Source organism: Mesoplodon densirostris, chromosome 2 (assembly GCF_025265405.1).
Source record: "Mesoplodon densirostris isolate mMesDen1 chromosome 2, mMesDen1 primary haplotype, whole genome shotgun sequence".
In the NCBI taxonomy this organism is placed as follows: Eukaryota; Metazoa; Chordata; class Mammalia; order Artiodactyla; family Ziphiidae; genus Mesoplodon; species Mesoplodon densirostris.
Genome location: NC_082662.1, coordinates 116,342,584 through 116,481,575, shown reverse-complemented (window position 1 = coordinate 116,481,575; position 138,992 = coordinate 116,342,584). Strand labels below are relative to the sequence as shown.

At 50.9% G+C, this 138,992-nt stretch overlaps 5 protein-coding genes and 1 long non-coding RNA gene across 11 annotated transcripts; 3 read left to right on the top strand and 3 right to left on the bottom strand.

Moving 5' to 3' along the window:
* Positions 1–6,451: 6,451 nt before the first annotated feature.
* On the top strand, positions 6,452–13,566 carry LOC132484319 (G patch domain-containing protein 4). The gene is made up of 8 exons (XM_060090754.1): positions 6,452–6,550; positions 9,006–9,146; positions 9,616–9,689; positions 9,801–9,893; positions 9,994–10,080; positions 11,679–11,770; positions 12,027–12,077; positions 12,301–13,566. The coding sequence occupies exons 2-8, from the start codon at positions 9,068–9,070 to the stop codon at positions 13,019–13,021; spliced, it is 1,197 nt and encodes a 398-aa protein (XP_059946737.1). The 5' UTR covers positions 6,452–6,550; positions 9,006–9,067; the 3' UTR covers positions 13,022–13,566.
* Positions 13,364–16,614, bottom strand: NAXE (NAD(P)HX epimerase). 2 transcript variants are annotated; one of them, XM_060090755.1, is made up of 6 exons: positions 16,400–16,614; positions 16,154–16,262; positions 15,899–16,009; positions 15,704–15,817; positions 14,444–14,591; positions 13,364–14,122 (listed from the first exon to the last, which is right to left on the bottom strand). In XM_060090755.1, exons 1-6 carry the CDS (start codon positions 16,579–16,581, stop codon positions 13,920–13,922), a joined length of 867 nt encoding a protein of 288 aa, XP_059946738.1. In that variant the 5' UTR covers positions 16,582–16,614; the 3' UTR covers positions 13,364–13,919. The 2 variants fall into 2 exon arrangements, with proteins under 2 accessions (XP_059946738.1, XP_059946739.1); XM_060090756.1 differs by lacking the exons at positions 13,364–14,122; positions 14,444–14,591 and adding an exon at positions 14,637–14,951.
* Positions 16,615–20,965: 4,351 nt separating this feature from the next.
* Positions 20,966–26,389, bottom strand: TTC24 (tetratricopeptide repeat domain 24). Its single transcript, XM_060090752.1, has 10 exons — positions 25,684–26,389; positions 25,290–25,493; positions 24,349–24,477; positions 24,084–24,196; positions 23,630–23,728; positions 22,488–22,585; positions 22,231–22,331; positions 21,473–21,569; positions 21,149–21,304; positions 20,966–21,047 (listed from the first exon to the last, which is right to left on the bottom strand). Exons 1-10 carry the CDS (start codon positions 26,387–26,389, stop codon positions 20,966–20,968), a joined length of 1,785 nt encoding a protein of 594 aa, XP_059946735.1.
* A 3,361-nt stretch (positions 26,390–29,750) lies between these two features.
* On the top strand, positions 29,751–69,758 carry IQGAP3 (IQ motif containing GTPase activating protein 3). 3 transcript variants are annotated; one of them, XM_060090750.1, is made up of 38 exons: positions 29,751–29,841; positions 32,414–32,501; positions 37,094–37,250; positions 37,894–37,971; positions 39,299–39,375; positions 40,117–40,184; positions 40,274–40,387; positions 40,628–40,806; positions 41,252–41,330; positions 41,907–42,070; positions 42,592–42,679; positions 44,289–44,452; positions 45,972–46,129; positions 47,852–47,973; positions 48,076–48,239; positions 49,607–49,697; positions 50,576–50,743; positions 50,836–50,975; positions 51,080–51,250; positions 54,328–54,411; positions 54,571–54,642; positions 54,744–54,813; positions 57,520–57,728; positions 58,433–58,585; positions 58,881–59,044; positions 59,369–59,593; positions 60,460–60,600; positions 62,006–62,090; positions 62,515–62,747; positions 63,116–63,248; positions 63,344–63,446; positions 64,058–64,184; positions 65,259–65,346; positions 66,092–66,304; positions 66,812–66,978; positions 67,289–67,390; positions 67,831–67,939; positions 68,620–69,758. In XM_060090750.1, the coding sequence occupies exons 1-38, from the start codon at positions 29,805–29,807 to the stop codon at positions 68,731–68,733; spliced, it is 4,899 nt and encodes a 1,632-aa protein (XP_059946733.1). In that variant the 5' UTR covers positions 29,751–29,804; the 3' UTR covers positions 68,734–69,758. The 3 variants fall into 3 exon arrangements, with proteins under 3 accessions (XP_059946733.1, XP_059946732.1, XP_059946734.1); XM_060090749.1 differs by having other exon boundaries at positions 41,243–41,330; XM_060090751.1 differs by lacking the exon at positions 60,460–60,600 and having other exon boundaries at positions 41,243–41,330.
* A 12,351-nt stretch (positions 69,759–82,109) lies between these two features.
* On the bottom strand, positions 82,110–86,584 carry LOC132483005 (uncharacterized). Its single transcript, XR_009531045.1, has 3 exons — positions 86,467–86,584; positions 85,912–86,024; positions 82,110–82,433 (listed from the first exon to the last, which is right to left on the bottom strand). It is a non-coding gene; the product is annotated as an uncharacterized LOC132483005 (long non-coding RNA).
* Positions 86,585–92,517: 5,933 nt separating this feature from the next.
* MEF2D (myocyte enhancer factor 2D) lies at positions 92,518–127,255 on the top strand. 3 transcript variants are annotated; one of them, XM_060090747.1, is made up of 12 exons: positions 92,518–92,871; positions 109,713–109,814; positions 109,959–110,150; positions 110,764–110,967; positions 112,426–112,563; positions 113,612–113,822; positions 114,033–114,089; positions 115,752–115,942; positions 117,729–117,858; positions 122,028–122,250; positions 122,724–123,030; positions 123,358–127,255. In XM_060090747.1, the coding sequence occupies exons 3-12, from the start codon at positions 110,097–110,099 to the stop codon at positions 123,367–123,369; spliced, it is 1,527 nt and encodes a 508-aa protein (XP_059946730.1). In that variant the 5' UTR covers positions 92,518–92,871; positions 109,713–109,814; positions 109,959–110,096; the 3' UTR covers positions 123,370–127,255. The 3 variants fall into 3 exon arrangements, with proteins under 3 accessions (XP_059946730.1, XP_059946729.1, XP_059946731.1); XM_060090746.1 differs by lacking the exon at positions 109,713–109,814; XM_060090748.1 differs by lacking the exons at positions 92,518–92,871; positions 109,713–109,814 and adding an exon at positions 93,043–93,064.
* Positions 127,256–138,992: the final 11,737 nt, after the last annotated feature.

Here is a 138,992-nt window from a genome sequence, read left to right as displayed (position 1 = left end):
ATTTTTATTTATTTATTTATTTATTTAGGCTGCTCCAGGTCTTATTTGTGGCACGCGGGATCTTTGTTGTAGGCATACCGACTTCTCAGTTTCGGCGTACATGTGGGATCTAGTTCCCTGACCAGGGGTCGAACTTGGGCCCTCTGCATTGGGAGCACGGAGTCTTAGCCATTGGACCACCAGGGAAGTCCCCAAAACCCACTATTTTTAAATAGCAAAGCACTCTGCACAAGGGATTGTAATATTTTTGTTTTTATGAACTTAAATGGTTAATGAAGTAGGAAAATTACAAACTGCCTAGGCCTGAGGATTAAGAAATAACATCAGTCTAAGAAAAAACCCTAAGACACATATGCACACCTTTTTTTTTTCCCAACAGAAAGAAAAATAACATTATATTAGGTAAACATTGCCAATATTTGTGATATAAGCTTTCAAAAATCCCAACATTTGGTACTTCCCTGGTGGTCCAGTGGTTAAGATTCCGTGCTTCCACTGCAGGGAACATGGGATGGATCCCTGGTCAGGGAACTAAGATCCCGCATGCCACATGGTGTGGCAAAAAAAAAAAAAAAAAAATCCCCACAGTTGTAGTTGCAACCACAAGCTCTTTTCTCTTCCTTCATTCTCAGATTTCAGTAATAGAATAAATACATGAATAAACAACTGAGAAGAGGTGGAGGAAAATGTTACACAAGTTTATGCACCAGAGGGATTTGTTAGCGTAGTATGATTTTTATGACACTGTGTGCGGACTTAGAGTATAGAAAGATAACCCAATACCTAATTTTTAGGATTTCATTCTGCTCCAGAAATTTAGAAAGGAATTCAAGAGTTGGTCATCTCGGACTTCCCTGGTGGTGCAGTGGCTAAGAATCCGCCTACCAATGCAGGGGACACGGGTTCATTCCCTGGTACGGGAGGACTCCACGTGCCGCGGAGCAACTAAGCCCGTGTGCCACAACTACGGAGACTGAGCTCTAGAGCCCGCAAGCCACAACTACCGAGCCCGTATGCCACAACTACTGAAGCCAGCGCGCCTAGAGCCTGTGCTCCGCAACAAGAGAAGCCACCGCAATGAGAAGACTGCGCACCACAACGAACAGTAGCCCCCACTTGCCGCAACCAGAGAAAGCCCGTGCACAGCAACAAAGACGCAACGCAGCCAAAAATAAATAATAAATAAATGTATTAAAAAAAAGTTAGGGCTTCCCTGGTGGCGCAGTGTTGAGAGTCCGCCTGCCGATGCAGGGGACACGGGTTCGTGCCCCGGTCCGGGAAGATCCCACATGCCGCGGAGCGGCTGGGCCCGCGAGCAATGGCCGCTGAGCCTGCGCGTCCGGAGCCTGTGCTCTGCAACGGGAGAGGCCACAACAGTGAGAGGCCCGCGTACCGCAAAAAAAAAAAAAAAAGTTAAAAAAAAGAGTTGGTCATCTTAGGGCCACATTCACCTCCTCGTGAAGGTCTCCTGTTGCCAATCATATTTCTCCTCATTTCTGCACCAAGTTCCTCAGCACTGAGGAACTCTGATTTGTATTTATTTGCTGTTTTAAAGTTATTTTTCCTGATAAAATATGTTAATTGTAGAAAAAACTAAAATTCGGAGAAAATATATAAAGAAGGGTATGCACTTACTCATAATTCCTTCATCTCAGAATGACTGCCTGTAACATGTTAGTGTTCTTCTCTTGTTCTTTTACTGTGCTTGTGGTTTTTTGGTGTTTTGGGTTTTTTTGAGATATAATTCACATATCATAAAATTCACCCCTTTAAAATGTACAATTCAGTGGGTATTAGTATGTTCACAAGTTTAACCAACACCACTGATTCCAGAACATGTCATCAACCCGAAAAGAAACCCTCCACCCACCCATTTGTAGACACTCTCCATTTTCCTCTTCCCAACTGACCTATGTCAATGGATTTGCCTACTCTGGACATTGCACGTAAATGGAATCATACAGTATGTGGCCTTTTGTGTCTGGTTTCTTTCACTTAACATATTTTCAAAGTTTATCCATGTTGTAGAATGTATCAATACCACATTTCCTCTGATGACCTAATCATATTCCATTGTGGATCTATCATGTTTTGTTTATCCATTCATTAGCTGATGGACACTTGGATTGTTTCCACTTTTTAGCTATTACTATAGATAGTGCTTCTATGAAATTTTGTGTACAAGTTTTTGTATAGACATATATTTTCAATTCTCTTGGGTATATACCTAGGAGTGGGATTGTTGGGTCATACATTCTATACTTAACTTTTTGAGGAATTTTTCAAACTGTTTTCCAAGGCAGCCGCACTATTTTACCTTCCCACCAGCAATGTATGAGGGTTCTCATTTCTCCGCATCCTCACCAACACTTGTTATTACTCATTTTTTAAATAATAGTTATCCTAGAAGGTGTGAAATGATACTGTATTGTGGTTTTCACTTGCAATTCCCTGATGACTAATGATGTTGGGCATGTTTTCATGTGCTTATTAGCCATTTGTATATCTTCTTTGGAGAAATGTCAATCCAAATCTTTTACCCATTTTAAAATTGTGTTGTCTTTTTATTATTGAGTTGTAAGTGTTCTTTTTTTAATTTTTATTTATTTATTTATTTATTTTTGGCTGCATGGGGTCTTTGTTGCTGTACAAGGGCTTTCTCTAGTTGCGGTGAACGGGGGCTACTCTTCGTTGCAGTGCGTGGGCTTCTCATTGTGGTGGCTTTTGCTGTGGAGCACGGGCTCTAGGTACACAGGCTTCAGTAGCTGTGGCACGGCGGGTTCAGTAGTTGTGGCTCACAGGCTCTAGAGCGCAGGCTCAGCAGTTGTGGCGCATGGGCTTAGTTGCTCCGCGGCATGTGGGATCTTCCCGTACCAGGGATTGAACCCGTGTCCCCTGCATTGACAGGCGGATTCTTAACCACTGCACCACCAGGGAAGTCCCCGTAAGAGTTCTTTATGTATTTTTTGGATATTAGAACCTTATCATAAATATGATTGCAAATATTTTCTTCCATTCTGTAATTGTCTTTTTACTTCTTTTTTTGTTTTGTTTTTGTTTTTTTTGCGGTACGCAGGCCTCTCACTGTTGTGGCCTCTCCCGTTGCGGAGCACAGACTCCGGACGCGCAGGCTCAGCGGCCATGGCCCACGGGCCCAGCCGCTCCGCGGCATGTGGGATCTTCCCGGACCGGGGCACAAACCCGTGTCCCCTGCATCGGCAGGCGAACTCTCAACCACTGCGCCACCAGGGAAGCCCTGTCTTTTTACTTCTTGATGGTGTCCTTTGGAGCACAAACGTTTTAATTTTGATGAAGCCCAATTTATGTTTTTTCCTTTGGTTGCTTGTACATTTGGACTCATAGCTAATAAACTATTGTTTAATCCAAGGTTTTGAAAGTTTACATCTATGTTTTCTTTTAAGAGCTTTAGAGGTTTTGCTCTTACACTTAGGTTTTTGATTCATCTTGAGTTAATTTTTGCATATGATGTGAGGTAGGGGTCCAACTTCATTTTTTTTTTTTTTTTGCATGTAGCTATCCAGTTGTCTTAGCATAATTTGTTGAAAAGACTATTCTCTCCTCATTGAATTGTCTTGGCATTCTTGTTGAAAATTAATTGCCCATAAATGTATGGGTTTATTTCTGGACTCTCATTTCTATTCTATTGATTTTATATCTAGCCTATGCCAGAACCACAGTCTTGATTACTACAGCTTTGTGGTAAGTTTGGAAATTGAGAAGTGTTAGTCGTTCAACTTTGTTCTTTTTCGAGAAAAAGGACTCCTTGCATTACCATTTGAATTTCCAAATCAGCTTGTCAACTTATGCAAAAAAAGCCAGCTAGGATTTTGATAGAGATTGTGTTGAATCTGTAGACCAATTTGGAGAATATTGTGATCTTCTTAAGTCTTCCAACCCATGAACAAATGTATCTTTCCTCTTACATAGCTCTTCTTTAGTTTTTTTCAATGACATTTTGTGATTTTCAGTGTGCAACTCTTGCTCTTCTTCTGTTATATTGTGTTAAATTCCTACGTGCTTTATTCCTTTTGGCGCCATTGCCTATGAATTTTTAACATAGATGAGCTCTTACTATGCAGGAACCAGTTTGTACCTGCTTTTTTCATTTCAATCATATCATAGACATTTCCCCCAAGTTATTAAGACTCCTTTTAAAGCTACATATTAGTGCATTTTACGGTTACACTATAATTTATTTAGCAATTCTCCTGTTGTGGGATATTTAAATTCTTTACAATTTTTCCATTTTATAAATATTCCCGTAATAAATATTTCTATTGATCTTGCTATGTCTGCATTTTAGATTATTTCCTTATAAGTAGTCATGGCCCCTTCCACCACGAGAGAACACAGCAAGAAAGTGCCGGATATGAATCAGGAAGAGGGACCTCACCAGAAGGTGATCGTCCCAGTCCCTTGATCTTGGACTTCCCAGCATGCAGAACTGAGAGCAGCCAAGATGGCGGCATAGAAAGACCCTAAGCTCACTTTATAATAGCCATGTATTCTTGTTCTCTTACAATGGCTTTTATTACTCACAACTCTTGTGAGGAGTGTGAGACCCCATGAAACATGGAACTCCTGGAGGCCCATTTCTTCTTTTGCAGTCCCACATAGCCCCCAGGGACAGGCTTACAGGCTGGGAGAGGCTCCTTCAGGAAGCCCTCAGGGGCCCTGGCTTCTCCTCTTACCCCTGTGGCACTGTGTCCTGACCTTGCCACAGCTCTCATCACTCACTCATATAAATGCCTGGTAACTTGTTACACTCCCACAAGATGGTGAGGTCCAACAGGACAATTACTAGCCCTTGGCCTACAGAAGACCCTTAATAAATGTTTATCAAATGAGTGAGTCAGGCAGAACAGGAGTTCAAGGTCCTAGGCCAGAGGAAGAATCTTGAGTCAAGGAATTATGGCCATTAGGTTTTTGGAGTGGCTGGCAAAGTATGCCACACAGAAATTGTGGGCTGGAAAGGGCCCTTGAGGTTGCCCTATTCAGGAGTTTTCAAACCTCTTTTATGCCCACAGTATAATATATGAGATAGATAGGTAGATAGATAGATAGGGGAGATGGAGTGGGAAAATGGTGGAAACTGAAGACCTATCTGTGGAATTTTCTCTCTCTCTCTCTCTCTCTCTCTCTCTCTCTCTCTCTCTCTCTCTTTTTTTCCACTCTGCTCTGGCTTGCTGCATCTTAGTTCCTCGACCAGGGATCGAACCCGACCCCTGGCAGTGAAAGCGCGGAGTCCTAACCGCTGGACCGCCAGGGAATTCCTCCTTTATTTTTCCTTCCCAGGTAGCATATTTTAAAAGTAAAATTAATTTTATGTAAAAAAAGAAATCCTATGGGGATGAGGGAGTATGACATACTGAGCAATTATGACAAAACTTTACTATGAAACGGCACTTTTTCTTTTTGAAGTTCCTTAGGGGTAGGGGTGGGGGTGGGTCAGGCTCTAAGTTACCGTAAATACTGATACAGGGACGCAAACAAGGGTTTTTGTTTGTTTGTTTGTTTGTTTTTCAGGTTTTAGTTCTTGGGTGGCTCAGTGAAGCCTAGGAACAGTTTGTGGGGATGAGAGCACGTGCAGCCTCTCTTGTTGATTTGTTTGCAATATGTTCTTTCCCTCCCCTGCTCAATGGACCCTAATACTTAAAAGGCAAGTCCAAACTCCTCAACCTGGCATGGATTCCGGGATCCTCCCTCTCTCTCCAGTCCCACTCGAGGTCCCGATTTTCCCTGGGCTAGACTAGGTGCACCCCGAAGTCAGGGCTCTCTCTTATGCATCTTTGTATCACCAGTACCAAAAGGGGCAGGTCTTGGCACAGAGTGGTGAGTCAAAAAGTGTTTGATGGGCTTCCCTGGTGGCGCAGTGGTTGAGAGTCCGCCTGCCGATGCAGGGGACGCGGGTTCGTGCCCCGGTCCGGGAAGATCCCACATGCCGCGGAGCGGCTGGGCCCGTGAGCCATGGCTGCTGAGCCTGCGCATCCGGAGCCTGTGCTTCGCAACGGGAGAGGCCACAACAGTGAAAGGCCCGCGTACCGCCAAAAAAAAAAAAAGTGTTTGATGGACCTACTGAAGTCTCTCATCTCTAGGATTTTATAAATAACTGTCCCTGCAGGCTGAGTATTCATCCCCGCAAATCACCTCAGAGGCTCCACCTCCTTCTCTGCCTCCACGAATCTCTCAGGCCACTCTCGATGGTTTCCCCTAAAGTTTTCCTTCCTCATATTTGTGCCTGGAACTAGTCAGTGTCGGACCCAAACCTGTTCTCAGCATCCCAATAGAGCCGGATAGGACTTAAGTCCCACGGATGTTCAGACCGGCAGGGAGGAAGTAAACAGAACACTTTCCGGATCTTCTGTAACGTGCACAACACAGTTCCTCCGGGGACTACCGAGAGTTCGGTTCCGGCGTGCGTCTCTATGGTTTCGACAGCCTAGAACGACCGAAACGGCACTTCCGGGAAGATGGCGGCGCACAGATCACATCTGGCACATGTTTCTGCGGAGGGGACCTTGCACTAATGGTAAGAGCCTACAGTCCCCCGAACGGTGGCTGTCAGAGCCCGGGCTCAGGAGCAAATGTGAGAGCAGGAGAGTAGTTTTACTCAAGTGAAACTGCGGGAGGAGGGCTGGAGTTTAGACCTCAAGAGGAAGGAGGCCTAGGGAAAGGGTTGCCGGTTCTTTGGAATCGCTGTAAGAAAGGTGGCCCTGGGCCCCTTATCCAGAAAACTCAGGTTGACTGGAAAGAAAACAGTTCCTGAAAGTGTGCTAGAAGCCTTCACAAAGACTGCGGCGCACAGCCTGGGATCTAGTTGCTTCTGTCCAGTTATCCATTCTAGGTCGGTTAAAGCAATTACCATCTATGTCACTCAGTTCAACGAATGACGCTAAACGCATTCTCGATTCTTGGAGTTGCATTAAGTACGCCGGGGTTGGGTAATAAAACCAGGGCGCATAGTTTCGAATTACTGCGACAAGGGACAGGCAGTGGTAGTTTTTTACAGCGTAAAGTACAAACGTCAATGAGACTGAGCAATGTAGTGAGTAAGAACACCAGTTCTGGAATGCCTGAGATCCTGGATCCGCTACTTGCCAGCTGTTTGATTTGGACAAGTAACTAAACTTCTCAGCGCCATTTGTCAATTACCAAAAAAAAAAAAATCTAATAGGATTGTTGGGAGGATTAAATGAGATAATGTGTGTGCAGCAATTAGCAGCAGGCTGGCATTGAGTAAATGCATGTGTTGGTTCTTGTTGTTATTGAAATCTGGGGGCTAGTAGATTAGAAATAACTTCTGAGAAGAAGCAGAGGTTTGAGGTGGCCTCAGAGGCCTCAGTGTTTGAATTTTACTTCTCTTGCATTATCAAGAAGCAAGATAGGGCCATTTCTTCACTCAGTGCTTTTCTGTTGGGACTCTCAAGGTGTCAATTAGGTTTTCAAGTAATCATCCTTCACAGTAGAAATGTGAACAGAAATGTGATTCATCCTAAATTTGCTACTCTTCATACCTAACCAGACAGGTCATCGTTGTTAAGCCTAATATGTAATGTTTAGGAGGGGTGACTTGATGTGTCTGACTTTTTTTTTTTTATTAGCATACTCACTAGACATTCTTAAACACAACTGAAAGTTTTAGCCTTTGGAGTTGTCCCTTGGGGAGGCCAGAGGGTTACTCCAGGAGTGCCATTAATCAGCTTTTAAAATGGTCTGCAATGCCTGTAATAAATTATCTTAGTACAAGTTAACTTTAGTGACTCAAGTCAGCAGTGATAGTCTTAGTTTTGAATGTCTTATGTAATAAGCCATCTTAACTGTTTCAGAGGCAAATTTGGTATATAAGTTGGACAGTGCCATTGTGGAGTCCAAAATGAGGAACACCTGAACGACTCTAAACAAATGCAACTACAGTTGACAAACAACACAGATTTGAACTGCATGGGTCCACTTACATGTGGATTTTTTCAGTAAATATTACAGTACTACATAATCAGTGGTTAGTTGAATCCTGGGATGCGGAAGGCTAAGTATGGGACTTGAGCATCCATGGGTTTTGCTATCCACAGCAGGTCCTGGAACAAATCCCCCGCTGATACTGACGGATGACTGTAGTTGGGAACGTGATAGAAAGTGGGCCACTCTGGAGTCAGGCAAGCTGAGCTCATATTCCAGCTCCATCTCTTACCAGCTGTGTAACCCCAGGCAAAAAACCCTTTGTGAAATAAGGATACGGTGTATCTCACAGGACTGTCAGGATTAAATGAGACAGTATAGCAATATGTGTGACCCCTCTGTTACGCTTTAAATGGTCAGTAAGAGCGCCCTTCCTAAGCTGGAGAGTTTCAAAAGGGGTGCTCCAACAGAACTGAAAGACAGTGGGGAAGAGGCATGTAGCCTTCACATTGAGAGGAAAGTGTAAATGCTGGGGCACAGGTATAGGATATGGGCTCTGTTAAGTACTGTTGTCTTATAACTCAGGTTAACAAGCACCTCCTTGCTTTGTTTTTACGTGGTAATAAATCGTGGGAGATGTTATCAGGTAGTGGTAAAGAGTGGGGACTCTGCAGACAAGCTGCCTGGGTTTGAGTTCTACATGTATCAGCTGTGTGACCTTGAGCAAGTCACCTAACCTCTTTAGGCTTTAGTTTCCTCATTTGTAAAACAGAGATGTAATACTTTCCTGAATGTAAAGTTCAGGAAATCTTCCCGGGCTGGGAAGAGTACGCGAAATGATCCATGTAAAATCTTAGCACAGCCTGGCGTGTAGGGAGTTCTCCATACATTTGGGTGTTATTATTAATACCAGGTCTCCTTGGCTTTCAGCATGTTGACATTGACCTCTCAGTGGTCAGACAGGGAGCTCCCCAAGGACCAGGCCTCTTTCCTCTGTCTCTGCTCCAGCTTCAAGAAAGAATTCTTACAAGAGCAGTCAGGATGGATTTGATGGATGATTTGGGCACTTTCTTTTTTTCCTCTTGAAGGGAAGATAGTGACCTCTTCTCTTCTCTGGTGAGGGCCTGAGGACAGTGACTCTTTTCTCAACATGAGTGTCACCCCAGAGGTCAAGAGTCGTGGGATGAAGTTTGCTGAGGAGCAGCTGCTAAAGCATGGATGGACTCGAGGTGATTCCCATGGGGCCCCTTTCACATCCCCCCAACTCCCTCACTACCCTCTGACCAGGGAAGAGGCATCATCCTGGATTAACCCCTATGTAGTCCATTCAACTGGAGGAGGAAAGTTAGTTTAAAGGGAAATTTGCAGAAGAAAATTGCTGACATTTCCAGAAAAGGGAAGAAGGGAAGAAATATGATGGTGGATAGTGAGAAAGAAGTGTTTCGGAGGACTGGGAGGGGGAGGAAGAGACACGACTTCTGTCCTGAGAGAATTATGAAGGAAAGATAATTTGGTCTCAAAGATGGGAGGACTGCATGGAGAGGTGCTAGAAAGAGTGCAACTGGGAGGGCTTCCAAGATGGACGGAGCATGCCCGAAGTTAGGTATGTGGAATGGCAAGGAGTGGCATGTGCTGGGGGTGTCTTGTGAGGGCTTGGGGCAGGAGTGGAATAAGCCAAATCATTCACTGTGTTTGCAGGCAAAGGCCTGGGCCGGAAGGAGAATGGCATCACCCAGGCCCTCAGGGTAACGCTGAAGCAGGACACTCATGGGGTAAGACTGGGCAGGCTGAGGGAGGTCAGTGTGGATGGGAGAGGGGGGCCTTGAGGTTAGGGGGAGGGAGGGGAATTACAGGTCCTGAGTTCATACTTCTTCCTCTGACAGGTGGGACACGACCCTGCTAAAGAGTTCACAAACTACTGGTGGAATGATCTCTTCAACAAGACTGCAGCCAGCTTGGTAGTGAAAACTGGGCAGGTATAAGCTCTAATAGTAGGCACATGAACCATGAGGGCCTGGGACATGTGGGCGTGAGGGAGACATGGCATGTCACCCACTCACGGATACTCCCCCACAGGATGGCGTACAGATAAGGTGCCTGTCTAAGGAGACCACCCGTCATGATCATGCCAAGCCCAACTTGCTGTATCAGAAGTTTGTGAAGGTATTAGAGGCTGGGGGTGCGAGGGCCCATCCTTTTTTTCCTTCCCTGGTCTCCCCTGGGGCCTGAACAATTGCCTTGTACACCCTACCTATTCTCAGGACTGTCCTAACAGTGGGATCCTGTGACCAACCTTGCTGTTGCTTACCTAGACTGCCCAGACCCTCAGCAAGAATTGAAATCTTCAGGTTGAATGGATCCCTGCCATCTGCTGAGGGGGCAGCAACAGGGAGTGGGGGGTGGGGCACAGTCAGGGGCTGTCAGAGCAGGGCAGGGAGGGGATGTCTAATTCAGAGGACTTACAAGTCAGAGGAGACCTGCGGGATCATCTGACCCATTGTCTTTATTTTGCAGATGTGGCCCAAAGCGGGGAAAGTGGCTCACTGAAGAGCCCACAGTTGGCTAGTAATGGCAGACAGGACTAGAACCCAGGTGTTCAGACTCCCCTTTTCTAGCCCGCCAACAGAAGGGAGCTAACATTTAACAATCCTCTATTATGTCCTTAAGGGCTCTATGTATTATCTAGCAAATCCTTCCCATTCATCTCTGTGGCCATCTTCTGCCCCAGTTCAGACCATCATCCTCTCTCGCCTCATTTCTTTCACAGCCTCCTAACTAGGCTCCTCGCTCTAGTCTCAGTCCCCACCGCGATTAGTTCATCCTCCACAAAGCATCCAGTGTTCTCTGGAAAACACAGATTTCATTCTGTCACTGGCTTCTCCTTGACCTAGGATGACACAGTCCAGATGTGTCAGACTGGCTCACATGGCCCTTCACGCCTTGTCCCTGCCTTCTTTCTTAGCCTGTTTCTCGCCACCTCTCAGGACCTCTACACTTTAGCCAGATGGACTCTGAATCTTTTCAATGTACCATGTTTTTTTACTTTCAAGTTTTTGCACATGCTATTCCCTCTGCCTGGGACATTCTGCTTCCTTTGCCCCTTTACCTGCTGACCTTTTTCTTGTCTTCCAGGGCTCAGCTCCTTGTAGAAACTATTCCCCAAACCCTGAAGCCTGAGTCAGGTACCCTTCCTCTAGCACAGACAACACTTTAATCATCATCATTTTCTATGTTCTGCCATATTCCTTTACCCCTCAACCATGTAGATTCCATCTGGGCTGGAACCATCTCGTCCTTATTCCACTCTATCCCCAACCTCTTAGCCCAAAGTAGGTTCTTAACCTGGTTAAAGTACTGTGCATCGGTATGGGGGGGGGGCATGAAAAGTAGCATCTTTATTGTCCGTTACTGGCACCGTGGGATGACCGCCAGGGGGCACTGGTCCCACTGTGAAGACCTGATGACCCGGAGCACTTCTTCCTCCCTTCCTGTTCTGCCCACTAGCTGGCTGTGAGCCAGGGAGGCCAGGACTGGCCCCACCCCACCCGCCCCCAACCGCAGCCCATCTCCTGCCCAAGTTGATGTATGCAGTTTGGCACATCTCTTGTGTGGGGCTGCAAGGAGCGATGTTGGGGGCTGACAAATTCGTGCCCGTGGCTGTTCAGGGTGGCAGTGGCACCACTGCTCTTCCCTTTCCGGGAGGGAAGAGCAGGTGGTGGTGCTGAGCGGGCCTTGTCCACCCCCGTGACTCCTCCTTCTAGACGGCCACACTGACTCCCAGTGGGGAGAAGCCAGACAAGGACTTGGAAAGCTGCAGTGATGACGACAGCCAGGGGTCCAAGCCTCCAAAGATGTGAGACTTCTTTTTAGTCCCAGGGGCATGTGGGAGATGCCTTCCAACCTCAAAAGAAAGGACCAAATGTAACGCTTGACTGTGGGCTTCTTCAGGGTGGAAATGTGTTGTACTCATCTTTGTATCCCCTACACCTAGAAAAGTGCCAGGTCCTGAATAGGAACTCAGTGCTGAAGGAATGTTTCAGAGGGGAGGAGAGGTCAAGCCTTTCCACCAGATCTGTTTGTAATTCCTGATTCCTACCCTTCCCCAACAGTCTGACTGATGAGATGATGCTCCAAGCCTGTGAGGGGCGAACAGCACACAAGTAAGTAGCAGTTAGCTTCTTGGGCTCCCTTCTTTTCTCCCCATCACAAGCCCACCCCTGTGCCACTCTTTTCACCCCAGAGAAAGTGATTCCTATTCTCTGCCTATTTCTGAAGCTGCCTGAAGATAGGCAGCTCCTCCCTTACGAACTTTCCCTGCAGTCTCAGAGGTTAGGCCTATTTTCCCCAATACCGTCCCTCTGACTTGGGCCCCATCTATTTCAGGGCTGCCCGTCTTGGGATCACGATGAAGGCTAAGCTTGCTCGGTTAGAGGCCCAGGAGCAGGCCTTCCTGGCTTGTCTCAAAGGCCAGGACCCTGGGGTCCCTCAACTGCAGTCTGAGAGCAAGCCCCCACAAAAAAAGAAAAAGAAAAGGAAGCAGAAAGAGGAGGAAGAGACCACGGCAACTGAAAGGAATGCAGAAGAGTACCCAGAACACACTGACCAGAGTGTCAGGAAAAGCAAGAAGAAGAAAAGGCGGCATCAAGAAGAAAGTGTCACAGATGAGAGAGAGGGAACAGCTGTAAGGCATAAGGAAGAAGAGACCACAGCAACAAGTGGTCTTGGGGAATTGAAAAACAGAGAACAAACTGATCAGTCCCTCAGGAAAAGGAAGAAGAAGAGGAGGCATCATGAGGAAGAAGACTTGAACATGGAGGAGGCTGTTGTAGATGGTGGGACCAGAGAAGCAGAAAGCAGATCATGCAGTGATCAGAAAAGTCGGAGAAGCAAGAAGAAAAGACAGCGGCGTCAGGAGGAGGAGGACGTCTTGCATGTAAGGGATGAAGGGGAGGAGGAAGATGGCAGGACTAGGACAGCAGAGAGCAAGGCATACACGGGCTCAAGTGGCAGAGGTAAGAAGCAGCAGAAGCAACCAGAGGAGGAAAGACCTGGAGTCCACACTGACCAGAGAGCAAAAAAGAAGAAACAGAAGAAGAGAAACTGAAGCCCAGGTCAAGATGCAGCCCAATCGATTCCTCTTCAGGAGTTGAAGCCTCAGGGACCTGAGTTGGTGCAGGTCTTGTGTACCCTCTCAGTGAGGAGTCCCTCCCAAGGAGGAAACAGCTCTGGAACAGTAGTCCGCTGAGAGGAGAGCAGTAGTGCCGTGTCTGACTTGAGGGAGCAGGCACATTCCCCCTTACGGCATCTAACCCAGAGATGGTGAACTCAAGCACCTGCAGGGCCCGGGCAGCTAAGGGACAAGGATGCTGGGGGCTGCGGGAACGGGAATGCAGACAGCCTCTGAAGGGGCATCTTGGCTAAAAGAAGCTAAAAATGTAGACCTATGGGAAATGTACTGATTTTTTAATTTCGTGAAGGCTAAGAAAGACATGCAAATTCAGCCCATAGGTGGCCAGTTTCTAACTATACCAAATTGAATAAACATCAGCTTGGTCTCCTAGCCTATATTTAAGTCCTGACCATCATCTCCATTCTCAGCCTGAGAAGGTCCTGAATACAAGTTAGCTTCCTTGGAGGCCTCTGAAGAAATTCCTTCTGTTAACTTCCTGTAGTCTTGCTATGCTGTTAAGTGGAAGGAGAAAGTTTAGAGAACCTCACCCAGCTCCCTGTCTGCATCCCTGGTAAGAATTGTGTGTGTGTAAAGGACAGCACACCTCACCTGGGAGCCTTTTTTAGCATCTGAAAGTGAATTGTCATTGCCCCCAAATGTCATAGCAACCCCTCTTGCCTACTGTTCCCCCAGAGAGAGGGCACCACATCTCCAGTGTTGCTCTCTGGCTCCGGCCATCTCTTAACCTTTATTGCCAGAAGAGCTCCCAGGACTCCACAGTTCTGGGAGAGAGGAACTAAATCTACTGGGAAGAACGCCCGCCCGCCTTCCCTCACTGCAGACGATAGACACACTCGGTGTCAGGGTAGGGTGGCAGGTTCAGCTGGTACTTCTTTTCCAGAGCAGGAGGCACGAAACGACCCCCCAGGTAGTGGTAGCGACCAGTAAACTGGCTTGCAGACTTTTTGGGTGCTGTCAGGGAGATGAGCAAGTCTGGCTGGATCCCTCCAGAGTTTCCCTTCTCCACATCCCATCCTGAAAAGAAGGTGGTATTCAGAAACAGCGGAAGAGACCAGATGTCCAGTCCCCGTCCACACCTTGCTCTAGTCTAGTCCTAAAAGAGTGGGAAGCCCCCTGGGTCCCCACCTGAGGAAATCGTGTTCATGTACTCCTGGGCTGTGGTCTCTGACGGTCACTGTAAAGGGCATTCCTGAACTCTTTGCTCCCCAGCCCTACTTTGGCTGTGGTATGCGCCTCTACACTTGGTCTGAACCTTGAGTCAGGAACCAGGACTCCTAGTACCTACCTCAAGGCAGGGCAGGGCCCCAATCCCCCCAACCTCCTTGGTCCCAGCACCTGAGGGAATGTCAATGCTGGCAATAGGCACAGTGAGTCCATTCAGGACACTCAGGATGCTGCGGAATGGCTCCCGAACATCACCCTTGAAGCTGAAGCCAAAGATGGCATCCACCACCAGCTCATATAGTTCATCAATCAGCAGGGGCTGTGGTAGAGCAGAAGAAGGAAAGGATGTCAGAGCCGGCAGCTGCACAAAGAACCCTTAACAGGAGAGGGCTGTCCTTTGTACCCACAGACCATTCACATAGGCACAAATATAATTTTATCTCATTCAGATGGCATTCTGAGGCCTAGAGTTAAGTGCAAGTGGGTCACTGATTGAGGCCAAGCTGAGTCCAGTCACATTTTCTGTTCTGAGTGCCTGCCAACCATTGGGGAGGCTACAGTGTAGGACAGCCTGAGACTTGGAGTCAGGAGGGACAGGTTCTGGTCTTGGCTCTGCCGTGATCTGGTTCTGTGACTTTGGACAAATCACTTCCCTTCTCTTGCATCTCAGTCTCTTCATCTGTAAAATGTATTAAGGAATTTTAAAAAGAAGTTCTCAAGTTTCCCACTCCTAAATCCAAGATCTGAAGCCTCTGAAGAAAGGGTTTAGGATGAGGCAGTCACTTCAGCTCCCAAGAGATGCAGATGATGTGTTTACTGCAAGCTAGGCGAAGAGGAACTGGCTGCAGAGTTACAGGAGTGGGGCTTCCCTGGTGGCGCAGTGGTTAAGAATCCGCCTGCCAATGTAGGGGACACGGGTTCAAGCCCTGGTCCGGGAAGATCCCACATGCCGTGGAGCAACTAAGCCCGTGCCCCACAACTACTGAGCCTGCGCTCTAGAGTCCACGAGCCACAACTACTGAAGCCCACGCGCCTAGAACCCGTGCTCTGCAACGAGAAGCCCGCTCACCGCAACGCAGAGTAGCCCCCGCTCGCCGCAACTAGAGAAAGCCCGCGCACGGCAACGAAGACCCAATGCAGCAATAAATAAATAAATAAATATTTTAAAAAGTGACCAGGGGAAATTAAGGGGAAATGAAGCTGAAGAGAAGGTAGTGTTGGGAACTCATGGAGCACGCCTTATGGAGAAGGCTCTTACACCACTTCCATCCAGATAGCATGCTTTAGGCATCTTCTGTGTCAGGCACTATCCCTGCCCTCTAAGAGTTAATCCTCTAGAGAGGAAGATAAGCAAATGAGCTCAGTCTGGAAAGGTGAGGGAAGAGCAGAACACAGCAGTACTGAGGAGGGCAGTGAACTGGAACCACCTACCTCTAGGGGCATTTCATCAAGGAAAGGGATGTCCATTTTCTGGCACTGGGTCACCAGTGCAGTGAAGAGTGGCTTGTTAGGCCTTTTAGGATAATAGATGGTTGGCTGGTAGCCCTATGAGGAAAGGAAAGGGGTGATTCAAGCCCAGGTCCTGGAAACCTCACTCTCCCCGACAGCCCTTCCCCACATACTCACAAAGAGTTTGAGGTGTCGAGCACAGACCAGGCCATCTCCTCCATTATTCCCGGGGCCACAGATGACCAGGACAGTAGGGGGGCTCCTGGACAAGGACGTGGGGGGATATGCCTGAAGGCAGAGTCAAAGGGGATTCAGAAGGGCTTTGGACAGTGACAGCCCAGTCTCGGTCTGGCTGTCCCTCCCACTTCATTGTGCCTGGGCCAGGTGGCTTGCACAGTGACTGCCCCTTAGGTGGAGAGTTGTGCCACTGACCTTGGCAATGGCTGTGGCACAGCTCAGCCCGGCCAGCTCCATAAGTTGGTCCACGCTGAACTGGTACTCGTTAAACAGCTCCTGGTCCACGGCCTGGGCCTCCTCCTGGCTGAGGAAACCCACAGCCTGAGTCCCCGCCCCTCAGGTGTTCCGTCGCGCAGGCGGCGCGGCCCAGGTCCCGCCCCTGGGGGGGGGGCTTCCACCCAAGTCCCGCGTGCCCGCCCAGAGAGCACGTGCCCGTCCAACCTCAGGTACTTCACTGCTGAGCTCGCCATGACCTCTGACTCCCCGCGGCCACCCGAGATCAGCCGCTGCGGCCCCCACCAGGTGGCTCCCGCGCGACAGGCGCCGGCCTGGGCTCTGAGGAGCGATAGGCGCGAGCCCGCAACCAGCAGCCCGAGCCCCAGGAGCGCCCGCAGCCCGGACATTCAGCTCTCAGAGCGCGCGCCCCCGGCCCGCCCCGCCCCACCCAACCCGGCGCATGCGCGGCCCCTCGTCCCGCCCCCGAGAGGCCGGGGCCGCGCGCACCTCTGACGGAATTGGTCCTGGGGCTGGCGGGACCGGTAGTGGGACTCCACAGCTCCTCCGCGCGTTGGTGTGCGCGCCAGCGCCCCGGTTGCCCTCCCGCCCCGGCCCCACCTCGTCTGGGCGCCTTGTCTAGATGCCAGCCCTTCGCGGGAGCATTTTCATATTGCCTCACAGATGACCCGAAGTGCTTTGCTTCCAACCGCCCTTTGATAATAATTCTTGTTTTCCGTAGCTCTTTCAGGAAGCTGTATAGCATAGCAGTTAGCCCGGGTTCCTCCCCTACCACTTAGTGGCTGAGTGAACTTGGCTCTCCAGGTTTCAGTCTCCTGTCTATAAAGTGGGGATACGAGTACATACTTCATCGGGTGGTAATCCATGCAAAGCTGTCGACAGCGCCTGGTACATAGGGCTCAATAAATTAATGTTCTTATTCACACTGCTAAGCATTTCATATAACTTAGGACCCCTCTCCCCACCAAATTAGCTTCCCCTATCTCTGTTTACCAGGAGAGCACGCTGTACTTCCCTAATCATACATAATACTTATCCCTCTTTATCGGGTAATAGCTGTGGAAATAGAAAATTATAAACCTTAAATAGGTTGAGTATGCCAAGATTAAAAATGTAGTTGAAACCCTAGACTCCAGGTCACAATAATATTTCAAGAAAAACCTGGAGAGGAAGACTAAACTTGTAACCCAAGAGCTTTTAAGAATGCAAACACACTCCTGCCGGCTTAAGAGAGAAGTATGGGGAATAACAGACCAGTTACATTAAGGCACTAAGATAAAGATAATTATCCAGGTGGAATGAAGGTCTTGGGTTTCTGTGTTTGGTTTTTTTTTTTTTTTCCGTTTTCCATTATGGTTTATTACAGGATTGAAGGTCTTGTTTTTATGCTAGTATATTCTTTTTCTGTATCGTGAATTCCATTCCCGGCTAGTTCACTGAGAAAACAAGAACCCCTCCTGCTTTTAACTACTCCTCTGATAGTCTCCTTTTTAATTATAAGAGGTTTAACATCTCCTATGGGTTGTACCCTTGGCCTTCATCTATGTTTGTTTTACATGTTTGTTGTGGAAAATTGAATGTATCAGACTGTGATTGCGGTGGAAAATTGTTTTTGTTAGACTTTGTTTGTGGTTTACTCATAGAGTTTACTCATCTAGATTGAAATGTAGGGTTTACATTACAATTGGATAATCTTATCCAAGACCTCATTAACTTTGTTTTATAACTTCACCAGTATATAAGTAGTTTCACTTTTATATATTAGTCAGGACTCCCTACAGGCCTACTTGAGAAAATTAATTTGGTAATTCTGAAGATTCATTTCTAAAACACAATGCATGCTTCTTTGACATAGATAACATTTTGAGTTTATGTACCCAGTGCTGACATGAATCATCTCATTTCATCCTCACAACTCTGTTATTATCCCCATTTTACAGATGAGAAAACTGAGGCTCAAAGATGTTGAATGACATGTCCAATGATACAGTGATAGCTGTCAGTGGAGCTAGGATCCAAGCAGCTTGACCTAGAGTATGTAGTCTTTTTTTTTTTTTCGGTACGCGGGCCTCTCACTGTTGTGGCCTCTCCTGTTGCGAAGCACAGGCTCCGGACGCACAGGCTCAGCGGCCATGGCTCACGGGCCCAGCCGCTCTGCGGCATGTGGGATCTTCCCGGACTGGGGCACGAACCCGCGTCCCCTGCATCGGCAGGCGGACTCTCAACCACTGCACCACCAGGGAAGTCCTGTAGTCTTTTTTTTTTTTTTTTTTTTTTTTTAAGGGCTGCTGTGTATGCAGTGCTCTTCAGTGTTTTTATTTTTATTTATTTTTTTAATTAATGAACTTACTTATTTTTGGCTGCGTTGGGTCTTCGTTGCTGTGCGTGGGCTTTCTCTAGTTGCAGCGAGCGGGGACTACTCTTCGTTGCGGTGCACGGGCTTCTCATTGCATTGGCGTCTCTCGTTGCAGAGCATGTGCTCTAGGGGCACGGGCTTCAGTAGTTGTGGTGCATGGACTCAGTAGTTGTGGCTCGTGGGCTCTAGAGCACAGGCTCAGTAGTTGTGGCGCACAGGCTTAGTTGTTCCGCGGCAGGCATGTGGGATCTTCCCGGGCCAGGGCTCGAACCCGTGTCCCCTGCATTGGCAGGAGGATTCTTAACCACTGCGCCACCAGGGAAGCCCCTAGAGTATGTAGTCTTAAGCATTATTCTATGCTGAAATGCCTCTCCAAATGCAGAACTATGTAACTAAAGGGTTGTCAATTGCTGACTTCATTCTGATGAGACATAACTATAAAATTATGACACACACACTCACAATTTATGAAACAGCCAAATGAGGGCTATCCTCAGGAAGGCAGTGCCCAAGTGCCCTAGTCCACCTTGCTGCCTTTCAGATTCTGGAGTTTTCTTTGGGAAATGCCTTCAAAACCAGTTCAAGAAGGGCAGGTGGATTGAGCACCTGCTGAGTTCCAGATGCTTTACATATATTATCTAACTTAATCCTGTCCATCCTATGATGTATTTTTATCCTCATGTTAGAGATGAGAAATTGAGTAGCAGAGAGAAGTCAAGTAATTTTCCTAAGATAATATAGCTATGAAATGGTAGAGCCAATGATGGTTGACATTGGGTTGGCCTGACCCAGTAGCAATACTCTCGTGTGGCAGATGCTGCTACTTGTCCCTCAAAATCCATTCTTCTCTATTTAAAGGCAAAGTTATATTGGTTTTTGTTACAGTCAGTGAATCTGCATCCCAATCAAGACATCCTGAATGCCTGACAAGATAATAAGCTCCATTTAGATAAGGAAGATTAACAGCTATGTCCCCTGCACCTAGTTCTGTGCCTGGAACATAGTAGGTCCTCTACAAACATTTTAATGCATCCTCAAAATTTCATTGTGAAGTAATTCACAGTACAGTACACGCTCTTATCTGACATGACTGGGAGTAGATGATCTTATTTCAAATTAAAACAAAAAATACAGGGAATTCACCAGTGGTCCAGTGGTTAGGACTCCACGCTTTCCCTGCCGAGGGCCAGGGTTCAATCCCTGGTGGGGGAACTAAGATCCCACAAGCCGCATGGCACGGCCAAAAAAAACCCATTCATTTGCCATCTGTCAAAGTGTGACCAGGGTCTTGTCTTTGAGGATAGGGCCAAAGATTGTAGGTCTCCATCTTCTTTGTAAACTTCACCACTTACACATCACCTGCAATTTGAAGTTTGTGTCCTTAAGGTGGAAAAAAATTAATCGTATATTTGAAGCAAGCTGAGTGCAAAATTAATCTAGATTTTTGTGATTTCCCCCCAATTTGTAATAGTCTCCCTGCTTACATCTAATTCAACAGCAGTTTTTAAGGTGACTCACCTGAATCACGTCTTCTAAGGATTCAATTTAGTTTTCATAGAAACTGCTTGTTTTCACACTCTTAGTTTATCAATTTAATTAAATTACATATTACAATAACACAACTGGAATAAACACATTTGGTATCAAACACAACCAACTCGGTAAGCAATGGCTTAACTGGGGGAGTAGAACTGACTGCACAGCATTCTAGAAGGTACTCACTGCCTAGGTTTGAATCGCAGCTTCACTTACTAGTTGTGTGACCTGGGTGGCAAACCAGTTAACTTTTGTGCCTTGTTTTCCTCATCTGTGAAAGGGGATTCTTCTGCTGTGAGGATTAAAGAAGACACTTGTGAAGCACTTAGAACAGTGTGTGGCATGTGCTAAGTGATCAGTGTTACATAATACTGTTGTTGCAGCTGCTGGCAGCAGTTTTGCTACAGGCCTGAGGGGACTGCATCCAGGATCTGCTATGTTTCTTGGAGGAAGAGGAATGCATCCATTGGTTGGTTAACACGTATCTTCTGTAGCATTAGGTCACCATTTCCCATGTGAGAAAATGGAGTCAGTGACTCCAAAGCCTCTTAACCAAGATGTCATAGTTTTAAGAACTGGCAAGGGCCTTAGCAATTGTGAGGTTTGAATCCAGAAGGAACGGGGAGAAATTCACCACCCGTTTTCCATTTTTCTTTTGCTTATTGAGTCCAAAAATCCCAACGAGGAGCACACAGACTGCCTCAGTGCTGAGACGGCAAAGCCCTTGTCCAGCCTGCTCCGGAGCCACTCTCTGACATTGTATTCTATGTCCATACAGTGCTCACTGGGAATGACTGGGAAGGGGCTCAGCCCCAGAAGCCCCTGAAGTGCGTATGTTGAGGAGGTACTGCAGGGGCCATGCTGTGGCCAGCAGGGGAGGGTCACATGACCATGCAGAAGCCAGACTCAGTGGATCTCCTCTGAGGGTTCCTACTGGGGATTTCCCTGGGCTGTTTGGATGACCTGAAGGAAGCAGAGAAGGGCTTGCCAATGGGAGTGACTAGGGAGCGAACAGAAGGCAGCTTGCCCTGGCTCCCGTTTCTGTTACCCTCTCTGACCCTTACCTCTGCTCGTAGGCTCCAGGGAAGGAGGGAGTAGACTTAAGCCGCCTGTCCCCCAGTTCAGCAGGGCTCTCCCTTTCACTGAGGCCTACACTTAGGCTGTGCAGGAGGCAGGGGACACTCTGGGCCTCCAGAGCCGGGTGAGGGTTGTTCAGATTGCTAAAGCGCAAAGACAAAGAGGCTCAAAGCACCACATCCCTAAGCACCAGACCACATCTTCCCCCAACTTTAACAGTGATCATGTTCCATTAAAGTCATCCAAAGCCACACCCTCTCCTACTTCTTTTATCCATTCTCCAGGCCTCTTTCCTTCCCCCAGGGACCCACCTCTTGCTGTGGGGGCCGTTGGTGACCAGAAGGCCAGGGTTCTCCATTCTGAGGGGGCCTTGGCCTCCAAATGAGAGATGGGTCCCGGGTCTTGGACCTGAATGGAGAGGACCAAACACATTCATCACAGGCCTCTCTGCACCAAGAACCATCATGGTGGAAACGAGACATCTTTGGGAGAAGAACAAGGAGGGTGGGTATCAGAGGATGTATTGGTCACTGTACACAGAGGAGACACCTGTACAGGGCAGGTGCTTGGCAAACCTGGGCCGACTAAAGTTGGGGATGATTCACCAGTGTCACTGATGCCTGGAAGAAAACACGCTGAAAAGAAGATATCAGTGAATTCAAGTCACCAAGTAGCAAGGAACTCTGTCTTCAGAGTGCCAAGCCTTTGGGGGAAGAGACTAGTAAACAGTAAGCTAAGGTAAGAAAAGCATCCAGTGCCTGGCATGTAGTAGGTGTGAAAGCCTTGGTGCCCTAAGATACAAAGTTCTAGATGTTAGGAAAGCCTCGGAAGCAGGGAGGAAGGGGCAACTCAGGAAAGGGTTTAGGGAAAATGGGCCAGGGCCTTGAGAGACAAGCAGAAAGTGGGGAGGGCTGGTCCTGGGGTTGGGAATATAATGTGTGTGGGGTGCGGCCTCAGTATCAGACCTGAGGCAGGGAAATGACAAAGTGGGGCGTGGGGATAAAGGAAATGAGAGTCTCCCATTTGGGGGAAGGCGATGCACAGCTGCAAACAGCCTAGTTAGACTCACGCTCCAGTCTTGGTGCCCAAGGCGTCGTGAGAACATTCGCCGACTCTTCCTCTTTCCCCTCGTGGCCCTCCTCTAACTCATCTTCCCACCTATCGGAAGATCTGTAGGGGCAGGGAACAGGGGGAAGAGTGGCACTCCGGCCAGATCCCCTCCTCCCCAGATCCCACCGGCCACTGCCAGGCTATGACACCTCCCAACACCCTCCAGAGGCCATACCCACACCTGAAGCTCTGTTCCTACCTGCCCTACTCACTCACCTGTGCCGCACTCCTGCTGTGCCTTTTCCCACCCTGGCTGGGGTCCCCACCACGGGGCAGGCCCCACCTGGAGCCTGGGGCCCCCCTGGAGCTGAGGTCTGGGAATGAAGGGGAGTAAAGGGAATCAGTTTGAGAAAAATGGCCATCCCAGCTGTGGTTGTGGTATGCATGTATGTTCTCTCCACACACAATGGCCCCAGAGGGACAGAGAAGTGCTAGAGACAGCTGGGCTGTGCCTTGTGTCTGAGGATGAAATTACAGGGCAAGGCCCTTTGTTGTGTTACGGTCCCTTCTAGTAACTCTCAAGTTAGAACTCGGGCTCATGGACTATGAGAACTGGCCAGAGCTTAATGACCACCTACCTCATCCTGCCTGGGGCCTCCGGGACAAAGTCACACAAAGTCGGTGGCCAACTTCAGATGGAACCCAGGTCTTCTGACCCCCAATCCAGTCCTCTGCTTATACCAGGCTAATTTAATTTTACTTGCAAATTATAAATATGGTGTCCTAGTCTTTCAAATAAGAGAGAACATAAAACCTAGTAAATAAATATAACAAATAGTAAAGTATAATTTCAATTCCTGGCGTAGGAGGTTGCCTGAGAAATCTCAGAGTGTGAGGGAGGAGGCAGCTGGAGAGGCACTGACCTGTTGAGAGAGGCTGGGAGGTAGCGAGAGGAGGAGGAGGAGTCAGAGAAGGAGGGGCACGGCTAGAGACCCACAGAGAAATGCCCCCCAGCGAAGGAGGGAGGGGAGAGAGGAACGTCCTTGGAGCACTGCTCCCATCCTGTGGCCCTTTGGGGAACTGCAACCAAGGACAAACCTTTCCACCTGCTCACAGATTTGGCTCAGTATCTTTGAAGGCACCCCTTGGCTTTCACCCACTGAGCCAGTTACCACTCAGCCAAGGCCCTGGCACAGCCCTAGTGTTGGAGACGTGCCACAATCCCCCGCCCACCTCCCCACCCCCAGGTGGCCTCTGGAAAGTGATACATGTCCCATGTGCAGGCCCCAGGGCAGATGAACACAGATGAGCAGTCAAGTGCAGCAGCAGCCCTGAGGACATCAGCTCTGCTCACCACCACCCCTTTCTCTGGGTAACCTCTCCCCACCCCCCGCTCCTTGTCTCAGGTGTCAACTCACCAGGGTGTGGGTCGGGAGCAGCCCACCCCGGGCCAAGTGGATCCTTATGGCGTCTGTCAGCTTGGCCACCAGCCGCTCTCGCACAGAATCTGGCTCCTTCTGGGGAGAGAGTGGCTAATGGGGTAATGGAGGAAGCCTGGGCTTTGTGGTCCTCTGGGGATCGGGGAAGAAAGAAACAGGAAAGGGGGAGGGAAGGGGACTTTGTCTCCCCTCTTTTCTAGCCCATCCCCATGCCTTTGCCAGGGTCCTGCCACCGCCTGCCCAGAATTGTGGACAGAGATGGACTCTTCCTCTCAATAGTGTCCCAAGACCTAGCACACAATGTGCTCAGTGCACGTTGGACGAGTGAATGAATGGTGGGGAGAAGGCAGGAATGTCAGCCAGAGAAAGGATAGCAGGAGAGCAGCTGGAGGGATATTGGGGAAGAGTTAGATTCCGGGATGGAGGGTCTCACCTGACACCGGGCCAGCGCTTCCTTATAGTACTTCAAAGCCTGGTCATGCTGCCCCAGTCTGGCTGCAGCAGCCCCCAGACCCTCACAGGCCTGCCATTGCCCCTTCACGTCCCCTGGGGAAGACAGCCTGAGAGGTCCTCCCACAGCTCCCTACCCCTCCAGAGGTACTCCCCACCCTCAGTCCCCCTATCTGCCTCCCCACCAGCCCCAAGGATCCTCAGCCTTTGTCCCACCCCAAGCCACCTGCAAACCCCCTCACCCTCACCAGTGTCCCGGGCAGCCTGTAGAGCATGTAGATAGTTGTCTCTGGCAGCCTTGTGGTCTCCCAGCTGGCTCAATGCAAATGCCAAGCTTCCAAAGCTCCGGCCCTGCTCCCACCGCTGCCCCACAGAGCCTGGTGACAGAACCCGCCCCATATTAAGAGAGGACTTTGGCTGCTGGGGTATCAGGACCCTCCCCCCAAAGACAAAGGGAGGGTTGCCAGGAGTCTTTGTGCTCAACCCTGGCACACCTCCAGATGCACCACAGAGGCCTGAACGCTTGAAACCCAGCCTCTCCTCAGTCCTGAGCTTTCATCTGAATGCCTCCCCCATGCTAGTTTGAGCCACGTATAAATCCAGGGAGTCAGGCAAGGCACGTATTAATAGCTCCAATTTTTTTTTTTTTTTTTTTTTGCGGTACGCGGGCCTCTCACTGTTGTGGCCTCTCCCGTTGCGGAGCACAGGCTCCGGACGCGCAGGCTCAGCGGCCATGGCTCACGGGCCCAGCCGCTCCGTGGCATGTGGGATCTTCCCAGACCGGGGCACGAACTCTCAACCACTGCGCCACCAGGGAAGCCCTAATAGCTCCATTTTTATACATGTAGAGCCTGAAGCTCAGAAAGCAAACATGACTCGCTAAATGTCACACAATCATTTAGAGGAAGCGCTGGCTCCACTTCAGGCCTCGTCTACCAGCCACAGGGCTCTTCCCTCTGCCCATTGATGCCTTCCCACCCCCAGGCCTCAGCCTCTGGGCCCATGACCCTCTGTCCTGTCTGGCTATCCCATCTTCTGCACCCCCTGCACACCCTCACTCCCCTGTTCTGGACTTCCCAGTCCCATAATTAGTTCTAAACGTCCATCTACTCTTCAGCCTCCGGGCCCCAGCTGGAACCCCTTCTTAGTCCCTTGGCCCCAATCCCATTCCCCAGCCCCTGGTACCCACCGTGCGTGTCGGCAGCCTTCTGGTGAAACTCCCGGGCTTCCTGATAGTTGCCGAGGGCATTGTGGGCCATCCCAAGGTTTCTTAGCACCGTGGCCTCCTCTCCTGGCCCCTGGCACAGGGGCAGGGCTTGCCGGAAGGCCTCTGCTGCTAGTGGGAACAGCTGGAGCTGGGAATAGCCCAGGCCTAGATCGTTATAGAGTCGCCCTAGAGGGCATGGCCAAGGTCAGTGGTAGCCAGGTCAGATGCAGCTGAAGCTGTACTGCTGCAGCCTCTGTCCCACTCTCCCAGGGTTCCCCCAGACCTCAGAAATGCCTCTGCTTCCACCCCACTTCTCAGAGTATCACCAAGTCTTAATCTCCCCAGCTCCCGCACCTTCTCTGCCCAAAGGCCTCACCCAGCAGTCCTCGCTCAGTGGTCCTCTCAGCAAGCCTCCGGCTCTCCTCCAGCACCTGCACCACATCACCCACCCCGTGCTGCCCGCTCTTCAGCATACAGCCTGCTGCAGCCCCCAGTGCCAGGGCTGCAGGCCCGGGCTGCCCTGCTTGTGCGTAGGCCCGGCTCGCTTCCTGCAGGCAGTGGGCTGCTAGCTCAGGCTGTCCCAGAGCCTGGTAGCAGGCTCCCATTTTTGCCTGGGCTTGCCCCTGGTCACCTAGTGGCTGGTAGTGGCCCAGGGCCTTGTGATACCAGGCCAAAGCCTGAGGCAGGTCGCCCAGGGCATGGTAAGCCAAAGCCACGTTGAAACACTGGTCGCCATGACACCCGCCCTGGGCTGTCTCTTGAGGTTGAGCTCGTAGGAGCAGCTCAAGCCCTCTGGCTGGGTCCCCAGTCTCCACATAGGCAGCCCCCAGGTTGAAGGCACAGGCCCGGAGAACAGGGGTGTCCCTGGTTTGTGGTGACTTGGAAGCCAGGAGGAAGGCCCTCTGGAAGCTGGTCAAGGCCTCGTGATTCTGACCAGCCAATAGGGCCCTGTGGCCAGCCCTGGTGAGGGCTTGGATGCTGGCCTCTTGCCGTGGCCACTTGCTTTTCTTCTTTTTCTTCTTGGAGCTTGAAGGCGAGGGCGAGGGCTCTTGCGGGGTATCCTCAGTGTTGAGGGAAGACATAGTGCTGACGATAGGGAGCAGAGGGTTCAGTGTGTCATCCATGGCTTCCTCCAAAGCACTATCCCTCTAGGCAATTCAGCTCTACCTCTGCCCTGGGGTGACCCTCAGGGTGTCAAGGATTTCTCTCTGCCATCTCACTTTGCTTCATCTAACCCATTGAACACCATATTAACTCTCACTCTAATGTCCAGTCTAGTTTTTCATCCTCCAAGACTCACTTCAAGCTTCCATCAGAAGGCTCCTCCCCTCAACCAACTGGGTCCCTCTTCTGTACTCCCATAGCACCTTATGTCCTTTATGGCATTTATCACACTGGGTTTAGGGTTATTGACTTTCTTGTCTATCTCCCCTACTAGATTCGGAGCAACTTGAAGGGTCTGGCACATAGATTCTCAATATATGCTTATTGAATGAGATGAAAAAGCTTTATAGATCATTAGATTATTATTATTATATCTATAGATTTTACCACAATAAAAAAGGTTTATTGAATGAATAAATGAATGGATGAACGAACAGAGCACGTACAGGGCCTCTTCTCCACCATCTCCTTCACCCTGTGCCTCCAAAGACATCCACTCATATCTAGGTTCTCCTGCTGTCTAATCTCAAGGTATAGTTCAAGTCAGCTCACCAAACAGTGAGCTCCTGCTGTGTGCCGGGAGCCACACAAAGCACTGGTGGCACAAAGCTGCATAGGCCATGGAATTGGCAAGGAGCCAGCTTCCAGGGGCAGGGCTCCTGTCTCTCCATTTACTGCTTACTCCCTATCTCAAGGGGAACCTCTTTCTCCCCTACCTCCTTGGCTTCTGTCTGCTTGCTAGTCTCCGTCCCCCAACATCCTGCTCTGTCTCCAGGGCAACTCTTAAACCCAAATACATTTCTCTCATCAGCATGTGTTTCTCCTTAGTATCTCTCCCCCAGAAAGGCAAAGCCTTTTCATGAACTCTCCTCCCAAGAGACAGGAAAAGGAGTGGAAAAGATCCAGTAGCTGAGCTCTCAGCCCCTCCCATTTGCTTCTTCTTCTCTCCCTTTTTTTTTTTTTCCTTTAGGACAAGCAGGCAGAAGTGATACATTTTCTTTTTAAAGAAACTCCCCCTACTCCTAAGAACAGCCAGGAATCCTGTCTCTCTGAGACCCGCATTCCTGAGGCATTCCCGGCTGCCCCCACCAGGCCTTGGGGCCCCAGACACAAAACGCCTTACCTCCTTCGATCTTCTCTGTAGCTGGCTTTCTGGAATGGTCCCTCAGGCTAGGGTTACCTCCCTTATCTCTTAGCTCAGAGCCCCTGGGGTTCCCAGACAACCAGGTACCGCCCTCCACTCCTAGGGAATTCTTTGATTGACAGCTCAAATGCCCTATCTTAGTGCTGAACCCTGCTGGTGCTTGGACACAGATACCTGGATTCCATTGCCCTTCCTGCCCCACCTCTCCCCACCCTTGCAGACACACGCATCAATCCTTCACTTCAGGCAAGAATCAAAGCATCAAGGGCTTGTTACTAGTCACAGCTTCAAAGATCATCTATCCCATTCCCTCATTTCACAGAGGAAGGGACCTCAGAAGAGCAGATGTAACTTGCCTGAGGTCACAGAGCACTCATGTAGCTGGGATTAGAGCCCAGGTTTTCTGATTCTGGGCTAACTAGCCTAAGGTCCCTTCCACTAACCGTGATTGTGAGCTTTAATGAGGCTTGGGTTGTCCCAGAAGTGAACCCTTTCACACATACACACACGAACACACACACACTCTTATACACTGTGCTTCTGTGTGGTAGTTTCACATTTGGAAACAGGGTGAAAGGTTGATGGTCAGGAAGGACCTGGAGATCAGAAGAGCCTCTCTGCCCCCGGACTCCTTTTTCCAGCTCCACTGATCTGCAACCTCCAGGTTGTGCTTAATGAGAGGACAGCAGGCCCCAGGACGACAGGCACCTACTGCCCTAACTCACCAAGGGTGGCCTGTGTCAGAAAGCAAATGTCCTCATTTATCTGGGAGAAAGGCCTCTTTTAAGTAGAGGCCATGGCCAGAAACAAAATTATAAGGAAGTACTTGGGCTCACCTGCATTTGCCAGGCAGCCTCTGCTGAGTGCCTGCTGCATGCAGGCCTGGTGCTATGTGCCACAGATGGTGCCCATGCCCAAGGCCGGCTCTCCTAGCAGCCTGCAGCTTCTGCCCATGGGCTGGGCCTTCAGAATGCTACCACAGCATAGCCAGAGCCAAATATGCAGCTCAGTCTGTTGTTCACTGAGTAGCCTCTCTTAAGGGGAGAGGAGGATTTGGGGAAGGAGCAGGGACTGAAACCGTTCTCACCAAGGTTCCAATGACCTCTCAATGGTCTAGTGATCATTTCTGAATCATTTTTCTTGTTTGATTCCCTGCTGTATCTGATATATCCTTGCAACTCTCTCCTCACTTGGTTCCATGACCCACTGTGTCCTGGCTGTCCTTCTCCTGTGCTGACAACTCCTTCTCCATCTCCTTTGCTTGCCCTCTGTCCACCTCTTAAATGCTAGTGTTCCCCAACACTCTGCCCTTTGCTCGTTTCTTACTTTACATGCTCTTCCTCAAAAACTTCATCCAGTCCTTTGAATATTTTTTTAATTGAGTATCATTGATTTACAATATTGTGTTAGTTTCAGGTGTACAGCATAGTGATGCAGTGCTTTTGCAGATTATATCCTATTACAGGTTATTACAAGATATTGGGTATAATTCCCTGTGCTATACAGTAAATCCTCATTGCTTCTCTATTTTATGTAGTTTGTTCATCTCATACCCCTAATTTGTCCCTCTCTGCCTCCCTCTCCCCTTTGGTAACCACAAGTTTGTTTTCTATGTCTGTGAGTCTGTTTCTGTTTTGTATATACATTCAGTTGTATTATTTTTTAGATTCCATGTATAAGTGATACCATATAGTAGTTGCCTTTCTCTGTCTGGTTTCACTAAGCATAATATTCTCTAGGTCCATCCACATTGCTACAAATGGCAATATTTTATTCCTTTTTATGGCTAATATTCCATTATATATATATATATAGTAGGCCCTCAAGTTAAAGGAACCAAAGAACACTATAGATAGGAAGTGGAGGGGGGGGTTAATGGGAATACCAGGGGGAAATGATAGAGGCAGGGGTAGGCGCAGGGGCTACTTCAAATAAGACGGTTTAGCAGCGAAGGAGCCCTGGAGAAACAGCGACCCAAAATACCACAGGAACGGGAGCTCCTCTCTGGGAGCGCCCCTCCCCGTCTTGGACGGTAGCCTTCGCCCCATCTGGCGGCGCACCTCCCAAGCCTGGAACTACAAATCCCAGAGGCCCCTGCGGCACAGACCGGAAGTATCCTGTCCGCCTGTGGCGACGATGAGGGGCGGTGGCCGGGCGGCGGGAGATTCAAACCTGGAAGAAGGAGGAACATGGAGGGGAGAGGAACGGGCCCGTCCCGGGCGACCTGTGAGTGCCAGAAGGGGCCGAGAAGGGTCCGGCAGTGATGCCACTGGTCGGGGACTCGGCGGTCCTGGGAGAGGTTGGGGCTGGGATTGGGCGCAGGGCCAACCAAGCAAGGGGCGGCCGGACTGTGCTCAGTGGGGAGGGAGCACTCAGTCCGGACTCCTGCGGGCGGGAGTAAACCTGTGAGCTGCGAAACGCTTCGACTTCTGTGTCGCGCTTCAAAGCTTACAAAGAGTTTTCTCCCTTATTCCCAAATTCTGGGGCTCCGGGGCTGGGAGAATGTAGGTGGTCTGGATGGCCCCTTAAAAATTCGGTAGTTACTCATGGCTACCATACTTGCCAAGCGCTACCAGGGGACGGGACGCCTAAAAAGGCCTGGGGGGCTTCCTTGACTTTTTGATGCTTCTTTGAGACAATGCCTCTCAAACTTTACGGTGTCGGAATTACCCGGGGAGCTAATTTAAAATGCAGATTCCTGAATCCTATCCCAGATCTTTAGCAACTATAGGTCTCGACTTGGGCCCGTAATCTGCATTTATAACAAGCACCGCTGTGCTTCTTCCGTCACCCCACGTAATTGTGATGCGGATAGTCCAAGTATCACACTTTCAAAAACACTGCTTTAGAAAGAGAGACTGGAGTCCTAAAAATGGGACCGCAGAAAGGTTTCCATCTGACCTTATGAAAGAAAAGCAAAATCTACTCCTTTCCCTTCCTCTCCATTAGGATTCAAAAAGCGAAGTCCACCTCCACCTATCTGTTGAAGGAAAGCTAGTTCCAGATCTGAAAAGGACAGGAAAACTGATTTTTTTTTTTTAAGACTCTGTGTATATGTACAAAGTCCCGCCCATGTCTCACAGTCCTCAATTCATAACTCTGAAGTGATGTCACTCACTTACTGGTTTATTTTCCATGCTTAGCAACCAACACTTGTTTCTTATACACCCCCCTCAGAGGAACTGATGGATTCCCTGCGATTGGCCAGTGCTTTCCAATTTGAACATGGAGGGGTGTGTGTGTGTGTGTGTGTGTGTGTGTGTGTGTGTGTGTGTGTGTGTTTTAACTTGCTTAACTGACAATTCAAAGAAGCCCTGCCGCTCCCCCAATCATATTGCAGGATATACAACATAATGAAAAGAGATAAAGAGTGGGAACAACATTAAGAGCTGAGTCAAAGACATTTGCTAAGCTCTGTCTCTGTTTTCAAGCTCTCTGACTTTATTTTCTTGGTGTATGTGTGTAGCTTTCTCTCATTTTGTTGGCTTTTGTATTGTCTTCCCTAAGGAGACTAGAGAGATAGGGGAGAAGAGGGGGGAAAAGGATAAAAGGAGGCTGTGGCTAAGGCAGAATATGAATGCTGTCTCATTTAAGGGATTTCCTGTTCTTGAGTTTGGGAGTCAGAGATTGTCTGCATTTTATTTAGCTTGGAGACTATTTTACTCCTCAGGTGACCTATACCAAAAGAGAGAGTAAATACACCTTTGTGATCTTTTAAAATTCTCTGTCCTTCCACTTAAACCCAAGTGAGTGGCTTTTTTTCATGTGGTTCCCTCTGTTGAACTGCCTTTTCTCCCTTTCTGCCTGTTCATTCTTTAAGATTCTACTCACAGGTAGAATCCTTTGCTTCCTCTGCTGCTTCCATAGATGATTTTTATTTATTTATTGGAGTATAATTGCTTTACAATGTTGTGTTAGTTTCTGCTGTACAATGAAATGAATCAGCTATATGTATACCTATATCCCCGCCCTCTTGGACCTCCCCCCTTCCCCCCCACCACATCCCACCCATCTAGGTCATCACAGAGCACCAAGCTGAGCTTCCTGTGCTTTATACCTTGTCCCCACTAGCTATCTATTTTACACATGGTAGTGTATATATGTCCATCGTACTCTCCCAGTTCGTCCCACCTTCCCCTTCCCGCCCTGTGTCCACACGTCCGTTCTCTATGTCTACGTCCATAGACTATTCATGAGCTATGATCACACTTCTCACATCAGGTTGAAGATTTTTACTTACATGTTTTTCTCTTCTAATAATAATCTTTGTACTTCTTGAGAGTAGGGGTCCGCTAGTCCAGTGCCTGACATATAGGAGGTATTGAATGAATGAATGATGAGTTCTAGTCGGTCCTGTTAACCTAGCCTCTGGGAGAGTACCTGAGGAGGATGACACAAGTACAGTTCTTGGAGAACTCAGAATCTAATTAGGGATAAAATGAAGAGCTAAGTTCCCAGCCAAGGAAGGATCTGGACATTCCTACTAGGAGGTACTGAGGGAAGCGCCGTGAAGTAGGCTTTGGAAGGGGGAGGTCAGGAAGATGGCTAGAGGGGAAAGGGAAGGAATGCCTCCAATACAGGAAGGATCCCCTCTTAAAGGGTGGGGAGGCCTTCCTTTAACAGGGTGCTGACTAGGATAGCTTTACTGGATGGGAGAGAAGATTGGAGCCAGTGTCCTGGGAATAGGGGGACAGACATGTGGGAGATGCCTCCGGTTTCCGAGCAGAGTTGCCTTAGAAAGTCTGTTAAGAAGCTTGCTACAGCCCTCTGTCTAATGCTCCCCTCCTTGGTTCCTCAGATGAACGCCTCACAGCCGAGGAAATGGATGAGCAGAGGCGGCAGAACGTCGCCTATGAGTACCTGTGCCGGCTGGAGGAAGCCAAGCGGTGAGCAGAGCGACCGCCTCTTTCTGGTCTCCCTTTCCCACCCTGCCCACCCTAGGCACCTGCCCCCAAAGCAACTACAAAAAGACAAGAGTCCATTCTATGGGAAAGGGAAAGTTGAAATAGCATCTTTTTTTTTTCTTTCAGGCTATTTTTTAGAGCAGTTTTGGGTTCGCAGCAAAATTAAGAGACAGATACAGGGATTTTCCATATGCTTCCTCCCCACAAACATAGATAACCTCCCCCATTATCAACAGCCCCCACAAGAGTGGTATGTTTGTTACAACTGGTGAACCTACTTGGACACATAATCCTCCAAAGTCCATAGTTTGCCTTAGAGTTCACTCTTCATGTTGTATACTGTAGTCTATGAGTTTGGACAAATGTATAATGACATATAGCCATCCATCATTATAGTATCACAGAGTAGTTTCACTACCCTAAGAAGTCTCTGTTTCATTTATTCATTCCCTCTGCCCCACCCCCGCCCCCAACTCCTGGCAACCACTCATCTTTTTACTGTCTCCATAGTTTTGCCTTTTCCAGAATTTCACATACCTGGAATAATACAATATGTAGGCTTTTCAGATGGACTTCTTTTACTTAGTAATATGCATTTAAATTTCCTCCATGTCTTTTCATTGCTTCCTAGCTCATTTTTTACTAGTGCTAAATAATATTCCATTGTCTAGATGTACCACAGTTTATTAATCCATTCACCTATTGAGGATCATCTTGGTCGCTTCCAAGTTTGGGCAGTTATGAATAGAGCTGCTATAAACATCCTTGTGCAGGTTTTTATGTAGATGTAAGTTTTCGACTCCTTTGGCTAAATACCAAAGAGCACAACTGCTGGATCATATGGTAAGAGTATGTTTAGTTTTGTAAGAAACCACCAAATGGCTTTCCAAAGTGGCTGTACAATTTTGTATTCCCACCAGCAACGAATGAGAATTCCTGTTGCTCCACATCCTCAGCAGCATTTGGTGTTATCAGTGTTCCAGATTTTGACAATTCTAATAGGTGTATGTTGGTATCTTACCATTGTTTTAATTCACATTTCCCTGATGACATATGATGTGAAGCATCTTTTCAGGTGCTTATTTGCCATCTGTATATCTTCTTTGTATATCTCTCTTTGGTGAGGTGTCTGTTAAGGTCTTTGTCCCATTTTTTAATCAGACTGTTTGTTTTCTTACTGTTGAGTTTTAAGAGTTCTTTGTACATCTTGGGTAACAATCTTTTACCAGATGTGTCTTTTTTTAAATAATTATTTTATTTTATTTATTTGTTTTTGGCCATGCCATGTGGCTTGCGGGATCTTAGTTCTCTGACCAGGGATTGAACCTGGTCCCTGACAGTGAAAGTGCCAAGTCCTAACCACTGGACTGCCAGGGAATTCCCTCAGATGTATCTTTTGCAAATATTTTCTTTTGTGGATATTTTCTCCCAGTCTGTGGCTTGTCTTATTATTTTCTTGACATTGCCTTTTGTAGAGCAGAAGTTTTAATTTTAGTGAAATCTAGCTTATTAATTATTTCTTTCAAGGATTGTGCCTTTGGTGTTGTATCTAAAAAGTTATTGCCATACCCAAGGTCATCTAGGTTTCCCCGTTGCCTTCTAGGAGTTTTACAGTTTTGCGTTTTACTTGGAAGTTGATGCTCCATTTTGAGTTGATTTTTATGAAGGGTGTAAGGTCTAGGTTTAGGTTCATTTTTTGCATGTGGATGTCTAGTTATTCCAGCACCATTTGTTGAGGAGACTATCTTTGCTCCATTGTATTGCCTTTGCTCCTTTGTCAAAGATCAATTGACTATATTTATGTGGGTCTCTGTTCTGTTCCACTGATCTATTTGCCTATTCTTTCACCAATACCACACTGTCTTGATTACTGTGGCTAAGTCAGGTAGTGTTAGTGTACCAGCTTTGCTCTTCTCCTTCAATATCATGTTGGCTATTCTGGGTATTTTGTCTCTCCATGAAAATTTTAAGAGTCTCATGCGCCACCGACTGAGTTAGCCAGGTGTGCCTCCATGTAAACTTTATTTTTATTTATTTATTTATTTATTTTTAAATTTATTTTTGGCTGAGTTGGGTCTTCGTTGCTCTGCGCAGGCTCTCCCTAGTTGCCACGAGCAGGAGCCACTCTTTACCGTGGTGTGCGGGCTTCTCATTGCGGTGGCCTCCCCCGTTGCAGAGCACGGGCTCCAGGTGCGAGGGCTTCAGTAGTTGTGGGTCGAGGACTCCAGAGCACAGACTCAGCAGCTGTGACACACAGGCCTAGCAGCTCCGCGGCATGTGGGATCCTCCCGGACCAGGGCCCAAACCCGTGTCTTCTGCATTGGCAGGCGGATTCCCAACCACTGCGCCACCAGGGAAGCCCCCATGTAAACTTTAGAATCAGTGTGTGGAGATCCACAAAACAACTTGCTGGGGTTTTGATTAGGACTGCATTGAATCTGTAGCTCAGACTGGGAAGAACTAACATCTTGACAATATTGAGTCTTCCTATCCATGAATATGGACTATCTCTCCATTTATTTAGTTCTTCTTTGATTTCATTCATCAGAGTTTTGTAGCTTTCCTCATATAGATCTTGTACACATTTTGTTAGATTTATACCTAAGTATTTCATTTTGGGGGGTGCTAATCTAAATGGTATTGTGTTTTTAATTCAAATTCCACTTGTTTGTTGCTGGTGAATTTGAAAGCAGTTAACTTTTATTTTATTTTATTTTATTTATTTATTTATTAAACATCTTTATTGGAGTATAATTGCTTTACAATGGTGTGTTAGTTTCTGCTATATAATATTTTATTTTACTATTTTTATACTTATTATATTTTATTTATTTGGTGGCGCCAGGTCTTAGTTGCAGCAGGTGGGCTCCTTAGTTGCAGCTCGCAGGCTTCCTAGCTGCAGCTTGCCAGCTTCTTAGTTGTAGCACATGTGTTCCTTAGTTGTGGCCGGCAGCCTCCTTAGTTGTGGCTGGCGGGCTTCGTAGTTGTGGCTCGCAGGCTCCTTAGTTGTGGCATGCATGTGGGATCTAGTTTCCTGACCAGGGATCAAACCCAGGTCCCCTGCACTGGGAGCACGGAGTCTTAACCACTGCGCCACCAGGGAAGTCCCACAATTGACTTTTATATATTAACCTTGTCTTTTGCAACCTTGCTATAATCACTTATTAACGCCACAAGTTTTCTGGTATCATGCTTTCAGATTTTCTACAAAGACGATCATGCCATCTGTGAACAAAGACAACATCATGTCCTTTTATCCCCTTACATACTTTAATACATATCTCTATATATGGACACTTGGTTACACAACCACAATACCATTATAATACCCACCTAAGTTATCCATTAATCCTTGGAAGATCAACACCCAGGCCATCTTCAAATTTTCCTGATTGTCTGAAAAAAATCATCTATTTTTACAGTTGGCTTATTCAGTTAAGGATCTGAAAGAGTTCACACGTTACATTTGGTTGTTATGTACTACTAAGTCTTCTTTCATCTAGAACTGACATAAACAGTTCTTTATGTCATTGACTTGTTGAAGAAACCGGGTCATTTGTCCTGTAGAACATCCTACATTCTGGCTTTGTCTATTCACTTCCTGTGTCCCTCAACTTGTTCCTCTGTACCCCATATTTCCTGTGAATGGATGTTGGCTCTAAAGACAGGATAAATGCTTAATTCTTTCCTTTTAATCAATAGCATATTTTTAATGTTCTCCAAAGAAAGTAGGTAGGATGGGGTAGATAGAAAACCAGGGTGTCTGTGTCAGGGAAGGCATGAAGGGAGGTGTGACTGGCTCTCTCTTTGAAAACAGATTTTTCCTATAGGCCCCAATATGTGGAGAAGCCCTTATTCTCTCCCTCATACAATCATCAGCCATAATAATACTTTACATTTATATTCAAAGTGTTTTCACATTCATTAACTCATTTAATCCTGGCAGCTGCCCACTGAAGCCGGAGGTACAGGTGGTATCTTCATTTTGCAGATTATACAGCTGAGGCCCAGAGAAGTGAAGTGGGGGAGATGGTGTGGAAAACAGGTCTTCTGATTCGAAAGGCTGTGACCTTTCTGTCCCTTTGTGCTGCTCCCCTCGCTTCAAACCTGGGGCTTCCCTACTCCCCTCATCATCATCAAAGCTGGGTTATGGGCTGTGTAGACATGACTTTTGTATACCTGGGTTCTCAGAACATGCAGAATAAGAGAAGTGAGCAGGTACAATTTGGTTCAACAGTCAAATGCATAACCAGACTGAGTGAGAGGTTATATCATGTAACAGGTAAGAGCCTGTTTAAGCCTCACTGAAGATGGGCAGCTGTATCTGTCAGGGAAGATGTATAGAGTGGGTGGGGGCTGAAGATAGGCCAATCCAGGTGTTTGGAGCAGCTTGGGAGAAGGTGAGAACAGCCAGGCAATGGGCAGAGAGGGGAGTTGGGAGTAGGGCAGGAACAGGAGGCAGGAGAGAGTGAGAGCCTGGTTAGGGGGAGAGAGGGAGGGAGGGAAGGTCTTGTGGTTGGAATGAAGTGCTGTGGCTTGCCAGAGGGGGTGAGAAGCTGCTCTCATGCCCTCAGCTGGATGGAGGCCTGCCTGAAGGAGGAGCTTCCTTCCCCGGTGGAGCTGGAGGAGAGCCTCCGGAACGGAGTGCTGCTGGCCAAGCTGGGCCACTGTTTTGCACCTTCTGTGGTTCCCTTGAAGAAGATCTATGACGTGGAGCAGCTACGGTACCAGGTGGGGTGCAGAGGTCTCTACTTTCTACCTTCTTCCTCTCAAACTATCTGTTCTCAAAGTTGTGAGAGTGGGGTGACCATATAATTTATTGTCCAAACCTGGGTACTTTTGAGGATAAAATGGGTGCTAGTAATCATGGCACTGGAACAACGGGTTTCAATTGGTGCCTTGCAGCTAGGCGGTGTGTACTATGCTTAGCAGCAAGGGGCATTTGCTAGGTGGGCTTTGAGATGCCTCTGATATGAGAACTTCCAAGCAGACTTTTCTACCCACAGTCTACACTCAGAGGCTTGTGAGCTTTGCCACCTTGAAGTTACTTCCAGGACATGCTGCCCCTTCCCTGTGCTCTAGTCAACCCAACCCGCCTCTCCTTCCCATCCTAGCTCCGGACTCCCCTTTTCCAGGAAGCCTTACTAGCTTGCTAATCCCATCCCTGTGCCATCCTTCCCAAATAACCCACTGGGTCATCCATCCCTGGTGGTTTCTCTCTGTTTTTGTGTCTCTGTGCTGGGGGGATGGGAAATCCATAGGACAGGGTCCTCTGCCCCCACCCCTTGAATCTTCAAGCTGTGGTCTGGGCTCTACCCAGAAGGAACCCTGAGAACTGTGGAAATAGATTCTCTTCTCTTTCCTTCCCTTTTAGGCAACTGGCTTGCATTTCCGTCACACAGACAACATCAACTTTTGGCTGTCTGCAGTAGCCCACATCGGTCTGCCTTCGGTAACATTGGGTCTCAAGATTGGGGTTCATCTTTGCTCTTCACCAGTACTCGCACCTCCACCACACACATGCTTTATCTCCCTGGCACTCTTTAGTGCTCATCTCCATGTGTCTTCTAAATGAACTTAATCTAAGAGTTTAAGTTCCCTGAGGCTGTATGTCTTTGAACCATGTTACTTCGTCTCTGTCTTCACTTCCTTGTGGGTAAGGGAAGTGAAGGGAGGTGAAGGCAACCTGGCCCAGGATGCATTGTTGCCATTGTTCCCATTAGTCAGTGAGGCCCCTATATAACGCAGGAGGTGGGCCTCATGTTGGCCAGCCATCTTTCCACCAGAATTTCATAGCGTGAAGCAAGGACACACCACATCCCAAGGCGGTAGACTTGGAAGCCTAGGCCAGGACCCCAACTGGACACATGCTGCATGTCCTCTCACTCTTTAATTCTCAGTTTGTTTCTCATCTGTAAAATGGGGATAATAATCCCTCTCCGTCTTCCTTATAAGGTTGTCAGGAAGATCACATGATCTGTGTGAATTCCTTTTGTGAATTATAAAGAACTAGACAGATTAGGGCATAAGATTCTGTAGTGTTTTTCTTCACTGTAGAAGGCAATTATAAGACAAGGAAATAACAGTTAAGACAGATGCTTTGGTGAGAGGCAGATCAATAGAGGCCATGTGTTCTCAGTGAGGCTAGAACACTTTTAAGTCTCTAGATTTGGTCCTTTCTTATCTATCTAAGGTAACCAAGAGGTATTGAGGTTAAACCTCATTACAGTCGCCAGGTGGCATGAGAAATCACGCCTGGGGTTACTCAGTTCTTAGAGGGGCCCCCACTGATCAGAGACCTTTGGCTTGAAGACAGGGATGGCACGCCCTGACCCTTTGCAGTCCTTGGCAGTGTGTGTTTCATTAGGCCCCTTGTGGAGTCATGGCCAGCTCCTAGCATGCCACCTTTCTGGCAAGAGTCCTAGGTGAGGGGCACAGGCTGGCTGTGTCTGTAGGATGAAAAGGGGGCCTGTTTCTCCTGGAGCATGTGGCCTGCGTCCTATAGCCTTGATAGCCTTGTCTGGTGTTTGGTTAATCTGGGGATGTGTGTCCGTGGCTGGGTCTTGGCTTAGTATGTGTCCCCAATGCCTTTCTTTTACACTGAGTGCGTGGGTGCAGTGCTGACTGTAAAGAGTTAGGGAGATTGACCCAGAAGCCCCAGGCAGCAAAGGAGTACACACCCCAGGTCAGAGAGAAAGACCCATTCCTCAGCCCCTCTCTCCATATCTGGTGCTGCTTCAAAGTCTTCAATGGCAGTAATTGGCTGGTTTCCCCTCTAGACCTTCTTCCCAGAGACCACGGACATTTATGACAAGAAGAACATGCCCCGGGTGGTCTACTGTATCCATGCACTCAGGTGAGAGACCAAGACTTGTCATCCAGGTTCCTCTAGGTGGTTGCAACCAACTGTCAACAGCAACAAACATTGCAGCAGGGAGGATGGAAGATAGACCACAGGGAACACTTCTCAGAGTGACATTTTTGATCTACATAGTTTTGTTTAGATTTATGTGCATGCTGGAGGGCACATTTATGTGTGATCTGTGTGGATGAAGGGAAAGAGCAGGCAGGGAAGAGTGTTCAGCTTGTGGCTGGGGTGCAAGGAAGTCAGATTAGGATGCATCTGGAGTGTCACATGTCAGTGTGAATGGCGAAGGCTATTTAGTCCTACTTGCAGCCAGCCATCAGCAACCAGTTGGCTAAATCATAGAAAGTAATTGACCAGTTCCTATGTCCATCATGTCATCTCTTCCTGACTTCATTTCCCACATCCTTTGAGGACTCTGTGCCTTAGCTTAGTGGGTCTCTGCTTGCTATGCCCTTTCCATCCTCCATCTCCATCCAGTGACCTGCCACAGAAACGTGTCCTTCTCTGTGAAGCCTTCGCAACCCCCCCCCAGAGCTCCTACAGCATCTTATTTTTCTGCTATAGCATTGCCTTGTGCTGACTTACAATAACATCTCTCCCTGTGAATGGGGGTGACTTGTGGGCAGATGCTGTATGGTCTTCATCTCCAAGTCTCCGCAGTATCTCCTGCAAACCTATTAGTCAGCATGTGAAAATGAATAGGCCCCAATGCCTTCCATTCTTTCCTAGTCTCTTCCTCTTCCGGCTGGGATTGGCCCCTCAGATACATGATCTATATGGGAAAGTGAAATTCACAGGTAAGCCCAGCTCCTTCCCCAACCACCACAGTCTGGGCAGGTCTTGGGGGTTCCGGGCCTGATGAAGGGCATCTGCGCTATTATTGCAGCTGAGGAACTCAGCAACATGGCCTCTGAACTAGCTAAATATGGCCTCCAGCTGCCTGCCTTCAGCAAGATCGGGGGCATCCTGGCCAATGAACTCTCGGTGGATGAAGCTACAGGTAGAGACCAGGCTCCCCTGCTGGGGTAGCTCAGTGAGTATGGGAGGACTCTGAACCTTATAGCCCCTGCATAAATCCTGAATACTTCTCATCATAGGCAGGGCCAACAGCCTACCTGGCTTGCCTGGCCCCTATGGATGGAGAAAGGGGATGATGTCAGAGTGGTCTGCAGCTGGTTACGCTGTAGCTGGACTGGAGTTTGCTCTGGCATCCTGACCTTGTCTTCATGTCCCCTCCTAGTCCATGCAGCTGTTCTTGCCATCAATGAGGCAGTGGAGCGAGGAGTGGTCAAGGACACCCTGGCTGCCTTGCAGAATCCCAGTGCTCTGCTGGGGAATCTTCGAGAGCCTCTGGCAGCCATCTACCAGGAGCTGCTGGCCCAGGCCAAGATGGAGAAGGCTGCCAATGCCAGGAACCACGTAAGGAGCCTTGGATGGCAGGAGCCGAAAAGCTGGGTGGCCTGGAAAATCGCAAGTGAAACCAGGACTCCTATTTGTCCTGTCTCCAGAATCCAAAGTTGCCTAGAGAAACTAACTTGTCAGTTATTTTTGAGGAACAGGAGAAGAACTCAGGAGAATAATGGGAATTCAAAAGAGAAGATAGAGGGAAATGTTCTGGGGCAGGGCTGAGGGACTGGAATGTAGAACTGGATGAGATTAGACTGGAGATTCCAAAGGGTAGTTTAACTTAACTGTGTCAGTGCCAGGGGGTAAGATCCCACGATTTCCCCAGATTCCTTCCAACCAGACTGACCTTTGGCCTTGGGAAGACCCCCAGAAGAAGAAATAGTTATAGACAGGGAGGGAGGGGTAAGAAAGATTGAATTGGTTTTCCCAGGTTCCCCTCTCAATGTAGTTTTTGCAGAATGATGGAGAAAGCCAGGACATCTATGACTGCTACCTAACTCAGGCTGAAATCCAGGGCAACATCAACCATGTCAATGGTAAGAGAGAAACGCCAAGAGGGGTTTGAAGGGTAAGCCCCCGCCTAGGGAGTTATGGGGTTGGCTTCTCTCAGGCCAGAAGACCCATGACCTCACTTGGGCCAACACTTATTTCAAGGGAATATCAAAGTCAAGGCTGTGTGTGCTCTGTTTTACGTCTGTTAATGTCTGGAGAAGTGGTCGCTGTCAAGGGGGCTTCTGTTTGAATGGACATCCATAGAGTGGACAGAGGCAAAGGGGCAGGCTTTTCAGCTCTTGGTCCTGGGGGCAGTTGGTCTGGGGTCCTTCAAGAAGAGAGTTTGGAGAATGGATGGGGGTAGGAGATCAGGGCAGGGGAGGCTGCTTGAAAGCCCAGGATGGAGTGTGTCTCTGCCTTTTTAGGTCAGGATATCCTCAGGGTATGGGGTAGTGAGATGGGAAGGCTGTGAAGATCAAGCTGAAGAATTTGGGCTGGACCCTAGGAGCCCAGGGGGCAGGGGTGAGGGTAACCCTGGGCAGGCAGGAAGAGGGCTGAACTGGGGATGTTATGGGGTGGGCTTTCTCACACTATCCGTTATGGAGTCTTGGTCTTTTCAGTCCATGGGGCTCTAGAAGTTGTTGATGACGCCCTGGAAAGACAGAGCCCTGAGGCCTTGCTTGAGGCGCTTCAAGACCCTGTCCTGGCCCTGCAAGGAGTGAGGAGAGACTTTGCAGACTGGTACCTGGAACAGCTGAGCTCAGACAGAGAGCAGAAAGCGCAGGTCAGGCTCTGTCTATGACCTGCTACCTCCGCTATCTGACTATAGGATGGGGGAGGGCCTCACCACTGTCAATTCTTTGTATTCAGTAAGTGCTGACTACAGGTTTAAATGGTTAAATTACCCCAAAGCCTAATGGACCAGGCTGATCAGCTTCTGCCTTCTGAGAATCTCTCATACTGACCGGGGGGGCACCCAGGGGCAGTCCGGTAGGCAGTGATATGCTTCCGCATTGCTGAATTGAGGCCTCAAGTTAGCAATCTTATTTTCAATGCTGTTGACTTTCTCCCTGACACTATATTTGTGTTGCCCGTGTTGTTATTTCAGTTGCTTGCTGGGTAAGAAAGAGCCAGCGGTTAGAGATGAGTGCTGAGGGATGGGTGGGCCAGGCTAGTCTGCCAAAAGGGGAGAGGTGGGGTTGAGGGTGGGTGACTGGGTGGACCTGGAGCTCATGCTGGCAGCTCCTGAAGTATGTTCATGGTCCCAGGAGGACTCTCTTCTACTGCATCTCTTCCCTCTTCCAGGAGCTGGGCCTGGTGGAGCTTCTGGAAAAGGAGGAGGTCCAAGCTGGTGTCGCTGCAGCCAACATAAAGGGTGATCAGGAACAAGCCAGTAAGTCATCTCCAGACTGAGACCTGGTCTGGGTGTATCACTGGCTCTTGGGAGAGCATGTAACTCCTTTGCCAGCTTCTGTGTAGAGCAAGGTAGACTGCTGCCCGATTTTCCAACTCCCCACCTAGTCTGCCCTATTCCTGGCCGCCTGGGGGGATGCTACAGGTAAGTTCATTAAGGCCTTGGAGATAATGACAGTCAGTACTTCACCAGGCTGGACTTCTAGGGCAGGCAGTTTCCTTCTAGGCACCTCCCCTGTATTTTGACCGTTTCAACTTGGTTGAGTTCCTTTGGCTTCTGAAATACAGCGATGGCCCAGACGAGAGAGAAACTCATGATCCAGCTCAGTTTCCCTTAAAAACATGATATACAAATATAATTCTTTATTAAAAGGATGTGGGTTAGCGATTGTCTCCCTCCAAGGGGATCAATCTGGATAGCAGGCGTGAAGAGACATAGAGTGCCGAGGCGCAACGCAGCAGCCTGTGGACACCACACCTGGCACGCGTGCTCGCCTCCGACTGGACTTGCTCAGTCCCCCTTCACCTTTGTCTGGCAGGGCTCTCCGTGGCTATCTCATGGAGCCCCCAGGCCGCTCCTGGCTAACTGCCTGCTCATCGCTCAGTTCCTTGCTGTTGCCAGAGTAATCGCTCAAGCACAGATCTGATCTTAGCTTCTTTGTTGAACATCTTCAGACCTTCATGGGTTCTTCCATATTTCTCCTAGACTTTAGTCCCATCTCCTCAGCATGGTAGGTGAGACCTTCCAAATGTCTCCCCCAACCCTTCTCTTCACATCCCACCAGCCCAGTTGAATCAGATGACCTGTTCTTCCTTGACTGCCCGCAGCTTTGCCCACTGCCAGGCCTCTGGTCCTCTGGATTACAGTTCTCCCACGTTTTCACCAGTGGAAAGCAGATGAAAATATCCTGCAGAACTGCTTCAAATGCCTCCTCCTCTGTGAAATCTTCCTACTCTCTCCCCCTAGACTCCCTCCTCCCCCGCGCTGCCAGTGGATTTGCGGGGAGGGGAAGTACCTCTCACATAGCAGTGACAGCAATGCAGTGTAGGTAATTTTGTATCCTTATTTTTCCCCAGTGGATTTTGTGCTCCTTGACGTCAATGCCCATATCTGCTTGGCATTTTATAAGCCCCAGCATTTGAAAACTAAAACTACATAGGTACACCGGGGCCCCTTTTTAGCTTACTCTCGCCCTTTGCAGCCCAAATGGCTCGACCTTGGAGCTAGTTCCCTATTCCTCTGTGCTGTCATCAAGATTTGGTCCCTGGAGCCCCTTGACTAACCTCATCTTAGTTGTGCTACACAGCCTCCTGTCAATCTTATGCTCACCACCCTAGGAATTCACCTCTGCTATGACAGCCACCTGCTGAGCTACTCAACTTCTAGGCCTGACAAATTGCTTCTTCCGGAGCCTCTTCTTAAAGCGACCCAACCCCTTTCCCTCCTGAACATCTAGAAACACATTTGGAACCTAGCAGAGGTTCAAAGCCATTTCCCCTCAGAGATAACCAGCAGAACCTAGTTAGCCAGGAGAGTGGAAATGGCACTGGATGCCCAGCCTGTGCACCCTCTCCCTCCTCCCCTGCAGTGCTCCAGGCTGTGCAGAGGATCAACAAAGCCATCCGGAGGGGAGTGGCAGCTGACACCGTGAAGGAGCTGATGTGCCCGGAAGCCCAGCTGCCTCCAGTGTACCCCTTTGCATCCGCTGTATACCAGCAGGAGCTGGCAGTGCTCCAGCGGCAGCAGCAGGGGGTGAGCCCTAGAAATGAGGATCCAGCTCTTGGGTGCCCAAGGAGCTGGAGGGATCAGAGCAGTCAGTCCAGAGCACCCATGAGGGCACCCTTAGATTCTGGCAAGAGATTAGGGGTGGGAGGTGGGCTACCATCCTTGCCATCCTGAGTGTATTATAATAGCAAATACCTTTGAGCAAACACTGCTTTAAACACTCATTTAATCCTAAAAGAACCCTATGAGATAAGTATTATTATTTCCATTTTAGAGATGAGGAAACAGATACAGAAGTTAAGTAACTTGCCCAAAACAGCTGTGGCTGGCAGTGCTGGGAGTGCATGCAAAGCTGAATATACTTGAAGCCTATGTTTTTAACCGCTCTGCTGTCCCACCTCCCCCTGTCCATACAGCTTCTCTGACGGTGAGGTGATAGGGCCCTCCGGTAGGGACTTCCCAGCCTGTTGGAGGAGTTAGAATACACCTGAGGGTCCAGGCAGAGACACAGGGAGGAGTAGATGATGTAAATGGGAGATGACTTCACACTAGGGAGATGGCAGGGGCAGAGCTCAGGCTAATTCTGGGATGGCTTCTTGGAAGAGAGGAGACTCAATAAAGAATCCTAACCGTAGCAGGCATTTCTAGAGCATCGACTCCATGCACGACACTCAGGAAGCACATGGTCTCAGTGTATGAGACTATAGTACAAGGAAGCATAAAATAAGTCCTAAGAAGTAAAGCATAGCGACCAATGTGGACTTTAGAGCTATAATCCTTGAGTTAAATTTCAGCTCTACTGCTTCCTAGCTACGTGACCTTGGGCAAACTATTTACCTCCTCTGCCCCTCAACTCATATATAAAATGGGAACAATAATATATTTATTTCATAGGATTGTTGTAAGGATTAAATGAGTTAACATATGTGCTTAGAAGTGAGCCTGGCGTGAAATTTTTAGCCGCCATCATCATCATCATCATCATCATTATTATTATTATTTGCAGCATTCTATTGGTAGAGGACAGGAAGGGTGCTCCAGACAGGGAACAGCACAAGCAGATGTTTGAGATGAAGGAGAAGACTGGGCAGGGAAGGGGCCCTTGGGTATGTAGTACAGCACTGAGGAGCCCTCTTTATCTTGGTCTCAGTGTGCCCAGGGCCTAGTGCAGTTCTTGGTGTGTGGTAGGGACCAGAAAGGAGCAGGTAGAACTCACTGGTTGAACGTGGGCTCTGGTACCCGGCAGTTAGTTTTAACTTATATTACTTGACTATGGGTTCGCCTGTGAAATAGGGATATTAACAATACTTACCTCTTTGGCTTGTTAGGAAAATTAACTGATAATGTGCACGAAGTACTTATACATTGAGCACATAGTAAGCACTCTCAAGTATAAAGTATGATTAATTATTAGTGAATGGATTAGGCCATAGGTGTTTTGAGACAGAGACTCTGGGATGTGAGAGAGTCTTGGGGGCAGGATGGCAGGCAGACCCCCGAGGCCCTTCACCAGCCCGCTAGGGAATCAGCCCTCCCTCTGTTGTAGGAGCTTGGCCAGGAGGAGCTCTTCGTGGCCGTGGAGATGCTCTCAGCCGTGGTCCTGATCAACCGAGCTCTGGAGGCCAGGGATGCCAGCAGCTTCTGGAGCAGTCTGGTGAACCCCGCCACAGGGCTGGCCAAGGTGGAAGGAGAGAATGCTCAACGGTGAGAAAGGTTAAGGTTTAGCCGCATGTTGAGAGAGGGGTTGGGTGGGTGATGGAGGGAATGTAGTCAAGAGTCCAAGTTCTTGTGCTCAGAGACTAGCCTTCTGCTTGATGCCCTGTTCTCCGGCACAGGCCAACCCTCTGGGTCTATTTGCAGTTCCCTGGCCTGTGTTTCTCCTGGGAGTGGGTGGGTTCACAGTCATTCCCCTTTCCTCCATTTATTTAATCTTTTATCACAAAAGTTTGAGTACCCACTCATGTGCCAGATACTTTTTTTTTCTTCAATTATTTAGTTAGTTAGTTAGTTAGTTGCACCGGGTCTTAATTGTGGCTTGCAGGCTCCTTAGTTGCGGCACATATGCTCCTTAGTTGCGGCCAGCAGGCTCCTTAGTTGTGGCATGCAAACTCTTAGTTGCAGCATGCATATGGGATCTAGTTCCCTGACCAGGGATTGAACCCAGTCCCCCTGCATTGGGAGCTCGGAGTCTTAACCACTGCTCCACCAGGTAAGTCCTGTCAGGTACTATTCTAGGTGCTGGGAAACAACAGTGAACAAAACACAGTTCCCTGCTCTCTAACTTATGTGCTAGTAGAGGGAGACAGACAAAAAACAAACATGTCAAATTATTAGAAGAGCTATGGTGATTGAAAAAACGGCAAAGCAGATAAAGGGTGGGGACATGGTAAGGGCAGTTTGTCTCTGCTACACAGTATGGTTATGGAAGCCTTCTTTGGTAGGGGGGTCATTTGGAGAGAGACCTAAAGGGCATAAGTGATGGCCATGAGCTATCTGGGGCACAGACCCTGAAAAAGAAGCATCCTTGGTGTGTTCAAAGAACACCAGGAAGCCACGAGGTGGAGTGGAGGGAGGGAGGGAAAATAATGGGAGAAGAAGTTTCAGAGGCTGGACCATGTAGGCCTCTGGCTTTTACTCTGAGTGAGGAAGGAAGCCACGGGGGTGGTTTGAGCGAGGAGGGAGGTGATCTGACCTACTTTTAACAGGATCACTCTGGCTGCTGTGCCGAGAATCGACTACCGGGTTAGAAGGGAAGAAGCAGGGAAACCTGTTAAATGTCTATTGGAGTAACCTGGGCGAGAGTTGATGGAGGCTTGGCCTAGGGCAGTAGCAGTGGAGGTGGTGAAAAGGAGCCAGATTTGGGGTATATTCTGATAGCTGAACTGACAGGATTTGGTTATGTGGTGGATATGGGGTGTGAGAGAGACTGGAGACAGCTTTGACTCCCAAGATTTTTGGCCTGAGAAGTTGGAGTAAACAATTACCAAGATGGGAAAGACTGTGAGAAACGCAGGTTGAATGGGGGGGATCGGGAGTTTAGATGTTTGCTGCTGGGCTTGCGGTGAATTTGGGTGTTCATGTGGAGATGCCGAGCAGGCAGCTGGCATTTATGAATGGGCTATTGGTGTACTTTTTGGAGTCATTAGAATGTGGTGTTTCAAGCCATGAGATTAGGTGAGATCACTTAGGATGTGTGCACGGAGAGAGAAGAGGCCTGAAGACTGAGTCTTGGGTTGCTCCGACATTTAGAGGTGAGGGAGGAACCAGCAGAGGAGACTTAGGAAGGACAACCTGTAATGCAAGACAAGAGCCAGGATAATGTGACGTCCTGTAGGTCAAGTGAGGAAAGTAGTCCAGAAGTTACCCTTGACCTCTGGCTGATGGTGCACATACTACCCCCCTCATTCTCGCTCACCTGGCTACCAGGTACTTTGATACTCTGGTGAAGCTGCAACAGGTGCATGGAATGGATGGGGCGTTCCTGAGCTGGAATGATCTTCAGGCCACTGTGAGTCAGGTCAACGCCCAGGTCCAGGAAGAGACCGATCGTGAGTGGAGTCCAGTACTGGGGGAAGATGGCCCAATGCGGACAGCCCCATCCCTTAGCCATAAGTCTCGGCCCTCTGCCCACCTATATCTCTCTTTCCCAGAGGTCCTTGCGATCAGCCTCATCAATGAGGCTCTGGAACAGAACAACCCTGAAAAGACCCTCTCCTCCCTTCTGCTTCCTGCGGCTGGCCTGGACGATGTCAGCCTTCCTGTCGCCCCGCGGTACCATCTCCTCCTTGTGGCGGCCAAAAGGCAGAAGGCCCAGGTGAGGCTTGGGCTGGCTGGGTTGGTCACCAGAGCAGGAAGAATATCCCCTATGGGTAGAGCTATGCCCAGTATGCACCCTGGGAAAGCCAGTCTGATGGACACTGTCCCTTCTGGGGATGCGAGGCAGTGGGGGTTCTGATCTGGCCACAGGGAAGAAGGGCAGAGTTCTGGTTGCCAGCACAGAGCGAATGGTGGGGGCCTTGTGCTTGGGAAGAGCACAGGTCTGGGAGCCAGAAAACCCAGACTGGATTCCCTGCTCTGACACTCAGTGACCATGTGACTTATAGCAATTCCCTAACATCCCTGAGCTCTCCTTATACATCTGTAAAATACTACATGCCCTGGTCCTACCTACCTACTGGAATGAGGGTAAAAAGCAAGTGAGTTGAAGAACGTGGCAGGGTTTTAAACCTGTAACATCCAGAGCAGGCGGCAGCGTAGAGAGTGGCTGAGGACAAGGACTCCTGCATCCTTGTCCAGGTTGCATCCAACTCCAGGTTGCATCCTGGCACCTGACCCTGCACGTGTTACTTACCCTCTCTGGGCCTCAGTTCCCTCACCTACAAGCTTGTGATAATAGTGAACTTGTCTCAGAGTTATAGGGTTTGAGTGAGGTAATATGACAGGAGTACTAGCTAAGGTTGATGGAGTTCTAACTCTGTTCCCGGGCATTGTCTTATGTGCTTTGCAAGTTTCAGTTCATAAGAAAGTGCTTTAGAACACTGCCTGGAACACAGGGCTCAATGAAATGTTAGTTTAGAACGTTCACTCTATTAGTGAGGAGAGCTGGGAGGGAGTAGAGTCTGGGGTTGGGGCTGTGGCTACAGCAAGGGAGGGAACAAGCCTGACAGCGTGGCAGGCACAGGCTCACTTGACCCGTGGTCACATGCAATCTTCCCACTGCCTTGTGCGGCAGAGGAGCGTGGAGAGGAATTGGAAGGAGAGGGTGGAGGTCAGGGTCAGATGGGCCCAAGAAGCTGTGAGTTGAGGCGTAGGGGAATGGGGAGGAGGGGCAGGTAAGTGGGGCCTCCGGCATGGGCTCTCCCTGGACATGGCTGAGGCACAAGGGCAGGGAAGTGAGCTGTTGAGAGGATGGCGGATGCTGAGGGTTTAAGAGGGTTCTGGGGGTGCTGTGGCCAAGCCGAGCTGATGCTTGGCTTGAAAGCAGGGTAGGAAAGAACCTTGTGAACCTGGCAGCAGTCCAAGGGAGCCACAAGGCCACACCCACGCAGGGTAGGCAGAGGGGAGTGGAGACTGCTACCCTGTGGCTCCCAATGTGGGCCTGCAGTTTGACTCCCCTGGGCAGCTGGGCTTGGGGAGACCAGCTTGGGCTCTCATCTTGTCCCATCTCTCTCAATTTACCAGGTGACAGGGGATCCTGGAGCTGTGCTATGGCTGGAAGAGATCCGCCAGGAAGTGGTTAGAGCCAACCAAGACACAAACACATCTCAGAGGAGTAAATGGGCGGGAGTGGGGGCAGGAGTGGAGGGGAGAGGGGTTGGGGGAGGCGAGGAGATGTGGGCTCGGCGGGAGCCTCCCCAGTCACCTCCTTCTCCGTTTCAACCTCTTTGGGGAGGCAGGCCAGAATGAGAACAGGGCTGCTGCTTCGACTGTAGGATGGATTTCCTAGCAGTCAGCTGGGCAGGAAATCCTCAGGAGTCGAGAGCCCATAGTCCACCCACTGCCTCCTTCTGTGCCTTCCTGTGTACACTTTCCTCCTGCAATGTGAGCATGTGAAACCACATGGGGGTCAAAAACCCATCCCGTTTTCTACTGGTAGCTTGAGTCTGGGTTCCAACAATCGGCTCTGGTTAGAGAATGTTTAGTCTTGAAGTTGGCGAAGAGGGCGTGGCTTTGAGGAAAACTAGGCAAGGTCAGTACAAATAGACACTGATGTTATTTCTGGTGTGGGGTGCTGATGGTGTTAGTTTTCAGTGTCTGGAATCCATCTGTCTGTCTGTGAGTGACTGGAAGGCAGGGGCTTCATCAACTCCCCCCACTTCCTGGACTTTATTCTCCTCCTAAAAGACTGTCTTGAGGCTCTCTGACCATATCCTGCCCTGGAGCTTCTGTACAAGCTGACTTTCCTTTTACCAAGCCCCAGCCCAGCCCTACACGGCCTTCCTCCAGGAAGCCTTCCTTGATTGCTACCTTTTCCTCCAAGCACAGCTGCATGCTGCTTCTTTTCATCTGTGTCCATCCTGGGATGTCCTTGTCCCTTCCATCAGGCAGAGTGGTTTTGTGTCCTTCTCTGGATCCCTTCCCAACAGACAGAACAGGGCCTCTGGGAGGGGCTCCGAAAGATTGACCACTTCCTCCCACTGCCCCTATTAGTGGCTCTTGGTGTGGCCGCCATCAATCAGGCCATCAAGGAGGGCAAGGCAGCCCAGACAGAACGGGTGTTAAGGAACCCCTCCGTGGGCCTCCGAGGGGTGGTTCCTGACTGTGCTTACGGCTACCAGCAAGTCCTGGAAGATGCCATGGCAAAGAAGCGGCGCCCAGGTAGTGGCCTTACCATGCCCCTCCCTTCTTTGCATGCCTCAGCCACCTCTAGCCTCCTCTGAGCCTTCTCTGCTTACTTGGTTTCTGCTTAGGGGATACAGCGCTCTGGGTTCAACATGACATGAAGGATGGTACCGCGTACTACTTCCATCTGCAGACCTTCCAGGGGACCTGGGAGCGACCCCCCGGCTGCCGCCTCAACACCTCCCACCTGACTCGGGAGGAGATCCAGGTTGGCAGGCCCCTGCAAAGGAGGGGGCTCATGGATGGGAAGTTTCCTGCGGGAGAGGCTCCCACCCACCAGGACACCAAAGGCTCTCTCTCCTACTTCCGCAGTTGGCTGTCACCAAGATCACCGCTGCCCACGACCGCCAACAGCTCTGGAAGGCCAATGTGGGTTTCATTATCCAGCTCCAGGCCCTCCTCCGCGGCTTCCTGGTTCGGCAGAAGTTTGCTGAACGTTCCCACTTTCTGAGGACCTGGCTCCCAGCAATCATCAAAATCCAGGTAGCAGACTCTGGCCATCTGAGGCTTCAGGGCCTGGACATACCTGAGCTGCAGGGTTTTCTCCCTACTTACTTTTTGCTGAGTGGAGTTGGGATGATCTTTTGGCCTCTGAACAGTAGTGGTTAAGAGCGTGGATTCTGGAGCCCAGACTACTTGGGTTTGAATCCCTGTTCCACCAGGTTAGCTGCATGACCTCAACAAGTTACTTACTCTCTCCCAGTTTCCTTATCTGAAAACTAGGAATCTGGAAACCCATCTTATAGGGTTCTGAGGTAATATCTAAAGTACATCTAAACAGTACCTGGCAGATAGGCAAGAACATGGTATAAATGCTAGTTACTGTCATCATCATCACTATCCAGAGGGTATGAGAGCTGCTTTTTAGCTTCTCCAGGGGGAGAGTAAAAGATTTAGTGAGACATCAGGGTATAGACACCAGGAAGACTTCCTGCCTAGAAAAGGAGTAGTGAAGAGGTGGTGGTGGTTAAACAGAAAAGGAGTGGAATCCCTTATGGAAAGAACTCTACCTTTTCTCTCCAGCCAGCCTTTCCATTTTTATTCTCCCAACCTGTGGATGGTCCAGTGTGGCCTCTGAGACCAATCCCCAAGTAACTGGGGCACGAGGCCAACTGGGAAGATAGGCCTCAGGCCCAGGCACTTTACAAGCCAGGAACAGTGGGAGCTGAGCAAACAGAGACCTCCTCAGGCAGATGTGACCTGGAGGGCCTCGTGGCAGTGTTGGCAGTGTAAAGGAGACTTTATTCAATGAACACCTCCAAATGCCCAGTGTCTGCGAAGGATACCACTTGGCACTGGGCAAGGGTGAGAGATGGCTGTGAGAGACACAGGTGAGTGACCACATCTCTCCCATCGCAGGAACTGGAATACAGTGGATGTGAGATATTGTGATAGTAGGGACGCAGAGATAACACCAGAGAACCCCAAGGGAGACAGAAGCACAGACTGAGACTGGCCAATGGCCCTTGATTATGATCTGGGACATGTGGTGGTCATTGAGAACTCAGGCTTTGGAGTCAGAGGCTGCAGTTTACCTCTTGGTCCTGCTACTTCTGGGCACCTTACTTAAGCCTCTCCAGCACTCAGTTTCCCTCATCCATAATGGTGGTACTCGCCCCATGTTGACTGTGAGGGTAAAGTAGGAAAATTACATGTAGCACTTAGGGCAGTACGTACTCTATTGGTGGGGGCCATCACGAGACGTTAAATTTCGGGGCATTGGTCCCAGAATTCAAAACAGAACCTTAATAATCAGCATTTAGGGGTCTAAATCATAGGGATTCCTCCCTCCTGAGCACAGCCTGGCATCTCACAGCAACTCTACAGAGCAGAAGAGCCACACCAGCGGTGGGAGAGGGCACGACGTCCGAAGGCGAGTTTGCTACTGAGCCTGGGTGTGTGCCGGCTCTGGCCTGGGTCCTGGGAGACAGAGAAAGGGAGAGGGGGCCCAGGGCCCCAGGCTACCTGCTCTCCAGCTAGGGGGGGGGTGGTGAGACTCAGAAACGAAGCAGCTTGGGTGTGCTGAGACTTTAATCTCTCCCAAGAGGTCTGACCCTGGCCAGGACCCCAGTCAGGGTCCTGACTTCTGACCAATCCAGATTTGGAGGCCTTCTCTTTAAGGAGAAGCCACGTGGGGGTGGGTAGGTGGTAAGAGCAGAGAGGAGACCCCTCTGCCTTTCCCCACAGCAACTGACAATATGTCAGGCAGCACCTGGAGTAGGAGGGGAAGGAGTGCTGAGGAAAGGCACAGACTTGGGGCTTCCTGGCCTCTAGGCTCCAAGATGGACAGCTGGTATCATGGGGCCAAGCTGTCTCTTTTATATCCTTTCCCAACAGAAGGACAGTGTAAGTCTTAGAGGAAAGCCTGGCCAAGAGAGCTGGCTTTAGAAGGGGCTGGGAGGGACAGTTATCTGAAGGGGGATTCTCTTAACGCACCAAGCCATGGCAATGTCAGCGGCAGAGTGTTCTCCGGGGCCTGAGCTCTCAGGAGATGTTTAGTGTGTTGCCTAAAAGACAGGATTTCAGTGGGTAGAGACAGGGCTGGGGTGAGGGTGGGCATAGACAAAGGTTCAGGGCAGAAGATCGTAAGGCATGTTTAGAAGAAAGTGAAATGTCTGAGGTGGTTAAAATCCTTAAGGAAGTAGGGATCAGTAGACAGATAGGAGTGTGGGGTCAGATGGTTGAGAACTTCTGGATACTTTGGGGCTGGAAGAAACATGGTCTAAGTGGTACTTTAGGAAAATTAATCTCACACAAGCTTGGGGTGAAAGGGAAGAGGCCCCTAGGAAGGAGACCAAAACAGAAGGGAGCCGTGAGATTTGTGTCTTAGGGACAGAAGGGGATGTGATTTATGGAGGAGATGGTCATTTAGACCCTTTGCAGTAGACTAGCAGTGGGGAGGGGCATCAGCCTGACAGCTGAATTACTGGGGGCCTTAGAGGGAAGATTTGCTTAGAGCTGGGGTTCAGAGCTGAATGGTAGAGTTGTAAAGAGAAGGGTGAGTTATGAGAGCATGAATGACCTGCTGCCCATATGGCCATTGGCAGAGATGGTGGGCACACAGCTCTGTGCCTGCATACACTTTCCACCCGTGCCACCATGTGCCTCTCCAGACCATGGAGTGTGTGACAGAGTGTGGGTAGTCTTTATGTGGGTGGATGAGTATGTTGGGGGGGTTATGGTACATGCTGTGGTGAAGCTGGTGAATAGATGTATGCTTTATTAATATATTTTACGCTTGTATCTTAACAGTTGTTTCTGTGAGGAGGTGTTGCTTAGCATGAGTGTGTATGTTTGATTGCATGGTGCAAGCGTGAGTGTGGGGGGGGGCAGGGAGTGTGGCAGAGGGTATGATTGGCTACATGCAGATGTTTGGTCTTCCCCCTGAAGTTGGAAGTTCTTTGAGAACAGGGCCAGTTTCCCCTTCCTTCCCCCTCTACTTTCCTGCCTCCCCCCACCCCCGCCCCTTCCCTGGAGATCCCAGGACGAGGCTTTTCCCACAGGCTTCTCAGGCCAACAGGGACCAGCTGGGGTTACCGCTTTTTCCCTTCTGATCTCAGGCTCATTGGCGGGGTTACAGACAGCGGAAGATTTACCTGGAACGGTTGCAGTATTTAAAAGCAAACACGAATGCTGTAATCAAGGTAGCTATCATGATTTGGGTGGGTTCCTGTCTCTCTTGAAGGACTCTCTGAGAACAGTTTTTAGTCCCCTCACCTCCTATGACCTCTAGAGATGGGTGGATTGGCCTGGAGAGCGGGCCCTGACCCTGGAGCTCTGAGGCAGTGTGTCTCTGCCCCCAGATCCAGGCTTGGGCCCGGACGTGGGCAGCTCGGAGGCGATACCGGAGGCGTCTGGGCTACTTCCAGAAGAATGTGAGTGTCATCCCACTCCTCCTGTCCCCATAACCAACCTTTATCCATGAGACCAGAGCACAGGCAGCCAGCAACCCTTTTCCCATCTGTGTTCCTGGCAGGTTAACTCCATCGTGAAGATCCAGGCATTTTTCCGAGCCAGGAAAGCCCGGGATGACTACAGGATGTTAGGTAAACTGCCTGGTTTCCCTCCTCTGTCTGTGCAAGTGTCTGTCTTTGCGAGTTTCCTGGCCTTCAACAGTTAACAAGGTAGAAAGTCACACGACCCCACAGCTCACAAACTGGGACCTTAGAAAAGTTGTCTAGCCTTCTTAAGCCTTTTTCTGTCACCAACAGCTGATGTTCCCAACCTTGAGCGTGCCTTAGGGCCCAGGGTGGGTGGAGGAATGGGGAGATGTGCTCCTGCCTTTACAGATACCCCAATTTGATGGGAGGGAGAGGAAGGGAGGTCTAGATATCCCTCCTGGGGCCACACAGCGGGTAAGGGGAAGGTACAAGTTGTCTGTACAGGAATGTGGAACAGAGGTGGTAACAAAAGCCCCCTGCCCCACCCCAGTAAGAGATAGCCTCATCACAGGAAAAGCCCCTCTAACAAGGTTCTGTCTGTACCTCTGTACCAGTCTTAGATCTTCCTGTTGCTACCACACAAGCAGAAAGAAAGAAAGGAAGGAAGGAAGGAAGGAAGGAAGAAAAGGATCTTTCTCCTCTCCCTAGAGTTCCAGCCTTCCCCAACTTTGCCCTCTTCCCTGACCCATGATTCCTCCACTTCCCGCCCTCTGTGGCCCAACACACAGGAAGCCAGGCGAGGGACCTGGGGTCCTCTCTGCAGTGCTAGGAAACTTGAGGAGGGGCACTTGAGGGAGCTCCATCTTCCTGCCCCATGGTTCCCAGTAGTTGAGCAAAGCCTTAAAGAGGTCCTTCTAGGCTGCTCTTGGCTCCTGTTCTTAAAGCCCAGAAACCCAGCCTTGGAGGTCCCCCTCCTTTTGGTGAAGTGGACTAGTGGTCTATCTCCAGGTTTACCTCCAGCCCGTGGGTTTCCGAAGAGGTAGGCCCCTTTCCTTCCTGGGCCTGAGGCCACACCTGTGGGCTTCAAGGTTGAGTACACTGTTCAGGAATCATCTCCTTCACCTCCTTAGTCCATCTTCCCACCCTTTCCTGCCGGTAGGGGTACCATCTGCCCCTATCTAGCCATAGGCACTCGGTCCATCTGCTTCCGGGCAGCTAGCTGCTTTTCCCTCCTTACCTCTCCCCAGCCTGGCCCTTTCTGTTTTTTCTCTTGCTGTTGCATTAATACCACTGCCCTGACCATCCTTGATCTCTTTAGTTTATAGTTTTTCTGGAAGAACTTGTTTTTCCCAGGTCTGTCTCCCAATTTCATTAGCCCCAGCTCCACTCAGGGCACTGCCACTTACTAGCCATGTGGCCCTAGGCAAGTTACTAAACTTCTTTATTGCCTCCATTTTATCATTTATAAAATGGAGATAATGATCAGGTATGGTTGTAGTGAGGATTAAATGAGTTAAGGTGCTATATCTGGTTGAATCCAAGATGCCATCAGCTGTCTTCCATTGGTTTATCCATTCTTCACTCCTCAAAGATCTGTCTTCCACACAGTAGCCAGATTAGTCCATTAAACCTCGTGATCTTGTCACTCTCCTTCTTAAAACCTGTCAGCAACACCCCATTGCCCTGGGGATAAAGTCCAGTCTCCTAAGCACAGCTTCCAAAACTCTCTGATCCAACCTCTCCCTGCACCTCTGACCTCACTGACCCCCAGCCCTGTCCCTCAGCACCTGCGCCCTCCGCACTGTGTTACAGACATGATGGACTTCTAGCACTTCCTAAAACAGCCAAGTGCACTCCCTCTCAACTCTTTTTCACAGACATCAGGTTGGGTCTCACCTCCTCCTGGAAGCTTTTCTTCACTCCGCAGGTAGCCTTTGGTGGCCCGCTTTCACTTTCCCAAAGGTCCATATGCTTGCCCCTCTCAGAGCACTAACCACACTGTAGTGAATTGTGGTTTATTTGTCTTCTTCCCTTACTGGACTGCCTTTAAGGACCAGGCCTGGTTTTGTTTATCCTCCAAATCTGACTCCTTCATTTCTTACTAGCTGTGTAACCTAGGGCAAGTTACTTACCCTTTCTGTGCCAGAGTGATTTCCTCAGTAAGTTACAGTGTGCTGACCTCACAGGGTTGTTTTAAGTACGTTAAAGCACTTAGAACAGTTTCTGTTCCATAGTGAACATTATATGTCTTAGTTGATATTTTGTTGTTATTCCCTGTAGCTTAGCTCATAGGCTTCTCTTTGCTCAAATATCATTCCAAAAGAGATTGAAGGAGAATCCATCTAACTCTGACCTCCCTGTATTATAAAACGCATTGAACATTCCTTCTATCTGTGCTCCCCTGACGCAGACACTCCTGACAGGAGGGTTGTGTGAGGGTCAGGCAGGGCTGAGTGGGGGCTGATAGGTGGAAGTGAACTTGGAATGAAGGATGAGTAAGTTGGCCCAGCAGCAGTGGGGAGTGGATCAGAATAGGGGAGCCTAAACGGATCATCAGAGGATGCTAGGGCTCTGACTTTGGTGTGGCAGGTCACCGAGATAGGCCCAGGTTGGGGGTGAATCCAGGCAGGGGAAGGACAGCTCTTGTGTCATCCCTAGTTATAAGATAAGGAGCTCGGGGACAGGACTGGTTGGGAGGCTGCCCGCTGCCCTCCAACTGCAGGCAGAACTAATTAGAAAATGACTGGGGTTGGGGACCTTCTAGCCTCAAGCAGAATGGACACTGAGGGAGGGATTACTGGGGAAGGGGGCTGGAGAGGAAGCCTCTAGTGAAGCCATGTCTAATCCTGGCGCCTCTTCCCTTCCTGCCAGTCCACGCGCCTCATCCCCCTCTCAGCGTGGTACGCAGATTTGCCCACCTCTTGAATCAAAGCCACCAGGACTTCTTGGCTGAGGCAGAGCTGCTGAAGCTCCAGGAAGAGGTGGTCAGGAAGATCCGGTCCAATCAGCAGCTGGAGCAGGACCTCAATCTCATGGACATCAAGATTGGCCTGCTGGTGAAGAATCGGATCACCCTGCAGGTGAGGGGCCCACTGGCCCACCCTTCTCCCAAATCTAGCTGCCTCTGGAGAGGTGATGCTGGCCATTCTCTGGTTGCTAATCAAATATTTTTTAAATGTCTGGATTTTATCACATGGCTCAGGTCCTTGTACAGTGGTCCTCTGCCCTTCTAGTAATTTGTTGGGGCACATGATATATCAGAAAGAACACTGGACATAAAATTGGAATGGCTGGCTCTGCTGATTCCTAGAGATGGGACTGCGGGCTGGTCATTTAACTTCTAGGTCTGTTTCCTCATTAGTAAAGTGGGAATAATGAGAGTGCCTAGCTCACCAGGCCAAATGTAAAAACAGATAGGAAAGCTCCTTAAACTGTAAGTTACCATACAAATATGCAGTGAAGGGGTGGAAGTGATTTAGTGATATCTCCACCTCAAATCTGTACAACAGTCTAGTAAGAAATAGTAGCAGAAACGAATAGACATGGTGCCTCAGTCTGGTAACCCACTTCTCTTTGGGGACTCACCCTGTGACAGCAGAGGTGCCAGATGGAGTCTCGGGGCAGTAGGAGGCCCTTTCTCACCCTAGAACTGTTTATCTCCCTTGGCTCATTCCTTGAATACCTTGAACAGCCCTGGCTCTTCAAGGCACTGATTCTAGACCATATGTTCTGTGCTCTGTGCTGGCCTGGGTCGGTTGTATCACCCACTCCCCCGCCCCTGCAGGAAGTGGTCTCCCACTGCAAGAAGCTGACCAAGAAGAATAAGGAACAGCTGTCAGATATGATGGTTCTGGACAAGCAGAAGGGATTAAAGTCGCTGAGCAAAGAGAAACGGCAGAAACTAGAAGCTTACCAACACCTCTTCTACCTGCTCCAGGTGAGCAGAGGACTTTGGAAGGAGATATCTCCACTATCTCCTGAGGGTCTGGGACCTTGAGGCCTTCGTATCTGTGCCTTTACCAGCAAGTAAGGTATTCTTTCCCACAGTCCTAATGCCTTGTACCCAGGGAAAGAGACTACCTCTGTTCATTTGTCTGGAATGTTCCCAGTACCCCCCAGAAAGTGTGACAGTGTTCTCTATTCCAAGTTCCAATCAGCAAAGCCTTTCTTTATCTGATCACTAGTCCTCAAGGTGCATTATCAGCTATTCTTATCTCCCCCATTGCGTACAGACTCAACCCATCTACCTGGCCAAGCTGATCTTTCAGATGCCACAGAACAAAACCACCAAGTTCATGGAATCAGTGATTTTCAGTCTATACAACTATGCCTCCAACCGCCGAGAGGCCTACCTCCTGCTCCAGCTGTTCAAGACAGCCCTCCAGGAGGAAATCAAGTAGGTTTTCCAGATGCAAAGGGATGGGAAGAGATACCACTACTGGCTCCTTCACAAGGTGACAATGTATTGAGGTTTGAAGGTAGAAATGGAATCAGAAGACCTCTTTTCTCTGCCTCCTATGGAGACAAGCCACCTCCTGGGACAGCATGCAGGGAGGACATGCGCTGACATGTTAGCACAAAGGCTGAGACAGAGATAACAAGACATTCCTTAACAGGAGGGATACCAGAGCAGGCTTTAAAGAGCCAAAAGTCTCAAAAGGAAAAGCAGGTATTTTACACAGAGCCAGGAGACCAGCTTCAATTACCTCTTGACCCATAGGTCAAAGGTGGAGCAGCCCCAGGACATGGTGACAGGCAACCCAACGGTGGTGAGGCTGGTGGTGAGATTCTATCGTAACGGGCGGGGGCAAAGTGCCCTGCAGGAGATCCTGGGCAAGGTGATCCAGGATGTGCTGGAGGACAAGATGCTCAGCATCCACACAGACCCCGTCCACCTCTACAAGAGCTGGATCAACCAGACCGAGGCCCAGACAGGGCAGCGCAGGTGAGCACACGGGCAGAGGGAGAGCTCTCTTTGATCAGCTCAGTCTTGGGCCTCACTGGGGAGGCTTGAGCGTGCTTTGAAGGTGGCATATAAATGAGCATGCTGATTTATGCAAATATGACACCAGCCCTATAGGATGAAATATGGTAGCCTTTAGACCCCCTCTGGTAATTAACATGGAACTGCTGTAAATGACACCAGACCTGGTGTGCTTAACATAGAATGAGCACAGATGAATATGCAAATGTGTTTAATTGCCATGTCAGTGCTTGCAAATGATATGTCAGATTTACTGGGAGTTGGGATATGGACTCCTTATTGATAGGAGTATAGTTGAATATTCAAATTTATAGATGAATAGGCAAATGAGATAGTGGGAGAAATAAGTTGGCCTTATAGATTGGAGGCATTAACTCAGGTGCATAGGTACTAAGGAAATGGAGCCGCTGAGGAGAGTAGGCAGTGATGGTGGCTTCTCTGGGTGGCACGCAGGCATATAGGTTGGGGGTACTGCAAGGCCTGGCCCAGCCTTCCCCACCACCACAACTACCAAAGATATGCAGGGTGGCCCTCGTCTCCTTTGGTTCCCTTTAGGATCTTTCCACAGACTCCAGGTCCTCCATTTCCTCCTACACTCTTCCACCTCCCCCTGGGTGCTCCATCTCTTTCTTCTTCCACCCACATCACTCTAGTCCTCTCCGAGTCCTTTCTCTTATTCTGGCCTAATCCCCTTAAGCATATGCTGGGCTGCCCTCAGTGTGTATTTATGAGATCTTGTTGTTAGATGAATTTAGGGGGTAGAGCCTTAGGGAGGGGAGGCCATGGGAGGGGCTTCTGGCTGATAACTTGTCTCTCTCTGCCCATAGCCACCTCCCCTATGACATCACCCCAGAGCAGGCCTTGAGCCACCCCGAGGTCCAGAGACGACTGGACATCTCCCTCCGCAACCTCCTTGCCATGACCGATAAGTTCCTTGCAGCCATCATCTCATCTGTGGACCAAATTCCGTATGTGCAACAGCTGCACACCAGCCTAGGCACAGGATCTCACGAGGGCCAGGCCACAATGGGGAGAGCAGAGCTGAAGGATGCAAGCAGGAAGGGAAACTGGTCTCGAGGTGCTCAAGGGCTTCAGGAGATGGGTGGAGAATGCCCAAAGCCCCGGCTAGAGACTTGCGCTGGAATACAGCACGCAGGTCTGTGTGGGCAGTCAGGACATCACTGGGCCGGAGAAGGGAACCTCAAGTGATTATGGGGACATATTATTGTCTGAGTGTAAATGGTGGACAATATAAAACTCTTCAGTCCACAAAGTCAAAAATAAGAAAACTTCAAACCAGTAAACACTTGGTAAAAGTCCTTTCCTTTCTTAAAATTTAGCCAATAATTATTTTTTGAAAACAGATGATTGAAAATGGTGAGAAGGTGGGCCTCATCTAGATCATCACTCAGCCAACCAGCCTTTCTGGTGCTCAATAGTGCACGGGGCAAGGTGGGGATGCTGCAGAGGGGAGCCCACAGAGTTCAGTACCCTGCTCTCCAAACCTGGAGGACTGGATTAAGGATTTAAAATTAGGATTCAGAAAAGGTTGTCCTAGGACTAATAAAGGAAAGGACACAGTGAGCTGTAAACTTCTGTCCCTGACACCCTAGGAGGTGGAAATAGCTTTTAAAGGTATTTAATTAAATTTGTAGGTGGCACACCCATAATAGGAATAATAATTAAGTCTAGCATGTTTGAATAGCACTACCATTACTTTCACAGATGTAATTTCACTTGATCCTCATAAAAACCCTATGAGATAGAGAGGGCAAGAATGAACATTCCCATTTTCCAGATGAGGGAACAAACTTATAAGCGGAGCAGAACAGCCTAAGCTGACATCTCTGGTTAGTGGTGGAATCAGGACTGGATGCTTCTACTCCAGTTCATTGTGCTCCTCGGCCCCTGCTTCTAGCCCAGACCAGGCCCTTCAAAGATGCTCTGTGATAACAGCCTCAGAGCCTCCCAGGCTGTCCTGGGATGGGATTCTGGCTGTGGGTGTCAGACACCTAAGGTACAGGCTAAAGGTGCCTCTGTGGGGAATGCGGGATGAATATTGGGATCTGGGGTGTTTCCCAGGGGAGACTAAAGGGGGCCAAAGAAGAGGCTCTCAGGCCAGGTTGGAGACTGTGTGAGAGCTTAGTGGCTGACTGGGCCCTGGTCCTCGGTGCTGACATAAGGGCAGGAGTGAGGGACAAGGCCCAGAGATGTTTGGAGGAAGGCAGCAGGGAGCTGGCTGTGGATAGGGGAGGGCCAGTGCTTGAGCTCAGCTCTGGGGTGGCTGAGCCCGGGGAAGGAGAGGCAGACACTCAGGCCCTCACTCTGGGGTGGGTGGGCAGGGCCATAGCACACCTATTGCTTTGCCCCCAGGTATGGGATGCGATACATGGCCAAGGTCCTGAAGACAACTCTGGCAGAGAAGTTCCCCGACGCCACAGAGAATGAGGTCTATAAGGCAAGTGTTGTCGCCCATCCCCCACCTCTTGCCCTCTCCTTTGCCCCAATGGTGCCTGTGAACCCCCAGACTGACACAAAAGGACAGAAAACCCTATGCTGTAAAAATCTAAGAAGGAAAATATGCTCCACCATGTCAGTCGAGCCTGGCTCACCAGCAGGGCTCAGGTAGCAGATGGAAAGGCACCCAGGACATGAGTTAACAGTGGCCAACCCTGGACTTGTCAGATCTGGGTTCCAGTCCCAGCTATTGCTCAAGTTTGCTGCGTGACCTTGAGCAAGTTCCTGGCCTGCTCTGGGTCTGTTTACTCTTCTGAACAATAACGGGGTTGACGCAGGTGGTCCTTCCAGCCAGGTGAGCTGGGAGACCGGGGCTGGGGCTGTGGAGGCAGGCCCCAGGTGCTTCTACGATCCTGTGCCCTCAGGTCGTAGGGAACCTCCTGTACTACCGCTTCCTGAACCCGGCTGTAGTGGCTCCCGACGCCTTCGACATTGTGGCCATGGCAGCAGGCGGCGCCCTGGCTACCCCCCAGCGCCACGCCCTGGGGGCTGTGGCTCAACTCCTGCAGCATGCTGCAGCTGGCAAGGCCTTCTCCAGGGAGAGTCAGCACCTGCGGGTCCTGAATGACTATCTGGAGGAGACACACCTCAAGTTCAGGTCTTGGGTCCTGGCATCCTATTCCTCCCTGTCCCCTCCTCCTTTTCCCATCTTCTTTCACGTACCACTTCCCCTCTCAACTCCATGAGGAGGGAAGGCATAGAGGTGAAGAGTATAGTTAGTGGGTTGGAGGATAGATTGTTGGAAGGACTCCCCAGTGGAGAGAAAAGAGGACTGCTGAAGGAAGTTGGCTTGAGGGGACCACCGGGAGAGGAGGTAGAGCAGCACAGAAGGGCCGGAGCCGAGACTGGAGAGTCACAGTTGGCTTGAGCAGTCACTGGAGAGGGCCAGCGGAAGGCTGATGGGAACAGAAATGTGGCGGGTGCCGGCCCGCCCCACCCTCTCACACAATCTTCCTCTGGAAGTAGGAGGTTCATCTGCCGAGCCTGCCACGTGCCAGAGCCAGAAGAGCGCTTTGCGATGGATGAGTACTCAGACATGGTGGCTGTGGCCAAACCTGTGGTGTACATCACCGTGGGGGAGCTGGTCGACACGCACAGGGTGAGGGGCGGCAACCTGGGGGCACTGGGTAGGTGGGCTGGCCCTGGAAGGCCTGATTCAAACTCTGCATCTCTTTTTCTCCCTCCGTCCTAAAGCTGTTGCTAGAACACCAGGACTCGATCGCCCCTGATCACCGCGACCCCCTGCACGAGCTCCTGGAGGACCTTGGGGAGCTGCCCACCGTCCCTGACCTCATCGGTGCGTGCCATCCTTGACAGCTGGGGTGGGCGGCGGGGGCCTGCAGGCAGGGGTGGGCAGTCAGGTGAGCAGGGCATGGGAACGTGCCCCCTCAAGTTTTTGTTCAGTCGGGGACGTGTGCCAGGAAGCTGGTTACACGCTCTCCCTCTCTCCCTCTAGTCCTGGGATGGACAGACTTATATGGAGAAAGTGGACAAACAGTAGGGGACCCCGTACCATCATGTAAATGGCCAGTTAAATCATGCGAGAGAGCCGTGGAGGGATAGGGCCTGTCTTGGGTCTTAAAATGTGTCTCTGATGAGGGGGGATTTCAGGAGCTGTGGAATGGAAGGAAGCTGGCTTACAGGGGTGGAAGGGCAGGGTGGAGGTGGTGACAGATGGGAGACAGCCAGGAGCTCCAGGCTTGGGGAAGCACAGCCCCAGTAATGCAAGGGTGAGCTCTGTGGGTAACAGCCCTTCCGCTGGTGCTCAGGGCTGAGGGTACAGGGTGGTGCCGCAGGGCAGTGTGGGAAAGCTTCCTGGAAGAGGGGCTCATGGAGCAGTGTATTTATTTACCGCGGCCCCATCTGTGCCTAAGTGTGCTAGTCTCTCTCCTTCCTCACCTGCCTCAGGGGAGAACGTAGCTGCGGATGGGAACGTGGATCTGAGCAAGCTAGAAGTGTCCCTGACACTGACCAACAAGTTTGAAGGGCTAGAGACAGATGCTGACGACACCAGTGCCCGGAGCCTGCTTCTGAGGTGGGAGAGCAGCCTCGGCCCCCTGAGCCTCCCCAGGCCAGTAAGATGGCTACTCTGGAGTGGCCATCCCACCTTCTTCCTGGGCTCTCTTATCCTTCAGAAAGTTCTCCCTGAAGCCGAATTGGCCTTCCCCTTGCTGCAGTCTCAGCTGTTTTCCTTCCGGCAGCCTCAGCTTTTTGCTCTGTCCTGTGGCTGAAGGCAAAGGAATAGTTAGGACATTGGCAACACGGTTGTTTGCATATTGTTGTGCTGTTTACCAAATGCTTTCTTATACATCATTTTACCTAAGGGACAAACGGTGGGGTAGATGATGGTTTCCCTGCCTTCCAGTGGAGGAAAGAAACTTGGGTTAAGTGACTTACGTAAAGTCCCACAGCCAGTCGGTGGAGGAGCTCGTGTTCTAATTCCCTGTCCTTACGAGTGATGGTCAGGAGATGGGCATGGAGCTTTTCAACCGCAGTTCTGCAGAAGTGAGGGAGGACCCCCAGCAGGGCTGGGCTGGTCATCCAGGCAGAAGAGGAGCCAGGTTGCCACTTTGATCCCCCTGCCAGCAAGGCAGCCCCTCTGCTCACCCATTCACCTGGTAAACCAGTGAGCTGGGTGTTCAGCTCTGTCCTGCCATCAAAGCCCTTACAGTGGGGCGAGGCTAGAGGTGAGCACACATCAGAGAGCCGCCAAGAGGGAGGTGGGTGTCAGGTGCGTGAGAGCTCAGAGGGACACCTAGGTAGGGAAAGGTCTCACAGGAGGAAGTGTGTCCTTCAGCCAAAGGACTCAAAGGAAGACCATTTGTGGGAGGCATTGTAGGCAGAGGACACAGAGGTGTAAGAGAGCACAGTGTGTTCGGAACCATGGTAGTTCTGTATCACAGACCCATCAACCCACCTCCTGGGTCTTCCTCCTGGTTATGTTCTCCTCACAACATCTCCCTCCATCGCACCCTCTCTTCTTACCACCCAAGCATCCCTGGCAGCCATGATGCGGGGCAAGGTCCACTTACTCTCAGCTCCCTAGTCAGCCCCATGTCCAGACCCTCCCCCTGTCCCTCACCTCTCCCCCCTCGCTCCCGTCCTGCAGCACCAAGCAGATGCTGGCTGACATCATGCAGTTCCACTCTGGGGATTCCCTCAAGGAGATCCTGTCCCTCTCGGCCTCCAGAGAGCAGGTGAGCGGCAGGCTGGCCCACAGGTACTGTCTCGTTCGCCCCCCACCAGCATGACTGATGCCTTTCCCGGGCAGACACCTGTGCTCACCAGTAATGCGAGCTCTGGGGGGCCGAGGCCTCTGCCCTTGACCCCCAGAGACCCTCAGGCTGCAGAGTGCCAAGACTCCATCTCCCTCCCTTCTCCCCATTGAAATAAGAGTGAGCCCTGCAGGGACCTCAGCCCCTGATGTCAGTGCTAGGAGTTGCTGGGGGTGCAGAGAGGCAGTCTGGGCAGGCTCCCTTGAAGAGCGCCGAAGGGCTGGTGCTCAGCGTAGGGAGTGGGCTGCTTGAGGGCCTGGAGGCAGGAGAAGGTGCTGAGTGGTGGGTGGCCAGGGGCAAGTTGGGCCAGCTGGAGTACAGACTCAGCCAGGGGCTTCCCAGAGAACAGGTGGGGACAACCAGTAGAGGCCTGTCCCAAAACGCAGGACAGAAGGAGGGAGAGAACCCCAAATACCCTGGAGCCATCACAAAGCTCCGTTGGGAAGTCGCAGCCAGTGTCTACCGGAATCCTTTATGCTGTACTCCTAGTGGGTCCCCCTTGGCCACTCTTCCTCTCAGGTGACCCACGAGGCCCTTCAGCATCTGCGAGGTTGTACACTTTGATGTTCTTCACAAGCCACCTCACCCCGCCCCTCCCCCTCTGGACCATGGCTTGGGGGCAGAATGGTAGGGCCTGCTAGTCCCCTCAGCATCTCTGCCCCCCCAGGAAGCAGCCCACAAGCGGCTGATGTGCCGACGCCAGGCCTGTGAAGCCCAGACCCCAGTGTCGCTGCGACGACACCGCTCGCTGACAGCTCACTCCCTCCTGCCGCTGGCAGAGAAGCAACAGCGTGTCCTGCGGAACCTGCGCCAACTCGAGGGCCTGGCTTTGGTCAGCGCCAGCGACGGCTACCAGGGGCTGGTAGACGAACTGGCCAAGGTAACGGCCTGGGCCTGAAGGGAGCAGGAGGGCGAGAAAGAGAGAGAGAGAGAGGGAGTGAGTGTGTGTGTGTGTGTGTGTGTGTGTGTGTGTGCACGCATGTCCATAGTGCTGGCACCTCAAGGGCAGGCCTCTCCCTGGTGAGTGCCTACCCAAAACTGTCACCAGCCAGGGGAAGGCCAAGCGATCTCCAAGGGTCCTTTTTGAAGGAAAGGTCTCAAAATTCGTCAGGGAAGGGAGTATTCTTGAAACTCTCTTTCGTTAAAAAACAAGGAGCCATGGAACGGTTACTCCTCAATGGGGGAGAGGCCCTGGAAACATCCTTCAGGGGTTTGGGATAGGGTCCTTGAGGTTGCCCTCCTCCTAGGGAAAACAACCTTGAAATCTTCCTCTTCCTGCTTTTCCTGAAGATCCTTACAGTGAGTTGTTCTTGGGCCTGAGTCAGACCCTGAGGCTCTCCTGCCAGGAAGGGTCAACTCACCCCTCCCCTGGTGCCCCCAACCCCAGGACATCCGCAACCAGCGCAGGCACCGGCAGCGACGGAAGGCAGAGCTGGTGAAGCTCCAGGCCACGTTCCAGGCCCTGAGCACTAAGACCACCTTCTATGAGGAGCAGGGCGACTACTACAGCCAGTACATCCGGGCCTGCCTGGACCACCTGGCCCCCAGCTCCAAGTAGGTGCTCCCTTCCTACACTTTGAAGCTTACCTGTAACCTCTCCTCCTGCCCATGTCGACCTTTGCCCCACTCTTTACCAGCTTTGATAGGGACATCTCACCCCAGAACAGCATGGTCCCTTCCTGACTCTGGTCTTTGAGTTTCACTCGCAAAGTCTTAGGTTCAAGTGCAGCCCCCTCCTTTGTCTTCCACCAGTGAGAAGTCTTCCTCGGGGTCTAATTTCCTTCCTACCAGCCACAGAGAGAACTAGTGTCTTTGGTGTTGAAGGGTTTGTTAGATAAATTCTCTGGGGCCTTTTCTTCATCAGGAGTTCTGGGAAAGGGAAGAAGCAGCCATCTCTCCATTACACTGCTGCCCAGCTCCTGGAGAAAGGTGTCTTGGTGGAAATTGAAGATCTTCCCACCTCTCAGTACGTGTCTTTGGAGGGCAGAATGTCAGACCTTTCCCATATCCTAACCTGGGCGTGGGGCTCTGGGCTGGGCACCAGGTGGGAGGGAAGGAGATGCATGGTCCCTGCCTTGAAGGAGCTGCTAGAACAATGGGGAAGACACGACATTTCCAGACAGAGTTAAGGGCAGTGGGTGTGGTCTGGCACAGTTCTAGACACCCCAAGGCAGAAGATGCTGGGAAAGTGTCCTGGTGGAGAGAACAGTTGATTAGGGCTGGGCAGAGAAAAGAGCTGAGGTGTAAGCAGAGGTAAAAGTGGGAGGCGAAAGAGAGTGATAGAGGGGAAGCCTGGCTCTGGGTGACTCACGGCACTGCCTGGGATGAGCAGCAGTGGGTGGAAGAATGCGGCTGTGGCCCTGGGAAGAGGCAGCGGGTCCCTGTTTTGAATCCTGTTCTTGATAGCTTCAGAAATGTGATCTTTGACATCACCCCTGGAGATGAGGCAGGAAAGTTCGAAGTAAATGCCAAGTTCCTGGGTGTGGACATGGAGCGATTTCAGCTTCACTATCAGGTGAGGGGACACTCCCATGAGCCCTCAAGACACCCGATGGGCTTTCGGTGCTAGCCTAAAGGTGGCAGCCTCGCCTGGCTTCCCTGGGCCGCGGATGACATCAGCTCTGTTCCCCACCCAATCCATATCGTCTATTCCTGAAGAGAAGGGTGATGGTCTGTGTAGCCCAAGCCTCTCTGTCCCCGTGCCCTGACCCAGACCCCACTGCCAAGCATCAGGAGAGTGGAGTGGGCTGGTGATGTCAGAGCAGGATTAATATTTGAAGCCCTATCACATGTCAGGGACTTTACACATTACCTCATTTAATCCTCTCCGAAGCTCTCAAGCATTATCCCTATTTTATAGGCTCTGAGACTAAAAGGTTAAGAAGCCGGCCTAAGTCATAAGCCAGTGTTCAGGGAAGCAGTGATTTTAAATCCAAATCTTTTTGCTCTGCTGTTTTGTCTTTTAAATGATTTCAAGCCCTGGCTCTGCTTGAATTGACATTTGGTCAAGTCACTGTACTTGTCTCTTGGCCTTGGTTTCCTCATCTGTGAAGGGGGTTTCAATGCCCACTTCAGTGGCCAGTGCCACTGGATGACTGTGTAAGGCTCCAATATGTTAGTGTTTTATAGACTAGCTGTATGGGCCACCGTGAGAAACCGTCAAACTTGCCTCCCTGCCCCTTCCCTCCCCCCTAGGACCTCCTGCAGCTCCAGTACGAGGGTGTGGCTGTCATGAAACTCTTCAACAAGGCCAAGGTCAACGTCAACCTTCTCATCTTCCTCCTCAACAAGAAATTCTTGCGGAAGTGACAGAGGCAGTGGATGCTACCCAAGCCTTTCTTACCTCGCTGGATACTTTTCTTAACACTAATGCACTATTCCACTTCCCTGCAGACACCCAGAGGTCAGGACTGGGCAGGGCTCGAGGAGTCTCACCCTTTCCCCAGCTGGGAGGAGTTTGTCTACCTGGCCACAGGCAGGGACTCTAATTGGATCAAGCGAACCCTGTCTCTGAGTTTGGCTGTGTGGCTTTGAAGTCCCAGAACCCCACGGTTTTCCAGCCAGATCATAGGGCATGAACCTGGGGCCCGCCCTTTGACCTGAGTTAGCTCTTCCTCTTGCGTCTGCTGCTGCCCTCCCGATACCACGAGCACTGCCCCAGCGGCCCGATGTCCCGCTGCCTCCCTTCCCTTCGCAGACCCCAAAGCCAGGGCTGGGCTCCCTGTCCCCACTTCCACTTCATCAGCAGTGTGTGTTCCTGCCCTGCTGAAGCCCAGGCCACTCTGCTGCTGTGACGCCTCGCACCCTCCAGCCCGTCACCCTCACACCGGGTGGACAGCGCTCGTGAAGGCCCACGTGGCACTGTGACAACGGTTGTCCAAGGCGGCCTAGGCAAGATGACCCTCCGTTAACCTCAAATCTCATTCCCTTGTTTACAGTCTCTGTTTTACATGCGGGTCACTAGGGTATTTATTCTCTCCTACCCCTATACTCTGTGCAGCCTTAATCATGGCTTTCTTTCTTTTTGAGCTCAGAGAAAGAGTTCCCATTTCCCTGCTCAAACTAATATTCGTGCCAATCTTTTATACCTTGTATATAAAGTCACCTTGGATCACTCGTGTTTAAGATCGCATTACTTCAGCTTCGTACGGTACAAAGAGCAGTCTTCCCCTTTTCTCACCCTCAGGATGCTTGCACCTGAGAGATGACTCTTCCAGGCCGTTTCCATAGATCTGCCGTCTTGTCTCTGCCACTGTCTCTCTCTTGTCCCCACATCTACCCAGCTTCCTGTTCCTGTGGCCCTTCTGATTTCATTTTAATAAAAGCAGCTGTTACCCCCACATCTGTTGTTAAGCCCTTATTCCACTGCCTGCAGAGCAGGCCTCCAAGTTCTGGGACAGACGTTCCCTGGTGAGCTGGGGAGCCCCTCCTGCAGCCTCCCCCAGCCTCCTGCCTGCCTCGGCTGTGGGCCCACTCTGCCTGCCTGAGCTCATCAGTGCTTAATGAGATGTGGCATTTATTCCTCTCTTCCCTCCCCCAGGGGACAGAGAGTAGGAAGGAATGCTTAGGTTTCGATGCTGCTTTTATCGGCCGCTCTGAAGGCTAAAGCCAAGAGGAGGAGAAACCAGTCCAGCTTCTACTTCATCCGTTTTGCACACATTTGCTGCAAATTCTTTTCCTGAGCCTTGGGTGATGACACGAAAGGTGCTTGAGCCACAGCCCCTTAGTGTCGTGGGTTCTACACTATGATCAAAATCCCGCGTCCATGAGGAAAGCCGCCCTCCTTTCCCCCCAGGGTTCAGGAAGCATGGAGGGGAGTCTGGCGGAGGGGACGGTCTATACAGACACCCGTCCTGACATCTGAACCCCCAAGCCGCTCCTACTGGGCGGGCGGACACAAGTTTGCCCGGTGCAGCCCATCTCCCTGCACTCCGTTCCATTCTGTCACTCAGGATCTGTCTTGCTGTCACATTCAATCTCAGTCACATCCTCTCCCCCCCTTAACATGTCACAGTAAAAACTTCAAGTACCGCCTCACTCTGGGTGACAGTGACACGTACCAGTGGATCCAAGTTTCTGCACATGATCAGTCATCATTAAAGGTCTCGCACTCACCAAATGGCTCCAACACTATCCCACTGTGATGCAGCCCCCACAGTCACATGATCTCAGCTGCAGGCACCACATGTAGAAAAGTCACAACAGCTACCGTTATTGCTGGGATATTTACGTACACTTACTCCTCACAGCGACTCTACAAAGGTAAGCAGTCACCGTTTGTGTTTAACAGATGACGAAACTGATTCAGAGGATTAGATAACTACCCAATGCTACACAGCTGGCAAGGGGCAAAAAGTCTTTATACTCAGGCCCATCTGCTCAGATTATATTCCCTTGCCTTTTTCTCTTCTCTAAAGCATTTCCACTTCCTTTACCCCACACTCTCATGCCACTTGCTTCTTCCAGGCTCACCGACTCGACTCTAGTGATGGTCCCTGATGAGCTTCAGTTCATTAAGTCTTTTCCTAACTGTTGATGCCCAATCTGAGATACACACACTTAGCTCCAATGGTTGGGGCTATACACCAGTGCAACCTCCTCAGAGGGCAATTTGGCAACATCAGAAATACAAGTGCGGGGTGCCAGGACAATGCAATGGGGGAAAGAGTAGTCTTTTCAACAAATGGTGCTGGGACAACTGGATATCCACATACAAAAGAATGAAGTTGGACCCCTACCTCACACCATAAAAATTAAAACATCATAAACCTAGACATAAGAGCTAAGACTATAAAACTCTTAGAAGAAGCACAGATATAAATTTTCACGACTTTGGATTAAGCAATGGTTTCTTTAGACACTGAAAGCACAAGCCACAAAAGAAAAAGTATTGATAGATAAATTGAACTTCATCAAAATTCAAAACCTGTGCTTCAGAGGACACTTTCAAGGAAATAAAAAGACAACCCACAAAATGGGAGAAGATATTTTCAAACCATATATCTGACAAGGGATTTATATCTACAATGTATAAAGAACTCTTACGGGGCTTCCCTGGGGGCACAGTGGTTAAGAATCCTCCTGCCAGTGCAGGGGACGCGGGTTCGAGCCCTGGTCCGGGAAGATCCCACATGCCGCGGAGCAACTAAGCCCGTGCGCCACAACTACTGAAGCCCGCATGCCTAGAGCCCATGTTCCGCAACGAGAGAAGCCACCACAATGAGAAGCCCGCGCACCGCAAGGAAGAGTAGCCCCTGCTCGCCGTAACTAGAGAAGGCAACTAGAGAAAGCCCGTGCTGGGCAACAAAAAACCAACACAGAAAGGGAGGGAGGGAGGGAGGGAGGAAGAAATTTAAAAAAAAAAAACGAAACTCTTACAACTCAAAAATAAAAAGCCCAACTAAATGGGCAAAGAATTTGAAAAGCCATTTCTCCAAAGAAGATATACAGATGGCTAATAAGCACATGAAATGATGCTCAACATCATTAGTCATTAGCAAAATACAAGTCAAAATCATGAGATACCACTTCACCCCCACTAGGATGGCTAAAGTAAAATAGGTAATAACAAGTGGTGAGGATGTGGAGAAATTACAAGTCATATATTGCTAGGGAGCTTGTAAAATAGTGGAGCCACTTTGGAAAACAACTTGGCAGTTCCTCAAAATTTTAAACATAGAGTTACCATATAAGCCAGCAATTTCACTCCTAGGTATATACCCAAGAAAATTGAAAGCATATGTGCACACAAAAATCTGTACATAAATGTTCATAGCATCATGATCCATAGTAGCCAAAAAGTGGAAATAATCCAAATGTTCATCAACTGATGAATAAACAAAAGGTGATATATCCATACAATGGAATATTATTCAGCCATCAAAATGAAGTACTGATATATGCTACGACATGGAAGAACCTTGAAAACATTATGCTAAGTGAAAGCCAAATACAAAAGGTCATATATTGTATGATTTCATTTATATGAAATGTCCGGAACAGAAAGTAGATTAGTGGTTGCCAGGGCCTGGGGAAAGGGGAGAATGGAAAGTGGCTGCTCATGGATATGGGGTTTCTTTGGGGGATGTTGAAAATATTAATTAAATAGTGGTGATGGCTGCACAACTCTGTGAATATAGTAAAAAACCACCTGATTGTACACCTTAAAAGGGTGAATTTTATGGTATGTGAATTATATTTATTTTTTTAATGTAAACATACATACCCAGTAAGGAATTTTTCCTGTGGAGACACCTGGATAAGGGAGCAAAGAGCTCTGGAGTGTTTGTTGCAGTATTATTTGTAATGGTGATGATCTTAGAAGGGCAGCCACACAATGGTACATTATTCAGCCAATAGAAATGATGAGCTAGGTCTGAGTGCAATGATGTTAAAAGCTGTCAATGGTACATGTTGTTTGGAAAGATACACAAGAAATGTGGCAGTGGTCACCTTTGGGGAGGAGGAAGTATCCTTCTGTGCTGTTCTTACAGTGAGCTTATACTAGTCTTATGAAAAGAAAAGCCAACGCACGCTACGGCTCTAGAACTGAGGTGTGAACATCGCAGAGGAGTGGCGTGTCCCTTGTTCTACAGCGGTGATGCTGGGATTAGGCACCACAAGCTGTTCCTGGTCCGCTACTGGGACACATGCCAAAATTGAGAGCAAGCATTTAGAAACTCACAGCCAGCAGTTTTACCCCTGAATCTAATAAAAGATTGAGTTTATATTTTATGTCTTTTCATCTCATTTTTCTAATAACTAGTTTTTATTGTATCTCACGAAAATATCAGTCCATAGCAGATGGGAAATTTTAAGATGTCACCCTTCATTACAGACAGTTTGAGAAGAACTGTTCTACAGGGAATACTTTTAGTCATGTGACATAAGAATGCATCAGCAGGGACTTCCCTGGTGGTGCAGTGGTTAAGAATCGGCCTGCCAATGCAGGGTTCGAGCCCTGGTCCGGGAAGAGCCCACATGCTGTGGAGCAACTAAGCCCGTGCGCCATAACTACTGAGCCTGCGTTCTAGAGCCCATGAGACACAACTACTGAGCCCGCACACCAGAACTACTGATGAAGCCCGCATGCCTAGAGCCTGTGCTCCACAACAAGAGAAGCCACCGCAATGAGAAGACCACACACTGCAACAGAGTAGCTCTAGCTCGCCGCAACTAGAGAAAGCCCACACACAGTAAGAGAGACCCAACGCAGCCAAAAATAAATAAATAAATTTATTAAAAAAAAAAAAAAAGAATGCATTAGCACCGGGATTTCTGGGGTTTTTTTTTAATTATTTATTTATTTGGTTGCTCCAGGTCTTAGTTGTGGCAGGCAGGCTCCTCAGTTGCGGCTTGTGGGCTCCTTAGTTGTGGCATGTGAACTTTTTTTTTTTTTTTTTTTTGTTACGCAGGCCTCTCACTGTCGTGGCCTCTCCCCTTGCGGAGCACAGGCTCCGGACGCACAGGCTCAGCGGCCATGGCTCACGGGCCCAGCCGCTCCGCGGCATGCGGGATCCTCCCAGACCGGGGCACGAACCCGTGTCCCCTGCATCGGCAGGCGGACTCTCAACCACTGCGCCACCAGGGAAGCCCTGTGGCATGTGAACTCTTAGTTGCAGCATGCATGTGGGATCTAATACCCTGAGCAGGGATCAAACCCAGTCCCCCTGGGCCTCCCTGGTGGTGCAGTGGTTAAGAGTCCGCCTGCCGATGCAGGGGATACGGGTTCGTGCCCCGGTCTGGGAGGATCCCATATGCCGCGGAGCAGCTGGGCCCGTGAGCCATGGCCGCTGGGCCTGCGCATCCGGAGCACGCTCCGCAACGGGAGAGGCCACAACAGTGAGAGGCCCGCATACCGCAAAAAGAAAAAAAAAAAAAAAAAAAAAAAACCCAGTCCCCCTGCATTGGGAGCCCAGAGTCTTAACCACTGAGTCACCAGGGAAGTCGCACATTGGTACTGTTGAATTAAACCAGAGGGACTGAATGGAGTAGCTGAGATCACACTATATATGCAATTTTAGAGTCTGCTTTATTCATTTATCTGTGAAAAACATTCTCTATGTCTTAAAAATTTCTTCAAGGCTTCCCTGGTGGTGCAGTGGTTAAGAATCCGCCTGCCAATGCAGGGGACACGGGTTCGAGCCCTGGGCCGGGAAGATCCCACATGCCGTGGAGCAACTAAGCCCGTGCACCACAACTACTGAGCCTGTGCTCTAGAGCCCACGAGCCACAACTACTGAGCCTGCATGCCACAACTACTTAAGCCCGTGCGCCTAGAGCCTGTGCTCCGCAACAAGAGAGGCCACCGCAATGAGAGGTCTGCACACTGCAACGAAGAGTAGCCCCCGCTCAATGCAACTAGAGAAAGCCCGCATGCAGCAACGAAGACCCAACACAGCCAAAAATAAAATTAATTAATTAATTAATTTTTAAAAATTTTCTTCAAAAACGTTCTTAATGTCTATAACGTAGCCCATATAGTTCATATATTTAACATTCCCATAATACTGGACAGTTTTCCATTTTTATTAATTTATATAATTCTGCAATGGATATCCTTGGGTATAAGATCTTTATTTACATTTCTAATTATCTCCTTAGAATGCTAGGACAGAAATTACTAGATCAAAGAGCATGAAATTTTAAAAAATTAGGTTTTTCCAGATTATAATACATATTCATTGTAGAAAATTTAGAAAATATTTTAAAAGCAAAAAAAGGTTAAAATAATTCATGATACCATCAACAAATGATAGCTACTTGTAAAATTTTGATGTATTTTCTTTTAATCATATTTGTAATTAGAATCACACTATGATTCTTATTTTGTAACCTGCTTTTTCCATTTAATACTGTAAACAATTCACCATATTAAATGGGATATACCATAATTTACTTAGTCCATCCACTATAAAATAACCATCTAGAGGGTTAAGTTTTGATATATAGAAGAATGTTATGTTGCAAATCCCTTGTAGGGGGCTCTGTTGGCATTGTTCTCTCTGTGTCTTTTTTTTTTTTTTTTTTTTTTGGCCGCGCCATGTGGCACGCGGGATCTTAGTTCCCTGACCAGGGATCAAACCTGTGTCCCCTGCAGGGGAAACCAGAGTCTTAACCACTGGACTGCCAGGGAAGTCCTGAGTCTTTTCCTTTAGGGTACTGATCCTCTCTTCCTCCAAATGACTGGTGGGATTAATGGTTAGCAGAATCTGCCTCCCCCTGACCAGGACACTGGGCTCAAGGCTATAGAATAGACACAGACTCCCTTCCCTTTTGCAATCGGAATTTGAATTCTGAGGGCAGCACCCAGGAAGGAAAGCCAGTTGAAGCTGAGTCACCAGCTGGCAGCACCCTGGAGAGACAGCCACCAGTGTCTGGCACTGAGATCCCTAGAGGGATCAGCGTGTCATCTTTCCCAGGTCAAGTCATCTCACTCCTTACAACCCTGAGTGCTATCAGCATCTCCCAACAGATCCCTGCTTGCTGAAATTCCTCAGCGCCATGTTTTATTATTTACAAAGATTCCTTCCTGATTCATCTTTCTACCTAAATCTTTGTGCCTGGGTTTATTTCCTTGGACTATACTCCTAGAAGGGAAGTTGCTGTGTCAAAGGGTAGGCACCTTTTAAAGGCACTTTTTGCATGTGACCTAATGTCCTCCAGAAAATCTGTATCAATTAACAAAGAAAGAGGGCACAGAAGGTGAGAGAAAACTGGTACATCCTATGGGGCCAGTACTCCTTGATCCAGAATGAAGCCCAACCTGACTCTTGCAAATCAACACAAATCTGCCCTCGTGAGGCTTGTGAAACCTCTCAGTTGCCTTCCTACCACTCCCAGTGTAGCATAAGAAGGCCCCTTCCTCTGCAAGGAACACACATTTTAAAAATACAGATTGCCAAATGCTATCTGGTACCCTGGACTGAATCTTGGGACAGAAAAAAGGACACCAATGGGAAAACTGGTGAAAATGAATAAAGTCTAGAGTTTAGTTAATAATAATACGTTAATATTGGTTTCTTAGTTTTGACAAATGTACCACAACAATGTAAGATGTTAACCTTAGGGATATACAGGAACTCTCTGTACTGTTTTTGAAACTTTTCTGTAAATTTAAAACTATTCCAAAATTAAAATTTTATTTAAAACTCTATTACACCAATTTATAGTCCCACTAAGAGGGCATAGAAGTGTTAGTCTTACCACGACCTTGCCGACAGCAAGTATTTTTAAAAATTCAGTCCTTCAGCAAATATTTATTAAGTGCCGTCTCTGTGCCAGGCACTATCCTAGGTACTTGGGATCCGTCATTAAACAAAGCAGACATAGATTGATGCCCTCATGGTGTTGACATTGCAAAGAAAGACAGATATTTTGTATGTCAGAAGTAACAAGCGCTTTGAACAACAAGGATTTACTGTATAACACAAGGAACTATATTCAATAGCTTTTAATAAACTATAATGGAGAAGAATTGAAAAAAGAATATACATATATAACCGAGTCACTTTGCTGTACACCTGAAACTAACACAATATTGTAAATCAACTATACTTCAATTGAAAAAAAAAAGAAGTAGGAACTTCCGTGGTGGTGCAGTGGTTAAGAATCCGCCTGCCAATGCAGGGGACACAGATTCGAGCCCTGGTCTGGGAAGATCTCACATGTCACAGAGCAACTAAGCCTGTGCGCCACAACTACTGAGCCCGTGTGCCACAACTGCTGAACCCCGCACACCTAGAGCCCGTGCTCTGCAACAAGAGAAGCCACCGCAATGAGAAGCCCACACACTGCAACTAAAAGTAGGCCCTGCCTGCCACAACTAGAGAAAGCCTGTGCACAGCAATGAAGACCCAACGCAGCCAAAAATAAAGAAATTTAAAGGAAAAAATAGAAGTAATAAGCACTTTGGATAAAGCAGAATAAGGGACAGCACGGGTGAAGGAGAGGAATAAAGGGTGGGTTACGATTTTCAGTAGGGTGATCAGGAGAGGCTTCATTGAGGAGGAGACATCTCGGCAATGACTTGAAGGAGGTGAAGAGGTAAGTCATGTGGATAACTGAAGAAAAGGTTTGAGAGATAAGGTGGAAGGACAGATCATGTATGGCCTTGTTGGGGTCACACAAGATGTGGCAGAGACCACCACAGGCTCACCCAAAACCCCAATTACTCTGCTACATTCCCCAGCCCCTTGCAGCTAGACAGGTCTATATGAACAGTTTGGACCAATGAAATGTGAGAGGAAGTGTAGTGTGTCACTTCCAGGCTCACAGGCGACAATAATCCCACATGTGATTTTCTGGTCTTTCTTTCCCTCATCGGTATCTGTGGTCCAGAGAGTGCAGCTACAAGATGGTAGAGGCTCCATCAGCCTGGGTCACTACTGAGTGGCTACATGGAGCACACACAACCTTCCCCTACTATCGTATGTGTGACAAGTGTCATGAGCTGAGTCACCAGCTGGTGGCACCCTGGAGAGACAGCCAGGCACTGTCTGGCACTGAGACTTACTATCTTCAGCTACTGAGATTTGGGGGGTGGTCATCACCGCAGCACAACTTAGCCCATCTGGCCTGATACAGAAGGACTTGGCTTTGACTCTGTGTTAACCGAATCTATTGTTCGTTTGAAAACTACAAGCGTCATTGTTTAGTTTTCATTTTTTGATAATTACTGAAATAGCAGATTATGTTTTCTAAGATGGCCATAACAAACTCTCCCAGCCCCCATGCTCTCCTTATCATGGCATAGGCACTCCTCCCATTGAGAGTTGGCATCTATGTTCCCTTCCCTTGAATCTGGGCAGGGCTAGAACTACACTGAAAGTGAGGCTCTGGGACCTCTAAAGCTAGTCACAAATGATATGGCTTCCGTCCAGTCTTGTTGGAACATTTGTTCTTTTTTTTTCTTTTTTTTTTTTGCAGTAGGCGGGCCTCTCACTGTTGTGGCCTCTCCCGTTGCAGAGCACAGGCTCCGGACGCACAGGCTCAGTGGCCATGGCTCACGGGACCAGCCACTCCGCGGCATGTGGGATCTTCCCGGACCGGGGCATGAACCCATGTCCCCTGCATCGGCAGGCGGACTCTCAACCACTGAGCCACCAGGGAAGCCCCGGAACATTTGTTCTTGGTAGCCTACTGCCATGCTGTGAGGAAGCCAAGGTGACAGAGGAGTCAAGTGTAGGTTCCAGTTGACGTTCCCAGCTGAGGTCCTAGCTGACAACTAAACATGTGAGGAAGGCTTTGGGAAGACTCCAGCCATTGTCTGTCTGCTACCCCATGAGTGACCCTAAGACAGAACTGCTTGGTTGAGCCCAAGCAAGCCCAGAATCATAATGATAATGATGATGGTGATGAAGGTGATGATTGTGATGATGACGATGGTGGTGATGATGATGATGTTTTAAGCCACTACGTTTTTTGTTTTTTTATAAATTTATTTATTTTATTTATTTATTTTTGGCTGCGTTGGGTCTTTGTTGTGTAGGCTTTCTCTAGTTGCAGCGAGCGGGGGCTACTCTTCATTGCAGTGCGCTGGCTTCTCATTGCAGTGGCTTCTCTTGTTGCGGAGCACGGGCTCTAGGCACGTGGGCTTCAGTAGTTGTGGCATGCAGGCTCACTAGTTGTGGCTCGCAGGCTCTAGAGCACAGGCTCAGTAGTTGTGGCGCACGGGCTTAGTTGCTCTGTGGCATGTGGGATCTTCCCGGACCAGGGCTCATACCCATGTCCCCTGCATTGGCAGGCGGATTCTTAACCACTGCGCCATCAGGAAGTCCCCTAAGCCACTAAGTTGTAGGGTGGTTTATTACATAGCAATAGATAACTGGAAGAGTAAGGCTGAATATTTTCACTATTCTTACCTAATATATTGAAGTCTTTTTACACCAACATGCCATTCCTTACCAAGCCTGGCTTTTCTCTTTCCAGATAAATATGTGAAAAAGGGTGAGACAATGGATGGAACTACCAGAGATGTCCCTCAAAATGGACTCAGAACAAAAATGTTCTGGGAATAGCTGTTCAGTTAACACATGTAGGTATTCAATAAATATTTGTTAAATGAATGAATGATCCTATCCATGGGGGGTGGGGAAATGGGAGATGTTGGTCAAAGGGTACGGACCGCTAGTTATAAGAGGAATAAATTCTGGGATCTAATGTACAGCATGGTGACTACAGTTAACAATACTGTATTCTATACTTGAAAGTTGCTAAGAGAGTAGATCTTAAATGTTCTCACCACACACACACACACACACACACACACACACACACACGATAATTATGTGAGGTTTATGGAGGTGTTAACTAACCCTGTTGTGGTAATCATTTTGCAATACATACATGTATCAAATCATCACATTGTACACCTTAAATTTATACGTTATATGTCAATTATATCTTAATAAAGACAGAAAAATAATAATGCTGTCCAAACTAACACAACATTGTAAAACAACTATACCCCAATAAAAATAAATATATAAAATAAAATAATAATGCTGTCCACATTTCTGCATCTTGTTTAAATATATTATAATCAACCTAATTAAATGCTTTCATGAAATTCAGATGCATTATACAACATTCCCCAGAAATACCAATCTATTAAATAATTTTATTATAAAAGGCTTACAGCAAAGTTTTACTTTTTTCTTCTCTTCAGTTTCCTTTTCATTAAACAAATAAAATAATGTATATTGTATCTCAATGTAAAAGACTCAAGTAATAGATATGAAGGTAAGCTAAAACATATCTGCAAGCTATTTTCCCCAGAGGAAAGGTTTATTGATAGTTTGGTATGGATCCCTCCAGACCTTCTTTATATATATTATTTGCATTTATGTATATGAACTTTTTGTGGCAGAATGTATTTTCCAAAAATGGCCATGACAACATTTCCCATCCCACATGCTCTTCCAAAACCTTACGACACCCCCTCAGGTGGAGGCTCTGTCCTCTACCCCACAGCCTGGGCAGACCTCTGGGCCTGTCTCACTAAGGTGTGACGAAAGTGGTGCTAGGTGACACCGAAGGCTTGTCATAGAAGCAATATTGATTCCCCTTGGCTGTCTGTGTTAGGACACATACTTCCAGAGCCGTAAGCCACATTGTAAGAAGTCTGGCTACCCTGAAGCCCCCATGCTGGAGAGACCACAAAGATAGACTACAGAGGGAATAGGTCATAGCTTTTCCGGACCCCTGCTTGAGTGTTCCCACCCCATGTGCCAGACATGTGAGGAAGCTTTCACCTTAACCCCTATCAGAGTGTGACCCTGAATGAAAAAGCCACTAACCATTAGATAATTGATTAATATACATATACCTATGTATATTATGCTTACTTGCATAAATGACCTACTATTATATAGATTGCTCTGAAACTTGCTTTTTTTAAATTAATTTATTTATTTATTTTATTTTTTTGCTGTACGCGGGCCTCTCACTGCTGTGGCCTCTCCCGTTGCGGAGCACAGGCTCCGGACACACAGGCTCCGCGGCCATGGCTCGCGGGCCCAGCCGCTCTGCGGCATGTGGGATCTTCCGGGATCGGGGCACGAACCCGTGTCCCCTGCATCGGCAGGCGGACTCTCAACCACTGCGCCACCAGGGAAGCCCCTGAAACTTGCTTTTTTCACTGAGCAATTTCTGAGACTGATGTGTGTCAGTGGGCTCAGATCCACTCCATGTTTTGTAAGGCTGTGCAGCATTCCATAGCATAGATATTCCATAACAGGGCATAGACGATTTTCAAACATCTTTTAGCTGTGGCCTGCCTCTTCAAAGGAAAAGTATTCTTGGAAGCCCACTGTTTAAAACAAGTGAAAAAAGTCTGTCCCAGACAGAGCCTCTCCTCACTACATTCCATAGAGGGAGGGACCCTTCCTTGAAAGAACTCCTAGCTTTGGATGACACATTTAAAAATCACTCACCTTGGGACTTCCCTGGCAGTCCAGGGGTTAAGACTCCACCCTTCCACTGCAGGGGGCACTGGTTCGATCCCTGGTGGGGGAATTAAGATCCCACAAGCTGCCCTTGCATGGTCAAAAAAAAAAAAATTCACTCACCTCATAGAGGGTCCAACAGTTGGTCACAGCAGTGCTTCTTGTCTGTTTTTTATTCTATTTCTCTTTTTTTAAGGTATAATTGGCATATAACATTATATTAGGTTCAGGTGTACAACATAATGATGATCCTATATTTGTATATATTGTGAAATGACCAGCACAATCCATCACCACACATAGTTCCAATTTTTTTTTTCCTTGTGATAAGCGTCTCAGTCTTGAATGTACATTCGAATCACCTCTGAATCTTGTTAAACGCAAGTTGTGGGACTTCCCTGGTGGTCCGGTGGTTAAGACCCCATGCTCCCAATGGAGGGGGCATGGGTTCGATCCCTGGTTGGAGAACTAAGACCCCTCATGACGCACGGCCAGGCCAAAAAAAAAAAAAGGTAAAAAAAAAAAATGCAAGTTGTGATGAGTAGGTCTGGAGTGGGTCGAGATTCTCAGCAGTTCTGACCATCTCCCAGGTGATGCCTGTGCCCACTTGAGTGGTCAGGGATTAGCAAACCCCAGCTAGCTCCTGATGACCCCTGCTTTCCTCTCTCACCTTCCAAAATGGTGGTGGGGGTTATCTTTCCCTCCTCCTCCTTATTATTAATTAATTTATTTATTTTGGCTGTGAGGCATGTGGGGTCTTAGTTCCCCGACCAGGGATCGAACCTGCGCCCCCTGCAGTGGGAGCGTGGAGTCTTAACCACTGGACCGCCAAGGAAGTCCTTCCCTAAAGATTGGAAGCTCCTATTTTCACCTCCAGTCTTTGGCTCCCCTTCTATTCTGCAGAATTCTTCACAGATCGGGGGCCATGCCACCACAACCATCTGTGCAAATTCCCTCTGTGCCTCTTCACAGGGTGGAGACAGGAAGTTGCTGAACGAATGGGCTGTAGATTTGATTCTCACCTTTCCAGAACTTCAGTTCTCTCATTTCCACTTTAAATATCTGTTTTAAGAGAGAAACGGGTAGAAAACAGGAGTTGGGAATTGTGTTCCCTCTGGCATCTGTCACCATTACTCAGCCTGCTCCAGCAGAGGACCCTTTTTTGGCCCTTTCTCAACACTTTTGCTCCAGACGTGACCTTCCCCCATCCCCTGCCATGAGAGAAAGAGAGAAACCTCTAAGATGGTCCACAAACCTCCACCAGGCTTTGAGCATCCTGGTACTATAGCAACAGATTTGCACCACTCTGGAATCTGGCCTTGGTTACATGTGACCCTCTCCTTCTGTAGGGGATGGAAGGAGAGGGCCTTTGTAGCAAGGCACCATATATACGTTATTTACATTAACTACTGTAATCTCTGCAGTACTTTATGATTATCACCCTCACGTTATCACTGAGGAAATTGAGGCTCAGAAAGGGTCAGTGACTCACCTAAGGTCGTACCGCTAGAAATGACTGAGCTGGGATTGGATCTCAGACCTGCCTGACTCAGCATTTTCCCCAGGCTTTCTCTAAACCTGAGCAATTCTGAGGTCCCTGTGTGACCATACTGGGTCTCTGAGTGCCCTTTTCTCCCTCATTAGCACTTTCAGTCCTGAATTCATGAAGATACAGTCCCAACTACGCCCTGGGGCCTCCCCTCCCTGTGGAGTCCTGGGCCCCTCCAGTGTTCCTGTAACCACGAAGTCAGGGTTCTCTTATTTGGCAACAGTGAAACCATTTTGTCCCTGCCCCGACTGGGCACACACAGGCCTGGGTTGGAATCCCACAGCCACCTGTTGTATGAATACAAACACGTTCCTTAACCTCTCTGAGCTTCAGTTTCATCATCTGTAACATGAGGATGATAACTCTATGTCAGATGGGCTATTGGAGGATGAGAACAGTGCCTCTAATGCCTTTCAGAGTGCCTGGCATCAAGCAGGAATGAAAACAAAACAAGCTTGTACCTTTTTTATCCTCAATTTTTTAACTTTCTCATGGATCAGGACTAAGGTGGCCTCTCATTGGCCCCTACATCTTCGCAGCAACACAGCCCTCTAGGGGCAAGTCAGGAGTGTGTGAGATGGAGCAATTTCCTAGCTCTTACTGAGAGCAGGAGGGGGCTGAAGCACACCCCGTTCCCTGTGGAATTTGGGGACCACGCCAGGACAGACCGCAAGCAGTTAGTAACCAGTATGTGCAACATGTGTGAGTGGAGAGTGATGGAAGAAACAGAGTTTGGCGAGACACCAGCGGGCAGGCTGGCACTCCGCACGGGGAGCTGAGTACGGACCACCACGGTGCCCACCCCTCGTCACTTCCCCAGCTCCCTGTCACAGGTACTCAGTAAAACTTGTTAAACGAAGATGTTCTTTGGGGATAGGGGCTGAGCCAATGGGGGAAGCGACAGAAGAATGGTGATGGCCCTGTGTCGACACTGCATGAAGGCCTGAGCTGCTTCCTGATAGACCTGTTAGAGGTGTGGTTGGATGGGTGACAGGGCTCAAAGGAGAAACAATAGAGTCGTTCCTTTTGATGGTTACCTCTGTCGAACTCCAGCCAACTTGAAAATAAATTTAAAGTAATAGGATAAAAATAATGAAATACCGTGGGGAACTTCAGCTTTGAGAACACTGAGACTTCCAGGAAGAGTGAGGGATCCCGCTGCCAGGCTGCCTCTCCTCTGCAGAGCCTCCGTCTGACTGGGAGGCCAGTGCAGGTTCCAGCCAGCCTCTCCTCCCATTCCAACTCCTGCCAAGCTTCTACCCTCTGGCCTGTGCTGTTCTGCAGAAGCTCCTACCTTTTAGTGGATGGGGCAAATCCTTGGCCCCTTCTATCACCCGATGAAAAATGCTTGACCTGGTCTTTTGTCCCCTACCTCCTGTCCCCACCCTCAACAGCCCACCTCAGATAGTCTGGAGCTTCCCTCGTGGTGCAGTGGTTAAGAATCCACCTACCAATGCAGGGGACACGGGTTCGAGCCCTGGTCCAGGAAGATCCTACATGCCGTGGAGCAACTAAGCCCACGGGCCACAACTACTGAGCCTGCGCTCTAGAGCCTGGGAGCCACAACTACTGAAGCCCGCACACATAGAGCCTGTGCTCTGCAACAGAAGAAGCCACTGCAATGAGAAGCCCGCGCAACGCAACACAGAGTAGCCTCCGCTCATCGCAGCTAGAGAAAGCCCGTGCGCAGCAACGAAGGCTCAACACAGCCAAAAATAAATAAATAAATAAATAAATAATAATAAAAAGAGATAGTCTGATGAGTACCTCACAGGCAAGCCCACACACACAATCATAGCATCCTGGAGAAGGACCATACACACACTCATTAACACGTGGAGTGACAAGTATATCTCTCCTCTGTAACCATCATGAGGAGGACGGGAGAGGGAGCCTTGAGCTTGGTCCACCCTGTTCATCTACTGTCTCCCTGCCTCCCCTGCCCCCTACAAACGGTGCCAGGGCTCCCTCCTATGCCGCCACACAGGTACAGCCCCTGGTTGCTTAGCAACGGCGTGCCTCTTCCCCCTACCTCAGCAACCTCCCCTTGTAGCTCTAGTAGCAGCCACAGCAGGGAGAGCCAGGCTGGACCTGCCAGGAGTTGCTGCTGCTGCTGAAAGGGAATGTGTGGGAACAAGGCCTCAGATAGGCCCAGGTGTGAAACCCAAGGTTCTTTTTTAACACACAGGTCCCACACTGACTCTCGGAAAGTCCTGCCAACCTCCCCTGTCCCTAGCTTCTGCCAGGCTGCTGGTTCCCCCTCCCACATTGGACATTTCACCCCACTGCTGTGCTTTCTCTGCCCTGGGTCTCTGGATATGCCCCATGTGGTCTGTTCCCCTCTTGAGGCTCAAGGCCCCTTGTCCTTTGTCATCCTATAACTCCACATCCACGTGTGTTTGTCTCTCGGGTCTCAGTGGCTGTCTTAGGCTCTCTTTTAGCCCCTCCTGCTCAGACTGAGTAACTAACTGCCTGTCTCCCCTTCACTAACACCAATCCCCTCACTCCCCACCTCCAAAGACTGGTCACTGGGATGACCCCATGTTGCCCCAGCAACCATGACCACACCCCTTGTTGCCACCTTTCCAGGAAAGGTCTGTGGTGGGATGGGCTTCACCGAAATGGTCCCCAGGGGAATCCTGCTTTCTGCACTCAGCCTGCCCTGGGCTTCAGTTTCAATGGAAACTGACACTGGACTTCTGGCCAACTAGAAGAAGACCAGAAAAGAAAGAAAGTCCTCCCTGCTGCCTTCCCTCCACCCGATCAGCTACAATGTCAGAGTCCCCAAGAGAAGCTCCTGAAGAGGCTCAGCACCTGCAGTGGGCAGGAACCTGCCCCACCCAGAACAGTGCTGCCCAGCCCCCAGCTGATAGAGTGCCCTCCCAGGGCATGGTGTCCATCTCCCTGTTTCCATCTGACCTGACCTCTTTACCTACACTCCCTGCCACCCCACCTCCCACAGTCCCTTAGGCTTGGGTTTGACAATATTACCTGTGGGTTAAGAACCAGGACTAGGGAGCAGTCAGCAAAGAGATGGCTGAGAGGAAATACTTTGAGTAAAGGGAGACCGGGTGGAGCCCAGGCACGGCAGGGTTGGAGGGATGCTGAAATGAGAGCATGAGGGAGATTTAGGGAGGGAGGCCTGGATTCTCCTCTTCTAGCAGAGGAAGCCAGCAAACAGCAGATGGAACTTTCAGGCAGGAGGCTGGACTGAGTGACCTCACCCAAACCCTGTGGTCTGCTGCTTTTGCAACCTGGCGAGTCTCCCAGCTCTCCTGGGTCCCCATGTAGGAGAGCTTTTTATAGTTCACTCCCCAACTTGGGTTTGAATAATTAAACAAGATGGACAGAAATAGTAGCCGGACAGCTAAGGCGGGTTATTTTGGGGTTTTCTGGAACACAGAGTGCTCCTGGGCGGCACCCTACCCCTGCAGGGGGTGGAGCCAGCATGAAGGCCGATGGGAGATTCCTGTGGGGGAAACCCACCCGCACCCCCCAGGGTTCCTTGGGTTGACAGGTTTGCTCTCAGCCAGAGGAGGGTCTCACCACATCTTCCTGGTCTTCAAGGAAGGAGAGGGCTCCCACTGCCTTCTGCTCATAGCTCCTCCCCTGGCAGGAAGTCCCTTCTGTTGTCTGTCAGCCCTTCTACTTCAGAGATGGTGACAGATACTGAAAATCAGATCGATAAGCAGCTTCAGGACAGGCTGACCAGGACGAGGTGGCTACTGCTCCCCTGGCCAAGGAGCTGGAATCAGGTGATAGGAGGTCTTGTGTCCCCCTCGCCCTCCACTATAACTGTTGGAAAGCTGTGGAGGGAATGAGGGTTGGAGTGGGGGATGGGAGGCAGAGCTGGGGAGACGAATTGATGGGGGGAGAGACTAGGCTCCAGGGAAGAAAAGGCCAAAGATGGATTAGTGTTGGGGCTGAGAAACTCTGAAGGGGCAAGAAGCTCTCTTCTTCTAGCTCCCTAGTGTCCTGTGTTCCTGGCAGATGCCCAGCCTGGGTTTTCTGGGACAGGGTTCTAGCAGTTGGGGATGGGGAGAGGTGGGGAGGGCCCCTTCAGGTCTCCATTGCAGACCAATCATTTGAGGCTTGTTTGCATAATACTTTTGGTTCAACTGCAGAGATTAGGGCCTCACCCCAACTCTACCTTGAGGCTCTACCACAGAGCTTAAAACCTGGGGCCAGAGGGGGCACTTGTAATGTTTTCTCCCTTTGGTAACAACTTCAGGGGTGGGTTTGGAGGTCAGATTTCAGGAAATACTGAAATACTCATCCATTCATGTTTATTCATTCAACAAACGTTTTTAAAGCACCAACTATACGCCTTGCATTGTGTTGGTGCTGGGAATAAATTAGTATGGCAAGCTCCTTGCTCTCAAGAGGCTCTAAGTTTAGTGGGGGAGATGGCCATCTTAAAACCTGCTCTCCACCATTATTTTTTTTTTCCTCCACCATTATTGAGTGCTTACTATGCATTAGCTACCATATAGGAACTTCACAAAAATTGTCCCATTTAATCCTCATAACTAATCTGTGGTCTAAGTAGCATTAGCCCCATTTGACAGTTATTAGAACCAAGATGAAGAGATTTGTCCAAAGTCACTCAGCTTGTAAACTATATAAATGGAACTGGAACCCATGTTTATGTGATTCCAAGTTCGTGCTCTTAACCACTGCCCTTGTGGTCGCTAACGCCTGGAAGGAAGATTCATTAAACGCCGTGGGTGTTCAAAAGAGAGTGAGATTGCCTTTAGCTTCGGGTATGTGCTACGCGTGGCTGGGTGGGGCAATCAGGGAAAGCCTCCTAAAAGAGGTGGCTTTGCACTGTACTCCATTCACTCTACAAATACTTAAATTGAGTATCTACTACGCCCTTGTTGTTGGTGCTGAGCATCCCGAAGTGACCGAAGTCCTTGCGCTGTGGACATGCTGGGCAGGGATAGAGGAAAGGCTGAAATTATAATTGCGCGAGTCGTAAATGCCAAGTTTCCTTTACCCTCAGAGTTGTTCTGCTCCTCCTGCGTTTCTCTCCCAGGAGCAAATACCCAAACTTCTGGGGAATCTAGAGGAAAGGCCTGTCCGTCCTACTCTGGGAAGTCCTTCCTAACGTCTATCCTGCATTTCTTTCTGTTCCAACAGAGTTCCCCGCCTCCCATTTCATTTCTCTTTTTCAAGGCCAAATCTCACAGCACTAACCCGGCAGCCCGAGAGCGTCTGGCCCTTTAAGGCCACCTTCTTCCCCCCACGTGCCGTCTGGTTGGGCTGGCGACGCTGACGCACGCGTGACGTCAATGGCAGCTGGCGGAGTCTGGGCACGAGGAGCGAAGATGGGGTGGGGGGGGGGGGGGCGAAAGCGAGAGGGCGGTTCATTTGCATTTAAAGGGTCCACTCCAGGGTTAGCGATCAAGGCTTTAAAGAAATGTGTATTTGGAAAACTTCCCGTCTTGCGCTATGGGGCAAGAAAAAGGCGTGGTATAGCTAAAGTCGGTGGTGACTCAAGTTTGCAATGTCAATTATGTCCTTCCGCGGAAAGGGGGAAATAGTCCGTCGGTGCCCGGGCTGGAACCACGTGACATGGAGGGGGCGGTGGGGGGTGGGGAGAGGGAAGAAGGGAGGAGCTGGGGAGACGACTGTCAGGCTTCGTTTCAGCTGCCCCCACCCCCACATCCTGCCCACCCTCCTGCAGCTGCCACCACATCCTGCCCAGCCGGGGGCAGGGAACTCGTGGGGGGGGCACTCACCCAGGACCCAGGTTAGGCACCCCTTCCCTACCTCCTTCAGTTCCAGGGTGGGGCGTCTGCCCTTTGCCCTGGCCCCAGGCACCCTGGCACTGAGCTTGGGGCACAGCTCTGCCAACACAGTCTTGGACACCTCTCTGCCCGACTCCGCCCCGCACCCTGCCCCCGCCCAAAACGGGACTTGTTCGGTCCCAGATTAGAGCCCCATCCCTGGACTAGCACAGTTATCAATAGACAATTAGAAGTGTTCAATAACGTTTTTATAGTCTTAACTCAGATACACAGCTACAAACACATATACAGATTCATGAAACAGACGTTTGCTGAGCACATTCCATGCCAGGCCCTGAAAAGCCCTGAAGACTCAAAGTTGAGTTAAACTGCTGCCCTCAAGGAGCTCAAAATCTAGTGAAGGAGAGTAAATTAGAAACCAAAAATGTCAGTACAATGCAGTGTGTACTGATGAGGTAGATACACAGAGTGGAGAACACTATACAGAAGCAGAGGTACAGGAAGACACACAAGTCCACATGGAGAATATGTACACAGAAGGATCACCAGTATATTACCCATGCTGATGGCCCTTCCCCACACAAGTGAGGTGGAAGATGGGAGAGATTGGGGGCCTTTGCTGGGATTACTGGAAAACTGGGAGGAAGAATGATCAGCCCAATGGAAAGGATGACATGGATGGAGGCGAGGATGGAGATTGTCCAAATGACTGTGGAGAAGGCAAGAGGGTTAACCAAGCAGCCAGTTAGAGGCTGAAACAGCGGTAATGGCTTCCCATAGTTATGAAACAACAGTCAGGAGAGAAGCAGCCCTTGTGGATGAGGAAGACCTTTCCAAATTAAGTTGGATAGGGATGCTTGGGGAGGTGTGAATAAAGGGAGCTATTGATGTACCTTTGCCATATAAATTGATGAAGATGATACTGTACAGAGGAGTTTACACACACTTTTTAGGACTTTGGTGGGCATCTGTCCGACTCACAGGGGATTTTATAGCAACGTTAGTTGACTTTTCTCTAAGAAAGATTGAGTTGGTAGTCAGAGGGAGAGAAGGAAAAATGAGACCCAGCCATCTGAGCCTGCCTAGGCATTTTCCACCTAGCACATCCTGGGATGGGTAGTCCAGGGGCTAGAAGGAAAAGATGTAGTGAGTCATTTTCAGGAAGTCTTTATTATAATCTAACTTCCAGCAACACTCCCTAGATCCTTTCTTAGTCCTCCATGGAAATCAAGACCTCATGTTTGTTACTTTTCCTTTCCTATAAAGTTCTCTCTATAAATACATGTATATGTAAATTCTATTCTACTTGTAATGTCAGCCTCTCCTACTCTTTCCTACTCTGTTTTCTAGTGGATTATCATTTCAGCATCCCAGGGTCCAGGACACTCCATCTCCCCCACTGAGCTTTTCCCTGCCCTCCTTTCTCCCTCCTGCTGTTCCTGGCCCTTTAACACCCTCCTAGGTGACTCACCTACCTTCCTTCCTCATTCCTTTATTTAGGACCCAACATTCCAAGGCAGGGAGGACCAGCTGGCCAATCACAGCCCTGGCAAACCTACCTAGGGCTTGAGATTGGCTGGAGCTGTGGTTGGCGGGAGGCTCACCGCTCAGATCTGTAGGATGTTGGGGAGGGGGTTTCTGGGAATCAGCCCTGGGAAATAATTTGTTCTGGGACTGCTAATGGTTTTGGAAAGAATCTTTCCAATAGAGCTGGGGCCAGAGAGGTCTCTAGCTTGAGAGCCTCAAAACTGGAGGCAGGCTGAGAACCCAGCTTTCTCAGTGTCCTGGGGGCTTGGCTGCCCCCTGCCCACTTTTCTTTCCCGTGATCTGGGACCCAGTGGTCTGAAGGCTGAGTTCCCAGGCCTGTTCCTAAGAAGTCTTTTCCAGCAGCCCTGGATCTCTCCAGTCTCAACATTCTGCTTTCCCGACGTCGGAAACAGCCGGAAAATAAACACCCTGATGACTAAACGGTTTCTCCAGCTAGAGCCTGGGGAAGCACTAAAAATAGAGGCCACAAGTGAGGGGAGGTTCCCCACTTGAGGGAGGGGGGGGGCACTTTCCCATCCTGCTATTGCCACAGCCCCAGGCCTGGCACAAGGCTCTGTTCTTCTCAGAGTCCTTGGGGACAGGGCAGATGGGCTCCCCCTGCCTACACTGAGGTCCTTCAGGCAAGCTAGCCCTGCCTGGTAGGGAAGACTGACATCTTCTGGTGCTGGGGCCCCATCTCTCAAATCTAATGGGGAACTAAGAAGCTATGTTTGGGGATAAAGTGGGACACTTTAAATCAGGTTTCCTGAAGGAGGGGCCAAGTGGAAGAGTTGGAAACTGAGGCCAAGGAAATAGGAGCTTGCTGGCTTCCTGTCTTCAAGCATACAAGATAAGCCTCCAACCTATTTGCAAAGCAATTCCACTGAACTTGCCTCCGCTGATGCTTGTATGAGATAATGGGCCTAAAGGGGGTCTTGACAGTCCAGCCCTTGAATTATTACAATGCAGCATGAGGTACTGTTCAAAGCAATCTACTTGTATGAACTAATTTAATCTTCACACCAATTTATGAGTTAGGTGCTATTATCATCATCTCTATTTTACCCATGAGGATCATGAGGTACAGGGAAGTTGAGTAACGTGCCTGTGTTCCCAGTTAATAAATGGTGGAATAAGGATTTGAACCAAGGTAGCTTGACTACTCCAAAGTTGATGCCTCTTATCACCAAAACATGCTGCCTCTTTCGGGATATATTCGTCTCTTCAGCCCTTAACCTAGAATTGAGTCTTTGTCCAGTAAATCAGACCCAGCCAGATAGAAATCAGGGTGTGTGAAGAACTGAGTGCCCTTCTGTTCTCCAAGGTTCTTTGAGATCTAAGCCAGATTCCATCATTTCCTCAAGCTCAAGGTAGGAAGCAGACGTTGGAGTAACAGGGATGCTGGGAGAGGAAGTCTGATGGGTCAGTTGTCCAGCAGGCATGGCACCCACACTCCTGTTGCAGGGCACGAGAAGATTCACCACACCCTGGAGCAAACAGGAATTAAAAACTTTTTAAAACAGCTACTACTGCTTCTTTAATAAGATGCTTTTGGGCGTTTCCTGTGCTGGGGGAAATTAGGGTCACACCCCTTTAAATTGCCCCCCTCGGCTGTAAGTGTTCTGGGGCCGCAGGCACTGGGGATTAGGTCACCCACGAACTATGAGCTGTCGCTTTAAATTGCTGGGCGTCTGCCGAGCCGGGCTCCGGGAGGGGAGGGGGCCTGTCTCAGGTAGAGGGGGCAAGCGAGCTCTCCAGGTAACCCCCCAGAAATGAACCTGTCCCTTTAAGTGGAGCTTCGGCACACCCTAAGTGAGGGAGATGGAATCTTTTCAACACTTAGCGTCTACCCTTAATTTATCTACTTAGACTCCCACCTCCCAAATCTCCTGGGGCTTGGGGGATGGGGGGAGCTGTCGAGGTAGCGTGTGTGTGTATGCGAGAGTATGCACGCAGTCCGAGGAAGCTCCCGGGAAAGGACCTCCTCGAGCGCACGGTGGCAGCAGTGCTAGGCGGCCGTTCGGCCAGCTCGAAGCGGGGGCACCACGGGCGCGGGCCGATCCCTTTAGGGGCCTCTGGGTCTCGCGTGCCTACTTTGCCTCGGTCCGTCGCTGTCTCCCTCCCGCCCGGCTGGCGGAGGGATCTGCCGCTCCCGGCGCCGCAGCCTAGCTTGGAAGGGCGGTGGGGTGGGGGCCGACCCGGCCCGGCTCGGCCGGCCCAAGGAAAGCGAGGGGCGGGGCCGCGTCCCTGGGACCGCCTTTACTCCGGCCCCGCCCCCACACCCCCACGGGTTCCTCCCATTGGCCCCCCGCCTGTCCATCACCCCTGTTCCCCCCACCCCTCAAGCTAGGCTGAGCTGTGCCTACGTCGGCCTTGACTCTTGGGGGCTGGAGGAGTTACCTTTGGAGCCCGAAAGGAGGAAGGAAGCAAAATATCAACAACAGCCGAGGCGACTCGGACTCTCGGCCCGGGTCCCCTGCCTGCCTGCCCGTCCCCGCGCGCACGACGGGGGCCTAGGCCCCCCGGCGCCGCCCAGGGCCCGCGCGGACGCCGGCCTCATTTATTATTCCCCCCGCCCGGAGCTGCGGCTTCCAGGTGCTGAAGATCCCCCGGACTAGAGGCGAGGGCTACCCACTCCCAGCCGTGACACCCCCTTCCCCCAGTGGGGCCGGTGAGTATAGAAAAATAATGAGCCTGCCACTTTAAGAGGCCCCCTCCCCCACCCCGTCCTGGGGTTGGGGTGGAGGGTGGTCTAGACCGTCCCCCTGAGGGTGGGATGGGGTGGCCTTCTGGACTGGGAGGAACTCGCGGAGCGGGCTGTTTTCGTGTGGCGTTGGTGGGAGATTATATGGGGGACTGTTTGGGTGAGGGACTCGACTGTGGGGGACAAGTGGTGTGGGCTGTAATTCCCTTGGGTGTTGGGGTCAGGGTGGGGACCGGGGGCTTGGGGCCGCGCCGGTCTGTTGGTGTCCGGGGGTTAGGGCGATCCCCGAGTGGTCTGGGAAGGGGCGGCATCCTCAGAGGGGGTCTCTGGTGACAGCCGGGAGCGACTGACATTTTAACAGCCGGCCCTCCCTCCCTCTCCCTCCTCGCGCCGCCTGTTCCCTCCTCCTTGGCCCGAAATGGTGCAGAAGGGGGCCTGGGAGGGCGGCGGGAGGGTGGGGGCGGGGGGAGCCGCAGCTGTTTGGGAAGCGGGGGAGGGAGGGGGGATGTTGTTCAGATGACACCAGGGTGGTGGGTTGGGGTGTGTGAGTGTGTGTGTGTCCGGGGCCCGGGTTTGCCCGGCGCCTGTGGAGTTGGGACGCGGAGTCACCACGGAGGTGGGCACGCAGGACCCTTCCTTGGGACCTCCTAGTCCGCTCCCGAGACCCCTGATCTGGTTTGTCAGCAGCCCCAGCTGGAGAACCCCCTGCCAGAAGTTTGCAGCTGTTCAACATCTGGGCAAGAGTTCTCCAGTCCCTCTCTCCACCTATGGCTGGCTGAACTGGGCTGGGAGTGGGGGTCTAGTGAGTGTTGGGGGGCTTTTAGGGAGGGAGGGCCAAGGAAGCTAAGAAGCATCTAGTCTCTCATCCCAGTGCTAGCCCCTTTCCTATCAGGTTTGGTCTTCCAGGGTCTCCCTTCCCCTAGTGATTGAAGCTCATCTCTCAGTGGCCTCCCGAGGTCTCTCCCCAATAGAAGGAGGGCTCCTGAGTGTGGGCACCCTTGCAACCACTTACTTGGTTATCCCAGGTTTGTCCTTTGAGTGGGGGACTCTCTCTGCCTTCTCTTAAGCAGCCCATTGTTGATGGGTTGGGGGAGGGTACAGTGGGTGGATCCTGTGTCCCCCTTCTCAGTGCCCAGCCCCCTTTTGAGGTCTCCTTGTAGGCCTGGTTTCTTTGGTTTGGGGGAGTGGCCCTCTGCTGCCCCTTCCCCCATCCCCTCAGTGGGTCTCCTAGGCTATTCAGGGGCCAGCCTGGACTATGGGAAGTTTACCGTCTGGGGCGGTGACCTTGGGCTGCTCTGGCCTCGAGATAGCAGGGGAGCCCTGGCCAGCAGAACATTGGGTATTTTGAAGTTAGGAAGCTGTCCACCTCCCGCTCCCCTCCAAACCCCCAACAGAGAAGTCTTAGTAGTCAAGGAGAGCATTGAAAAAGGCACATGTCAGTGTTCACAGATGTCTACCCGCCTGTGGCCGCCGGGTCACACCCGCCCCAGGACTTAGCCTGGCTGTCCCAGCTCCCACGGCCTGCCTGGGAATGAATTTCCTTCCTGTGGTTTCCCAGTGTGTTGGGCAGGAGATGGGGGTGGGGTGGGATCAGTGTGAGGGTGGCTGAAGACCCGTTTATCTGGAGTGATTGGGGGGTCACTAGAGCTTATGTGTAGCTCTTTCTCCACTTTCCCCAGCAGACATTTGGACCCTCGGGTCTCAGTGGTCATATTCTCTTTGTTGTAACTTCCCTGCCACCCCTCCCCCAACGCAGCCTGTGTGTGTTAGTGTATTTGTGTGTGTATATATGTATATGCATGTGCATTTGTAAAGGGCAGGGTCTCTGGTTTCTCTGGGAGAAGGGGGAGCTTTCACTTACATACCTTTAGAGGCCAGAGAGGTTGTTTTTTTTAATCTGAGGTCACACAGCAAATCTGTGTCAGAGCTTTAGTCCAAGCACCACTCTTTCAGGCATGGCTTCATAGCAGGGAGAGACCATAGGAAGGAAGACACAATCCTTCCCCTTGGAGGCCCTGGTCCCAGTGGAGAAGCAGGACCCTTGTGTTGGGGGATGGGCATGAGAGGTTGGGCTAGACCTTCTGACTGCTGTGCCCAGTGCCTGGAATAGAGTAGTGGAGGACATGAGAGGGTGGCGGGGGCTGCCCGTTGTCTACACTGCTCTGTACCTGCTGTCCCTGGACTGGAGGAGCCTGGGCTTCCCAGCTCTGCCCCTCTTGGCTCCTGGTTTTTCTCATAGGCTCGGAGATATGATAGTCTTTCTGGCTGCTGTTACATAATCTCGCCAGAAGATTTTTTTTTTTTTTTTTAATCTTTCCTGGGTCTTTCCTGGGAGGTGTGATGAGGGGAGAAGGCAGAGGGTAGACTCCCCAGGTTGGGGCTGGAGGACCAGTAGCAAGGAAGCTGGGAGAGGCCTCCTGGCCTCTGAGGGGGACAGGAAAGAGGACACCTTGGGTTTAGGCCCTCATTGATTGTGACCTAGCCTCTCCCACCCTCCTCCCCGACCCTGCCCTGGGAAGGTCTCTCTGCTGTGGGTATCCCTGGGCCTTGTGCCCCCAGAAAGGCCTGCCCCTCTGCTCATCCTGTCAACCTTCTGGCCAGCTGGGCCCCTTGCCCTCCCCGGTTGGCTTGGGTCCAGAATCTCAGTGCTTACCCTGGCCTGGTATGGGAGGGCCCTGTGTTGGACACTTTGCCACCCACTTGTGTACCTCTGTGGAGGCAAGAGGAGTCAGGAACAAATGGGTGGGTCCAGCATTTCCCTAGTTGTATTTAGAGCCAGGCTCCCTGCTTCTCTGCCCCTCTAGTCCAGAGGGTGGTGGCCTTACTGGAGAAGGGGAGTCAGTGGGGGATGTGTAATAGAGGCCTTGACCTCTTGGGAACAAGTCATAGTTGCTGTTCTAGCTGGGTCCTGGAAGTGGGTAAGAGGATCAGACATGGGCCTAGAATCCATCCTCAAGGGTCAGACTGTGGGTCTTGTGGCACTGTGGTGGCGGGTTCTCCCCACCCCTTGCGATCATAGCTGGGACTCTCCAGGCTCTCTGAGGCCAACTGGTTTGAGGCAATTATCTCCCTTCTAGAGGGAAGGAGGAGATGGTGGCAGGGCCAGCATAGCCTCAGCATCACTGTAACCTCTGGTGACTTTTATGAGCCAGTCATGGGCCCGGAGTCCGGCCAACAGTCTGTCCTTCTGTCCCAGTTTGGCGACTTACTCATGGGTGAGGGGGAGGTGTTAGGTGCTAGTAGTTCTGTTCTGGGAGCTGAACACCTTTCTGTGGTGGAGGTCCCGCTCTCTGTCCACAACTGCAGCAGGCAGAATGGAGCTTAGACTTCAGGAAGAACTTACCAGTGGAGGTAGATAGGAGAGAGAGAGAGAGCTCTAACTTGACTTGGGAAGGATGGGATCTCAAAATACTTTCTTCGATAGTGGCTCTTGGTGGCTCTGCTGAAAGGCCTTGAACTTTGGCCTAGTGGGGATGGTGCTGTTTGGCTCCTGTAATATTTATTTTCTCTTCTTCCCCCATGCCTGGGACTGAAAGTATCCTGAGGAGAGTTTGTCCTGAGAGCTGTGGGATGGCTAGCCTTTGGGCTCCTTTCCCTTGATGGTGGCATGGTGGGGGTCTCGTGCAGACTGGCATGCCCAGATGCACTTGGCAGGTCCACAGCGTTTAGTGGCACACATGCATGGAGGTGTGCAGCACATACACACGAGTGTGTAGAAACCCAGGGAGCAGCTGCACCCTGTAGGGGGTGGGGGTAGTGAAAGGCAAAGATATTTAAAAGATTGGAGACTGGGGACAGGGTGAGGGGACTGGAGGCAAGAAGGCAGAGACATGCAAAACTCTGAAGAGAGGAGTGTTGACTCGAGCAAGAGGGATTGAGTTTAGACCTAGAGAGCATGGCGTGTGAGTTGGGGAGCCCTGGCTGACTTCCCTCACTGCCCCTTGCAGCACTCCACCCCCGCCACCATTTATCCCTCTCTGTGCCCCTGGCTCAGCCTGGCTCAGCCTGCCTCGGCCCCTCACTCGAACCGCATGTCCTTGGGTAGGTCTGCTTTCCAGATGTACGGGAGTTTCACCTAGCCTTGTGGTGAGCGGAGCACCTGGGTGTTTTGGTGGGTTGTCGCTGGTCTCTTTTGCCCTCCCCACTCACCCAGATACGCAAGGCCATTCTGAGGTATCATGGTTTCATCTGAGCCCTCAAGCGTTTGGGGGCCAACTCCTGGCCTGGGTGATCCCCAAGACCCTTTGCATCTGATTTTTCCTTTTCTTGAGGCTGTAGCCACAACCTCTCCTTCCTGGGAGCCTAGCCATGCTTCTCTGGCTGGTCCTGCCTGGTGTGGAGACAGGGGGCTGCATTTACTGACTCTGCACAGGACCCTGATAGCCTGGGGTTGGGGGGTGGCAGTTGTGCCTATTGTCTGATCTCTCTCCCCTCTGTTGTAGGCTGGGAAGGGAAGGACTTGTATGGAGCTCTGGCCTGTTGCTGGCCTCACGCAGGTGGGACCATATTTACTCATTTAAACTCACCCTCCCAGGAGGCTCCAGGCTCTAGGCCTGCTCACTGACCTTGGCTCGGTGCCTCTGGCTGGGTGCTCTGGCCACTCCCCTAGGAGGTGGAGAGACCAGGGAAGCATATAGAGAAGGAACTTTTTTTGCCCCCTGGTCATGAGCACTTTTACCCAAGGGCAGTACCCCACTCACCCTATTTTCCAATATACTTTGGAGACCAAAAACTAAAACTTTTGAGATCCCTGGGGATTGGAGGAAGGAAACTTCCATTTGTTGTGTCCCTGTGTGCCAAGCTCTGTGCTGGGCATGGAAACCTGGGAAGACTCATTTATTTTTCTCCACATTGTTTTTTGTAATTGAGGAGACTGAGTCAGAGATTTAAGTGACTTGCTCAAGCTTTCCCAGTTAGGAGGTGTTAAGGGCTTTTGTCTAAGGTTAAGGGAAGGATCCTGCCCTGCAGGAGGGGCAGTGGAAAAGGAGACCCAGGGAGACCTGGGAAGAGGAGGAGGATACATTGAAGGGAAGAACGAACCCAGTAGGATTCCCTGGCAGGAGTGCAGAGGATTAGGGTCTGGTGGCAAGATGGGGTGGCGGGTGGGGCGGACATGCTTTGGTTCCCTGAGAAGGTATTGTCTTCTGATTGAGTGCCATGGGAGGAAGCCCCCAAAGCAGGGGTATGTAGGCAGGAACACAAGTGCCACTCAGAGACCCCTCCTGGGTACCAGTTAGTACCCCCTAAAGCTGCCATATGAGATGGATGAGGAGAGAGACTAGATCAGGAAAGACTTGAGCCACAAGAGTCCTGGGCTTGTGCAAAGGCAAGAGGCATGGCTGACTTGAGCCTCCCAGGCCCAGATATTAGGGAATCTGCCCTGGAAGGAATGTGCTGTTACTCCTGGGAGAGAGAACCTGCCTGCTCTCTGTCCAAGTTGTGCGGGGAAGCGCTGTGCTCAGCAGTCACCCCTCCTCTGCCACTTATTCCTGGTGACCTTGGGCATGTCCCTGCACATCTCTGAGTTGGTTGCCATTTCTATGAAACAGAGATGCCTCCCCTGGAAAAGGAAGGAGGTTCCATGGGAAAACGTGTGGTACTCAACACGGAGTGGGTGCTTGGGAAGTGGCTGCCTCCTTTCTTCCAGACATCAGCTCCAACCTGGCCCTGGACTTGCCTGCTAAGGCAGCGGTCCAGAAGGTGGGGAGGAGGCACGCAGTGTCCTGGGTAGGGACTTGATGTGAGGGGGACTTAGGAGGCCCTGAGAGGACCCTGGGACGGGCTTGGGAAGCTGAGCCCAGCTCTGCCCTGCCCAGCCAGCTGCCTCCTTGTCTCAGAACCTGCCCACTCCACATTTCACCCCAGAGTCTTACCAGATCCCTCTGGCTGCGTGCTTATTTATCTCTCATGATCTCCCTGCCCCCACCCCTGCCAGCAAGTACTTGGGATTGAGGGTTGGGAGAACAAGGAATAAGAGAGAGCTCATCCTCAAATCTCAAGGGAAGACATACTGGGCGGGAGTGGGTGTGGGTGGGGAGAGGAGGGTTGGTCTCTTTGTGGAGTCTTCCCACTCCAGTTGGATCGAGTAACACGGAGGCAAGGGGATGGAGCAGGTGACCTCAAACCTTTAAAGCATGCGTGTGTTAATGGTTGGGGGTAGACCAGGAGGAAGGGCTGATCTTGAAAGGGTTGCCTCAGGCCTCCCCAGGCACATCTCTCTTTGACCTCTGAGCCCCTTTTCTCCATCCCCCACAGCTGCCTGCCTCTCTGCTGACTCCCCTATGCATTACCCCATGGCAGGCCTGTGGGGCCCAGGCTGACTGGGTGGGGACAGGTGTCCTGGCCCAGCTGTTCCCTCTTGTCTCCCCCACCTGTCAGCCCAGAGGGTGGGGAGCTGACAGGGAGCAGAGATGAGGAACCCCTTGGCCTCCTCACCTGCTCCCTGGGGTGGGGCCCTGGTTATCAAATGTAGCAGAGGGATTGAGAGTAGACAATAGGCAGGACTTCCCACTCAGAGGAAGGATAAATCCTGACCATAGGAATGGCAGAGAATGCTGAGTACATAGTGATCCTAGCTGTCAGAAATCAGAGGGGTCTTTGCACAATATCTTCATGAAAAGGTGAGAAACTGGGTATTGGTGAGGGGCATGGATCAAGTCTGGGGGCAAGTGTTTGCCTAGGTGTGTGTAGGTACTTCCCCCCGCTGCCTGCTAGTGTGGCGGGGTCGGGGCGGCTCCATCTGGCTGGGCATCTTAGCCTCACCTGGCACCTTTCCTGAAAGCAGCAAGCTAATCCTATAAGAGCTGCCTGGCTGGCCGCCTCAGCAGGCCCACGTAGCCGCACTGCCGGCCCTCCCTTGCCAGGGGCTTAGAGGACTGTCCTTCGAGTCAGAAGGAGATCCAGCTGCCACCCTGAGCGGCCCCTTTAAATCCCCGGTGGCTTCCTGAGGTCACGATGTCTCTAGGAGGATTTGCTTTCCGTGATTGGATTGGCCTCTTTGTGGGGGACACTGCTGTCTGCAATTGTAGGTGAACACTTCACATTCTCATCCTCCACCTTCCCTTCCAACGGAATTGGTGCTGTCCAGTCTGTGGGTCCAGGCCTCAGGCCTCCTCCCTTCTCTCCTTGCTCTCACGTTCCAGCAGTCAGGACCTGGACCCCCTTCATCTGCTTCAGCTAGAGCAGCCTTGCCCCTGTTCTGTGGATGGGAAAAAAAGGATCTTGCTGCTTTAAACAAGGGGACAGACCACTGCCCTGGAACACAGTGCCCTTCTGAGACTGTCTACTGCCTGTTTTTCTCCACTCTTCCCTCTTCAGCTTGTTCTTCCTTCGGCCAGGGGCCCATGCTCCATAGTTTTCCCAAGCCCTCATTTCCATGGGCAGTCCCTCTCCTGATCTAACCACCAGCCCGCCTGCTGCAATGGCAGGCAGCCCAGACCCAGCACTGGTGGCATTATGCTCACCCCAACGGCTCTCAAGCTGACCCGCCCCCAAGGCCCCAGCTGCCACTTTCACTTCTGTCTCCTGAGACCCCAGAGGGAAGTTGGGTGGGGAGGTGGAAGGTGACCCACTAACCGTCCCAACCGCCCCACCTCTCCTCAGCTGAGGCTTCGGATGGCCAGGGGCCCCTGTCCACCACTCTCCTCTAGATGAGTGGAATGGGCTTAGGTTGCAGGGGAAGGGTTGGCTGCAGTGGGAGGAATGGTGGTTAGATAGCAGGAAGGACTTCCTGGGATAGGAGACCACTGCCTGCTTGGCTTCATTGTTTCAGAGGGTACAGCTGGAAGCATAGGTATTATAACTGGACAAACAGAGGTCAGTTTGACCTCTTCAAGGTAGGCAGGGGGTTGGTTGTCTTCTAGCTCCCATTAGTTGGACTACAGTGCTGGGGCCGCCATGCCCTCCCAAGTGTTACCAGCTGCCCATGCTTAGTCAGGTAACTTCTAACAAAGCAAATTTTAGCCCCAGAGACTACTTTGAGTTCAAAGAGTCAGCCTGGGAAGTCCTCTCTGTAGTCTTGCATCTATCTCGCCTGCTGTACTAGGCTATTTCCTCTCGTTGTGCACTTTTGGGAGTGGAATTTAGAAGTGGGGATAGAGGTGGAAGTAAGGACAGTCCACTCATGTCCTACTGCTGCCCCAGCCTTGGCACTAAAGAGGGGAATAGGGTTTTTCTCCTGAGGAACCCCCAGGCAGTTTGGGAGCCATCACACTTTACCCCATGAATCTTATCAAATTCCTCTAGCTGCAGTGCTTGGTGGTTCCTCATAATTACACCTCCTCCCCTCAAATCCCTTCCTGGACAGGGGACCTGGACAAGAGTGGAGGACCCAGTTGGATTAAGAGCTCTAGACAGTACCACTAGATCAATTCAGAAATATTTTCTGCAGAAGAAGGATGAGACTGGAGACCTGAAGTGCCAAGAACTCCCTAACTGCCTAGGGATGCTGGGTGGGGGTGTCCCAGGTCCTAGAATGGGAAGTAGAACTTGATGGAATAAGGTCAGAGACACTCTGCAAATCCCCATGCAAATGAGCAGTAGTGAGTCACTACTGATTGGCCTGCTGGGTGGAGCATGAAGCAAGGCTCAGGCTCAGGTTCCAGAGCTAGCCCCACTAATGACCATGACAGTGACCTTGGGCCAGTCACTACTCTAACCAGAAACAGGATCCCAAGCCCTGGGTCTGATAGGCATTCCAGGTGTGTGAGGGGATTGGCTTGGCAGAATCTCTGCTGCCAGGGCCTGTGCGCCCTGCCTGGCACCTGCCCTGGCTGACCATGAGCCTCTGTCAACCCTTGGCCATCTGTTGTGGAGGTTATCATTCCGAAAGCACCTCTGTCTTCATCAGGCCTGTTCCTCCACTCTTCTGGCCTCCACATTGCCCTCCCCTCCTAAGCTGGAGGACAGGTGACCTAACTGGACCATCTCTTCTGTTATCTCTCCATGGAATCACACAGTCTTGACCTCCCTTCCTTTTGAGCCTCTATAAAGAGCATTCTGTTCCTATGGGGACAGAATGTCTAGGCTGGAAGGGCACTTGGGTACCTAGTCCACTCCACCTACCCATTGTACTGGCCAGTAGGGTGAACTCTGGCGGGGGCAGTGCCTTATTCAAGTTCACACAGTGAGTTAGGGCCAGGGCAGGGACTAGAACCCAGGCATCCAGAATCCCTACCCATAGTCCCCGTATTTCCCTGGGCTGTTCATTACCCTACCTCACCTACCCCTTTTCTACTAGGACTCAATCTCCTGTTACCCCCAGATTCTTCCTGAGGTCAGCGGGGTGGCTCTGGGAACTTGTGGGCACAGGGTGGTTCCTAGGAGCCAGCCTAGAGGCCACCAGGGCAAGGCCAGAGCTGGGGTGGGAAGTGCTGGAGGTGGGGGGGGGCTGCCTCTGTAGGGGGCCATACAGCCTCAGTGCTGCTACAGGAAGGATGAGAGCTAGACTACAGGAAGGACAAGCCGGGGTGGAGAAGCAGTGGAGGCGGCTCGGGAGACAGACCCTCACTGGAGAGGCATCTCCTGGGCAGAGAACAGGCTGGCCCCATCCCAGGAGATTTGCCAAGGAGAAGAGGGCGGGAAGCCTAGGGTGGGGCGCGGGAGAGTTGTCCAGCGGAAACTGGAGGGAGGGCTCCTAGCCCTGCTCCCCACACTGGGTGTTCCTCTTGGCAAGTCGATTCCTGTCCCTTAAGCCCCTTAAGCGAAGGCTTCAGTGCCAGCCTCCGCTTGTGTTCTTAGGGTGCCTGGGACCTGAGACCACCCCTGCCCCAGGTCCAGCTTTCTTGGACTGGCCCTCTCTCCCTCCCCCCAGCCCAACAGTCCGCCCCCAGGTCCCTTGTCAGTGAGTTAAAATTAGCTCAGTGCCCAGACTAAAAATAGCCCCTGCCCAACCCTGAGGCTGTTGGGCTGGGGGAAGGGAGTCCCCGAGGGAGGGGAGGATGGTGGGAACCAGGGGTTTGGGGAGTGAGCCTGCCAAACAGAACTTTGAAGGGAGGAGGAGGACGGGGATGGGGACCCGCCTGTGCCTTTGAGAGCAGACCCTGGAAGAACTTCGGGGCAAATGAAAAGAGGCTGCCTTGTGGGAGGGGGAGCAGAGAGGGGGCAGAGAGAGTGGAGAACAGGGAGGAGCCAGGGAGCAGTGGGTGGGGAGCAGGCGGGGGTGTGAGAATTGGACTGTGGGCGGTGGGGGAGAGGGGCAGCGTGAGACCCCAGCACTGCCTTTGCCCAGACTTCGAGGGGAGGGTGATGCCCCGCACTTCGGGGCTAGTACAGTGTTTGTGAAGGAAGGGCTCTCTGTGTAGATTCCAGAGGCTGGGAACCCCAGGGCTCTCTTACCTGGGCCCCATCTCTTGGTGGTCACTGAGTTTACCTTCCCACCCATCTTCCAGAGCTCCTCAGCGTGTGTCTGCGTAGAGGGCTGCGGTTCAGAGAGAGTGGCTTGGAAGGTTTGTGGGCCCCAGGGTGAGGCAGGAATGGAGGGAGTACCCAGGGCGTTGAGAGGGCCGCTGGGCCTTGTGCCCACCTCTGCCCACTCTCAGGGCCTGCTTACCCTGGAGCCTGGACCTAGCCAGAGCCTCAAGAGCCAAGATGCTCTATCCCCGGCCAGGTCTGGGCTCAGTCCTGGCCCCTGAGGGCCTCCTTGCCTCTCCCTGCCCTGCCCTAGGTGGGCCCTGCCCTTCCCTTGTCTGTCTCTTGGCAGGACTGCAGGATTTCAGAGGACAGGGTTGGAGTCCTGTCGAGTTTCGCCCACGTGCTCGGCCTAGCATCAGCGTCGTGCAAGCAGTTGTTGAACCTGCCTCTTGTTCTCTACCTGCTTCTCTCTCAATCTCTGTCTCTGTCTAGTCTCCTACCTCTCCCTCTCTCCTCTGGCCCTCTCCTTGTCCGCCTCTGCCCCTCACTCTGCCTTCCTCTTGGACTCTCTACCTCTTTTTCTCTGTCTCTTTTCCTGTGTCTGTGTGTCTGTCCCCCTCTGCCACCCCCCTCTGTGTCTGCCTCACCCACGCCTCCTCCCTCGTTAGTGAGCAGGCTGCTTGAGGCCGCCTGACTGTGGGGGTGACAGGTGGATTGGATTGTCACCCCCTCCCCCAGCGCCTGCTGCTTATTTCATGCCCTGCAGCCCAGCTACAGGGAAGGGGCGGGAGGAGGGATGACAGCTGTCTCCAGCACCTCCTGCCTTCCCCTCCAGTCCACAGCCTACAGCCCTGAGCAGCCTGGGAGGAAGGGATGAAGGGCCTGCTTAATGAGAGTTTCTCACTATGTGGAAGAGCAGGGTTTGAAGCCCGATGCTCTGTGACGGGGGCTGCTCACTCAGCCTCTCTGGGCAGCTGCTCCATTTTGACTTGCGCTGGTATGGCAGCTCTGAAAGCAGATGCTCTGCAGTTCCTCTGAACCTCTGGGCCACCGGGACAGAGGATGGATATGGGTGGAAGGGTGCAGGGGAGAAGGGGAGGTAGGTAGTCCCCTGACAACAGCAGGAGAGAGGAGGTGGAGGCTAGCCACTGGAACGCGCTTCTCCTGCAACTCCCCCAGGAAGGGCAGCGCTGCTGCAACTGCAGCTTCAGGAGGCTGCCCTGACCGCTCCCCCCAACTCCTCCCGCTGGCCCCAGGCCACCCTCACACAGGAACTGAGCTAGCGTCATTCTGAAACCTGAGAACGGTTTGAATATTGCTCAGGTACCAAGTGGTGTTACACTGGGGGAGGCAGGAGCGTGGTACTTCTCCCATGCCCCCTCCAAACCAAGATCCCCTTTAGGGTACATTTTATATGTTATTTGCACCTTATTTGCATGTCAGTACAACCCACATGTTCCTATTGGGTCTGTAGCCCAGCTGAGGAAACCGGTTGTCCGTGGGGTCCTTCTGGAACCCCCCGCCGTTTCTGGTCCCCTCACTCAGCCTCTGCTCCTTGTCAGGAGTGTTGTCGGATGAGCCTCCTACCCTGTGTCCCATCTCATTTGCAAAGACTTCTCTGCAGCCACCCTTCTCCACAGACTTTGGGTTTGCGCCTGCCTCCTTGGGGCTCAGCCCAGCTGCCATCCTCCTCCCTCTTTGCTCCTTCTGTCTCTGTTGGGGGAGGCCTTCTCTCTGTCTGCTCCCACTTACTCCCCAGGAGGTCCACCCTGCCCAATCCTGTCCTGCCAGCACTACTCTGAGTAGGTGAATCAGAATCAGAAGCAGCTGGAGTCTTCGAGGGGGTACTTTTGGTGACAGAGATGCTGCCAGCCCCAGGAGTCACAGCTGTGGCCTGAGGTCAGGATTGGGTGGGCCCTGGGGCCATCAGAGCAGGAGGGCCATCCTGGATAACCCCGTCTCTGTGGCAGCCCTAAGCCCTTCCAAGCCTTTGGCCTCCAGGAGAAGCAGCCAAAAGCCAGGTCATCTGGGAGGGCCTCCTAGAGGAGGAGCAGGCTGGAAAGGGGAAGAGGAATGGGGCAGGCCCAGGCGAAGAAGAAAAGGCTCACATCTGGATAACAGATGCCCAGGCCTCTGGCTCCTGGCAGTTGGTTAGGTAATTAGGAAGAGAGCTAATTAAGGAGGTCCAGGTGTTCATTAAAATCTCCCTAATTGGATAGGAGGGAAGCTTGGACAAGATAGGCCTCCATACCTTGGATAGGGTCAGTTTAGGGTTCATGTGCCCACCCAGGTCCCAGCCACCCCCTTTTCCAAAGTAAGGGCTGAGTTCTTGCCCTTACCGTTCTTGCCCCCAAGCTTTCCAAGATTGCAACAGTGTTGAATGGATAGCAGAAGGGGAAAGAGATGAGTACAGACTGAGCCTGCTTTGTAGGAAGGCTCCTGGTTAGATAGGAGGAAGGACTGCCCAAGGTAGGGGCATCTCCTCCTCTGGCAGTGTTGGCACAGAGGTAGGAGTGGCAATGGGGAAGGCGCCATGGGAACATGGAATCATAAAAAGTGCTTTGGGCTACTGGGTATAGATGAGGCCTGGTCTTTTTAACCCTGACTTTGCTCTGTCCGAGGATGTTCAGTGGGTCTCTGTGGCTTCCCTGTCTTCTCAGCCCTGATCCCTCTAGCATCCCAGCTCCCCCAGCATGAGGCGGGGGTGGGGGTGGTGGTGTAGGAGATCAGCCAGGGAGCTGGTTGCCAGGTGACAGTTGCCTAAGCAACCCAGTTCTCTCCATCTCCATGTACTCAGGGCTGCTCCTTAGAAGACTTTAGAGTCTCACCCTCTGTACCAACCAAGCTGAGGGTAGGGAGGGTTGAGGACTGGAGTAGCAGGGGTAGTTGGAGGGTAGGTGGCGTCCAAACAGGCAAGCTGCCGGCACAGCTGGGAGAGGAAGAGTTCTTCTCCACAGAGGATAGAGTGGGAGGAGCTGGTCCTGCAACAGAAGTTAGACCAGAAGAAGGACTTCTCACAGGGTCACAGCGATGAAACAATCCTTTCTTTCTTTCAGCAGACATTTCCCAAGCTCATCCTTACAGGGGATAGAGTGGTGAAGTATACAGATGTGGTTCCTGCCCTCATGAAGCTTCAGTCTTGTAGGGGAGCCAGGCATTAAATAGAAGCACAGAACTGTAATTATTTACAATCATGATAAGTGTTAGAAAGAAAAGAACAAAATAATCTTGAGAGTCAGTAGTCTTGGGAGAACCAAAGGAATGAAGTTAGATTGTAGGAATGACTTTTCTGAGGATCGTGAGAGCAAAGAGAGGGATCTCTCCCAACTTCAGGGAAGAGATAGCATTGGCCATAAACTGGTAGAGGTTACCTCTCAGCAAAAATTTGCTGATGAACAAAAGGTGGCGAGGAGGAGATAGTAAAATGGGAGAGGGATGAAAGGTGGATACTGTGAGCCAGAGGAGGGTGATGGTGACTGCACTTGCCAGTCTAGATTGGAGTTTTCAAGGCCAGGCCAGAGAATCCCATTTAAAAAGCCTTCTTCTTGGGCTTCCCTGGTGGCGCAGTGGTTGAGAGTCCGCCTGCCGATGCAGGGGATGCGGGTTTGTGCCCCGGTCCGGGAGGATCCCACATGCCGCGGAGCGGCTGGGCCCGTGAGCCATGGCCGCTGAGCCTGCGTGTCCAGAGCCTGTGCTCCGCAACGGGGGAGGCCACAACAGTGAGAGGCCCGCGTACCGCAAAAAAAAAAAAAAAAAAAAAAAAAGCCTTCTTCTTGAAAAATTAAAAAAAGAAAAGGAAAAAAAAGAAAAGCTCTCTTCTCAGCCCTCCCTTGCCCTCAGTGTGCCCTCCTCCCTTCTCTGCCAAACCCGTACCACTGCAACTCTGGAAAATACAGCCTTTGGATTGCACTGGGAGGCGGGGCAGCTGAACTCCTCGGGCTGGAGCCTTTGCAGTGGCATGTTTGGCAGAAATCGGGGTCACAGGCGAGGGATGGGGTGGCTGGAGCTGGTTCTGGGTCCAGATATCTGCTCAGCCAACTCAGGGTTGGCTGGGCTGGCGATGGTGATGTCCTAGGGCATGTGTGAGGGTGGACAGTAGGAGGCCCAAGGCCCATGGAGCACCTTGAGGATAAGGATGAGGGGAAGAGGGTTTGAAGATTTCTCCCTGGGGAGAGAGAGGGAGGTGTGGAGGGTCCTTCTAGGAGTGGGGAGGGGGCTACATTGTTTTCTGAAGCTACCTGGACAGAGCAGAAGCTCTCTTTCCAGCTGGGCTAGGGAATGCTTGAGGGAAAGTCCTGGTAATAGGAAAGGGTGGGGAGGGATATTCCTGGCTCCTCCCAAGTCCATAGATTCCCTGCCTTCCCTCTCTCCTTCCCTCTATGGCCAAGATGCCAAGGCTGAACTTTGGCATCTACTATGGAACCTTGGGGCCCACGGTTGAGTGGATATGTAAAGGCTAGAGAAACTCAGCAGCCACTGGAAATGGGGGCTGGGGAGAGGGTTCCTAATTACAGGTGTCTCTGTCGTCAAACACCCACCCTCTGCCCAGGTTGGTTGTGGGGAGGTGAGAGCCCACCTTCCTGGACTCTGTAGTGGGCCCTCTGGCAGGGACTCTGTGGAAGGGGAACTCTGGAGAGGAGGGCTGGGCTTCTGTGGTCTGGGCTCCTCCCAGGACCCTATCAGAGTGGCTTTAGAGAGCGTGGGTCCCATGCCTACTGCCCCTTTCCACCATCTCCCACTATTCCATCTCTGGAATCACAGAGCGAGAAGGGCCCTGGGGTCATCTTGTGCCTCCATCCTGGGCCCTTCCGGTCCCCGGGGGCTCACCCAGCCTGTTTAGGTGCTACCCACACCTGAGAGCATGCACCTTTTCTGGCTCAGGCTGGGCTGCCATCCCTGTGCCTCCTTCCATCCTGTGGTACCTCACGCTGTACAGTGCGGGGCCTCCGTTTCCCTTCCTGGCTCTTTAATTGGAGCTCTTCAACCAGTGGGCCATGATGGGTTTATAGGTGTACTGAGACAAGGATCCTTCCACCTGGTGCCTGTGTCCCCCTAGCTGCCAGCAGCCTCTTTCCTGTCTGGCACTGGTTCTATATTTTCTCTACATGCTCTGAGTTGAGCAAGGTTGGGAGGCAGTGCTCTTAGACTGAGCTTGGGTTCTAGGCATGCCCCACTCCTCTAGAGCAGGAGTTGGCAAACCGTGACCCATGGGCCAAATCTGGCCATGCCTGTTCTTATAAATCTAGTGTTATTGGGGGCACAGCCACACTCGTTCTTTTAAATGTGTTGTCTACAGCTGCTTTCATGCTGCAATGGCAGAGTTGAGTAGTTACAACAGAGACGGTATGGCCTGCAAAACCTGAAATACTTACTATTTGGCTTCTTTTTTTAAAATATTTATTTACCTATTATTATTATTTTTTGCTGCAACGGGTCTTAGTTGCGGCACGTGGGATCTTTCGTTGTGGCGTGTGGGCTCCAGAGCACGTGGGCTCTTCGTTGTGGCATGCGGGCTCTCTAGTTGAGGTGCGTGAGCTCAGTAGTTGTGGCGCGAGGGCTTAGTTGCCCCGCGGCATGTGGGATCTTAGTTCCCCAACCAGGGATCAAACCAACGTCCCCTGCATTGGAAGGCGGATTCTTTACCACTGGACCGCCAGGGAGGTCCCTATTTGGCTTTTTTTTTTTTTTTTTTTTTTTTTTTTTTTTTTTTTTTTTTTTTTTTTTTTTGCGGTATGCGGGCCTCTCACTGTTGTGGCCTCCCCCGTTGCGGAGCACAGGCTCCGGACGCGCAGGCTCAGCGGCCATGGCTCACGGGCCCAGCCGCTCCGCGGCACATGGGATCCTCCCAGACCGGGGCACGAACCCGTATCCCCTGCATCGGCAGGCGGACTCTCAACCACTTGCGCCACCAGGGAGGCCCTCCTATTTGGCTTTTTAAAGAAAAAATTTACTGACCTCTGGTGTAGAGGGGTGGTTGGTTGGTTGGTTGGTTGGTTTATTTAAAGCAGCAGAATCCTTTCTTCAAAGCAGAGATTTAGGTCAAGGCCCACTGAGTAAAACAGGTTGATGTAGAGGAGCCCTGGTTAAAGGGAGATAGGGGTTCTGCAGCCCAAGCCCTACTTTGGGACTCCAGGCTCCAGGGTTCCATGAGTCTGGTATGAGGACCACTGCTCTAGACCTGCTCTGGTATATTCTTGAGCCAGGGGTGCAGACACACTCCCATTCTGGCAGCAGGTACACCGGGCTAGCTGTTCACAGCCTCGGCGGGTGTTCACTCGGCACGTTCTCTGCACCAGGCTCCGGATGGGAGCCACCATCCTAGGCCAGCGGGGCAGCTGGCGAGCCCAGGTGTCTCTGCTCCTGGTGGGCTCTGGGGAGAAGTAAGGGGGTGGGATGTTCTCTAAGACCCAGACCCTTAGGAGCCAGGGAGCTCCCTGATTGTGTTCTGTCTGACCTAGAACCTGAGGGCAGCAGTGATGATGTGGAAGGAGCCTGGAGCAGAGTCCTGGGCCCTGAGTGAATTCCAGCTTGTGCCTGGCTGTGGCATGCCATCACCTCAGGTCGCCACCATTTCCTTAGTTTGTGGATGGGACTCAGATGCTGCCAGCCTCTCGCAGGGGTGCTGTGAGGCTGGCCCATGTGCCAAAGGAGCAGGCCTGAGGGTTACCAGGGCTGACAGTCCTCTTGTGACCCTCCCCACCCAGGAGGCTCTGCAGAAGGTGTCCTGCAGACCATGAACTGAGTGCTGGTCCGAGACTGTTCATGAGCACAGTGTAAGGTGTGCCGAGACCCACCACCCAGCAATCCCCTCCCCTCCCCGGCACTGAAGATCCCCGGAAAAGATGGGGAGGAAAAAGATTCAGATCCAGCGAATCACCGATGAGCGGAACCGACAGGTGAGGGGATCCGGGAGCTTCACGGAGTGGATGAGGGCAGGGAGCTGGCCTCTGCCTCCACTCCACTTCCAACCACTCCAAGAAGGCTTCCCGGAAGAAGGGGGCTCTGGAGTGTTATGGAAGGGCAAGGGCTGAGTTGGGAGAAGAGGAATCCCCACCTCCCTGCAGCTCTTAGGACCCTGTATCCTAGAACCCCAAGACTCATCTGCTGCTGCAACCAGGCAGACCTGAGCCCCTGCCATATGCAATATGCAAACCTCAGGCCGCACCCAGGCACTTCCCCTTTCCAAAGATGAATCCTTCCCCTCCTCCTACCCCAAGGGAAGAGCCTGGAAGCTCTTCTGTTCTCCCTCCCTAACCTGTTTATAGCCCACAGCACAGAGGTGTGGAGTTCTGTCCATCTGGATTTCTCTGCTTTCAGTGAATTGGCCCTGGGCTGTGTCTTGGCCATGTGTTGGCAGAGGGATCCTGGCCTGTTCCTTGCCCAGACCAGGGGCTCCTGAGAGCAGGGTTACCCTGAGGCAGGGGCTGGCTATGTCCAGCTTCCTGTAGGTGGGACTCCTGGGCAGACCTTGACTGAACCAGACCTGGCCGCCCACACGCCCACCTACAGGTGACATTCACCAAGAGGAAGTTCGGGCTGATGAAGAAGGCGTACGAGCTGAGCGTGCTCTGTGACTGCGAGATCGCGCTCATCATCTTCAACCACTCCAACAAGCTGTTCCAGTACGCCAGCACGGACATGGACAAGGTGCTGCTCAAGTACACGGAGTACAATGAGCCGCATGAGAGCCGCACCAACGCCGACATCATCGAGGTGGGCCCACGCACGCGGACCCCACCCCCGCCTGCAACTGCACACCACGCGCCCATTGCAGCATGCACACTTGGACCTCTCCGTGCACACACACATGTACACCTGCCCCTTGAAGCCCCCTCACCTGTGCGCACACACATATAAACCCACATCCTCTTCTACAAACCCCGGGCCCGAGAAGGAAGGAGGGCAGTGAGGTAGATGTCAGTTGGGGCTGCCCACCCAGCCCAGTCCCACCCCAGGCCTCTCTGAGCCTCTCTCTTCATGTCTGTCAGGCACAACATGACCCCTCTGCTCTGTCTGCTCTCAAATTCTCTCTTTCTCTCTCCTTCCTTCTCCATCTTTTGATTCGCTCCTGCATCTGACTCTTCCTTTCTCTGTCTCCCTCTTTGTTTCCATCTCTGCTGCTCTGTCTCTGTCCCCTTGTGGGTCCCTGTGGCTTTATTTTCTGTTTCAAAGAGAGCTGACATTGTAAACCATGAAAGGACATGGGCTTTGGAATCCAGCTCTGGCCTTTACTGGCTGTGTGGCCTTGGGCAGGTGGTTTCGCTTCCCAGAGCCTTGGTGCCCACCTCCACGAAATGGGGCCAGTGCCTGCTTTGAAGGGTGTTGTGTGAATTGAATGAGACAGCCCAGTTCCTGCTTCTCACACTGGGGGTACGGGACCTGTGCCGATGAAGAAGGGTGCCTGGGAAGCCACAGGCCTGCCTTCCTGGAGTGAGACTTCCACTCCACAGATGTGGAAGAAATTCCTTTATTTTTATATTAGAGAAAACAGATTTACTCTAGACTAGAATGTAAAATTCACATTCATTTTCAAGACAAAACAAGCATCTGTGAAGATGTTTTGAGCATGGAGAGGTCAGCTTTGGGGTCTCCTCCACGCCACCAGGTGTGCGTCCCCTACTTTGTGTGGGTGCATGGGAGAAAGTGTGGCCTTTGCTGGAGGACAGCATACAAGGTGGTACATGGTAGAAACTCAGTAAATGCAAAGAAATGTTTTGTCTTTCTCCCTCTTATTCTTCTACCTCTCTGTCTCCATTTCAATTTCTCTTTCCCCTTCTTCTTTTAAGCAGAGCCCAGGAATTGAGCCGGGCAAAGTCAGCCCTGACTGCCTTGCGCTGGAGAGCGCTCTGTGCCTTCTGGCTGGGGCTCACCTAAGGGTAGACAGGCACAGGCTGGCTCAGGGCACCAGCCCCTCAGCTCATCCCCCAGAAACCCCCCACCCCACCTGTCACCTTGGAAGCACGTGTCCCTGTGCCGGCTGCATTCCCTGGGTTAGGCCCACCTTCCACGTGACTCTGTATTCTGATGCCTCCCCCACCAACCACACAGTCACACAGTGCCCTAGTAAGAGAGTTTTAGGGAAGGGCTGGAAGGAACGCCAGGGAGGCGGTGGGGGGGGGGTCGGGACTGGGAGGACCCTCACCCCTGCTGACGGTAGTGGTGCGGTTACAGACCCTGAGGAAGAAGGGCTTCAACGGCTGCGACAGCCCGGAGCCCGACGGGGAGGACTCGCTGGAACAGAGCCCCCTGCTGGAGGACAAGTACCGGCGCGCCAGCGAGGAGCTCGACGGGCTCTTCCGGCGCTATGGGGTGAGCCCCACTCACTCTCTCTCTGTTGGCCCCCCCTTCCGGCCCCTTCCCCCCCAGGCGCTGCACAAGAAGCACAGGGAATGTGAGAGCCCTGAGGTGGACGAGGTGTTTGCCCTGACCCCCCAGACGGAGGAGAAATATAAAAAGATAGACGAGGAGTTTGATAAAATGATGCAGAGTTATAGACTGGCCGTGAGTAGTCGCATGGAGGAGAGCCTCCCTGTGGTGCATGGTGTGGCTTCGCGCCCCGCCCCGGCCCTCGGCTGCCTCTGATGGATGTTCTGCTCTGAGCCATGCTGGGGCTGTTGGTGACCACTGAGGAACCTCTGACGTTGGTCATGATAAACCCATGACCCTTGCTGAGACTCATCTTGGATGGAGCATAAGCCGGGAGAGGCCTGGAGTGTCCCCCTCAACAGCAAGAAGTGTGTAGATGACCCGAGACCCTTAGATGACAGGAAAGTAGAGAATGTGCTCTTTGTCCAGATTTGTTTTGGGGAGAGGCCCCTTTGGGCCTGCTCTGACACCCCCAGCCCAAGCTACTCAATAACACTGTCAAGGGGAGGCAGAGACTCCTGCTGAAGGGGAAGGCAGTGAGGTGGGTGAACGCCCTCTGCAACAGGCAGACGGATGAGAGACGACAAGTGAGGTGACGCCCCGACCCACGCGCTCATCCTTAACAGCTGTGTGTGTGAGTTTGGGTCTGTACTCAGGGCCTCTAACCTGCTCTCTGTGTGTCCTGCCTGGCTGAGGACTAACCCACCTCCGCTAGGGGGGTTCCAGGTGTCCCTGGGTCTCTCTGCAGTGAGCAGAGCCTTCTTCTCATTCTCTGGGCCAGAGCTGGATCCCAAAGCACTCCAGCCAGCATACTTCCTTGGTGGGAGTGGCAGGCATGACTCCAGGGGGTTCCAGAGCAGAGAGATGGAGCTACTGGCCCAAGGACGCACAGCCCAGAGGCTAGAGGAACCCTGGCCTGCCCTCCCAGGCAAAGTGAGTCCAGGGTAAGGGATCACCCTGGCCTTACCCTGCCTCTCCATCTTCTGTCTAGTCAGCTGTCCCGGCCCCCAACTTTGCCATGCCCGTCACGGTGCCCGTGTCCAATCAGAGCTCACTGCAGTTCAGCAATCCCAGCGGCTCCCTGGTCACCCCTTCCCTGGTGACGTCATCCCTCACGGACCCACGGCTCCTGTCCCCCCAGCAGCCAGCACTACAGAGGAACAGTGTGTCTCCCGGCCTGCCCCAGCGGCCAGCCAGCGCAGGTAAGTGATCTGGTAGGTGACGTGGCAATGAGGTGTGGTGAGACTTTGGGATTCCATTTTCCACAGTGACTGTTTCCCTTCACCCGCCATAGCACTCTCCCATGTATGTGATTCCAGAGGGAAGGGACTGTGACTCCCAGTGAGTCCAGTTCCCAGGACTCACTCTGGAAGAGGGTGTCCCATCGGCTTATGGTTCTCTTTTTCCCCCAGGGGCCATGCTGGGGGGAGACCTCAACAGTGCTAACGGAGCCTGCCCCAGCCCTGTCGGTGAGTAAAGCTGCCCTTCTGCCTGGGAGAGGGCCAGGGTCTGCCTGCTCGGTGGCCTCAGGTGTTCCAGGGACTGAGAGTGACCTAGATTAGGGGAGAGGAAGATCCCAGGGCCTGAGCTGGATGTAGTGTCTGAGGATTTTTAAGCCCCTGGATTTTTTTTTGTCTGTAGCAGTGATTGGTGTGGATGATTGGCAGAGATGTAGGCTCAGGGAATTCTGGGCAAACTCTGAGAACTGACCAACATTTCTAGTTGGAAGAGAGGTTCCAGATTTTTCCAGTTCAGTAGCGGGGGGCGTCTGGTTGGGATCTGGAAGATACGAATATCTGACATTGGCGACAGATAAGAGGCGCAGACTCACACGCACTTACACACGTACGGACGTTTTCTCACTCTTACGGAAATACCCAGACATTAGATGTGCACTTGTAAGCACACGTCTATGAACCACAGAAGAAAGGCTGCTCGCTCCATGCCACCCCGCCCCCCCAGCAGCTGACAGCCCCTCCTGCCCTGTGCCGTTGTCCGGCTGGTGACTATGACTTCGAATGTCACCATTGACGTCACCCCAACATTCCTGCCATTCCCAGAGTGATCCGGGAATTGGGAGGGAGGCAGCCACACACTTCCAGGGAAGCAGTGTGCTCTCAGGGCAGAGGGCAAGGTGATACTTCTGACGTTGGTCACCCCCACATCTCTGGGTTTTAGAGTTCCCCAGCTTGGCCCCAGGAACCATGTACTACCTCCTTGGCAGCAGTTGTGTAAGGGGGCAGGAAATGGGGGGAATGGGTGAATACCCCTCCCTCTCCAAGGAAAGTTCCAGTGAAGTGCCTGCAGACCTTAAGGGAACGGTGATACTTCTAGGCCCTCAAGCGCAACACGTAGAAAGTGGTTGCGTGGCCCTGGAGAGGTCATCGCACCTCTCCCAACCAGCGGTTGGCAGGTGTTTCCTCGTCTGTAAATAGGGCTAATGATACATGTTCCGTCCGTCTTGCAGGGTTAGTGTGAGGGTTAAATACGATGATACGCGTGTGAAGGCCCTGTGTTGGTTATGGAGTGTGGAACAAATGTAAAAGATGGTTATTCTGCTTGTTATTACCAGTCTAATTTTGGTGGCAGCTATGTCACCAGTCCCCCATGTCATCAGTCCCCCAGTTCCAGTAACACCAGCACTGCAAGTGAATGGCTCGCCTTTTTCCCAGAGCTACAGTCATCTTGTCACGTGCTTATCCAAATCACAGCATCCCGAGCTCAAGGCGAGGGGAGCAGTCTGAGTGGTTGATTTGCCCTCGTGACCGGGATCCACACTGAGTCTCAACTTCCAAGCTGCCACCCTTCTCCAACCTGCGTCATTATGGGCCCAGTTGGGGGCAGATGCTGGACTTCTTGTCGTTGGAGACCAGCTCCTACTACCCAGTCCCATCACATGTAGCTTAGAGGCAGGGGGATGAACCCGATGATTGAGGAGTAAGGAGTGTTCTCCCCTTACTCCCAAGACCCGGGTGGTTTTAGGGGAAAATGAGAGAACTCAGTAGCCACTCAAAGTCTGAACATGGCTTTGAGAAGTTCTGGGTGACAGGAGTATTGGTTTGGGAGCAGTTAACAGGGCTAAGTGGTGGGTCCATGTTTTTCCTTTTACCCTCATCTCTTCACCTTTCCAGGGAATGGCTACGTCAGTGCCCGGGCTTCCCCTGGCCTCCTCCCTGTGGCCAACGGCAACAGCCTAAACAAGGTCATCCCTGCCAAGTCTCCGCCCCCACCCACCCACAGCGCCCAGCTTGGAGCCCCCAGCCGCAAGCCTGACCTGAGGGTCATCACTTCCCAGGGAGGAAAGGGGTTAATGCATCATTTGGTGAGTGGGGTGTCTGGACCGAGGGCCAGGGGCTGGGGAATGGGAGAGCGGAGAGCAGTAGGGTGGGAGGACAGAGCCGACCTCTAGCAGGAGAGAGAATCAGCAGTTAGGACTTCCGTAGAGAGATCGTGGAATCGTGGCTTTTTATGAGCTCTTCCTTCCCGAAGGGCCTTACAAGAGGTTGGAACACGGAAGTACCAGTCTCAAGGGCAGTAAAAAGGGACAGGAGGTGGGAGAGAAGGTTCCCTGATGATGATAGGAGGATGATCAGAGGCATTTGCCTTTACAGCAGAGGGATGAGGATTAGGCTGTGAGGATATCCTAACTGGTGGGCATTGGGATATAGCATCTTCTGGAAGTCAGTCAGGACAGTGAAGAGCTCTGCCCTTCTAGGCGGGAGAGCCATCCTGCTCCGATGCAAAGAGGTAGACGGCATGGCTGTGGGGGCAGGGGCGTGAGGGGAGGGCAGGGGCCAGAGACTGAACCATCCCCTTGGTTTTATTTCTGCTCCCAGACTGAGGACCATTTAGATCTGGTAAGTGAGGCTATGAGATGTTTGCTGTGGCTTTAAATTCTGGGTTAGCCCATTGCTCTGCGGTCCCCCAGCATGGAGTATGTGTGTGCCTTTGTCCTTTCGCCTGTGTGTGTAGTGTGTGGTGTTTGTTTATCTGGTTATTTGCCAAGAGCTATGCTCAGTGCCAAGTGGGATGGAGAGATGAACGGGGTGGGGGCGAGGGGTTCAATGCATGTGTAGGTACCTGAGTGTCCGTGGATGTTTTCATGGGATGTTGCGTTCATGCAGACACATCTTTGTGTGTGTGTGCGTGTGTGCGCACGCGTGCACGTGCGCCAGTGGAGTGGGCCTGCCTCAAGCCTCAGAGGTCCCATCTCAGTGTATCCCTGGGTGCCTGGATTAGGCCCTTGGACTGAGGGTTGGACTGCGCTTGCCCTCTGACTCTACTCATGCCCACCCAGGACAGGGACCTCCTTAGGAGGGATGCCAGCCGGACAGGAAAGTCGGTTTTCTAGGGAAAGCTGAGGCCCAAGGCAAGGCCAGAGTTGTCCTTGGTCAGGGGCTTCCCTGCTTCCCTCTCTCCTGGTGCTCCCTCCTGCACGCAGCCTGTCTTACAGACACTCAGAGGCATACGCAGCGCTGTTCCTCTGTCACACATATACACGCTTACATCCTCACCCTCAGCCAGGAGTGGGGCGGGGGCTCCTCCCTCCCCAACTCCCTGACGGGAGGCCAGAGAGGCTGGAAAAGGCAGGCAGGCTTTGGCGGCCAACACGGCGGCAGTTACGGCCCCAGCGTGGAGTTGGAATAAACAAGTGACTCAGCGGCAGATGGAGCTGACAGCCCCACACACGTGTGTGCGTACACGCAGGCACACGCCACGCCAGGCCCTGCATTCCCCTCACAGATGCCAGCACACTTCTACCAGGGCGTGTGCTGCAGTGTGACGGATGGAGGGTAGACTCTACGGGGACTAACCAGGAGAAGGATGGAGACAGGGCCCATGGCTGGTGTTGGGGCCCCAGGGCCAGCATATGTACTTTCCTTTTCGCATGTGTGTAGGCATCAGCGAATCTGTATGTGCATGTCTCCATGGATCTCAGTGTCTCTGTGAATGCACCAGTGTGTGTTTGTGTGTCTGCGGGGCCTCCATGCTGAGGCATCCCTCCTGGGCCTTGAGATTCAGGGACCCCAGCTTATCCTTGGAATGGGGGGCCTGGGTAAAGCAGCCCTCCCATTTTCCGCCTCTTGACAGACTCTTTTCTCCTGCAGAACAATGCCCAGCGCCTTGGGGTCTCCCAGTCTACCCACTCGCTCACCACCCCAGTGGTTTCCGTGGCAACACCGAGTTTACTCAGCCAGGGCCTCCCCTTCTCTTCCATGCCCACCGCCTACAACACAGGTGAGTGTTCATGTGACATGTAGCTGTGTGCACTTGGCCTTGGGGCACAGGAGGGACCAGAGAAGGAACACGAGGTATTCTCTGGGGGATGCCCCAATCTGAGGAGGGCCATTGATTTGGGGTAGCCCCTACCTAATTAAGGTTGCCAGATTTAGCAAATAGTAACATCGGATGCCATTCACATGGTGATGGTGTTACTGGAAATGTCTCAAAGACATACTTGTGCAAAAATTATTCATTGTTTTGTCTGAAAATCAAATTTAAGTGGGTATGAGTATCCCTTATTTTTAAATAGGACCTAATGGAGAGGGAAAGCCCTGTCCTTGGGGAGCTCCCATCTGAGGTGGGTTGAGCAGCTGGGTGACTCGGGCTGACCAGGGTCGGGGAGTGGGGAGGGGAGCATGCCGAGGTCAGCAAGGCTTCCTGGAGGAGAAGAATGAAGGAATGAGAGAGACAGACAGACAGAGAGAGACAGGGAGGCTGAGGAGACCCGAGAGGAAGCATGGTCAGGAAGATTTATCCAGCTTCCTGGGAAAGCCAAGTAGGGACTCCAGGGCGGGGCGAAGGAGGAAGAAGGGGGTCTCTCACCCTGATGTTGGCTTGGTGGAATGATGAGGGGGAAAGGGAGGAGGAGGTCTGACGAAAGTGGGGGAGGGGATCTGAAGGTGAAGAGTCACTTGGAGACATGGGAGAGACCTCTGGGTAGAAAAATTCAGAAAGGACACCCAGTGCTTGGGCCGTCCTGGGTCCCCAGGGCTGTCCTGGCCTCTGTCACCCACTCACACCCTCCCAGGAACAGTCTGTGACATTTTCAGCCATCCTTGCCTGCATTCCAAGCTGCTGTGTCAGGAAGGACTTCCCAGTGCGGAAATGCCTTGTCACCTTGTTTCAGAGCATCGATGTGGCTGGGAACCTGGTCTGTTTCTCCCACTGAAGAGGCTTCTGATGTTCCCCAGCTTTTCTCACCTGTGAATGGCTTGCATCAGGGCTGTTCTGTGGTGAGATCAGACTAGACCAAAAGACCCCTAAACTACCCACTCCCCAAGCCCACATTCCAGAGTTGAACCATGCTAGGTAGGTCCCAGACACCAGTACAAATACCCACAAAATCCCACCTCTTCCCTGTGTGTAAAAATCCAGAACCCAACCCTGTGTGTGGGAAAGCCCTTTGGGGCAGGTAAGAGAGCTGGAGGAACCGCCTTGTGTTGAGAGGCCAGACCGTGGCATGTGGGTCGGTGTCCAGATTTTATCACCTAGGTGTCTTGTGAAGTCCCTTGTCCCTTGTGTGTGCTCCCATGTGTGTACCCACTCCCAAGTTATCATGTCCTTGGGCAGCTTCAGAGAGGACTGCTTCAGATGGCCGCACCTTCAGGGGCCAGTAGGAGTTCTCATCTGTGAGTTGTGGGTGGACAGGAGGTCTCTGAGGCCCTTCTAGCCCTACCAGCGGGGGCGGTTGGTAGAGGGCAGCACAGGCCACTTTTTTTTTTTTTTTTTTTTTTGCGGTATGCGGGCCTCTCACTGTCGTGGCCTCCCCCATTGCGGAGCACAGGCTCCGGACGCGCAGGCTCCGGACGCGCAGGCTCAGCGGCCATGGCTCACGGGCCCAGCCGCTCCGCGGCATATGGGATCCTCCCAGACCGGGGCACGAACCCGTATCCCCTGCATCGGCAGGCGGACTCTCAACCACTTGCGCCACCAGGGAGGCCCTAGGCCACTTTTCAGGAGCTGCTGTTTATTTGGGCATCCCATGGTGGTGGTTTCCTGCCGTCTTCTCAGGTCCTCCGCCAGTCTCTGTGAAGCAGGAGGCAGGTTAGTGGGTGTCAGTGAGCCTGCGACAGGCGCTCAGCAAGACCAGACTTTAGACTCTATTTGACAGTCTGGTGTGAAAGCAGATTCTGACCCTGGGCCTGCCGTTGGAGCCCTGCTGGGAAGTGTTTGGGCTTTCTCACATCCTCTCAGAAACCAAGGGCTCCAGTTCCTCTTGCTGCAGGAGTAGTTAAGCAGACCTCGGTTTAAACAGCAGGTGTTTTCAGGTGACCCTACGTATATAAACAAATCCCCAATGAACGCATCGCTGTTTAGTTGTTCACTATTTACAGTGCTTGGCCCCAGTCCAAGTTCCGGCTGGGGGTGATCTGCTTATGGTAATATCATGGATAAGGGACACACCTGGCCCCTTATTGACACTGGCTGCAGAGGTCTGGCTTGGTCACTCTAGGAGAAGACCGAGGGGCCTGCTGGGGAGCCAGATCTCCAGGTAGACAGGGCTGGAGTGTGGTGGGAAAGTGCAAGACTGGGGTTTGAGTCCCTGCCATGCACTGGCTGGGGGACATTGGGCAACACTGCACTGTTCAGGGTTGGTTTCCTTGTTTGTAAAATGAATGCGGTAAATAGTTGGTCCTAGGGGCCCCTGTCTGCCCTTGGTCTGCTTTTTAAATGTAAGCATCTCAAAACTCCTGGCTAATTAACATTGTTATGAGACCAGAGGCAAGCGTGGACCATCTATAGAGTGAGATTTAAAGGTAATAAAAGAAGCCTGGGGTCGTGTCTTAGCTCTGCCATTGGCTTTCTCTGTGACCTGGGGAAAGTTCCTCAAACTTGAGGCTGCAAGTCGCCTCATTTGTAAATTAATAATAACAGCAGGTAAATCTTTTGATTATTTATCATATGCCAGACACTGTTCTACATACTTCGCGTGTATTAACGTGCTCAGTCCTCATAGCAGCTGAGTGATGCAGGCAGGATTATTGCCTCCAGTTTATGGACAGACTAAGTAACTCGCCTAAGGTCGCATGGACTGTAAGTGGAGGTGGCCAGGAAGTTTGACCCCATCGCTCATGCCCTTCACCTTACCGTTCTGTTACACAGATAATCCTGTCTTCCCTGAGTAAAGACAGAGGGCTGGAGCAGATGGCCCCTCAAGTAGGAGCAAGTGGTGTAGCATTGGGAAGACTGGCGGGTGTGCCCTCCTCATCACACCACAGTGCAGTCGGCCTGTGTTCCTCAGGGAAGGCATTTTCTAAAGTGGCCCAAACAGGCTGCAGCATGAAACATAACAGAGCTGTGTAAATTGTGAAACATTTCATGGTTCTGTTTGTTCTGTGACAGTGTAAACATCGCAGTTTCTTCATTAAGACAGAAATTTTGAAAACAACGAGTGCCACCTCATGGGGAAATCCACCAGAACCTTGGCCAGTTGCACCGCAGGCCTGTTTCGCTCACAGCCCCTCTGCTCTGTAGGCCCTTCTGGGCGGCAGATGTGCGTCCTCTGTGTTTGTGGGCACAGCAGCCCAAACGCTTGCTGCTACCTAGTCCTACCTGTTTTATGTGTTGACAGTCTTCAGGAGACTCAGGGACTTTGAGGAAGGTGGAATGGTAGTTACAGTCATTTGCTTCAGATGCGCCATTCACCTAGCATCTCCCACCATTCCCTTCTAATCTCAGAAAGGCTCTTGAAGACTTGGCAGTTGAAGAGATGACAATTAGACATATATGAGACCTTCCCTACCTACCTTTTTTCCCCTTCCTTTTTATTTTTTTAAAATTTATTTATTTATATTTTTAATTTTGCCTGCTTTGGGTCTTCGCTGCCGTGCGCGGGCTTTCTCTAGTTGCAGTGAGCGGGGGCTACTCTTCGTTGCGGTGTGCGGGCTTCTCATTGCAGTGGCTTCTCTTGTTGCGGAGCATGGGCTCTAGGCGCGCAGGCTTCCGTAGTTGTGGCGCGCGGGCTCAGTAGTTGTGGCGCACGGGCTTAGCTGCTCCGCGGCATGTGGGATCTTCCCGGACCAGGGCTGGAACCCGTGTCCCCTGCCTTGGCAGGCGGATTCTTAACCACTGCGCCACCAGGGAAGTCCCTCGCCTTCCTTTTGAAAATTGACATTCTAAAAGTGATACCTACACACGGTTTAAAAAAAAAATTTTTTAAACACTATTTTAAAAAACCACCTCTCTTTGCATCCTGTTAAAAAGCAGCACCTCGTGGTTCTTAAGATTTGCGTTGCTTTGAGCGCCATCTTCACTGAATTTGTACGGGCTTATTTGATTATTCACATTTGTTGTTAACGACTCCCCCCACCCTGATAGTCCTGGAGGCGGCTCCCCCATGGGAGCCTCGGTCCTCTCTCCCACTGCAAGAAGCTCACCCACACTTTCTTCCCCATCCCATGCAGATTACCAGTTGACCAGTGCAGAGCTCTCCTCCTTACCGGCCTTCAGTTCGCCCGGGGGGCTGTCGCTAGGCAGTGTCACCGCCTGGCAGCAGCCGCCGCAGCCACCGCAGCCCCAGCCGCAGCCGCAGCCCCAGCCGCAGCCGCAGCCCCAGCCTCCCCAGCAGCCCCAGCCGCCACCTCAGCAGCAGCCCCACCTGGTCCCCGTGTCCCTCAGCAACCTAATGTGAGTCCCAGGGGATGCCCCACCAGTGTTGGGGAAGGGGGAGCTGAGGGGTGGGAAGAGGAGGGGCCCCTTGAGAGCTGAGATCCCTCTGAGGTTGTCTGTCATCAGTGGACAGCACGTAAGCCACTAAGTGGCAGCCCTGGCGTCCCCTGTCAAGGCCTGGGAGAGCCATCGTGAGCCTCTTCCCCAGCCAGCCCGGGCTTGGGGTGGGGTGTGGGGCCCTCCCGGCTCTGCAGAAGACGACATGGGATGGAAAGACAACTCATGTGACTTCTCCTTCTTTTCCCTTCACTTGGCCCTCTCTCTCTTCTGCTGCCTCTGTCTCCATCCACTTGCCTCACCCCACCCCCAACCCCCATCCTCTCACTCTCTGTCCTCTCTCACTCCCTGTCGTGTGACCTCCCATCACTTTTTCTGTCCCTCACCTCCTCTATTTCTGTCCCCCGTCCTCCATGCCCACTGCCTGTCTCCAGCCCCGGCAGCCCCTTGCCCCATGTGGGTGCTGCCCTCACAGTCACCACCCACCCCCACATCAGCATCAAGTCGGAACCAGTGTCCCCAAGCCGTGAGCGCAGCCCTGCGCCTCCCCCTCCAGCTGTGTTTCCGGCTACCCGCCCTGAGCCTGGCGACAGTCTCAGCAGCCCGGCTGGGGCCTCCTATGAGACGGGGGACCGGGATGATGGACGGGGAGACTTCGGGCCCACACTGGGCCTGCTGCGCCCAGCCCCAGAGCCTGAGGCTGAGGGCTCAGCTGTGAAGAGGATGCGGCTCGATACTTGGGTACTGTAGCCTCACCCCTCCAGTCTGCCGTCTGCTACACCCAGGGACTGGCCCATCTGCCCCCAGCCTGTCTCATCTCCCACCTAAGAGGTGGCCAGCTAGCGCCCTTCCATCAGCCCTTATGGGCAGCACCGACCCCCTTGCACCCCTGCCAAAGGCCCATCTCCCCTCCCTCCAGCATCAGCCCTTCTGCTCGATGACTTCCTCCCCCCAGAGCTGGCCCTGCCACTAGAATCCTGGCCCTACTGGGAGAGGGACGTGGGGGGCACATACCCCGTAGCCTGGGCCATGCCCTCACACCCCCTTCTCCATCTCCTCTCTTCACAGACATTAAAGTGACGGTTCCCACTCCCCTCCTCTCAGCCTCCCTGATGAAGAGTTGACAATCTCACCGCCCACCCCTCCCTGTCCTGGGCTCCTCCCGCTCGACCCCCACTTCCTTTCTTGTGCTCCGTGTCCTGTTGACGGTTACATTTGTGTATAATTATTATATTATTATTATTATTATTATATTTTTTTTAATTTGGATTCTCGCTTTGGAGAGGGGGATGCTCCCATCCCCTCTTTCTGCACCCCCCACCAGTTTCACTGGCTGGGGGGCTCTTTTTTTGCGGGAAGGGGGGGGACACTTTGCACGTTGTACACATATGCTGCAGGAGGGGGTGGGGGGCCCGATAGGCCTTGGGAAAGGACAGGTGCCGAGCCCTGCATGCGGGGCCCTCCCACCCCATCCCCCAGACAGAGGGAAATAACCAAAAACTACCAAACAACAAAAACCCCTTACAATAGACTGAAACCCCAAAGTCAGCCTCATGGGTGGTTTTGTGTTCCAGGGGGAAAGTGAGGCAGAGGTTCTGAAGAAGGTCTCTGCTTCTCGGCTGTTCCTGTGGCCACAGGCACACGGGGCAGAATACCCAAGCCTGGGCCCCAGAGGCCCCTGCACACACACCACACACTCTCAACTGATTCTTGTGTGATCTGCACCTCCAAGGTGTGCGGGTGCTGGCCGAGGTTTGGGGCTGGGAAGGCTGCCTGGGAATCGAGGCTGGAGGGGAGGGGCTTGAGGTGGGGCCCCTATGAAGCACAGTTGGAGAGGAAGACAGAAAGCCATGAGGAGAGGGCTGAGGAGGGGCAGAAGGGCTGGGGCAGGGGGTGAATTGGGGGCCCCCTCCCTTCCCCAGCACTTTCTCTAAGATACACAGTGCAATAGCTCCCCGTCCCTCAGTTGACACCAGCCCTGTAAAGCTGGCCACAAAGTGCAGGGAGAACTGGGGAGAGTGAAGTGGCTCAGCAGGAGGCGGCCTCAGGCACCCCGGGGTGCCTGAGGACTGGAAACCCTTTCATCCAGGGACTAGCGTGAGTGAGGGGACTTGCTCTTCCTTGCACGTACACATCCCCAGAGGAGTGGACGTTGGGGTGGTGTGTGAGGGTGGGAGAGGGGATGGAGGAGGTCCGCAAAAGGCCTGCCTCCCTTCTTTCCTCCTCGGTCTCTCTCCCCAGCCCTCCTCCCAGCTCCTTCCGCTCCTGACCCCACCTCCCTGCTCTTGGCGCCCTCATTGTCTCGCTACCTCCTGTCCCACCACCCCCAGGCCGCATCCCACCTTCTGTCTTGGCTACTGTAATTGTAAATAGCAACCTTTGGAAAACGTTAGCAGTGTAACAGTCCAGGAAACTGTTTTTTTTGTTGTTGTTGTTGTATTGATATGAAATGAGATTCTATTTTTGTCAAAGTATATTGTAATAATAATGACTCAAACGGCCCGTACTGTACAGATGAGATTCTTCTGCTGTTGTTCTTGCTCCCCTCCCCTCCCCCCAAGTCCTCCCTCTCTACTGCCTCCCCAGTGGGGGCAGCCAAAGCGTGGGGTCCTGAGACCCCAGGCTGGATCACAGATCAAACTGGAGGGGGCAGGCCCCCGGCCCGCAATCCGCCACTACCCCCTGCCCTAAGGGGCCTGTCCTGGGGTGACCTGGGCAGGCAGACTGGGGCCTGCCCCACTCCTTCACATAAGAAGCCCAGCCCCTCTGCCCAAGGGGTGCAGTGCTCCCTTGGGGTTTCATCCTGGTGGGAAAGTAGAGTTAGACAAGGCCCGGTTTTGTGGTAGGCGACACTGCCTGCCTCTATGATCCAGCCGCTTGCAGTATTCCGACACTTGATGCAGGGAAGGAAACCAGAGCAGAGGGGTGCGTGTGACCACACAGGTACCCGAGTGTGTTTATGAGGGCATCTGGTATTTATGTGTCTGAGTGTACCTTTGTATTTATGTGTGTGTGTGTATGGTTGCATGGGTATACCTTTGTGTGTCTCTGAGCCCGTCTGGGCATGTGTGTGTGAATCTGTGTGAACTGAGCTCTGAGTGTGTGTGTGTGTGTGTGCGCCTGAGTGTGTGTTTACAGAGGGACAGATGGCTCTTCTTGCAGCCACACAGCCCTGGCTTCCAGCTCTATGACCCTCCTTCCTGAGCCCCACTCTCTTCTTCCCTGCTGCATCCCCTGTTCTCACCCTCAGCTCTAAATAATATGTTTATACTTCACTTGGGGATCTGGCACTTGGCCCTCTTTGCTTCTCCCTATAGCCCTACCTCTCCCGCAGCTCCACGCACAATTGTTTACCCAGTCCCCAGGCCTTTATACCCAGCTCCCTTTCTTGGAGTACCCTCTTCCCCCCACACCCCCTCCTGCTTTCAGGATGATACTCAAGTTCCTCTTCCTCTCTGCAGCTTTTTACTCACCTGGGCTGTGATCCTTCCTTACAGCTTACCCCGCAACTGCTGATTGGGCACACAGCATGCCCAGTCTTCCTGCACGTTCCTAGAGGGAGTGTCAAGAATCAATGAGACTTGATCAGGACCTTGAAAGAAGCCAGGGTGTAGTCTTGTGCATGCATGCATGCATTCCCAGAGCCTTGCCCAGTGCCTGGCACATAGCCAGCGCTCAACAAATGCTGATTGGGTGAAAGGTGAATGATAGGTGCTCAATAAACGTTGAATGACTGGCCTTCCCTTCTCAGGCTATTCCCGCCATCAGTCTGCCCACCTTTCTAGGCTGGGCTTGGCCACCATTAAACATGGGGTCGGGATGAGGGCCCCTGCAGTTCACGGTGCAATATTCACCAGTTTTGCCCTCTGCCTTGTAATGGCAAACCTGGCTTTTGATTACCATGTGTGGATGTGTGTGTGTCCTTTTCTCTCTATCCCTGGGAGCAGGGGGTGATCTGTGAATGAATATGTGACATTTCTGCAATTCAGTATCCCGAGGTTTCTCTTGGGGTTAGGTAGGGGCCCCTGGCCGGCCTGATGAATGGGTCTCTGGGAACCCAGACCTCAAGTGGGGACTTCATTTCTTCTTCCTCTCACAAGCCAAATTTGCCTCCACCCACTCCTTCCTCCGAAGAACTGGGCATTTGCCAAAGTAATCACTGGAGTCATCCAATGCCCCTCCCCTCCCCAGGTTTCCCACAGCTTTCAGGGATAGTGGGCAAGAGGACCTCCCACACATACACACCTCCCCCCAGTGGAACACACCATTTCCCCTCCCCCCAGCAGTGCACTCAGTGCAGCGAGACTGACCCCTGACCCTTATCCAGCCCTTCCCACCTTGGACAGGAAGGAAGTAATGCACCTTCTCTTGCTGATTATTTATTTGTTTGGAGAGACAGAAATGATGTAAAAGTGTATCTAGAAATATCTATATCTATATATTTTTAACTGACTCTTTGGAATCCCCTGGGGTGGGGTGGGGGGTGACATTAGGCTTTCACGGAGGGGAGGAGACATGGAGCCTGGGAATGCTTCATCTCCCCTCTTGCCGCCTCTCCATCCCCTAAGCAGTTGGTAGAAGGAATGGGATTTGTAGCGGGGGAGGGGGGCTGGAGTGTCATACGGAGAATCTGGATTCTCTCTGTCTTCCCCATTTCAAGTCCCAGAGGGAAGGGGGGAGGGAGAGGGAGGGGAGACAGGCCCAGAGGTGCCCCACCTCAAACCCGACAATCACCCACACTCCTAGGGCTCATCCTGGGTCCTGGGGAGGGCGAGTCCAAGTGTGTGACTGTTGATTTGTTTTCAATATTTCTTTTTGTGCTGTATGGTGATGCTTTCTTAGTATTCTACACAATAAGAAAAGACAAAGTCCTCGAGATTCTTATGAGTTTTGTTTGAAAACTCTTTCACTATATTTGTTGTAAAGAGGTTTACTATTAAAAGAAAAAGAATACACGTTTCTGATACTTCGGCCTGGGTTCTGGTTTCTTTGGTGCGGTCGGCTGAGTCGGGGAAGGAAGGATCGTGTGGCCCTGCCAGGGTGGGAGTCCAGAGCTCCGCCTCAGCAGGAAAGAAGGGCGGTTAGCCTGCCGGGCGGACACTCACGATGTCTGAGGTGGGGTTTTCAGGTGAGAATTTCTTCCAGGTGCTCTGGTCAGAAGCTGAAGCAGCCCCAGGACTCAGGAGGGTTGTCTGGTTAGAAGCCAGAGGAGGGATCCTGGGACACAAGAAAAACAAATACCACTCAAGGCCAGGTCAGGAACAGATGGAGTGTGCGTGGAGGAGGAGTGTGATAGAGGACCTTCAGCTACGGAAAACTTTTCCACGGCAGAAAGTTGCCCAGGCACTCTGTTAGGCACAGATGGATTCCACCTTCACGGCCCCCCCCCCAGAGTTCCCTCCCAAAGGGGCAGCTGCCCTACCTCTCCCTTCTGAAGTGCCCTTTAACAGTGCCAGGAGCCTCTCCTTGCCCTCCTCACATACCCCAAAGGACTTCCCCACCTGGTGCCTTTCTGCAGAGGCTGGCAGGGGCTGGTGGCTCTTGCTCCCGAAGCCGTGTGCCCTGCACAGCTGTGCTGTAGGGCAGATGCAGGGGCTCTGGAGGGAAGTGCACAGGGAGGGCCTGGCTCACTACTAACAGGGTTTGGCCACTCTTCTGTACTAGGCCCATGCTAGGTGCTGCAGAGGCAAAGATGGAGTATGAAGGGCCCACATACGATGGTGGCGACAGGCCTGCAAATGCCTAAAATCCACAAACCGTGGTTTTAATGCTCTGGTTGCTGCATACGCAGGCACATCACAGAACGTCTTCATTCCTTGGATTCCTCATCGGAAAACTGCGGTCATCTGTGCCGGTCCTGCCTCCCTCTCAGGGTCATGACAGATTTTGCTTCACTTCTCCCTCAGCTGGAGCAGAGGTGAAAGATGCTGAGCAGGAAAGGGTTAAGAAGGTACTATCGCCCGGGGATGCGGTTCCCCTGCTGGCTGCCTGTGACTAGAATAACCCTGACTAACACAAATCCTGAGCAAAACCTCTCTCCTTTGCACATCTCACACACTCAAGACTGTTTGGCCTCACCCCTCCTTCTCTATAGGCATCGGCCCCTGATGTCCTGGGTAGGCATTACTATGGCCCACAAATATTTCCTGCCCTCTTCCGCTTCCTGGACACATAGAAGACTGTACTTCCCAGTCCTTGTGTAGTCAAGTGAGGTCATCAGACTAGTTCTGGCCAGTGGACCGTACTGGAAGTAACGTGTGTCGCTTCCAAAATCAAGCTGGTATGTGATTCTCCAAGTGCTCTTTCCCTATCATGGCAACTGTGGAAGCATGTCAAAGCAGCCTGGATGGCTAAGCTGCCTTAAGGTGATGTCCAGCGCCACAGTGGACTTCGTGTGAATGGGAAATAAGTGTGTTATGTTAAGCCACAGAGCTTTCAGAATTGTGTCTGCAATATAACCTATCCTATCCTGATTAATGGAGTATCCATTCACACTGGGACAACCTTGAAGCCCCACCTACTGCATACCCACAGTGGTGTGGTACAAAGATCTCTGGACTTCGCAGTCCAGAACTTGTTCAACTCCTAGTTCTGTTACTTACCAGCTGTGTGGCCTCGGGTAGTCACCATTTGCCCAAGCCACTGTTTCATCAACTGGAAGACAGAGCTAAGAGCTACCCGTTTTCTCTAACCCAAGCCTTTGCCTTCTAATCCATCCTCCCATCTTTGGCACAGTACTGATCATCCAGCACCTCGTGGTTCTCTACTGCCCACCAAATAAGCCCAAACTCCTGGGCAGGGCTCCCAGGGCCTTCAAAGAACTGGCACAACCTCTTTTCCAGGCGTAGTCCATGCAACTCCCTTGGCCACTAGGGCAACCAGGCAGTACAGTCCATTCCTTGACAGACCCTTTGAGTCTTCAGTCATGCCATCCTCCTGTCTTAAATGCAACAAACATTTATTAAGCACCTCCTGTGTGTGAAACTCTTTGTTAGGTATTGGAGATACAGAGAGGAACAAGACACCTCCTGCCTCTCAACTCACAGTTAAGCGGCAACAAGAGACAGGTGAACCAACAGTTAACATTTGAGTCAGCAGGCTGCATTAAATGACATGTAGGAAGGCTGTAAGTGGGCTGTGGGATCAGAGGAGGCGGCACACTGAAATCCGAGCCAGTAGAGATCAGGGGAGGCTACTTAGGGGAGGTATTTGAGCTGGATTTGGAGGACATGTACAAATGAGGGCAGGGAAGTCATTCCTGGTAGCCGGAATAGCATGTAAAATATGGAGAGAAAATGGTGCATTCAGGAAATCAAATACTGTGGTACAGGTCAAAGGTATAGCAGAGAAAGCTGAAGAGGTAGGCGGAAACCTCACTGTGAAGGGCCTTGATTGCCATAATTTGGGTTCTACTCTGCAGGAGATATTTGGTCATCAAAGGATTTTAAATAGAGGAGGGACTTGATCAGATTTGCACTTCAGAAAGCTTCCTGCCAGTATAAGCTCCCTCAGACAGTAATGCTGAGAACCAGTTGGAAGGCAGGCAGAATTGAGGTCCAGTCAGGGTCCTTTGCAAGTGAGAGGATGAATTTAGTAAATACTTAAGAGGTAAAATAACGACTTGGAAACTGCCTGGTGAGGGTGGAGGACGAAGGAAAGGGAGGCGAGTCAACGACTCTCAAACTCATGCTTGGACTACTGACTGGATGGTGGTGCTGTGGCGCCAGACAAGGCCACCAGGTACGTCCGAAGGAGATGAGTTTCGTCTCAGATGAACGGAGTTGGAGGTGTACGTGGAAGCCCTCCTATGGTATTGATAGATGGTCATCCTGTCCAGGCCAGCAGGGTGAGGTCACCCCATGGGTAGAGAGAAGGTTTTTATGAAGAGGGAAGCCAGTCATAGTGTTGGTCACCTGTGAAGTCGTCGTCCTTGGGACGTGGGAACCGCAAGGACCGTGGAAAAAGGCTGGAGGGCGGGGCAAGGAGAGACTCATAGAGGGCCCCAAGCTGCATAAGAGTTTGAATTGTAGAGATCAGAAGAACCAGAAATGTATTTCTTATCTGTGATCTCCTAACTTCACTAAAGGCCTGCTTGACTCATTAGTCTTTTTTTTTGGCCGCACCGCACCCAGGATCTTAGTTCCCCGACCAGGGATCAAACTCATGCCCCCTGCAGTGTAAGTGCGGAGTCTTAATCACTGGACCACCAGGGAAGTCCCTTGACTCACTAGGCTTGTGCTTACCTTGAAAAAGGGAAAGCTCACTGATGCATCCTTTGAGGCATCAAAGGTAGGGAGGAGTGTTTTGCTCCCCAGGGATAACTGCAGGGTCAGGTGTGGTGGACCCCGGTGCAACCCTAGAGGTCACTGGTTTTCTTTTGATAAGGAGAGATAACACTTCTTTACTAGATACCTGGAGGATATTCCGGAGGAACTACCTGGTAGGCAGCTGGATGAATGAAGCTGGGGCTCAGGACAATGCCTAGTCCAGAGATAAGAGAAGACCTGTGAGACATCAGCCTAGAGAGTACCTTAACTTCTTCATGACTCAGTCACTTCATGTGTAAAATGGGTTGCTGTGAGATTTAAATAAATGTTACATATTAATCACTTGAAACCATTCCTGATCCATAATAAGTGCTCAGTGTTAGTTATTATTTTTATTACTGCTACTTGTCAAAGACATGAAAATAGATTAACTTACTTGGGTAAGAAGAGGTTCTATGGGCAAAAAAATAGGGCTCTACGTGCCTATTTCTTTGAAAACTTTCCTATCATTCAAGCTTTTACTCCTACAACTTTCCCTCCATTAAACTTTTCCTGATTTCCCCCATCCTACCCAGCTGGCTATGATAGTCTTCTCTTATGAAGTGTCTTAGGAATCTGCCCCTTTTTTATAGCTCCTACCTCATTCTACCTGAAACTGTAGGTACTAGTTTCTATTTTCTCTGTACAACTGGACTGAAAGCTCTTCTTAAAAATTCACTGCCTCACCCATTTTTGTGTCTGGCTCAGTGCCTGGCATGCAGTATGTGTTCAGTCAGACTAAAATGAGATAATGCATGTGAAAGTGCAGTTCATAAACTGAGCGCTACAAACTACAAAGGGTTTTTTTTCCCCTCATGGGCGTGGTAACTTTCTGCAGCTTCTCTACTTTCCAGCACCAGATCCAGTGGGGCTGAGGAGCGTGGATTCCAGTTTCTTCTAGTTATCACTCCACTGAAGAATTAGCACCCAGTGGGCTCCTATCCCCAAAGAGGTGACTCTTGGGAGGTGGGAAACAAAGGGTGGTATCTGATTGTTCCAGCCAAGGAGGCCAAGCAGTTCCCTGTAGCTCATGTTCTTGTGACTCACCCCTCAGTCCCATGGGCTAACTTTTCCAGCCTTGTGATTGTGGAAACTTGTTTCAGGAACAGCAAGCGGATGTGAAAGGGACATAAGGCGAACCCACCCCAGGCTCCAAAGTGGCTCCTACTGAGCCAATACAGACTGCTTGTTTCTGATTGCAAACTTAAATCATTCAATGTCACTGCCCGGCTAAGGGGCACGTCCAGTGCCCTGCTCTATTTCAGTTGGTAAACCTTAGGCCCAAAAGGAAAAGGTGGCTCTCAGGTTCTTTCCACAGCGCAGTTCCCAAATAGGTATAGTTCATTTGAGCCTAGGCTTTATTGCTTCCAGTTGGACTGACTTGCATTTACTCACCCCACCCCCCTTTGCTTTGCCCCCGTTTCCACCTGTTTACAGCTCTTAGGCCTCATTCGGGCACTTCGTTTGGCTTGAGGTCCCCGCCTTCGCAGTGTGGCCGCCCAGAGTCACTCCCATTTACTGCGCATCAGCCGCCATGTGCCCAATAAAAGCTGGTGACGACGCCGAGGGCCCAAGAGGGAAGGGAAGGGAAGGGGAAGAGGAAGGGGAAGGGCCCCGCCCACACGGAGGTCACGCGCCCGCCAAACCCCGCCCTCACGTGACCACAGCGCCAGTCCTCACCCCCAGTCACGGCCCTTGGCTGGGAGCGGAGGCTGGCCTCGGCGCCTTGGCGTCCAATCCCATTGCTGCCACCCAGTGCCGGCTGGGGACCTTGAATTGGTTTAGTATTTGCGAAGAGGAGAATCTCCATCTAAGGCGAAGGGGAAGAAGGGAGGTGTAAGGCAATAAAAGCACTTGTTTAGCCTGTCCCACTAGGCTGTAAGTCCCCATGGAAGCCGAGATCACCGTTCCAAAGCGCCTGCCTAGGGCAGCGTCTGGCATACAGTGGGTGCTCAACAAATGATTGACTAGCAACGACCCCTGGGGACCCCGCCGCCCTTTACACCGATCCCTTCACTCTCTCATTCACCCTCCCCGCTATGACAGCAAATAAGGCAGTCCGTCGCCAGCGGGTGAGCCAAGCTTCCTGCCCGCTCCCAGGCTGACTTCTCAGCTCCTTGGTCCACACGCACATGAGTCCGGACAAAGACCTAAATCCACTCCCAGGGCTCCCCACCGAAGGGCGGGAAGTGGATCTTGATGCTCACTTCATTGGCTCATCCGATGACGGATGGGACCATCAGCCAACCGCAGCCTACACAAGACGCGTGCGTACAGAAAAGATTTTAGCCCTGTATGGAAAAAACCCGAGCGGAGCGAACCAATTTTGGCTGGGTCTCACCAGAGCCTCGAGGAGGAGATGCGCATGCGTGAAATGCCTCGCGCCCTGCCCAATTCGAGGGGGAGGGAACGCCCTCCCGCCTGCTGGCAGTTTTCACAGAAGTTTAGCCTCCGTTAGGAGTACGGCCCGCCATGGAGCTGCCTGCCGTATCCCGAAGAAAGGAAGAATCCCGGTCCCTGCCCTCGCGGGTGACACGGCCGTCCCCAAACACAGCCAGAGCGCCACTGGCCTGGCCCTGTTTGCAGAAGCCCCTCTGGAAACTGTGGGCCCAACGGTGACGTGAATATTAATTCGCAGTTTATGAAGCGCGTTGTATCCGCTCTCTCAGGAGTTCCTCGCAAAAACCCTCCTGTTAAAGAAAGAAGTGGAGGCTCATAAAGGGGAAGGAACCAGGCCGGGGACACTGCCTGTGAGGGTGACACCGGAATTGGAACCCAGGCCGCCCATTCAGTGCTCTCCTACCACGATAAGCCACCTCCCTGCCTTCCAAGGAGTTTATGTCTAGTTAGGGTGATGCCACTTAAGATATAGGAAAAGTGAAGCTACAATTTCAGCTCATTTTAAAAATAGTGACTACTAGAGGCGTTCTTAGTGGGAAGGATCGCTTTGTGCTCTTGTGATCTGAAGAGGCTATGTCAAGGAGATGAAGCTTCAAAGTATGTATAATTGGAGTGACTAAATCTTAGGAACATACTATTGAATGAGAAGAGAAATCCCAGAACACTGCAAGTATTTGAGACCATTTTCATAAATTTCAGAAACAAGCAAAATTAAACAATATATTGTTTGGGTATATATGATAAAACGTTTTGAAAAGCAGAGGAGTGATAAACACAAAATTTATTAGTAGTTACTTTGGAGAGAGTTTGGGGATGGGATGGGGAAGAAAAATGGATCCTCTTGGTAATGTTCTAGTTATTGGGTTAAATGGTAGATTTGTGGGTATTCATTATATCTTATAACACACATATAACAACTATTCTTTTGTATGTATAAAGTATCTAAAAGATGATAGTGGAATCATCTCCACCACCACCACCCCAAATATAATACACAGTTGGAGAGATGAGGGGAAAGCCTTACCTATATTACACTTGGTTTCCAGAGCATTTCTACACATGTTATATCAGTTGATCCTCACAAACACCCTTCGAGATAGGTATTATTATCTCCATGTTAGAGAAGAAGAAACTCAACTGAAAGTTACTTGAGGCCAGTGAACAAAGACAGGAAAGGCGGGAATGCAGAAGGCCTGTGGGGAGCCCTGTACAGCTAAACCTCCAGTGTGCCAAGCACTATGCCTGAACAGGGAACATGATCAGTAAACATTTGTTGAGTGAGCAAGTGGCTGAATTTTCTAATTACTTGGGTGTCTAGTGGTGAAATGAGCTGTCCTAGAAGTAGTTGAATACCCTGCACAGCAGCTGGCTGACCACTGTCAGGATCAGGAGTACTATAGAAGTGATTCTCTCTCTGGGTAAAGGTTGGATGTAGATAACCTCTAAGATTCTTCTCAACTCTAAGGCTCTATGAGTTTGTCAGGGGCTGAAGGCAAAACCATATGAAGATAATAAGGCTTTCCCCTGGGGAAGTGGAAGTGGTCACCCAAGAAATGCCTGGACAAAGGAGACATTTTGAAGGACAAATTAATAGGACCTATTGCCAGAATAAGTGTGAGGTGTGTTGTAGTTGTTGTTATGTGTACTGTATGTAGCTACAGGATGTTGACGCATCCCAACTGGATGAATGGTTGTGCTACCAAGTAAAACAAGGAAGTAGCCCTTCATTTAGAAATGCCTAGCAGACAGTTGATAATACAGGATAGTGCTCAGGAGAAATAAGGGCTGAAGACACACTGAGATGTAAGAGAAAGAACACTGGAGTTTGAGTTAGGAGACCTGATTTCTAGACCTGGCCTTGCCTTTAGTTGACAGAGTCGCCTTGGACAAGTTACTTAATCCATCTGAGTTTATATTCTCAGATATTAAGGAACATATACACACAGCAAGAACTATAAAAAGAAGAATGTGCCCTACCCCCTTCTCAAGATCTAGTTAAATCTACTCATATAGTTACATATGCAGATATCCATCACTGGAACTTTGCTGTCCTTGGTTGTCCATTAATGTCATGTTCTTTCTCCATTATAGGACTTAACCACATTTTATTTCGTGTGCTTGTGCTAGAAGTGAGTTCCTTGAGAGAAGGAACCCTATCTAATTCAAGTTTATATTCCCCCATGGTGTCTTGCACAAAGTAGTAGATGTGTCTTGAATTGCACAGAACTGTGTCGTTAAGTAGAGAGCAATGTTTAATCTCTGTGAGACCTAAATGTCCTTATTTGTAAATTAAGCTAGTTCATCTTTAAAGTTCTTTTGAATTATAGAAGTCTGTTATCCAACTATGTTCTATGGATTGGGAAGATTGAACTATCCGATCTCTAAATTCCTTTTCCAACTCCAGTATTCAAAGATTTTATAATATTGAGTTACAAGTAATCTGCACAGAAGTGACAGATTGAACTTGAACAAGTTCTTGAAGGGAAAACGTGTAGAAGAAGAAGATTGAGAACAGAAGCAACATCCAGTTATCTGAAACAAGAAAGAGAAGCCATTGAAAGTGACATAAAAATCAGTCTCAGAAGTAAGAGAGACTTCCCTGCCGGTCCAGTGGTTAAGACTCTGCGTTCCCAATGCAGGGGGCGTGAGTTCAATCCCTGGTTGGGGAACTAAGATCCCGCATGCTGCACAGCATGGCCAAAAAAAAAAAAAAAAAAAAGTAGGAAAGATAATAATAGGAGGGGTGACAAATTCAGATGCCTAGAGGAGCCAGGCAGATAACATAAATAAGTGAAGTGGTCATGTGGTAAGTATGAGGGAGCAGTGGAGACTGGAGAGGCCACAGCCCATCCGAAGAAGTCAGCAGTCTCTGGTTACCAATGCTTGTGTTGCCACATCTTCTAGGTTTTTTGTTGTTGTTGTTTGTTTGTTTGTTTGTTTGCAGTACGCGGGCCTCTCACTGTTGTGGCCTCTCCCGTTGCGGAACACAGGCTCCGGACGCGCAGGCTCAGCGGCCATGGCTCACGGGCCCAGCCGCTCCGGGGCATGTGGGATCTTCCCGGACCAGGGCACGAACCCGTGTCCCCTGCATCGGCAGGCGGACTCTCAACCACTGCGCCACCAGGGAAGCCCCACATCTTCTAGTTTTTAAGATGAAGCTGGAAATCCAGATTTTTGTTTGAAATCTCATGATTTTTAAATGTGGGCAACCAATTCAGATTCTTTTGAAGCTCTATGCAGGTAAACACACACACACACACACACATCTATAGGCCAGATTTGTTGGGCCACAGTTTTTAGCCTCTCTAGTATAGTAGCAAAGAGGAACTCTTTTCCCACCCTCAAATCATACATGCTTAAGTATAATTTTAGTGGAAGAGGTTCCTGTTCCTGTTCATAGCAGTTCTATAATATCAATCCCAACCCTCTTGGTACTTCCAGGGCTTTGCCCCATCAGTTATACCCTTCCCTTCCTCTTTTTCTTTTCTTATTTATTTATGCTGCACACGGGCTTTTTCTACTTGTGGCGAGCAGGGGCTACTCTTCGTTGCGGTGTGTGGGCTTCTCATTGCGGTGGCTTCTCTTGTTGCAGAGCATGTGCTCTAGTCACGCGGGCTTCAGTAGTTGTGGCTCGTGGGCTCTAGAGCTCAGGCTCAGTAGTTGTGGCGCACGGGCCTAGTTGCTCCGCGGCATGTGGGATCTTCCCGGACCAGGGATCGAACCTGTGTCCCCCGCATTGGCAGGCGGATTCTTAACCACTGTGCCACCGGGGAAGTCCCCCTTGTCTGTCTTCAACTTTTCCCTTTCTACTTGCATCTTTCCTTCAGTCTAAGAACATGTTTAAGTCTCTCCACTGCTCCACTGTCCTATAATCCCTTCTAGGTACTTTCTAGAAAGTTTTATCTTTTTCCCTTCTCCAACAAATTTCATAACAGAATTAACTGCATTTGCTATTTCTACTCTATCTTTTCCCATTATAAGTTGGCTTCACTCTTCAACTCACTGTAGTCTAAGGTCAGCCTTCACCATTCCACTGAAGCCTTTCTGACCAGGGCAAAGGTCTCTGTTGCTAAATTCACTGAACTGCTCCAACTGGGCTAAACTCCTCAGAGATCAAGTATTATCCTTTGCACCTAACTAAGAGGTGTTCCATCAAAGTTTATTAAACCAAACTGGAAACTGTTTTCAAGAAAGAAGGATGGTCAGCATCATCAAACTTGCGAAAAGATCCAAGACTGTGTTGGCCAAATAAAACCCATTAGATTTTAAGATAAGGAGATTATTGGTAACTTTTGAGAGGGTAGTTTCAACAGAGGGAGTTGGTAAACATATTGCTGTGGTTTATAAAGAAAGCGGTTGTGAAGTGATGACAGAGGATATAAATCATGAAGAGAAGTCTGGCACTACAGGGAAGAAAAATCAAGCAGGAAATACTGGAGAAATAATGCCAGTTGGAGTTCCTAAGATTGAGAAAATCATGGCATGTTTGTAGGTAAAGGGGACAAAACCAGCAGCATAGAAGATACTGAAAACGCTCGAGAAAGGGAACACTTGAACATGCATCATCAGAGGGGATGGGAGGGAGTTGAGAAATCAGCTAGTTGAAGAGACTGGTTGGCGTTTGCAAGGAAGTGAGAAGTCTCCTCCTCTGAAGTAGGCAGCAGGGTTAAAGGCACAAGTCATAATTATATACAGACACTTGAGGTAGGAAAGGTGGTGTAGGAGAGCTCCTGTGGATTTTTTCAGTCAAATGGAAGCAAGGTTACATGTCTCCAGTAATGGGGTGGCGTACCAGAGCTATAGATTGCTGGTGATCTAAGAGACATTATTCTTTACTGGCTATACTCCTTTTGCTCACTGTGTATTGTTTCCTGGGGGTTCTGTATTTGCTGCCCTTTCTTCTTTACTCCTTTTCAGGGAAGTGTCATCTAGTCCTGAGGTTTAAGCAAGCACGTAAATGCTGATGACTCCCAATCTATTTCAGTAGCTTAAATCTCTCTCTTGAGCTTCAGATCTATGTATCCAGCTACCTATATAACATATCCCTGGGGTATTTTATGGATTAAACTGAACAAAAACTCAGTATCTCCAGGACTGAAACTGTTAATTTCTCCTAAATTGCTTATCACAGCTAATGGTCACAATACTTTCTCTGTTGCCCAAGCCAGATACATGTCTTCATCTCTCTCTCTCTTTTTCTCTTTCCCTCTCCTCTCTCTTTCTCCAAATGTGTGCATAGGTAGATAGGCATTTAAAAGACTGGGAACACACTTATATTTTGTGTATTATGTTTTCTTTTTCACTTGCTAATGTCATAATCATTTTATCATGTCAGTAAATGATTTTCTATATTTTTAGTGTCTGCATAGTATTATCTCCTACACATGTACTATATTCTACTGCCCCGTTGAAAATTCTGTTTGTTTCCTTTTTTTCTATTATAAATAGCACTGAACAAACATGTACATATTTTATTTCCTTAGGCTAAATACTTAGAACTGAAAATGGAAGGCCAAAGGGTATGCACGTTTGAAAAGCTTTTAACACATATTGCCAAGTTGGCCTTCCGGAAAAATTGTACTAGAAGTATATGGGTAGGGCTTCCCTGGTGGCGCAGTGGTTGAGAGTCTGCCTGCCGATGCAGGGGACACGGGTTCGTGCCCCGGTCCGCGAAGATCCCACATGCCGCGGAGCGGCTGGGCCCGTGAGCCATGGCCGCTGAGCCTGCGCGTCCGGAGCCTGTGCTCCGCAACGGGGAGAGGCCACAGCAGTGAGAGGCCCGCGTACCGCAAAAAAAAAAAAAAAAAAAAAAGAAGTATATGGGTAGCATTCATTTGCCTGTACTTCTGCCAACATTGGATGTTAACACCTTTAATTTTTGCCGATATAATAGATTATATTTGGCCCTCCAACTCTCAGCCCCTGTCTTTCCCCAAAATCCTTCATCCTTTGCTTCTCACAACTCCCCTGGGATACACAACTCACTTGAAAGGCCGA

Coding starts and splice junctions, on each gene's coding strand:
- LOC132484319 (XM_060090754.1), top strand. CDS start 9,068: ATGAGTGTCACCCCAGAGGTCAAGAGTCGTGGGATGAAGTTTGCTGAG. Junction 9,894..9,993: donor TGGTAGTGAAAACTGGGCAG/GTATAAGCTCTA, acceptor ACTCCCCCACAG/GATGGCGTACAGATAAGGTG. Junction 10,081..11,678: donor TGTATCAGAAGTTTGTGAAG/GTATTAGAGGCT, acceptor TCCTCCTTCTAG/ACGGCCACACTGACTCCCAG.
- NAXE (XM_060090755.1), bottom strand. CDS start 16,581: ATGTCCGGGCTGCGGGCGCTCCTGGGGCTCGGGCTGCTGGTTGCGGGC. Junction 16,010..16,153: donor GTGCCACAGCCATTGCCAAG/GTCAGTGGCACA, acceptor CTCTGCCTTCAG/GCATATCCCCCCACGTCCTT. Junction 15,818..15,898: donor CTCGACACCTCAAACTCTTT/GTGAGTATGTGG, acceptor CTTTCCTCATAG/GGCTACCAGCCAACCATCTA.
- TTC24 (XM_060090752.1), bottom strand. CDS start 26,389: ATGTCTTCCCTCAACACTGAGGATACCCCGCAAGAGCCCTCGCCCTCG. Junction 22,332..22,487: donor ACAGCAGGAGTGCGGCACAG/GTGAGTGAGTAG, acceptor CTGCCCCTACAG/ATCTTCCGATAGGTGGGAAG. Junction 21,570..22,230: donor TTGGGCACCAAGACTGGAGC/GTGAGTCTAACT, acceptor CTCTCCATTCAG/GTCCAAGACCCGGGACCCAT.
- IQGAP3 (XM_060090749.1), top strand. CDS start 29,805: ATGGAGGGGAGAGGAACGGGCCCGTCCCGGGCGACCT. Junction 39,376..40,116: donor TACTGTATCCATGCACTCAG/GTGAGAGACCAA, acceptor ATTCTTTCCTAG/TCTCTTCCTCTTCCGGCTGG. Junction 60,601..62,005: donor TCATCTGTGGACCAAATTCC/GTATGTGCAACA, acceptor CTTTGCCCCCAG/GTATGGGATGCGATACATGG.
- MEF2D (XM_060090746.1), top strand. CDS start 110,097: ATGGGGAGGAAAAAGATTCAGATCCAGCGAATCACCGATGAGCGGAAC. Junction 113,823..114,032: donor CCAGCGGCCAGCCAGCGCAG/GTAAGTGATCTG, acceptor TTTTTCCCCCAG/GGGCCATGCTGGGGGGAGAC. Junction 117,859..122,027: donor GCCCACCGCCTACAACACAG/GTGAGTGTTCAT, acceptor CATCCCATGCAG/ATTACCAGTTGACCAGTGCA.